The 121,924-nt window shown below is 43.5% G+C and overlaps 2 protein-coding genes across 3 annotated transcripts in view; both read left to right on the forward strand.

Annotated features, from left to right (window-relative positions):
- nup37 (nucleoporin 37) overlaps positions 1 to 14,953 on the forward strand; it is a 45,979-nt gene extending 31,026 nt beyond the window's left edge. Inside the window, exons 5-9 of the mRNA XM_070901548.1 lie at positions 845 to 935; positions 2,912 to 3,093; positions 10,398 to 10,448; positions 12,872 to 12,965; positions 14,667 to 14,953. Of these exons, the coding sequence (XP_070757649.1) occupies positions 845 to 935; positions 2,912 to 3,093; positions 10,398 to 10,448; positions 12,872 to 12,965; positions 14,667 to 14,780 (532 nt within the window). The 3' untranslated portion in view covers positions 14,781 to 14,953. The remainder of the gene's footprint in view (positions 1 to 844; positions 936 to 2,911; positions 3,094 to 10,397; positions 10,449 to 12,871; positions 12,966 to 14,666) is intronic.
- A 39,496-nt stretch (positions 14,954 to 54,449) lies between these two features.
- On the forward strand, positions 54,450 to 90,784 carry washc3 (WASH complex subunit 3). 2 transcript variants are annotated; one of them, XM_070900123.1, is made up of 7 exons: positions 54,450 to 54,533; positions 55,425 to 55,523; positions 57,938 to 58,003; positions 71,659 to 71,778; positions 82,343 to 82,456; positions 83,488 to 83,552; positions 87,742 to 90,784. In XM_070900123.1, the coding sequence occupies exons 1-7, from the start codon at positions 54,483 to 54,485 to the stop codon at positions 87,821 to 87,823; spliced, it is 597 nt and encodes a 198-aa protein (XP_070756224.1). In that variant the 5' UTR covers positions 54,450 to 54,482; the 3' UTR covers positions 87,824 to 90,784. The 2 variants fall into 2 exon arrangements, with proteins under 2 accessions (XP_070756224.1, XP_070756223.1); XM_070900122.1 differs by lacking the exons at positions 54,450 to 54,533; positions 55,425 to 55,523; positions 57,938 to 58,003; positions 71,659 to 71,778 and adding exons at positions 73,548 to 73,852; positions 79,698 to 79,831.
- The last annotated feature ends 31,140 nt before the right edge of the window (positions 90,785 to 121,924 follow it).

Here is a 121,924-nt window from a genome sequence, read left to right on the forward strand (position 1 = left end):
CAGGCCAATTTAGGGAGAAAAAACCTGGGGAAATTTCTCTCCGACCGATTCAGACGATCGAACCTAGTCCAGGAGATCACCCTGGCCGTATTTGATTCCCTGCAGTACTTACCATTATATCTGCTCGGTCCAACAAAAGGTCTGGATCTCTCTCCCTCAGTACCCCGGCCTTAATACTTCCTTCCTTCCTTTTTAAAACCTCCTCTTCAAACCATGCCTTTGTCCCCTCCTAACCTCTTCCTGCTCCCTGCCCCGCTGGCATGGGATCTACCCACTCACTGTGCACTGCTCCATGAGATGTTCTCTGAGGTTCTCTCAAACCTTTGAGTGTTACAGAACAGTGCAATCCTTGTTGAAGAAGACATTTTACCTTGTGTTCTTTTAGCCCATTCCAGCGAAACCGGATTGGCTGCTCATTCATCTCCTCACTGTTCGTGGGACCTTGCTGTGTATAAAATGCTGCTACTTCCGGCACTTTGGATTAATTAACGGCAGGCAGAAATCTAAAGCACAGATAGATAGATTTTTAACCAATAAGGGAATTAAGGGTTATGGGGAGCGGGCGGGTAAGTGGAGCTGAGTCCACGGCCAGATCAGCCGTGATCTTGTTGAATGGCGGAGCAGGCTCGAGGGGCTAGATGGCCTACTCCTGTTCCTAATTCTTATGTTCTTATGTTTCTGAGTCGGGGACAGCACATGTCTTTCTATACGGCATTTAAAATGGATTGGTTATTATTTGGATGGGCAATAAATGCCGGCCTTGCCAGCGACATTCACATCCCGTGAACGAATAAATAAAATTAAACATTTGTAAATATGTATAATGTTTTGAAATGTATTGCAGTATCTGGGACCTTGATGGAAACCAAAAGACATCATTTCTCCTGCACTCTCCAGGAATGAGCTTGTGTTGGCATCCCGAGGAGATGTTCAAGGTTAGCTTGCAAATTCTTCTTTCTAAATCTTACTTCTGCTTGTGGCTGTGACCTTGAGTCTTGAAGAGAAAGTGCCAACTGGGGACATAGGTGCACTGATACCATTATTATTTAAATGGGGAGAGATTTCAAAATGCTGCAGTACAGAGGGACCTGGGGGTCCTTGTGCATGAAACACAAGAAGTTAGTACGTAGATACAGCAAGTGATCAGGAAGGCAAATGGAATGTTGGCCTTTATTGCAAGGGGGGTGGAGTATAAAAGCAGAGAAGTCCTGCTACAACTGTATAGGGTATTGGTGAAACCACACCTGGAGTACTGCATACAGTTTTGGTCTCCGTATTTAAGGAAGGAGGCTGTTGAGAGAAGGTTCACGAGGTTGATTCCTGAGATGAGGGGGTTGACTTATGAAGAAAGGTTGAGCAGGTTGGACCTGTACACATTGGAGTTCAGAAGAATGAGAGGTGATCTTATTGAAACATATAAGATACTGAGGGGGCTTAACAGGATAGATGCAGAGACAATGTTTACCCTCGTGGGGGAATATAGAGCTAGGGGGCATAGTTTCAGAATAAGGGGTCGCCCATTTAAAACAATGAGGAGGAATTTCTTCTCTCAGAGGGTTGTAAATCTGTGGAATTCTCTGCCCCAGAGAGCTGTGGAGGCTGGGTCATTGAATATATTTAAGGTGGAGATAGACAGATGTTTGAACGATAAGGGAATGAAGGGTTATGGGGAGCGGGCAGGGAAGTGGAGCTGAGCCCATGATCAGATCAGCCACGATCTTATTGAATGGTGGAGCAGGCTCGAGGGGCCTTATGATACATGTTGTTTCGTACGGCGGGAAAAGCTTATCATGGGACGTCTAGTCTGGCGATCCATTCGACAGCCTCCTGAGAGACCGAATGGGGCAATGAGGAGCCTCCCGTCACAGATCTGAGTGGGCAGGTGGATGTGACGTGTTCCAGGGTCTGGGACTCAGGGCCACTTGGGGCCTTTGGGGCTGTCCCTCACCTTCCACGTGTGGAACAGGCGGGTGCAGCGTCCAGCGTCCGTGCGGATTGGATCGATGCAGAACACATTCGAACATCGGCTTGTTATTTATTCATTCTCGAGATGTGGGCCTTGCTGGCAAGGCCGGCATTTATTGCCCATCCCTAATTGCCCTCGAGAAGGTGGTGGTGAGCCGCCTTCTTAACAAGTGAGTGTCTCGCCGGGCCATTTCAGAGGGCAGTTAAGGGTCGACCACTTTGCTGTGGGTCTCGAGTCACATATCGGCCCAGACCGGGTAAGGGCGGCAGACTTCCTTCCCTAAAGGACATTAGTGAACCCGATGGGTTTTTACGACAATCCGGTAGTTTCACGGTCACCGTTACTGTCACTAGCTTTTTAATTCCAGATTAATTGACTGAATTTAAATTCCCCAGCTGCTGTGGTGGGATTTGAACTCGTGTCTCCCAATCATTAGTCCAGGCCTCTGGATTACTGGCCCAGTAACATAACCACTGTGCTCCCGTACCCAGTACATAACACATTCGATCAGCGCTGCAGAAACATTCAGTACGTGAGAGCAGTGAGCATTTCCAACTCTAATCTGAGCAAGGTTCTTTAAATGATAGCTCCAGCCAGTCACTCTGAAGCTCTCCCTAATGGCCCCTCCGCCTTGCAACCCGTCGTCCTCTTCAGTCACCACCCCGAACCTTTCTCCCAATGCCGCTCCCTCGCCCCTGTGAAGCACTTTGGGACGTGCAAGCTGTTGTCTGCCGAACATTTGTGTCTCCGACCCCCCCCCCCTCCCCGCCAATCGGATGTTACCGTGAGCGTTCGCTGAATCGATTGGAGCACCTAACCCTCATTGATTGTTGCAGCACGGGAGGAGGCTGTTCGGCCCATCGTGTCTCTGCTGGCGTGCGTCCGATGTCTCTGCCGTTCGGTGATGCGCTGCCCCGCGGTGACCACCTGCTCTTGTCCCTGCAGCTGATGGTGGCGGAGAAGAACGGAATCATCCGGTTTTACGACCTGGTCACTCTGCAGGCCATCCTGTCCCTGGACTGCGGCCAGATGCCACTGATGTCGGCAGACTGGTGCTTGGGAAACACGATCAAGGTCGGAGCGGTGGCAGGGAACGATTGGCTGATCTGGGACATCACTCGCTCCAGGTACCTTGGTCAGGGTTTGAGGGAGGGGAGGTGGGAATTGATTGAAGAGCCCTCTGTCTCCAAAGCTTGAACCTTTCGCTGGCCGACTGAAGTTAACCATTTACTGTGTAAAACAAAGGTGATTGTGCCTATCGAGGGGGTTAAATATCTGGATGTGAATGGGATGAAATGTTATAGGGGCGTGTGTGTGTGTGCATAGATTGTGTGTGTGACAGTGGGGACAGAGGTGGGGAAACAGTGGGGGCAGACGGGGGGGGGGGGAACAGTGGGGAGAGGGGTAACACTGAGGACTTTTGAAAGATAAGGGAGTTAGGGGAGCGGGCGGGTAAGTGGAGTTGAGTCCATGATCAGATCAGCCATGATCTTATTGAATGGCGGAGCAGGCTCGAGGGCCAAATGGCCTACTCCTGCTCCTATTTCTTATGTTCTTGTGTGTGTGTGTATATCTCACTATCTCTGTATATCAGATAAGTTATGTTAAACTTGTATTGAATCTTGGTTAGACCACACTTGGAGCACGGTGCACAGTTCTGGTCAACATATTACAAAAAGGATATAGAGACACTGGAAAGGGTGCAACAAAGATTTAGAAGGATGATAAAAGAAAAAAAGACTTGCATTTCTATAGCGCCTTTCACAATCTCAGTATGTCCCAAATCGCTTTACAGCCAATGAAGAACTTTTTGAAGTGTAGTCGTGTTGTAATATAGGAAACACGGCAGCCAATTTGCACACAGCAAGCTCCCACAATCAGCAATGTGATAATGACCAGATAATCTGTTTTGATGATGTTGATTGAGGGATAAATATTGGCCCCAGGACACCGGGGAGAGCACCCCTGCTCTTCTTTGAAATAGTGCCATGGGATCTTTTACGTCCACCTGAGAGAGCAGATGTAATGTCGGTTTAACGTCTCATCCAAAAGACGGCATCTCCAACAGTGCGGTGCTCCCTCAGTACTGCCCCTCCAACAGTGCAGCGCTCCCTCAGTACTGTCCCTCCGACAATGCGGCGCTCCCTCAGTACTGCCCCTCTGACAGTGCAGCACTCACTAAGCACTGCACTGGGTGTGTCAGCCTACATTATTACACTCAAGTCCCTGGAGTGGGACTTGTACCCACAACCTTCTGACTCAGGTGAAAGTGCTACCCACTACCATGGCTTTGGTATCAAGCTAAGAGGAAAACTTGAACAGGCCGGGGCTCTTTTCTCTAGAAAAGAGAAGGTTGAAGGGTGACCTGATAGAGGTCTTTAAAATTATGAAGGGTTTCAATTGGGTAGACGTAGAGAAAATGTTTTTACTTGTGGGGGAGACCAGAACTAGGGTCCATCAATATAAGATAGTTACTCATAAATCCAATAGGGAATTCAGGAGAAACTTCTTTACCCAGAGAGCAGTGAGAATATGGAACTCGCTGCCACAGGGCGTGGTTGAGGTGAATAGTCTCAGTGCATTTAAGGGGAAGTGGTGCTGTAGATTCTAAGAGGATGATTTTAACCTCCGGGTGTAATGTATGCTCCTGTGAGGATGTACACAGGTGTGTAGAGCTGTTGCATTGTGAGTGTCTTCGGCAATCACGTGATGTTCACAAGACTCAATAAAACCCCAGCCAGTTGGGTTCGGGGGATCCACGATGAGGCAGATGGTTGTGAGCCTGGTGGCTGAACTGGTAATGTGTCGTGTGATTGTTAAACCTTTTGCTAACAGACCAACTAGTTCTTAATAGCAATGTGTTGCTATGAATTTTTAAGCAAAGAACCCATGAAGCAAATACATTGCACCAGGAATGGGTGAGTTTGGGTCAGGTGAGAGGTTAAATAACATCCACGATGCTGAGAATGACGTGAGTAGCACGTATAGCGAGTTGGTCTTAGCGCAGGAGAAGGGTCCACAGCCAGATAGGGAATGGAAGACCAGCAGGAAGAGTAGTGCAAGGAAGGTAGTGCAGGGGTCCCCTGTGGTCATCCCCCTGCAAAACAGATATACTGCTTTGAGTGCTGTTGGGGGGGATGACTCATCAGGGGAGGGCAGCAGCAGCCAAGTTGCACAGGAGGGCAGGAAAAAGAGTGGGAGAGCGATAGTGATAGGGGATTCAATGGTGAGGGGAATAGATAGGCGTTTCTGCGGCCGCAACCGAGACTCCAGGATGGTATGTTGCCTCCCTGGTGCAAGGGTCAAGGATGTCTCGGAGCGGGTGCAGGACATTCTAAAAAGGGAGGGAGAACAGCCAGTTGTCGTGGTGCACATTGGTACCAACGACATAGGTAAAAAAAAGGGATGAGATCCTACGAGACGAATTTGAGGAGCTAGGCGCTAAATTAAAAAGTAGGACCTCAAAAGTAGTAATCTCGGGATTGCTACCAGTGCCACGTGCTAGTCAGAGTAGGAATTGCAGGATAACGCAGATGAATACGTGGCTTGAGCAGTGGTGCAGCATGGAGGGATTCAAATTCGTGGGGCATTGGAACCGGTTCTGGGGGAGGTGGGACCAGTACAAACCGGACGGTCTGCACCTGGGCAGGACCGGAACCAATGTCCTAGGGGGAGTGTTTGCTAGTGCTGTTGGGGAGGAGTTAAACTAATATGGCAGGGGGATGGGAACCAATGCAGGGAGACAGAGGGAAACAAAAAGGAGGCAAAAGCAAAAGACAGAAAGGAGATGAGGAAAAGTGGAGGGCAGAGAAACCCAAGGCAAAGAACAAAAAGGGCCACTATACAGCAAAATTCTAAAAGGACAAAGGGTGTTAAAAAACAAGCCTGAAGGCTTTGTGTCTTAATGCAAGGAGTATCTGCAATAAGGTGGATGAATTAACTGTGCAAATAGATGTTAACAAATATGATGTGATTGGGATTACGGAGACGTGGCTCCAGGATGATCAGGGCTGGGAACTCAACATCCAGGGGTATTCAACATTCAGGAAGGATAGAATAAAAGGAAAAGGAGGTTGGGTAGCATTGCTGGTTAAAGAGGAGATTAATGCAATAGTTAGGAAAGACATTAGCTTGGATGATGTGGAATCTATATGGGTAGAGCTGCAGAACACCAAAGGGCAAAAAACGTTAGTGGGAGTTGTGTACAGACCTCCAAACAGTAGTAGTGATGTTGGGGAGGGCATCAAACAGGAAATTAGGGGCGCATGCAATAAAGGTGCAACAGTTATAATGGGTGACTTTAATGTGCACATAGATTGGGCTAACCAAACTGGAAGCAATACGGTGGAGGAGGATTTCTTGAAGTGCATAAGGGATGGTTTTCTAGACTAATATGTTGAGGAACCAACTAGGGGGGAGGCGATCTTAGACTGGGTGTTGTGTAATGAGAGAGGATTAATTAGCAATCTCATTGTGCGAGGCCCCTTGGGGAAGAGTGACCATAATATGGTGGAATTCTGCATTAGGATGGAGAATGAAACAGTTAATTCAGAGACCATGGTCCAGAACTTAAAGAAGGGTAACTTTGAAGGTATGAGGCGTGAATTGGCTAGGATAGATTGGTGAATGATACTTAAGGGGTTGACTGTGGATGGGCAATGGCAGACATTTAGAGACCGCATGGATGAAGTACAACAATTGTACATTCCTGTCTGGCGTAAAAATAAAAAAGGGAAGGTGGCTCAACCGTGGCTATCAAGGGAAATCGGGGATAGTATTAAAGCCAAGGAAGTGGCATACAAATTGGCCAGAAATAGCAGTGAACCCGGGGACTGGGAGAAATTTAGAACTCAGCAGAGGAGGACAAAGGGTTTGATTAGGGCAGGGAAAATGGAGTACGAGAAGAAGCTTGCAGGGAACATTAAGGCGGATTGCAAAAGTTTCTATAGATATGTAAAGAGAAAAAGGTTAGTAAAGACAAACGTAGGTCCCCTGCAGTCAGAATCAGGGGAAGTCATAACGGGGAACAAAGAAATGGCAGACCGATTGAACAAGTACTTTGGTTCGGTATTCACTAAGGAGTACACAAACAACCTTCCGGATATAAAAGGGGTCAGAGGGTCTAGTAAGGAGGAGGAACTGAGGGAAATCCTTATTAATCGGGAATTTGTGTTGGGGAAATTGATGGGATTGAAGGCCGATAAATCCCCAAAGCCTGATGGACTGCATCCCAGAGTACTTAAGGAGGTGGCCTTGGAAATAGCGGATGCATTGACAGTCATTTTCCAACATTCCATTGATCCTGGATCAGTTCCTATCAAGTGGAGGGTAGCCAATGTAACCCCACTTTTTAAAAAAGGAGGGAGAGAGAAAACAGGGAATTATAGACCGGTCAGCCTGACATCAGTAGTGGGTAAAATGATGGAATCAATTATTAAGGATGTCATAGCTGCGCATTTGGAAAGAGGTGACATGATAGGTCCAAGTCAGCATGGATTTGTGAAAGGGAAATCATGCTTGACAAATCTTCTGTAATTTTTTGAGGATGTTTCCAGTAAAGTGGACAAGGGAGAACCAGTTGATGTGGTATATTTGGACTTTCAGAAGGCTTTCGACAAGGTCCCACACAAGAGATTAATGTGCAAAGTTAAAGCACATGGGACTGGGGGTAGTGTGCTGACGTGGATTGAGAACTGGTTGTCAGACAGGAAGCAAAGAGTAGGAGTAAATGGGGACTTTTCAGAATGGCAGGCAGTGACTAGTGGGGTACCGCAGGGTTCTGTGCTGGGGCCCCAGCTGTTTACATTGTACATTAATGATTTAGACGAGGGTATTAAATGTAGTATCTACAAATTTGCGGATGACACTAAGTTGGGTGGCAGTGTGAGCTGCGAGGAGGATGCTATGAGGCTGCAGAACGACTTGGATAGGTTAGGTGAGTGGGCAAATGCATGGCAGATGAAGTATAATGTGGATAAATGTGAGGTTATTCACTTTGGTGGTAAAAACAGAGAGACAGACTATTATCTGAATGGTGACAGATTAGGAAAAGGGGAGGTGCAACGAGACCTGGGTGTCATGGTACATCAGTCATTGAAGGTTGGCATGCAGGTACAGCAGGCGGTTAAGAAAGCAAATGGCATGTTGGCCTTCATAGCGAGGGGATTTGAGTACAGGGGCAGGGAGGTGTTGCTACAGTTGTACAGGGCCTTGGTGAGGCCACACCTGGAGTATTGTGTACAGTTTTGGTCTCCTAACCTGAGGAAGGACATTCTTGCTATTGAGGGAGTGCAGCGAAGATTCACCAGACTGATTCTCGGGATGGTGGGACTGACCTATCAAGAAAGACTGGATCAACTGGGCTTGTATTCACTGGAGTTCAGAAGAATGAGAGGGGACCTCATGGAAACGTTTAAAATTCTGACGGGTTTAGACAGGTTAGATGCAGGAAGAATGTTCCCAATGTTGGGGAAGTCCAGAACCAGGGGTCACAGTCTAAGGATAAGGGGAAAGCCATTTAGGACCGAGATGAGGAGAAACTTCTTCACCCAGAGAGTGGTGAACCTGTGGAATTCTCTACCACAGAAAGTAGTTGAGGCCAATTCACTAAATATATTCAAAAGGGAGTTAGATGTAGTCCTTACTACTAGGGGGATCAAGGGGTATGGCGAGAAAGCAGGAATGGGGTACTGAAGTTGCATGTTCAGCCATGAACTCATTGAATGGCGGTGCAGGCTAGAAGGGCTGAATGGCCTACTCCTGCACCTATTTTCTATGTTTCTATACAGAGTTTCAAACCCAGCCACTTCTGGTTTTAACGGAGGTGGATTGTGGGGTGGAGGGGTGGGGGGGTCGGCGGGCGACCAATCCGTTCGCAGGTGTCGGGTCGGTCACTGAAATCTTCTGAAGAGGCTGCGTGCCTTCATTTTAACATTGTTAACTCATGTTGGCGGGGTTTCCCGGGGCTCTGGAATCTGGTGGGTAAAAGGAGGCGAAGAGGGCCGGATCCATGAGCTAAGTGTATTTTCAGCACTGCTCATGGGCCAGGAGAGGTAGGAATGTTCCTTGCAGGCCCAACAAGCTAACCTGTGTACCCCGCCCTCCACACCCCCCCCCCCCAACCTGCGATCTCTGACTCTTCTCGCCCCCCTCCCCACACAATCTCCGCCCCTCCCCCCACAATCTCCATCCACCCCCACGATCGCCAAGCCCCCCCCCCACAATCTCCGCCCCCTCCCATGATCACCGACCCCCCCCCACACAATCTCCGCCCACCCTCACGATCGCCAAGCCCCCTCCCACAATCTCCGCCCCCTCCCATGATCACCGACCCCCCCCCACAATCTCCGCCCACCCTCACGATCGCCAAGCCCCCTCCCACAATCTCCGCCCCCTCCCACAATCTCCGCCCCCTCCCACGATCACCGACCCCCCCCCACAATCTCCGCCCCCCCCCCCACAATCTCCGCCCCCCCCCCACAATCTCCGCCCCCCCCCCACAATCTCCGTCCCCCTCCCATGATCACCGACCCCCACCCCCCACGATCTCCGACCTCCCCCTCCCCCCCACGATCGCCAAAACCCCCCCCCACCCCCCATGATCTCCGACCTCCCCAGGATCGCCGAACCACCCCCCACACGATCTCCGACCCCGCAACCCCCCCCCCCCCCCAACGATCTCCGAACCCCCCCCCCCACATCCGGCTCCTCGGACCCTCTCCCTCCCGACCTGCAGCCAGTCTGTCAATCGGGATGGCTGTCGGGCGGGAAAGGTACTGAAAATCCTTTAAAGAACATAACAAATAGGAGCCCCTCGGGAAATCCTCACTTACAGGTTTCCTCCTCCTCCTCCTCCTCCTCCCCCTGCTCTCTTCGCCGTCCTGAGTGAATACCGGGGCCTACGTAACCGCGTGCCTGTGTGTGTGTGTGTATCTTACACTCAGCCAGTCGCCCTCTTGACGCCGTCGCACACTTGGAGCGGCCAGCGCTGGAAGTTGACGTGGTGTGCCCACGGTGTTCCGGGGTCCGCGCTCGCCCTTCCATCCTCCCGACCCGCGATGGTGTCCTCTCGCAGGTCGGGGTGGCCCTTTGCAGGCACTGACTGGCCTGCTGTGCATCTTCTGATTTTATACCTGCTGGGAACAATTTGCCAGTGAGCCCCATCGGCTTGCCACCTTAACCCTTGCCACTGAACCAAGACCTCGCTCTGTCGAGCCCGTGCGGTGGCTGGTGTGCAACGGTCACCACACGTTAAAAAGGTCCACGCACAGGCATCTTCCACCCCTGGAGTTCAGGACTGGAACGTCGGGTCCTTCATTGAAACATCTGCGAACTCAACCCTTTTGGTGTGGAAGCAGATCCTCATTCGAGGGAGCGCCTATGATGATGATGATTTTACACTGCTGATTATTGTTCTATTTCTATCCTGCAGTTACCCCCAAGAGAAGAGACCATCGCACTTGGATGGAGCTCGGCAATTCCGGTAACTCAGCATCTGTTCACAGCTGTGGTCCCGTCCTTAGCGTTCGAGAAGGAGAGAGAATCTCCACTCACCGTGATACCCACGTCGTTGAGCTATTCTGTGCCCCGTTTGGAGAGCGGGGAAAAGAATGGCCACAGATGCAGTGACGGAGTAACGCACAGACCTGACAAACCAAATTATTCCCTGTCGGAATGTTTTGTGCAATTTATTTTTGGTTCTTTTTATTCCTATTGGGGGGAAAATGGCGGGATTCCAGCTGTTAAACACCAGTGGATCCTGCAGGAGGGGATTGGATTTGGGGGAAAATAGTAACTTTTCAGGGGCTGAAAATCCTGTTGGCACATGTGGCGTAATGACCGTCCCTCTCTTTCCCGCTCCTTCCCCATCCATAGAATAGAAGCACAGAATGGTTACAGCACAGAAGGAGGCCATTCGGCCCGTCGAACCTGTGGCGGCTCTCTGCAACAGCCTCCACCACCCTCTCAGGCCGTGCATTCCAGATCCTAACCACTCGCTGCATAAAAAAAGTTTTTCCTCATGTCGCCTTTGGTTCTTCTGCCAATCACCTTAAATCTGTGGCCTCTGGTTCTCAACCCTTCCACCAATGGGAACTGTCTCTCTCTATCTACTCAGTCCGGACCCTTCATGATTTTGAAATGTTTCTCATCTCTCAAACTTCCATCTTAAGTTTAATAACGAGTGATTAGGATTTGGAATGCACTGCCTGATACGGTGGTGGATACAGATTCCATAGTAGACTTCAAAAGGGAATTGGATAAATACTTGAAAGAGAAAGAATTGCAGGGATATGGGGAAAGAGCGGGGGAGTGTGACTAATGGGATTACTCTACGAAAGAGCCACTCAATGGGCCGAATGGCCTCCTTCTGTGCTGTACGATTCTAGCATCCTATAGGTTATCATAATTGTTGAGGGCTATTATGCTTGGAAATATATCGACCGTTACTTCCTCGTGGCTGGGTCACAATCCTGGAACTCCCTCCCTAACAGCACTGTGGAAGCACCTTCACCACACGGACTGCAGCGGTTCAAGAAGGCGGCTCACCACCACCTTCTCAAGGGGCAATTAGGGATGGGCAATAAATGCCAGCCTTGCCAGCGACGCCCACATCGCAGAATGTTCATCCTTTATATATGGGAGTGACCAACCTCATCAACATAGGCAGTCCCTCAAAATCGAGGAAGACTTGCTTCCACTCAAAAAGTGAGCTCTCGGGTGATTGAACAATCCAATACGCGAATTACAGTCTCTGTCACAGGTGGGACAGACAGTGGTTGGAGGAAAGGGTGGGTGGGGAGTCTGGTTTGCCGCACGCTCTTTCCACTGCCTGCGCTTGATTCCTGGATGCTCTTCCTTCACTTAGGGCGGTCTTTGGCCAGGGACTCCCAGGTGTTGGTGGGGAGGCTGCACTTTATCAAGGAGGCTTTGAGGGTGTCCTTGAAACGTTTCCTCTGCCCACTTGGGGCTCGCTTGCCATGTAGGAGTTCCGAGTAGAGCGCTTGCTTTCCGAGTAGACCTGAACAACCCACCTGGAAGTTGAGTTCGATTTGCACTTGTGTGTCCGAGTTGCTGATGGGTCCTGTAAGTTTTCTTGGGCCCGGATGTTTGCAACGAGTTGACCTTGCTGCTGTTGCAGCATTCTCCGATAAATCCCTAAGTCACAACACCGAGGTCTGTTCTTATTAGGAGCTGCAGATATCTGCAAACCAGTGAGAACTTTGATTTATACTTTATATGTGGTCCGTGAAGACAATAAAACATTGGGCACTCCTGGACAACGGTCCTGTTTTTTAAAAAAAAAAATTTCCCCCCCAAAAAATGTTGTTTGCCAGGCCCCTTTAAGGGGCTCCGCGGCCCATTCAAAATACCGCGCACACCCGTTTTTTCCCATTTAAAAGCGGCTGTGCGGGAGCCACAGAGCGCTGTGTGGTTGCGCAGCTTTAAGGGATTGCTCCTAGAATCAGCAGAGCTGGTCTCCAGTCGTCTTGGTTAACCCTTGGATAACCCTTGCCAGTGGACTTCGACCTAGCTCTGTCAAGCCCGTGTGATGGCTGGTGTACAATGGCCACCACACGTTAAAAAAATCCACTCACAGGCATCTTTCCGCCCTTCAATATGTAGTTCGGGACCTTGAATATTGGGTCCTTCATTGAAGCACCTGTGAACTCATCCTCGTTTCGACGGACTGCCTATGATGATGAGAATGACACAGCATCGGAGGAGGCCATTCAGCCCATCGTCCCTGTGCCGGCTTTAACAGCTCCTATTGGTGACTCTACAGACTGACTGTAAACGTTGAAAGCAGCATATTTCGAATTATCTGTTCGTTACAATTAAAATTGGAAGCGCGCTGGCAGAATGGTTCGTCCTATGTTTTCAATTCTTTTCCTTTTGGTTATGTAGGTGGTCGAAAGCCAACGAGAATCTTTTTGCGACGACCGGCTATCCGGGCAAGATGGACAGCCAATTACTGGTCCACCACTTGGGTCATCCCCAGGTCAGGGAACACAATGTACTGCGGCCACGTTTCCCAGTAACTGTTCATCAGTCAGAAAGAACTTGCATTTCTATAGCGCCTTTCACCACCTCTGGAATTCTCAAAGCACATTACAGCCTTTTTGAAGTGCGGTCACTTGTACTTTAGGAAACACAACAGACAGTTTGCGCACAGCAAGCTCCCACAAATAGCAGCCTGATAATGACCAGGCAATCTGTTGGTTGACTGATAGATATTGGCCCCAGGACACCTGGGATAACTCCCCTGCTCTTCTTCGAAATACTGCCGTGGGATCTTTTATGTCCACCTGAAGAGCAGACAGGGCCTCGTTTTAACGTCTCATCCGAAAGACGGCGCCGCTGACAGTGCAGCGCTCCCTCAGCACTCCCCTGCAAGTGTCAGCTTAGGTTTCTGTGCTCAAGCCTCTGGAGTGGGACTTGAACCCACAACCTTCTGACTCAGAGGTGAGAGTGCTGCCCACTGAGCCACGGCTGAGGGAGAGAGAGGAGGAATCGTAGAACAGTACAGCAGAGAAGAAGGCCAATCGGCCCATCGAGTCTGTGCTGGGTCTTTCCCCATATCCTAGCAATTTTTTCTCCTTCAATTATTTATCCAATTAGAAATAGGAGCAAATGTAGGCCATTTGGCCCCTCGAGCCTGCTCCACCACTCAATAAGATCATGGCTGATCTGATCTTGAGCTCAGCTCCACTTCCCTGCCTGCTCCCCATAACCCTTGACTCCTTATTGTTCAAAAAGCAGTCTGTCTCTACCTCAGAGGAGGAAGTGTGTAGGAAAAGCGGGGTGGGAGAGTGTGAGGTGGGGAGGAGGTAGGGAGGGAGAACGAGAGGGTGGCAGAGACGAGTCTGCGCTACCCACTGAGCATTGACTTTCGCCAGTGTCTGACAACATTTTTATCCGATTTCCCGTACCTGTTATGAATACTTCCAGAATCTCTCTTTTCCTCACCTTGACACACACAGCACATCTGTACAGGCGCTCTCACTCACTCTCACCACATTTGTACAGGCGCACACTCACACTCATTCACTCCTCGCACTCTCACACACTCTCACACACGCACACACACTCACAAACTCTCACACACTCACACACACTCTCACACACTCACACTCACACTCATTCACTCCTCGCACTCTCACACACACTCACACACTCTCACACGCACACACACTCACACACACTCACACACACTCTCACACACTCTCACACACGCACACACACTCACAAACTCTCACACACTCACACTCACACTCATTCACTCCTCGCACTCTCACACACTCACACGCACACACACTCACAAACTCTCACACACAGACTCACACTCACACAACACATCTGTACAGGCGCTCACTCACTCGCTCCCACTCACTCACTCACAACACATCTGCACAGGCGTGCACACACACAAACACGTTTTATATACATACACACCCTTCAGTACTTCCCAAAGCATTTCCTAGGCAATGATTTACTTTTTGTTTGCAAGTGTAGTCACGGTTGTAATGTCGACAAACGCGGTAGCCAATTTGCGCCCAGCGAGGTCCTGTCAATACTGAATAGAACAAATGTAAGTTGAGAGGGAGATGTTGGCCAGGACTCTGAGGAGAGCTCCTCTTGCTCTGAATTGTGAAAGGTAGCAGTGGGACAGACTGACTGTTGCACCTCTTCCTTTCCGCAGGCGATTATGCTCGGCTCGGCATCCGTGGCTTCGGGACTGAGCTGGCACCGGACACTGCCGCTGTGTGCCATTGGTGGCGATCACAAAGTTTCATTTTGGATGACTGAGATGTAGAGGAAATTCCGTCAGATCCTCAGTCGAACTGTGAGATGTTTTAAAGTTGAGCTCCGTGTTAAATTCTGTGGGATGAGTTGACGTGAACACTGACGAGGTCCACAGCTCGAAATGCAACTCCCACATCGTCGGGAAGTGAGCCGGAGCTGGAAATTAAAGTTTTCTCCATTGTACGTGTTAATGTTGACTCTCATTTGTTTACAACAATAACTTGCATTTATACAGCGCCTTTACTGTAGTAAAACATCCCAAGGCGCTTCACACAGGTGCGATTAACAAACAAAATTTGACACCAAGCCACAGAAAAAGATATTCAGGCAGGTGATAGAGACGGAATTTGTGTAGAATTTACGTCACAGAAACAGGCCATTCGGCCCAACGGGTCCGTGCCGGTGTTTATGCTCCACACCAGCCTCCTCCCACCCCTCTTCATCTCACCCCATCAACATATCCTTCTATTCCTTTCTCCCTCTTGTGTTTATCCAGCTTCCCCTTACATGCATCTATGGTATTCACCTCAACTATAAGAACATAATAAGAAATAGGAGCAGGAGTAGGCCATACGGCCCCTCGAGCCTGCTCCGCCATTTAATACGATCATGACTGATCCGATCATGGACTCAGGTCCACCTCCCTGCCCGCTCCCCATACCCCCTTAATCCCTTATCAGTTAAGAAACTGTCTATCTCTGTCTTAAATATATTCAATGACCCAGCTTCCACAGCTCTCTGAGGTAGCGAATTCCACGGATTTGCAACCCTCTAAAAGAGAAGAAATTCCTCCTCATCTCAGTTTTAAATGGGCAGCACCTTATTTTAAGATCATGCCCTCTAGTTGTAGTCTCCCCTATCAGTGGAAACATCCTCTCTGCATTCACCTTGTCAAGCCCCCTCACAATCTTATACGTTTCGATAAGAAGACCTCCCATTCTTCTGAATTCCAATGAGTAGAGGCCCAACCTCCTCAACCTTTCCTCATAAGTCAACCCCCTCATCTCAGGAATCAACCTAGTGAACCTTCTCTGAACTGTCTCCAATGCAAGTATATCCTTTTGTAAATATGGAAAACAAAACTACGCAGTATTCCAGATGTGGCCTCACCAATACCCTGTATAACTGTAGCAAGAATTCCCTGCTTTTATACTCCATCCCCTTTGCAATAAAGGCCAAGATTCCATTGGCCTTCCTGATCACTTGCTGTACCTGCATACTATCCTTTTGTGTTTCATGCACAAGTACCCTCAGGTCCTGCTGTACTGCAGCACTTTGCAATCTTTCTCCATTTAAATAATAACTTGCTCTTGATTTTTTTTCTGCCAAAGTACATGACCTCACACTTTCCAACATTATACTCCATCTGCCAAATTTTTACCCACTCACTTAGCCTGTTTATGTCCTTTTGCAGATTTTTTGTGTCCTCACACATTGCTTTTCCTCCCATCTTTGTATCATCAGCAAACTTGGCTACGTTACACTCGGTCCTTCCAAGTCATTAATATAGATTGTAAATAGTAAGGTCCCAGCCCTGATCCCTGCGGCACCCCACTAGTTACTGATTGCCAACCCGAGAATGAACCATTTATCCTGACTCTCTGTTTTCTGTTAGTTAGCCAATCCTCTGTCCATGTTAATATATTACCCCCAACCCCGTGAACTTTTGTGCAGTAACCTTTTGTGTGGCACCTTGTCAAATGTCTTCTGGAAGTCCAAATACACCACATCCACTGGTTCCCCTTTATCCACCCTCTTCATTGCATCCTCAAAGAATTCCAGCAAATTTGTCAAACATGACTTCCCCTTCATAAATCCATGCTGACTCTGCCTGACTGAATTATGCTTTTCCAAATTTCCTGCTACTGCTTCTTTAATAATGGACGCCAACATTTTCCCAACCACAGGTGTTAGGCTAACTAACTGGTCTATACTTTCATGCTTTTTCTCTGCCTCATTTTTAACACTCCTTGTGGTAGCGAGTTCCACATTGTCACCACTCTCTGGGTAAGGAACTTTCTCCTGAATTGCCTATTGCATTTATTAGTGATGTTCTTATATTGATGGCCCTGAGTTTTGGTTTCCACAAGTGAAAACATCATCTCTACATCTATCCTATCAAACTTCACTATAAAGACCTCTATCAAATCATCCCTCGGCATCTTGAAGGAGGAGAGAAAGGCGGAGAGGTTTAGGCAGGGAATTCAAGAGCTTGGGGCTGTGTCCCTAAGGGCCTGGGGGCAGGAAGTTAGTCAAGTACGTCTTACGACACAACCTGGGTAGCCACGGCCTTCGGGGACCTGCTTGTCTTGTGGAGTCGGGGAAGAATTTCCGAGATGGTATTTTTCCAACCTCTTGGGCGATTGGGGAAGGTGGTTGTTATGTATGTAACTAAGTAATACTTGCCACCAGAGGGCGTGACTGTTGGAGTCCTAATGGTCACCTGCACATACGTGCAGGGCCAGAATAAAAAGTTGGCTGCCACGTTGTAAAGCACTCTGGAGTTGTAATAAAGAAGACGAAGATAAGACTAAGGTCACACTAAGTTTAGGTCACACTAAGTTTAGCTCACAGTACTCAGCCTTGTATATACAACAGTGGTGCATGAGGTTGCACCAACCCAGCAGACAGGGGACACTATGATGAGAGCACCATCACCTCAAGGACAAGGCAGCAGTACAGGAAGACGGACAACTACCATCCTCTCAAGGCAAGTCAGAAAGAAAGAAAGACTTGGATTTATATAGCGCCTTTCACGGCCACCAGACATCTCAAAGCGCTTTGCAGCCAATGAAGTACTTTTGGAGTGTACTGTTGTAATGTGGGAAATGCAGCAGTCAGTTTGCACACAAGCAAGCTTCCACAACAACAATGTGATAATGACCAGATAATCTGTTTCTTTGTGACATTGATTGAGGGATAAATATTGGCCCCAGGACACTGGGGATAACTCCCCTGCTCTTCTTCGAAATAGTGCCATGGGATCTTTAACATCCATGGGAGATGGCAGACGGGGCCTCGGTTTAATGTCTCATGCGAATGATGGCACCTCCGACAATGCAGCGGAGGCTCCCTCAGGACAGCCCCTCCGACAGTCCAGTGGAGAGCTCCCTCAGTACTTCCCCTCCGCCAGTGCAGCGCTTCCTCAGTATTGCCCTTCCGACAGTGTAGCACTGCCCCTCCGACAGTGCAGTGGAGAGCTCCCTCAGTACTGCCCCTCCGACAGTGCAGCGCTCCCTCAGTACTGCCCTCTCCGACAGTACAGCGTTCCCTCAGTACTGCCCCTCCGACAATGCAGCGCTCCCTCAGTACAGCCCCTCCGACAGTGCAGCACTCCCTCAGTACAGCCCCTCCGACAGTGCAGCACTCCCTCAGTACTGCCCCTCCGCCAGTGCAGCGCTTCCTCAGTATTGCCCCTCCGACAGTGCAGCACTTCCTCAGTATTGCCCCTCCAACAGTGCAGCGCTCCCTCAGTACTGCCCTCTCCGACAGTACAGCGCTCCCTTTTTACTGCCCCTCCGACAATGCAGCGCTCCCTCAGTACAGCCCCTCCGACAGTGCAGCACTCCCTTAGTACTGCCCCTCCGACAGTGCAGCACTCCCTCAGTACTGCCCCTCCGACAGTGCAGTACTCCCTCAGTACTACCCCTCCGCCAGTGCAGCGCTTCCTCAGTATTGCCCCTCCGACAGTGTAGCACTGCCCCTCCGACAGTGCAGCGCTTCCTCAGTATACCTTCTGCTGCACTGAGAGTGTCAACCTTGATTTTCATAGTCCCCTGGAGTGGGACTATGAACCCACAACCTTGTGACTCAGGCGGGAGTGCTACCCACTGAGCCACAGCTGACAGAATGAGGAATCGACTTGGTATATTCGACCTCAGCTTGAATTTATCTGGTGTCTGCTCACATCTTTAGACTGGTTGAAGTGAAATGTTTAGCACACGTTATGATGAGTTGATCATTAGAAGCTCAGTATGTTGAATTCCACATTGACACGTAGATGTATCCCTTCAGGATTTTCCCAACAAGCATCTCCAGTAGTTAATGGTGAATGTAACAGAAATTGGAACAAGCGTGGGAGAATTCGACGCGAAACCTCTCAAACAGTCCGATTGCTGGTGTTGGATCTGTTCTGATTCCAAACATGGTTATGGAAATAATGTCAGACTCTATCCCTACTAGAGCCATCAGCTGCTCTGTTGCCAAGCTCACTGGGGTCCAATTAGATTAGCAATGTCCTGGGGATCGCTTAGATTCAATTGGATGATGGTTAAGTATATTTAGGTCAGATTGTTCATTTTTCCATATGCAGTCTGATGCGATCCAACCACAACATCGCTCGGCCAGAGTTGTGCAATTGTCTATGCTAAAGATAGCCCTCGATGTCCTTGTAACTGGAGTGCATTTCCAATCTTTTAACTATTAAACGGTAAGCAAAGACTAAACACTGCAAACAAAGGGGTGAATTGAGTGAGGTTTTTAAGATTTTGAGATGGTAGATAGAAACTTTTTTCCACTGGTTGGGTGAATCTAGGACAGAGGGACATAACTTTAAAATCAGAGCCAGGACATTCAGGAGAGAAGTTAGGAAACACTTCTTCACACAAAGGGTGGTAGAAATGAGGAACTCTTTCCCACAAAAAGCAGCAGATGCTAGCCCAATAAATTATTTGAAATTTGAGATCGATAGATTTTTGCTAGCCACGGGTATTCAGGAACACAGAGCCAAGGAGGGTGGATAGAGTGTGGAAAGAAATTAGCCACGATCTCATTGAATGGCGGAGCAGCCTGGTGGGGCTGAATGACCTCTTGTTCTTGTGTTCCCTTCGTCTTGTGTTTTATCTGCAACTAGTTTGAAAGGGCTTGCAATTCTGATTTTAATTGGGGCGGGGGAGTGGGTCTAGTTGAAGTGCTCTTGCAGAGAGCCGGCACGGGCCGAATGGCCTCCTTCTGTACTGTAACCATTCTGTGATTTTAATGGTAAAGCTATTTACATTTAGTGAAAGCCCTGGGGTAGAGCTTCCGCTAAGGTTGTGCTGTTTCTTTCAGCGCGATTCGCTCGCAATCGGCCAAGCCAGCGTAAAAGATCGCAGCATTTCAAGCGCCAATTACATCAAGCGCAATTCGAGTTTCCGCAATCTTTAACGTTGGTTTAGCGCTGCAAGTACATAAGAAATAGGAGCAGGAGTTGGCCATCTGGCCCCTCGAGCCTGCTCTGCCATTCAATAAGATCATGGCTGATCCGATCCTGGCCTCAACTCCACTTCCCTGCCCGTTCCCCATAACCCTTGACTCCCTTATCGTTCAAAAATCTGTCTATCTCCACCTTAAAAAATATTCAATGACCCAGCCTCCACAGCTCTCTGGGATAGAGAATTCCAAAGATTCACGACCCTCTGAGAGAAGAAATTCCTCCTCATTTCCGTTTTAAATGGACGGCCCCTTATTCTGGCGACTCACAAAGTTAGCCACACCCCCAGATCAAAATAATCTCAATGACGAGTTTCCACCAATTGCGCACATTTGCGGCCCTCAGCGGAGGGGCTTCAAATAAAACTCATTTTTTGAGGCGCTCATACACCAGTCGGCACCTTAAAAAAAAAATTTAATCGAGTAAGAAACTAACCAGTGTATACCAATGAAACTAGTAAATGGTTCAGTATAGTTAATTTTAAAGTCATTTTGAGTTATTTAAAATCATGTTGCTCACAGGGTGGTGGACTGGACATTCATAAAATGCTTAGTGTGGGCTCTTGCTATGCTCAAATCTGCTCAAACATAACACAAGCTGCACCTAATAAGTAATCCATTGCTTGCAAAGGCCTTTGGGACGTCCTGAGGACATGAGTGGCTCATTATAACTTCAAGTTCTTTCTTTGTTCTTGTGTTTTGAAAAAATATGCTTGTGTTGATTGGTCAAAGAGGTCAGTTTTAAGGAGCGTCTTAAAGGAGGAGAGAGAGGCGGAGAGGTTTAGGGAGGGAATTCCAGAGCTTAGGGTTCCAGGCAGCTGAAGGCACGGCCGACAATGGTGGAGCGATTATAATCGGGGGCGTGCAAGAGGGCAGAACTGTAGTAGCGCAGAGACCTCGGAGCGATGTGGGGCTGGAGGAGGTTACAGGGATAACCAGAGCTGTTCTTGGGTTGTTAGGTTTTTGGAAAGCTGTGGTCAGCTTTTGGATTATCAGGCGGATTCTATTACAGGCAGGCGATCCGCTTTACCAGAGTACCACCGAGGCGGTGAAGATGAAAATCTACCCTTTCTACTCTCTTAGTCTAATCTTTTAGTCTCTCCTGATAAATCTTTGGTAAATGCGTTCATTGGGATTAAAATGAAAATGCCTCTGTTCAACTTTAAAGAGACTGTTTACATTGACAAAACAAGCATGTATTGATCGATGCTTTGGGAGATGGCCTGAGTAAATACTAGGGAATTCACAGAAATGAACAGGAGATTTTGCCATTAAATGAGATTATGTTCACCAAATCCTATCTTCAGAAAAGCTGATCACTGGTAGTTTATGGAGAAATGTGGACAATCTCTGGGTGTTGGTACAGAATAGACAATTGACTTGCATTTATATAGTGCCTTTCACGAGCTCAGGAAGTCCCAAAATGCTTTACAACCAATGAAGTACTTTTGAAGTGTAGTCACTGTTGTAATGTAGGAAACGGGGCAGCCAAATTGAGCAAGGTCCCACAGCAACATGATAATGACTTGATAATCTGTTTTAGTGGTGTTGAGTGATTAATATTGGTTTCATACCCATCTGAAAGATAGCACTGCAGCACTCTCAGTACTGCACTTTTGTCTTCAAAAAAGGGGACAAGTCTGACTGCGGTAACTACAGAGGAATCTCCCTGTTGTCGGCCACAGGGAAAGTCAGCGCAAGAAACCTCCTCAATCGTCTTCTCCCTGTGGCTGAGGAGCTCCTCTGAGAGTCGCAATGCGGATTCCGTCCACTAAGGGGTACAACAGACATGATCTTCACCGCCGACAATTGCAACAGAAATGCAGGGAACAGCCCCAACCCTTGTACATGGTCTTCTTTGACCTCATGAAGGCCTTTGACACTGTCAACCGTGAGGGATTATGAAGCGCCCACCTCCATTTCGGCTGCCCTCAAAAGTTTGTCACCATCCTCCGCCTGCTCCACAATGACATGCAAGTCGTGATCCAGACCAATGGATCCATCACAGACCCAATCCATGTCCGGACCGGGGTCAAGCAAGGCTGCATCATCGCACCAACGCTTTTTTCGATCTTCCTTGCTGCAATGCTACATCTCACCCTTAGCAAGCTCCCCGCTGGAGTGGAGTGCAGCCTTCGGTCACCCGAGGAAGAGAGTGTTTGAAGACCAGGTCCTCAAATCCGGCATCAAGCTTATGGTCTACAGGGCAGCAGTGATACCTGCCCTCCGATATGCCTCAGAGACGTGGACTATATACAGCAGACATCTCAAAACGCAAGCGAGCCCCAGATGAGCAGAGGAAACATTTCAAGGATACCCTCAAAGCCTCCTTGATAAAGTGCAACATCCCCACCGACTCCTGGGAATCCCTGGCCCAGGACCGCCCAAAGTGGAGGAAGAGCATCCGCTGAGCACCTCGAGTCCCATTGCCGAAAACAAGCAGAAACCAAGCGTAGACAGCAGAAGGAGCGTGTGTCAACCCAGGCTCCTCGCCCACCCTTTTCTTCATCCACTGTCTGCCCCACCTGTGACAGAGACTGTAGGTCCCACATTGGAATCCTCAGTCACCTGAGAACTCACTTTTAGAGTGGAAGCAAGTCGCCCTCGACTCCGAGAGACTGTCTATGATGATGATGATGTAGGAAACGGGTCAGCCAAATTATGTAAGGTCCCACAGCAACATGAAAATAACCTGATAATCTGTTTTAGTGGTGTTGATTGAGTGATAAATATTGGTTTCATACCCTCTGAAAGACAGCACTGCACCAATCTCAGTACTACACCAGGAGTGACAGCCTAGATTTTGTGCTCAAGCATCTGGAGTGGGACTTGAACCCACAACCTCCTAACTCAGAGAGGTTGAGCAATGGCTAACACCTATAATGGTAATATCAATGTCTCCACGTTCCAATGATTGACAGCTCTGTTGGACTTCGCTGACACTGATTATTCAGTTTAATTATTCACTATCACTGATTATTCAGTCTGATTATTCACTATCACCAATTATTCACTATGATTGTTCACTGTAATTGTTCACTATCACTTATTATTCACTGTAATTGTTCACTATCACCAATTATTCACTCTGATTGTTCACTATCGCCGATTATTCACTATGATTGTTCACTGTAATTGTTCACTATCACTGATTATTCACTGTAATTATTCACGATCACTGATTATTCACTATCACCGATTATTCACTTTGATTGTTCACTGTGATTGTTCACTACCACCGATTATTCACTGATTGTTCACTATCACTGATTATTCACTGTAATTGTTCACTATCACTGATTATTCACTGTCACCGATTATTCACTCTGATTGTTCACTATCACCGATTATTCACTATGATTGTTCACTATCACAGATTAATCACTGTAATTGTTCACAATCACCGATCATTCACTGTGATTGTTCACTATCACTGATTGTTCACTATGATTGTTCACTATCACTGATTATTCACTATGATTGTTCACTATCACTGATTATTCACTGATTGTTCACTGATTGTTCACTATCACCGGTTATTCACTGATTGTTCACTATCACCGATTATTCATTCTGATTGTTCACTATCACCGATTATTCACTGATTGTTCACTATCACCGATTATTCACTCTGATTGTTCACTATCACCGATTATTCACTCTGATTGTTCACTGTAATTGTTCTCTATCACTGATTATTCACTGTAATTATTCACTATCACTGATTGTTCACTATCACTGATTATTCACTGTGATTGTTCACTATCACCGATTATTCACTCTGATTGTTCACTATCGCCGATTATTCACTGATTGTTCACTATCACTGATTATTCACTGTAATTGTTCACTATCACTGATTATTCACGATCACCGATTATTCACTCTGATTGTTCACTATCACCGATCATTCACTATGATTGTTCACTATCACTGATTGTTCACTGTAATTGTTCACTATCACCAATCATTCACCATGATTGTTCACTATCACTGATTGTTCACTATGATTGTTCACTATCACTGATTATTCACTATGATTGTTCACTAACACTGATTATTCACTATGATTGTTCCCTATCACTGATTGTTCACCATCACTGATTATTTACTGTGATTGTTCACTATCACTGATTATTCACTGTAATTATTCACGATCACTGATTGTTCACTATCACCGATTATTCACTTTGATTGTTCACTGTGATTGTTCACTACCACCGATTATTCACTGATTGTTCACTATCACTGATTATTCACTGTAATTGTTCACTATCACTGATTATTCACTATCACCGATTATTCACTCTGATTGTTCACTATCACCGATTATTCACTCTGATTGTTCACTATCACCGATTATTCACTGTAATTGTTCACAATCACCGATCATTCACTATGATTGTTCACTATCACTGATTGTTCACTATGATTGTTCACTATCACTGATTGTTCACTATGATTGTTCACTATCACTGATTATTCACTATGATTGTTCCCTATCACTGATTATTCACTGATTGTTCACTATCACCGATTATTCACTGATTGTTCACTGATTGTTCACTATAACCGATTATTCACTCTGATTGTTCACTATCACCGATTATTCACTTTGATTGTTCACTATCACCGATTATTCACTCTGATTGTTCACTATCACTGATTATTCACTCTGATTGTTCACTGTAATTGTTCACGATCACTGATTATTCACTGTAATTGTTCACTATCACCGATTATTCACTATGATTGTTCACTATCACTGATTATTCACTGTAATTATTCACTATCACTGATTGTTCACTATCACTGATTATTCACTGTGATTGTTCACTATCACCGATTATTCACTCTGATTGTTCACTATCGTCGATTATTCACTGATTGTTCACTATCACTGATTATTCACTGTAATTGTTCACTATCACTGATTATTCACTGTAATTGTTCACTATCACTGATTATTCACTATAACCGATTATTCACTCTGATTGTTCACTATCACCGATCATTCACTATGATTGTTCACTATCACTGATTGTTCACTGTAATTGTTCACTATCACCAATCATTCACTATGATTGTTCACTATCACTGATTGTTCACTATGATTGTTCACTAACACTGATTATTCACTATGATTGTTCCCTATCACTGATTGTTCACAATCGCTGATTATTTACTGTGATTGTTCACTATCACCGATTATTCACTGATTGTTCACTATCACTGATTATTCACGTTGATTGTTCACTATCATCGATTATTCATGATTGTTCACTGTGATCGTTCAGTATCACCGATTATTCACTTTGATTGTTCACAATCACCGATTATTCACTATGATTGTTCACAATCACCAATTCTTCACTATAATTGTTCACTATCACTGATTATTCACTATGATTGTTCACTATCACTGATTGTTCACTGTAATTGTTCACTATCACCAATCATTCATTATGATTGTTCCCTATCACTGATTGTTCACTATCACTAATTATTTACTGAGATTGTTCATTATCACCGATTATTCACTCTGATTTTTCACTATCACCAATTATTCACGATCACTGATTATTCACGTTGATTGTTCACTAGCACCGATTATTCATGATTGTTCACTGTGATCGTTCAGTATCACCGATTATTCACTCTGATTGTTCACAATCACCGATTATTCACTCTGATTGTTCACAATCACCGATTATTCACTATGATTGTTCACTATCACTGATTATTCACTATGATTGTTCCCTATCACTATTTGTTCACTATCACTGATTATTTACTGTGATTGTTCACTATCACCGATTATTCACTGATTGTTCACTATCACCGATTATTCACTCTGATTGTTCACTATCACCGATTATTCACTATGATTGTTCACTGTAATTGTTCACTATCATTGATTATTCACTGTAATTGTTCACTATCACCGATTATTCACTATGACTGTTCACTATCACTGATTATTCACTGTAATTATTCACTATCACTGATTGTTCACTATCACTAATTATTCACTGTGATTGTTCACTATCACCGATTATTCACTCTGATTGTTCACTATGATTGTTCACTACCACCGATTATTCACTGATTGTTCACTGTCGCTGATTATTCACTGTAATTGTTCACAATCACAGATTATTCACTATCACCGATTATTCACTCTGATTGTTCACTATCACCGATTATTCACTATGATTGTTCACTATCACCGATTATTCACTGTAATTATTCACTATCACCGATCATTCACTATGATTGTTCACTATCACTGATTGTTCATTATCACTGATTATTTACTGTGATTGTTCACTATCACCGATTATTCACTGATTGTTCACTATCACTGATTATTCACTATGATTGTTCCCTATCACTGATTGTTCACTATCACTGATTATTTACTGTGATTGTTCACTATCACCGATTATTCACTGATTGTTCACTATCACTGATTATTCACTATGATTGTTCCCTATCACTGATTGTTCACTATGACTGATTATTTACTGTGATTGTTCACTATCACCGATTATTCACTGATTGTTCACTATCACTGATTATTCACTATGATTGTTCCGTATCACTGATTGTTCACTATCACTGATTATTTACTGTGATTGTTCACTATCACCGATTATTCACTGATTGTTCACTATCACCGATTATTCACTCTTATTGTTCACTATCACTGATTATTCACTATGATTGTTCACTGTAATTGTTCACTATCACTGATTATTCACTGTAATTGTTCACTATCACCGATTATTCACTATGACTGTTCACTATCACTGATTATTCACTGTAATTATTCACTATCACCGATTATTCACTCTGATTGTTCACTGTGATTGTTCACTACCACCGATTATTCACTGATTGTTCACTATCACTGATTATTCACTGTAATTGTTCACAATCACCGATTATTCACTCTGATTGTTCACTATCACCGATTATTCACTATGATTGTTCACTATCACCGATTATTCACTGTAATTATTCACTATCACCGATCATTCACTATGATTGTTCACTATCACTGATTGTTCATTATCACTGATTATTTACTGTGATTGTTCACTATCACCGATTATTCACTGATTGTTCACTATCACTGATTATTCACTATGATTGTTCCCTATCACTGATTGTTCACTATCACTGATTATTTACTGTGATTGTTCACTATCACCGATTATTCACTGATTGTTCACTATCACTGATTATTCACTATGATTGTTCCCTATCACTGATTGTTCACTATGACTGATTATTTACTGTGATTGTTCACTATCACCGATTATTCACTGATTGTTCACTATCACTGATTATTCACTATGATTGTTCCGTATCACTGATTGTTCACTATCACTGATTATTTACTGTGATTGTTCACTATCACCGATTATTCACTGATTGTTCACTATCACCGATTATTCACTCTTATTGTTCACTATCACTGATTATTCACTATGATTGTTCACTGTAATTGTTCACTATCACTGATTATTCACTGTAATTGTTCACTATCACCGATTATTCACTATGACTGTTCACTATCACTGATTATTCACTGTAATTATTCACTATCACCGATTATTCACTCTGATTGTTCACTGTGATTGTTCACTACCACCGATTATTCACTGATTGTTCACTATCACTGATTATTCACTGTAATTGTTCACAATCACCGATCATTCACTATGATTGTTCACTATCACTGATTGTTCACTATGATTGTTCACTATCACTGATTGTTCACTATGATTGTTCACTATCACTGATTATTCACTATGATTGTTCCCTATCACTGATTATTCACTGATTGTTCACTATCACCGATTATTCACTCTGATTGTTCACTGTGATTGTTCACTACCACCGATTATTCACTGATTGTTCACTATCACTGATTATTCACTGTAATTGTTCACAATCACCGATCATTCACTATGATTGTTCACTATCACTGATTGTTCACTATGATTGTTCACTATCACTGATTGTTCACTATGATTGTTCACTATCACTGATTATTCACTATGATTGTTCCCTATCACTGATTATTCACTGATTGTTCACTATCACCGATTATTCACTCTGATTGTTCACTATAACCGATTATTCACTCTGATTGTTCACTATCACCGATTATTCACTCTGATTGTTCACTATCACTGATTATTCACTCTGATTGTTCACTGTAATTGTTCACGATCACTGATTATTCACTGTAATTGTTCACTATCACCGATTATTCACTATGATTGTTCACTATCACTGATTATTCACTGTAATTATTCACTATCACTGATTGTTCACTATCACTGATTATTCACTGTGATTGTTCACTATCACCGATTATTCACTCTGATTGTTCACTATCGCCGATTATTCACTGATTGTTCACTATCACTGATTATTCACTGTAATTGTTCACTATCACTGATTATTCACTATAACCGATTATTCACTCTGATTGTTCACTATCACCGATCATTCACTATGATTGTTCACTATCACTGATTGTTCACTGTAATTGTTCACTATCACCAATCATTCACTATGATTGTTCACTATCACTGATTGTTCACTATGATTGTTCACTAACACTGATTATTCACTATGATTGTTCCCTATCACTGATTGTTCACAATCGCTGATTATTTACTGTGATTGTTCACTATCACCGATTATTCACTGATTGTTCACTATCACTGATTATTCACGTTGATTGTTCACTATCATCGATTATTCATGATTGTTCACTGTGATCGTTCAGTATCACCGATTATTCACTGATTGTTCACTATCACTGATTATTCACTGTAATTGTTCACTATCACTGATTATTCACTATCACCGATTATTCACTCTGATTGTTCACTATCACCGATCATTCACTATGATTGTTCACTATCACTGATTGTTCACTGTAATTGTTCACTATCACCAATCTTTCACTATGATTGTTCACTATCACTGATTGTTCACTATGATTGTTCACTATAACTGATTATTCACTATGATTGTTCACTAACACTGATTATTCACTATGATTGTTCCCTATCACTGATTGTTCACTATCACTGATTATTTACTGTGATTGTTCACTATCACCGATTATTCACTGATTGTTCACTATCACCGATTATTCACTATGATTGTTCACTATCACTGATTATTCACTGTAATTATTCACTATCACTGATTGTTCACTATCACTGATTATTCACTATGATTGTTCACTGTGATCGTTCAGTATCACCGATTATTCACTCTGATTGTTCACAATCACCGATTATTCACTCTGATTGTTCACAATCACCGATTATTCACTATGATTGTTCACAATCACCGATTATTCACTATGATTGTTCCCTATCACTGATTGTTCACTATCACTGATTATTTAATGTGATTGTTCACTGTCACTGATTATTCACTGATTGTTCACTATCACCGATTATTCATTGATTGTTCACTATCACCGATTATTCACTCTGATTGTTCACTATCACCGATTATTCACTCTGATTGTTCACTGTAATTGTTCACTATCATTGATTATTCACTGTAATTGTTCACTATCACCGATTATTCACTATGACTGTTCACTATCACTGATTATTCACTGTGATTATTCACTATCATTGATTGTTCACTATCACTGATTATTCACTGTGATTGTTCACTATCACCGATTATTCACTGTGATTGTTCACTGTGATTGTTCACTATCGCCAATTATTCACTGATTGTTCACTATCACTGATTATTCATTGTAATTGTTCACTATCACTGATTATTCACTATCACCGATTATTCACTATGATTGTTCACTATCACCGATTATTCACTGTAATTGTTCACTATCACTGATCATTAACTGTGATTGTTCACTATCACTGATTGTTCACTATGATTGTTCACTATCACTGATTATTCACTATGATTGTTCCCTATCACTGATTGTTCACTATCACTGATTATTTACTGTGATTGTTCACTATCACCGATTATTCACTGATTGTTCACTATCACTGATTATTCACTGTAATTATTCACTATCACTGATTGTTCACTATCACTGATTATTCACTATGATTGTTCACTGTGATCGTTCAGTATCACCGATTATTCACTCTCATTGTTCACAATCACCGATTATTCACTGTGATCGTTCAGTATCACCGATTATTCACTCTGATTGTTCACAATCACCGATGATTCACTCTGATTGTTCACAATCACCGATTATTCACTATGATTGTTCACTATCACTGATTATTCACTATGATTGTTCCCTATCACTGATTGTTTACTATCACTGATTACTTACTGTGATTGTTCACTATCACCGATTATTCACTGATTGTTCACTATCACCGATTATTCACTCTCACTGTTCACTATCACCGATTATTCACTCTGATTGTTCACTGTAATTGTTCACTATCACTGATTATTCACTGTAATTGTTCACTATCACCGATTATTCACTATGATTGTTCACTATCCCTGATTATTCACTGTAATTATTCACTATCACTGATTGTTCACTATCACTGATTATTCACTGTGATTGTTCACTATCACCGATTATTCACTCTGATTGTTCACTGTGATTGTTCACTATCGCCGATTATTCACTGATTGTTCACTATCACTGATTATTCACTGTAATTGTTCACTATCACTGATTATTCACTATCACCGATTATTCACTCTGATTGTTCACTATCACCGATCATTCACTATGATTGTTCACTATCACTGATTGTTCACTCTAATTGTTCACTATCACCAATCATTCACTATGATTGTTCACTATCACTGATTGTTCACTATGATTGTTCACTATAACTGATTATTCACTATGATTGTTCACTAACACTGATTATTCACTATGATTGTTCCCTATCACTGATTGTTCACTATCACTGATTATTTACTGTGATTGTTCACTATCACCGATTATTCACTGATTGTTCACTATCACCGATTATTCACTCTGATTGTTCACTATCACCGATTATTCATGATTGTTCACTATCACTGATTGTTCACTATGATTGTTCACTATCGCTGATTATTCACTGTAATTATTCACTATCACTGATTGTTCACTATCACTGATTATTCACTATGATTGTTCACTGTGATCGTTCAGTATCACCGATTATTCACTCTGATTGTTCACAATCACCGATTATTCACTCTGATTGTTCACAATCACCGATTATTCACTATGATTGTTCACAATCACCGATTATTCACTATGATTGTTCCCTATCACTGATTGTTCACTGTCACTGATTATTTAATGTGATTGTTCACTATCACTGATTATTCACTGATTGTTCACTATCACCGATTATTCACTGATTGTTCACTATCACTGATTATTCACTCTGATTGTTCACTATCGCCGATTATTCACTTTGATTGTTCACTGTAATTGTTCACTATCACTGATTATTCACTGTAATTGTTCACTATCACCGATTATTCACTATGACTGTTCACTATCACTGATTATTCACTGTGATTATTCACTATCATTGATTGTTCACTATCACTGATTATTCACTGTGATTGTTCACTATCACCGATTATTCACTGTGATTGTTCACTGTGATTGTTCACTATCGCCAATTATTCACTGATTGTTCACTATCACTGATTATTCATTGTAATTGTTCACTATCACTGATTATTCACTATCACCGATTATTCACTATGATTGTTCACTATCACCGATCATTCACTATGATTGTTCACTATCACTGATTGTTCACTGTAATTGTTCACTATCACCAATCATTCACTATGATTGTTCACTATCACTGATTGTTCACTATGATTGTTCACTTTCACTGATTATTTACTGTGATTGTTCACTGATTGTTCACAATCACCGATTATTCACTTTGATTGTTCGCTGTCACTGATTATTCATTGTAATTGTTCACTATCACCGATTATTCACTCTGATTTTTCACTATCACCGATCATTCACTATGATTGTTCACTATCACTGATTGTTCATTGTAATTGTTCACTATCACCAATCATTCACTATGATTGTTCACTATCACTGATTGTTCACTATCACTGATTGTTCACTATGATTGTTCACTATCACTGATTATTCACTACGATTGTTCCCTATCACTGATTGTTCACTATCACCGATTATTCACTGATTGTTCACTATCACCGATTATTCACTCTGATTGTTCACTATCACCGATTATTCACTATCACTGATTATTCACGTTGATTGTTCACTATCACCGATTATTCGTGATTGTTCACTATCACCGATTATTCACTCTGATTGTTCACTATCACTGATTATTCACTGATTGTTCACTATCCGATTATTCACTCTGATTGTTCACTATTACCGATTATTCACTGTGATTGTTTAATGTGATTGTTCTCTATCGCCGATTATTCGCTCTGATTGTTCACAATCACCGATTATTCACTCTGATTGTTCACAATCACCGATCATTCACTATGATTGTTCACAATCGCTGATTATTTACTGTGATTGTTCACTATCACCGATTATTCACTGATTGTTCACTATCACTGATTATTCACGTTGATTGTTCACTATCATCGATTATTCATGATTGTTCACTGTGATCGTTCAGTATCACCGATTATTCACTTTGATTGTTCACAATCACCGATTATTCACTATGATTGTTCACAATCACCAATTCTTCACTATAATTGTTCACTATCACTGATTATTCACTATGATTGTTCACTATCACTGATTGTTCACTGTAATTGTTCACTATCACCAATCATTCATTATGATTGTTCCCTATCACTGATTGTTCACTATCACTAATTATTTACTGAGATTGTTCACTATCACCGATTATTCACTCTGATTTTTCACTATCACCGATTATTCACGATCACTGAATATTCACGTTGATTGTTCACTAGCACCGATTATTCATGATTGTTCACTGTGATCGTTCAGTATCACCGATTATTCACTCTGATTGTTCACAATCACCGATTATTCACTGATTGGTCACTATCACCGATTATTCACTATGATTGTTCACTATCACCGATTATTCACTCTGATTGTTCACTGTAATTGTTCACTATCACCGATTATTCACTGATTGTTCACTATCACTGATTATTCACTGTAATTGTTCACTATCACTGATTATTCACTATCACCGATTATTCACTATGATTGTTCACTATCACCGATCATTCACTATGATTGTTCACTATCACTGATTGTTCACTGTAATTGTTCACTATCACCAATCATTCACTATGATTGTTCACTATCACTGATTATTCACTACGATTGTTCCCTATCACTGATTGTTCACTATCACCGATTATTCACTGATTGTTCACTATCACCGATTATTCACTCTGATTGTTCACTATCACCGATTATTCACTATCACTGATTATTCACGTTGATTGTTCACTATCACCGATTATTCGTGATTGTTCACTATCACCGATTATTCACTCTGATTGTTCACTATCACTGATTATTCACTGATTGTTCACTATCCAATTATTCACTCTGATTGTTCACTATTACCGATTATTCACTGTGATTGTTTAATGTGATTGTTCTCTATCGCCGATTATTCGCTCTGATTGTTCACAATCACCGATTATTCACTCTGATTGTTCACAATCACCGATCATTCACTATGATTGTTCACTATCACTGATTGTTCACTGTAATTGTTCACTATCACCAATCATTCACTATGATTGTTCACTATCACTGATTGTTCACTATGATTGTTCACTAACACTGATTATTCACTATGATTGTTCCCTATCACTGATTGTTCACAATCGCTGATTATTTACTGTGATTGTTCACTATCACCGATTATTCACTGATTGTTCACTATCACTGATTATTCACGTTGATTGTTCACTATCATCGATTATTCATGATTGTTCACTGTGATCGTTCAGTATCACCGATTATTCACTTTGATTGTTCACAATCACCGATTATTCACTATGATTGTTCACAATCACCAATTCTTCACTATAATTGTTCACTATCACTGATTATTCACTATGATTGTTCACTATCACTGATTGTTCACTGTAATTGTTCACTATCACCAATCATTCATTATGATTGTTCCCTATCACTGATTGTTCACTATCACTAATTATTTACTGAGATTGTTCACTATCACCGATTATTCACTCTGATTTTTCACTATCACCGATTATTCACGATCACTGATTATTCACGTTGATTGTTCACTAGCACCGATTATTCATGATTGTTCACTGTGATCGTTCAGTATCACCGATTATTCACTCTGATTGTTCACAATCACCGATTATTCACTCTGATTGTTCACAATCACCGATTATTCACTATGATTGTTCACTATCACTGATTATTCACTATGATTGTTCCCTATCACTATTTGTTCACTATCACTGATTATTTACTGTGATTGTTCACTATCACCGATTATTCACTGATTGTTCACTATCACCGATTATTCACTCTGATTGTTCACTATCACCGATTATTCACTATGATTGTTCACTGTAATTGTTCACTATCACTGATTATTCACTGTAATTGTTCACTATCACCGATTATTCACTATGACTGTTCACTATCACTGATTATTCACTGTAATTATTCACTATCACTGATTGTTCACTATCACTAATTATTCACTGTGATTGTTCACTATCACCGATTATTCACTCTGATTGTTCACTGTGATTGTTCACTACCACCAATTATTCACTGATTGTTCACTATCACTGATTATTCACTGTAATTGTTCACTATCACCGATTATTCACTCTGATTGTTCACTATCACCGATTATTCACTATGATTGTTCACTATCACCGATTATTCACTGTAATTGTTCACCATCACTGATCATTAACTATGATTGTTCACTATCACTGATTGTTCACTATGATTGTTCACTATCACTGATTATTCACTATGATTGTTCCCTATCACTGATTGTTCACTATCACTGATTATTTACTGTGATTGTTCACTATCACCGATTATTCACTGATTGTTCACTATCACTGATTATTCACTGTAATTATTCACTATCACTGATTGTTCACTATCACTGATTATTCACTATGATTGTTCACTGTGATCGTTCAGTATCACCGATTATTCACTCTCATTGTTCACAATCACCGATTATTCACTGTGATCGTTCAGTATCACCGATTATTCACTCTGATTGTTCACAATCACCGATTATTCACTCTGATTGTTCACAATCACCGATTATTCACTATGATTGTTCACTATCACTGATTATTCACTATGATTGTTCCCTATCACTGATTGTTCACTATCACTGATTATTTACTGTGATTGTTCACTATCACCGATTATTCACTGATTGTTCACTATCACCGATTATTCACTCTCACTGTTCACTATCACCGATTATTCACTCTGATTGTTCACTGTAATTGTTCACTATCACTGATTATTCACTGTAATTGTTCACTATCACTGATTATTCACTATGATTGTTCACTATCCCTGATTATTCACTGTAATTATTCACTATCACTGATTGTTCACTATCACTGATTATTCACTGTGATTGTTCACTATCACCGATTATTCACTCTGATTGTTCACTGTGATTGTTCACTATCGCCGATTATTCACTGATTGTTCACTATCACTGATTATTCACTGTAATTGTTCACTATCACTGATTATTCACTATCACCGATTATTCACTCTGATTGTTCACTATCACCGATCATTCACTATGATAGTTCACTATCACTGATTGTTCACTGTAATTGTTCACTATCACCAATCTTTCACTATGATTGTTCACTATCACTGATTGTTCACTATGATTGTTCACTATAACTGATTATTCACTATGATTGTTCACTAACACTGATTATTCACTATGATTGTTCCCTATCACTGATTGTTCACTATCACTGATTATTTACTGTGATTGTTCACTATCACCGATTATTCACTGATTGTTCACTATCACCGATTATTCACTATGATTGTTCACTATCACTGATTATTCACTGTAATTATTCACTATCACTGATTGTTCACTATCACTGATTATTCACTATGATTGTTCACTGTGATCGTTCAGTATCACCGATTATTCACTCTGATTGTTCACAATCACCGATTATTCACTCTGATTGTTCACAATCACCGATTATTCACTATGATTGTTCACAATCACCGATTATTCACTATGATTGTTCCCTATCACTGATTGTTCACTATCACTGATTATTTAATGTGATTGTTCACTGTCACTGATTATTCACTGATTGTTCACTATCACCGATTATTCATTGATTGTTCACTATCACCGATTATTCACTCTGATTGTTCACTATCACCGATTATTCACTCTGATTGTTCACTGTAATTGTTCACTATCATTGATTATTCACTGTAATTGTTCACTATCACCGATTATTCACTATGACTGTTCACTATCACTGATTATTCACTGTGATTATTCACTATCATTGATTGTTCACTATCACTGATTATTCACTGTGATTGTTCACTATCACCGATTATTCACTGTGATTGTTCACTGTGATTGTTCACTATCGCCAATTATTCACTGATTGTTCACTATCACTGATTATTTAATGTGATTGTTCACTGTCACTGATTATTCACTGATTGTTCACTATCACCGATTATTCATTGATTGTTCACTATCACCGATTATTCACTCTGATTGTTCACTATCACCGATTATTCACTCTGATTGTTCACTGTAATTGTTCACTATCATTGATTATTCACTGTAATTGTTCACTATCACCGATTATTCACTATGACTGTTCACTATCACTGATTATTCACTGTGATTATTCACTATCATTGATTGTTCACTATCACTGATTATTCACTGTGATTGTTCACTATCACCGATTATTCACTGTGATTGTTCACTGTGATTGTTCACTATCGCCAATTATTCACTGATTGTTCACTATCACTGATTATTCATTGTAATTGTTCACTATCACTGATTATTCACTATCACCGATTATTCACTATGATTGTTCACTATCACCGATTATTCACTGTAATTGTTCACTATCACTGATCATTAACTGTGATTGTTCACTATCACTGATTGTTCACTATGATTGTTCACTATCACTGATTATTCACTATGATTGTTCCCTATCACTGATTGTTCACTATCACTGATTATTTACTGTGATTGTTCACTATCACCGATTATTCACTGATTGTTCACTATCACTGATTATTCACTGTAATTATTCACTATCACTGATTGTTCACTATCACTGATTATTCACTATGATTGTTCACTGTGATCGTTCAGTATCACCGATTATTCACTCTCATTGTTCACAATCACCGATTATTCACTGTGATCGTTCAGTATCACCGATTATTCACTCTGATTGTTCACAATCACCGATGATTCACTCTGATTGTTCACAATCACCGATTATTCACTATGATTGTTCACTATCACTGATTATTCACTATGATTGTTCCCTATCACTGATTGTTTACTATCACTGATTACTTACTGTGATTGTTCACTATCACCGATTATTCACTGATTGTTCACTATCACCGATTATTCACTCTCACTGTTCACTATCACCGATTATTCACTCTGATTGTTCACTGTAATTGTTCACTATCACTGATTATTCACTGTAATTGTTCACTATCACCGATTATTCACTATGATTGTTCACTATCCCTGATTATTCACTGTAATTATTCACTATCACTGATTGTTCACTATCACTGATTATTCACTGTGATTGTTCACTATCACCGATTATTCACTCTGATTGTTCACTGTGATTGTTCACTATCGCCGATTATTCACTGATTGTTCACTATCACTGATTATTCACTGTAATTGTTCACTATCACTGATTATTCACTATCACCGATTATTCACTCTGATTGTTCACTATCACCGATCATTCACTATGATTGTTCACTATCACTGATTGTTCACTGTAATTGTTCACTATCACCAATCATTCACTATGATTGTTCACTATCACTGATTGTTCACTATGATTGTTCACTATAACTGATTATTCACTATGATTGTTCACTAACACTGATTATTCACTATGATTGTTCCCTATCACTGATTGTTCACTATCACTGATTATTTACTGTGATTGTTCACTATCACCGATTATTCACTGATTGTTCACTATCACCGATTATTCACTCTGATTGTTCACTATCACCGATTATTCATGATTGTTCACTATCACTGATTGTTCACTATGATTGTTCACTATCGCTGATTATTCACTGTAATTATTCACTATCACTGATTGTTCACTATCACTGATTATTCACTATGATTGTTCACTGTGATCGTTCAGTATCACCGATTATTCACTCTGATTGTTCACAATCACCGATTATTCACTCTGATTGTTCACAATCACCGATTATTCACTATGATTGTTCACAATCACCGATTATTCACTATGATTGTTCCCTATCACTGATTGTTCACTGTCACTGATTATTTAATGTGATTGTTCACTATCACTGATTATTCACTGATTGTTCACTATCACCGATTATTCACTGATTGTTCACTATCACTGATTATTCACTCTGATTGTTCACTATCGCCGATTATTCACTTTGATTGTTCACTGTAATTGTTCACTATCACTGATTATTCACTGTAATTGTTCACTATCACCGATTATTCACTATGACTGTTCACTATCACTGATTATTCACTGTGATTATTCACTATCATTGATTGTTCACTATCACTGATTATTCACTGTGATTGTTCACTATCACCGATTATTCACTGTGATTGTTCACTGTGATTGTTCACTATCGCCAATTATTCACTGATTGTTCACTATCACTGATTATTCATTGTAATTGTTCACTATCACTGATTATTCACTATCACCGATTATTCACTATGATTGTTCACTATCACCGATCATTCACTATGATTGTTCACTATCACTGATTGTTCACTGTAATTGTTCACTATCACCAATCATTCACTATGATTGTTCACTATCACTGATTGTTCACTATGATTGTTCACTTTCACTGATTATTTACTGTGATTGTTCACTGATTGTTCACAATCACCGATTATTCACTTTGATTGTTCGCTGTCACTGATTATTCATTGTAATTGTTCACTATCACCGATTATTCACTCTGATTTTTCACTATCACCGATCATTCACTATGATTGTTCACTATCACTGATTGTTCATTGTAATTGTTCACTATCACCAATCATTCACTATGATTGTTCACTATCACTGATTGTTCACTATCACTGATTGTTCACTATGATTGTTCACTATCACTGATTATTCACTACGATTGTTCCCTATCACTGATTGTTCACTATCACCGATTATTCACTGATTGTTCACTATCACCGATTATTCACTCTGATTGTTCACTATCACCGATTATTCACTATCACTGATTATTCACGTTGATTGTTCACTATCACCGATTATTCGTGATTGTTCACTATCACCGATTATTCACTCTGATTGTTCACTATCACTGATTATTCACTGATTGTTCACTATCCGATTATTCACTCTGATTGTTCACTATTACCGATTATTCACTGTGATTGTTTAATGTGATTGTTCTCTATCGCCGATTATTCGCTCTGATTGTTCACAATCACCGATTATTCACTCTGATTGTTCACAATCACCGATCATTCACTATGATTGTTCACAATCGCTGATTATTTACTGTGATTGTTCACTATCACCGATTATTCACTGATTGTTCACTATCACTGATTATTCACGTTGATTGTTCACTATCATCGATTATTCATGATTGTTCACTGTGATCGTTCAGTATCACCGATTATTCACTTTGATTGTTCACAATCACCGATTATTCACTATGATTGTTCACAATCACCAATTCTTCACTATAATTGTTCACTATCACTGATTATTCACTATGATTGTTCACTATCACTGATTGTTCACTGTAATTGTTCACTATCACCAATCATTCATTATGATTGTTCCCTATCACTGATTGTTCACTATCACTAATTATTTACTGAGATTGTTCACTATCACCGATTATTCACTCTGATTTTTCACTATCACCGATTATTCACGATCACTGATTATTCACGTTGATTGTTCACTAGCACCGATTATTCATGATTGTTCACTGTGATCGTTCAGTATCACCGATTATTCACTCTGATTGTTCACAATCACCGATTATTCACTGATTGGTCACTATCACCGATTATTCACTATGATTGTTCACTATCACCGATTATTCACTCTGATTGTTCACTGTAATTGTTCACTATCACCGATTATTCACTGATTGTTCACTATCACTGATTATTCACTGTAATTGTTCACTATCACTGATTATTCACTATCACCGATTATTCACTATGATTGTTCACTATCACCGATCATTCACTATGATTGTTCACTATCACTGATTGTTCACTGTAATTGTTCACTATCACCAATCATTCACTATGATTGTTCACTATCACTGATTATTCACTACGATTGTTCCCTATCACTGATTGTTCACTATCACCGATTATTCACTGATTGTTCACTATCACCGATTATTCACTCTGATTGTTCACTATCACCGATTATTCACTATCACTGATTATTCACGTTGATTGTTCACTATCACCGATTATTCGTGATTGTTCACTATCACCGATTATTCACTCTGATTGTTCACTATCACTGATTATTCACTGATTGTTCACTATCCGATTATTCACTCTGATTGTTCACTATTACCGATTATTCACTGTGATTGTTTAATGTGATTGTTCTCTATCGCCGATTATTCGCTCTGATTGTTCACAATCACCGATTATTCACTCTGATTGTTCACAATCACCGATCATTCACTATGATTGTTCACTATCACTGATTGTTCACTGTAATTGTTCACTATCACCAATCATTCACTATGATTGTTCACTATCACTGATTGTTCACTATGATTGTTCACTAACACTGATTATTCACTATGATTGTTCCCTATCACTGATTGTTCACAATCGCTGATTATTTACTGTGATTGTTCACTATCACCGATTATTCACTGATTGTTCACTATCACTGATTATTCACGTTGATTGTTCACTATCATCGATTATTCATGATTGTTCACTGTGATCGTTCAGTATCACCGATTATTCACTTTGATTGTTCACAATCACCGATTATTCACTATGATTGTTCACAATCACCAATTCTTCACTATAATTGTTCACTATCACTGATTATTCACTATGATTGTTCACTATCACTGATTGTTCACTGTAATTGTTCACTATCACCAATCATTCATTATGATTGTTCCCTATCACTGATTGTTCACTATCACTAATTATTTACTGAGATTGTTCACTATCACCGATTATTCACTCTGATTTTTCACTATCACCGATTATTCACGATCACTGATTATTCACGTTGATTGTTCACTAGCACCGATTATTCATGATTGTTCACTGTGATCGTTCAGTATCACCGATTATTCACTCTGATTGTTCACAATCACCGATTATTCACTCTGATTGTTCACAATCACCAATTATTCACTATGATTGTTCACTATCACTGATTATTCACTATGATTGTTCCCTATCACTATTTGTTCACTATCACTGATTATTTACTGTGATTGTTCACTATCACCGATTATTCACTGATTGTTCACTATCACCGATTATTCACTCTGATTGTTCACTATCACCGATTATTCACTATGATTGTTCACTGTAATTGTTCACTATCACTGATTATTCACTGTAATTGTTCACTATCACCGATTATTCACTATGACTGTTCACTATCACTGATTATTCACTGTAATTATTCACTATCACTGATTGTTCACTATCACTAATTATTCACTGTGATTGTTCACTATCACCGATTATTCACTCTGATTGTTCACTGTGATTGTTCACTACCACCAATTATTCACTGATTGTTCACTATCACTGATTATTCACTGTAATTGTTCACTATCACCGATTATTCACTCTGATTGTTCACTATCACCGATTATTCACTATGATTGTTCACTATCACCGATTATTCACTGTAATTGTTCACCATCACTGATCATTAACTATGATTGTTCACTATCACTGATTGTTCACTATGATTGTTCACTATCACTGATTATTCACTATGATTGTTCCCTATCACTGATTGTTCACTATCACTGATTATTTACTGTGATTGTTCACTATCACCGATTATTCACTGATTGTTCACTATCACTGATTATTCACTGTAATTATTCACTATCACTGATTGTTCACTATCACTGATTATTCACTATGATTGTTCACTGTGATCGTTCAGTATCACCGATTATTCACTCTCATTGTTCACAATCACCGATTATTCACTGTGATCGTTCAGTATCACCGATTATTCACTCTGATTGTTCACAATCACCGATTATTCACTCTGATTGTTCACAATCACCGATTATTCACTATGATTGTTCACTATCACTGATTATTCACTATGATTGTTCCCTATCACTGATTGTTCACTATCACTGATTATTTACTGTGATTGTTCACTATCACCGATTATTCACTGATTGTTCACTATCACCGATTATTCACTCTCACTGTTCACTATCACCGATTATTCACTCTGATTGTTCACTGTAATTGTTCACTATCACTGATTATTCACTGTAATTGTTCACTATCACTGATTATTCACTATGATTGTTCACTATCCCTGATTATTCACTGTAATTATTCACTATCACTGATTGTTCACTATCACTGATTATTCACTGTGATTGTTCACTATCACCGATTATTCACTCTGATTGTTCACTGTGATTGTTCACTATCGCCGATTATTCACTGATTGTTCACTATCACTGATTATTCACTGTAATTGTTCACTATCACTGATTATTCACTATCACCGATTATTCACTCTGATTGTTCACTATCACCGATCATTCACTATGATAGTTCACTATCACTGATTGTTCACTGTAATTGTTCACTATCACCAATCTTTCACTATGATTGTTCACTATCACTGATTGTTCACTATGATTGTTCACTATAACTGATTATTCACTATGATTGTTCACTAACACTGATTATTCACTATGATTGTTCCCTATCACTGATTGTTCACTATCACTGATTATTTACTGTGATTGTTCACTATCACCGATTATTCACTGATTGTTCACTATCACCGATTATTCACTATGATTGTTCACTATCACTGATTATTCACTGTAATTATTCACTATCACTGATTGTTCACTATCACTGATTATTCACTATGATTGTTCACTGTGATCGTTCAGTATCACCGATTATTCACTCTGATTGTTCACAATCACCGATTATTCACTCTGATTGTTCACAATCACCGATTATTCACTATGATTGTTCACAATCACCGATTATTCACTATGATTGTTCCCTATCACTGATTGTTCACTATCACTGATTATTTAATGTGATTGTTCACTGTCACTGATTATTCACTGATTGTTCACTATCACCGATTATTCATTGATTGTTCACTATCACCGATTATTCACTCTGATTGTTCACTATCACCGATTATTCACTCTGATTGTTCACTGTAATTGTTCACTATCATTGATTATTCACTGTAATTGTTCACTATCACCGATTATTCACTATGACTGTTCACTATCACTGATTATTCACTGTGATTATTCACTATCATTGATTGTTCACTATCACTGATTATTCACTGTGATTGTTCACTATCACCGATTATTCACTGTGATTGTTCACTGTGATTGTTCACTATCGCCAATTATTCACTGATTGTTCACTATCACTGATTATTCATTGTAATTGTTCACTATCACTGATTATTCACTATCACCGATTATTCACTATGATTGTTCACTATCACCGATTATTCACTGTAATTGTTCACTATCACTGATCATTAACTGTGATTGTTCACTATCACTGATTGTTCACTATGATTGTTCACTATCACTGATTATTCACTATGATTGTTCCCTATCACTGATTGTTCACTATCACTGATTATTTACTGTGATTGTTCACTATCACCGATTATTCACTGATTGTTCACTATCACTGATTATTCACTGTAATTATTCACTATCACTGATTGTTCACTATCACTGATTATTCACTATGATTGTTCACTGTGATCGTTCACTAACACTGATTATTCACTATGATTGTTCCCTATCACTGATTATTCACTGTGATCGTTCAGTATCACCGATTATTCACTCTGATTGTTCACAATCACCGATGATTCACTCTGATTGTTCACAATCACCGATTATTCACTATGATTGTTCACTATCACTGATTATTCACTATGATTGTTCCCTATCACTGATTGTTTACTATCACTGATTACTTACTGTGATTGTTCACTATCACCGATTATTCACTGATTGTTCACTATCACCGATTATTCACTCTCACTGTTCACTATCACCGATTATTCACTCTGATTGTTCACTGTAATTGTTCACTATCACTGATTATTCACTGTAATTGTTCACTATCACCGATTATTCACTATGATTGTTCACTATCCCTGATTATTCACTGTAATTATTCACTATCACTGATTGTTCACTATCACTGATTATTCACTGTGATTGTTCACTATCACCGATTATTCACTCTGATTGTTCACTGTGATTGTTCACTATCGCCGATTATTCACTGATTGTTCACTATCACTGATTATTCACTGTAATTGTTCACTATCACTGATTATTCACTATCACCGATTATTCACTCTGATTGTTCACTATCACCGATCATTCACTATGATTGTTCACTATCACTGATTGTTCACTGTAATTGTTCACTATCACCAATCATTCACTATGATTGTTCACTATCACTGATTGTTCACTATGATTGTTCACTATAACTGATTATTCACTATGATTGTTCACTAACACTGATTATTCACTATGATTGTTCCCTATCACTGATTGTTCACTATCACTGATTATTTACTGTGATTGTTCACTATCACCGATTATTCACTGATTGTTCACTATCACCGATTATTCACTCTGATTGTTCACTATCACCGATTATTCATGATTGTTCACTATCACTGATTGTTCACTATGATTGTTCACTATCGCTGATTATTCACTGTAATTATTCACTATCACTGATTGTTCACTATCACTGATTATTCACTATGATTGTTCACTGTGATCGTTCAGTATCACCGATTATTCACTCTGATTGTTCACAATCACCGATTATTCACTCTGATTGTTCACAATCACCGATTATTCACTATGATTGTTCACAATCACCGATTATTCACTATGATTGTTCCCTATCACTGATTGTTCACTGTCACTGATTATTTAATGTGATTGTTCACTATCACTGATTATTCACTGATTGTTCACTATCACCGATTATTCACTGATTGTTCACTATCACTGATTGTTCACTATCACTGATTATTCACTATGATTGTTCACTGTGATCGTTCAGTATCACCGATTATTCACTCTCATTGTTCACAATCACCGATTATTCACTGTGATCGTTCAGTATCACCGATTATTCACTCTGATTGTTCACAATCACCGATTATTCACTCTGATTGTTCACAATCACCGATTATTCACTATGATTGTTCACTATCACTGATTATTCACTATGATTGTTCCCTATCACTGATTGTTCACTATCACTGATTATTTACTGTGATTGTTCACTATCACCGATTATTCACTGATTGTTCACTATCACCGATTATTCACTCTCACTGTTCACTATCACCGATTATTCACTCTGATTGTTCACTGTAATTGTTCACTATCACTGATTATTCACTGTAATTGTTCACTATCACTGATTATTCACTATGATTGTTCACTATCCCTGATTATTCACTGTAATTATTCACTATCACTGATTGTTCACTATCACTGATTATTCACTGTGATTGTTCACTATCACCGATTATTCACTCTGATTGTTCACTGTGATTGTTCACTATCGCCGATTATTCACTGATTGTTCACTATCACTGATTATTCACTGTAATTGTTCACTATCACTGATTATTCACTATCACCGATTATTCACTCTGATTGTTCACTATCACCGATCATTCACTATGATTGTTCACTATCACTGATTGTTCACTGTAATTGTTCACTATCACCAATCTTTCACTATGATTGTTCACTATCACTGATTGTTCACTATGATTGTTCACTATAACTGATTATTCACTATGATTGTTCACTAACACTGATTATTCACTATGATTGTTCCCTATCACTGATTGTTCACTATCACCGATTATTCACTATGATTGTTCACTATCACTGATTATTCACTGTAATTATTCACTATCACTGATTGTTCACTATCACTGATTATTCACTATGATTGTTCACTGTGATCGTTCAGTATCACCGATTATTCACTCTGATTGTTCACAATCACCGATTATTCACTCTGATTGTTCACAATCACCGATTATTCACTATGATTGTTCACAATCACCGATTATTCACTATGATTGTTCCCTATCACTGATTGTTCACTATCACTGATTATTTAATGTGATTGTTCACTGTCACTGATTATTCACTGATTGTTCACTATCACCGATTATTCATTGATTGTTCACTATCACCGATTATTCACTCTGATTGTTCACTATCACCGATTATTCACTCTGATTGTTCACTGTAATTGTTCACTATCATTGATTATTCACTGTAATTGTTCACTATCACCGATTATTCACTATGACTGTTCACTATCACTGATTATTCACTGTGATTATTCACTATCATTGATTGTTCACTATCACTGATTATTCACTGTGATTGTTCACTATCACCGATTATTCACTGTGATTGTTCACTGTGATTGTTCACTATCGCCAATTATTCACTGATTGTTCACTATCACTGATTATTCATTGTAATTGTTCACTATCACTGATTATTCACTATCACCGATTATTAACTATGATTGTTCACTATCACCGATTATTCACTGTAATTGTTCACTATCACTGATCATTAACTGTGATTGTTCACTATCACTGATTGTTCACTATGATTGTTCACTATCACTGATTATTCACTATGATTGTTCCCTATCACTGATTGTTCACTATCACTGATTATTTACTGTGATTGTTCACTATCACCGATTATTCACTGATTGTTCACTATCACTGATTATTCACTGTAATTATTCACTATCACTGATTGTTCACTATCACTGATTATTCACTATGATTGTTCACTGTGATCGTTCACTAACACTGATTATTCACTATGATTGTTCCCTATCACTGATTATTCACTGTGATCGTTCAGTATCACCGATTATTCACTCTGATTGTTCACAATCACCGATGATTCACTCTGATTGTTCACAATCACCGATTATTCACTATGATTGTTCACTATCACTGATTATTCACTATGATTGTTCCCTATCACTGATTGTTTACTATCACTGATTACTTACTGTGATTGTTCACTATCACCGATTATTCACTGATTGTTCACTATCACCGATTATTCACTCTCACTGTTCACTATCACCGATTATTCACTCTGATTGTTCACTGTAATTGTTCACTATCACTGATTATTCACTGTAATTGTTCACTATCACCGATTATTCACTATGATTGTTCACTATCCCTGATTATTCACTGTAATTACTCACTATCACTGATTGTTCACTATCACTGATTATTCACTGTGATTGTTCACTATCACCGATTATTCACTCTGATTGTTCACTGTGATTGTTCACTATCACCGATTATTCACTGATTGTTCACTATCACTGATTATTCACTGTAATTGTTCACTATCACTGATTATTCACTATCACCGATTATTCACTCTGATTGTTCACTATCACCGATCATTCACTATGATTGTTCACTATCACTGATTGTTCACTGTAATTGTTCACTATCACCAATCATTCACTATGATTGTTCACTATCACTGATTGTTCACTATGATTGTTCACTATAACTGATTATTCACTATGATTGTTCACTAACACTGATTATTCACTATGATTGTTCCCTATCACTGATTGTTCACTATCACTGATTATTTACTGTGATTGTTCACTATCACCGATTATTCACTGATTGTTCACTATCACCGATTATTCACTCTGATTGTTCACTATCACCGATTATTCATGATTGTTCACTATCACTGATTGTTCACTATGATTGTTCACTATCGCTGATTATTCACTGTAATTATTCACTATCACTGATTGTTCACTATCACTGATTATTCACTATGATTGTTCACTGTGATCGTTCAGTATCACCGATTATTCACTCTGATTGTTCACAATCACCGATTATTCACTCTGATTGTTCACAATCACCGATTATTCACTATGATTGTTCACAATCACCGATTATTCACTATGATTGTTCCCTATCACTGATTGTTCACTGTCACTGATTATTTAATGTGATTGTTCACTATCACTGATTATTCACTGATTGTTCACTATCACTGATTATTCACTGTAATTATTCACTATCACTGATTGTTCACTATCACTGATTATTCACTATGATTGTTCACTGTGATCGTTCAGTATCACCGATTATTCACTCTCATTGTTCACAATCACCGATTATTCACTGTGATCGTTCAGTATCACCGATTATTCACTCTGATTGTTCACAATCACCGATTATTCACTCTGATTGTTCACAATCACCGATTATTCACTATGATTGTTCACTATCACTGATTATTCACTATGATTGTTCCCTATCACTGATTGTTCACTATCACTGATTATTTACTGTGATTGTTCACTATCACCGATTATTCACTGATTGTTCACTATCACCGATTATTCACTCTCACTGTTCACTATCACCGATTATTCACTCTGATTGTTCACTGTAATTGTTCACTATCACTGATTATTCACTGTAATTGTTCACTATCACTGATTATTCACTATGATTGTTCACTATCCCTGATTATTCACTGTAATTATTCACTATCACTGATTGTTCACTATCACTGATTATTCACTGTGATTGTTCACTATCACCGATTATTCACTCTGATTGTTCACTGTGATTGTTCACTATCGCCGATTATTCACTGATTGTTCACTATCACTGATTATTCACTGTAATTGTTCACTATCACTGATTATTCACTATCACCGATTATTCACTCTGATTGTTCACTATCACCGATCATTCACTATGATTGTTCACTATCACTGATTGTTCACTGTAATTGTTCACTATCACCAATCTTTCACTATGATTGTTCACTATCACTGATTGTTCACTATGATTGTTCACTATAACTGATTATTCACTATGATTGTTCACTAACACTGATTATTCACTATGATTGTTCCCTATCACTGATTGTTCACTATCACCGATTATTCACTATGATTGTTCACTATCACTGATTATTCACTGTAATTATTCACTATCACTGATTGTTCACTATCACTGATTATTCACTATGATTGTTCACTGTGATCGTTCAGTATCACCGATTATTCACTCTGATTGTTCACAATCACCGATTATTCACTCTGATTGTTCACAATCACCGATTATTCACTATGATTGTTCACAATCACCGATTATTCACTATGATTGTTCCCTATCACTGATTGTTCACTATCACTGATTATTTAATGTGATTGTTCACTGTCACTGATTATTCACTGATTGTTCACTATCACCGATTATTCATTGATTGTTCACTATCACCGATTATTCACTCTGATTGTTCACTATCACCGATTATTCACTCTGATTGTTCACTGTAATTGTTCACTATCATTGATTATTCACTGTAATTGTTCACTATCACCGATTATTCACTATGACTGTTCACTATCACTGATTATTCACTGTGATTATTCACTATCATTGATTGTTCACTATCACTGATTATTCACTGTGATTGTTCACTATCACCGATTATTCACTGTGATTGTTCACTGTGATTGTTCACTATCGCCAATTATTCACTGATTGTTCACTATCACTGATTATTCATTGTAATTGTTCACTATCACTGATTATTCACTATCACCGATTATTCACTATGATTGTTCACTATCACCGATTATTCACTGTAATTGTTCACTATCACTGATCATTAACTGTGATTGTTCACTATCACTGATTGTTCACTATGATTGTTCACTATCACTGATTATTCACTATGATTGTTCCCTATCACTGATTGTTCACTATCACTGATTATTTACTGTGATTGTTCACTATCACCGATTATTCACTGATTGTTCACTATCACTGATTATTCACTGTAATTATTCACTATCACTGATTGTTCACTATCACTGATTATTCACTATGATTGTTCACTGTGATCGTTCAGTATCACCGATTATTCACTCTCATTGTTCACAATCACCGATTATTCACTGTGATCGTTCAGTATCACCGATTATTCACTCTGATTGTTCACAATCACCGATGATTCACTCTGATTGTTCACAATCACCGATTATTCACTATGATTGTTCACTATCACTGATTATTCACTATGATTGTTCCCTATCACTGATTGTTTACTATCACTGATTACTTACTGTGATTGTTCACTATCACCGATTATTCACTGATTGTTCACTATCACCGATTATTCACTCTCACTGTTCACTATCACTGATTATTCACTCTGATTGTTCACTGTAATTGTTCACTATCACTGATTATTCACTGTAATTGTTCACTATCACCGATTATTCACTATGATTGTTCACTATCCCTGATTATTCACTGTAATTATTCACTATCACTGATTGTTCACTATCACTGATTATTCACTGTGATTGTTCACTATCACCGATTATTCACTCTGATTGTTCACTGTGATTGTTCACTATCGCCGATTATTCACTGATTGTTCACTATCACTGATTATTCACTGTAATTGTTCACTATCACTGATTATTCACTATCACCGATTATTCACTCTGATTGTTCACTATCACCGATCATTCACTATGATTGTTCACTATCACTGATTGTTCACTGTAATTGTTCACTATCACCAATCATTCACTATGATTGTTCACTATCACTGATTGTTCACTATGATTGTTCACTATAACTGATTATTCACTATGATTGTTCACTAACACTGATTATTCACTATGATTGTTCCCTATCACTGATTGTTCACTATCACTGATTATTTACTGTGATTGTTCACTATCACCGATTATTCACTGATTGTTCACTATCACCGATTATTCACTCTGATTGTTCACTATCACCGATTATTCATGATTGTTCACTATCACTGATTGTTCACTATGATTGTTCACTATCGCTGATTATTCACTGTAATTATTCACTATCACTGATTGTTCACTATCACTGATTATTCACTATGATTGTTCACTGTGATCGTTCAGTATCACCGATTATTCACTCTGATTGTTCACAATCACCGATTATTCACTCTGATTGTTCACAATCACCGATTATTCACTATGATTGTTCACAATCACCGATTATTCACTATGATTGTTCCCTATCACTGATTGTTCACTGTCACTGATTATTTAATGTGATTGTTCACTATCACTGATTATTCACTGATTGTTCACTATCACCGATTATTCACTGATTGTTCACTATCACCGATTATTCACTCTGATTGTTCACTATCGCCGATTATTCACTTTGATTGTTCACTGTAATTGTTCACTATCACTGATTATTCACTGTAATTGTTCACTATCACCGATTATTCACTATGACTGTTCACTATCACTGATTATTCACTGTGATTATTCACTATCATTGATTGTTCACTATCACTGATTATTCACTGTGATTGTTCACTATCACCGATTATTCACTGTGATTGTTCACTGTGATTGTTCACTATCGCCAATTATTCACTGATTGTTCACTATCACTGATTATTCATTGTAATTGTTCACTATCACTGATTATTCACTATCACCGATTATTCACTATGATTGTTCACTATCACCGATCATTCACTATGATTGTTCACTATCACTGATTGTTCACTGTAATTGTTCACTATCACCAATCATTCACTATGATTGTTCACTATCACTGATTGTTCACTATGATTGTTCACTTTCACTGATTATTTACTGTGATTGTTCACTGATTGTTCACTATCACCGATTATTCACTTTGATTGTTCGCTGTCACTGATTATTCATTGTAATTGTTCACTATCACTGATTATTCACTATCACCGATTATTCACTCTGATTTTTCACTATCACCGATCATTCACTATGATTGTTCACTATCACTGATTGTTCATTGTAATTGTTCACTATCACCAATCATTCACTATGATTGTTCACTATCACTGATTGTTCACTATCACTGATTGTTCACTATGATTGTTCACTATCACTGATTATTCACTGTAATTATTCACTATCACTGATTGTTCACTATCACTGATTATTCACTATGATTGTTCACTGTGATCGTTCAGTATCACCGATTATTCACTCTGATTGTTCACAATCACCGATTATTCACTGATTGGTCACTATCACCGATTATTCACTATGATTGTTCACTATCACCGATTATTCACTCTGATTGTTCACTGTAATTGTTCACTATCACCGATTATTCACTGATTGTTCACTATCACTGATTATTCACTGTAATTGTTCACTATCACTGATTATTCACTATCACCGATTATTCACTATGATTGTTCACTATCACCGATCATTCACTATGATTGTTCACTATCACTGATTGTTCACTGTAATTGTTCACTATCACCAATCATTCACTATGATTGTTCACTATCACTGATTATTCACTACGATTGTTCCCTATCACTGATTGTTCACTATCACCGATTATTCACTGATTGTTCACTATCACCGATTATTCACTCTGATTGTTCACTATCACCGATTATTCACTATCACTGATTATTCACGTTGATTGTTCACTATCACCGATTATTCATGATTGTTCACTATCACCGATTATTCACTCTGATTGTTCACTATCACTGATTATTCACTGATTGTTCACTATCCGATTATTCACTCTGATTGTTCACTATTACCGATTATTCACTGTGATTGTTTAATGTGATTGTTCTCTATTGCCGATTATTCGCTCTGATTGTTCACAATCACTGATTATTCACTCTGATTGTTCACTATCACTGATTATTCACTGTGATTGTTCACTATCACTGATTGATCACTATCACCGATTATTCACTCTGATTGTTCACTATCAGCGATTGTTCACTATGATTGTTCACTATCACTGATTATTCACTCTGGTTGTTCACTATCACCGATTATTCACTCTGCTTGTTCACTATGATTGTTCACTATCACCGATTATTCACTGATTGTTCACTATCACCGATTATTCACTGATTGTTCACGATCCGATTGTTCACTCTGATTGTTCACTATCACTGATTATTCACTCTGATTGTTCACTATCACTGATTGATCACTATCATCGATTATTCATGGTGATTGTTCACTATCATTGATTATTCACTGATTGTTCACTATCACTGATTATTTACTATGATTGTTCACTGTAATTGTTCTCTATCGCCGATTATTCACTGATTGTTCACTATCACCGATTATTCACTGATTGTTCACGATCCGATTGTTCACTCTGATTGTTCACTATCACTGATTATTCACTCTGATTGTTCACTATCACTGATTGATCACTATCATCGATTATTCATGGTGATTGTTCACTATCATTGATTATTCACTGATTGTTCACTATCACTGATTATTTACTATGATTGTTCACTGTAATTGTTCACTATCACCGATTATTCACTGATTGTTCACTATCACCGATTATTCACTGATTGTTCACGATCCGATTGTTCACTCTGATTGTTCACTATCACTGATTATTCACTCTGATTGTTCACTATCACTGATTGATCACTATCATCGATTATTCAGTCTGATTGTTCACTATCTGATTATTTACTGTGATTGTTCACTATCACCGATTATTCAGTCTGATTGTTCACTATCACTGATTATTTACTGTGACTGTTTACTATCGCTGATTATTCACTGTGATTGTTCACTATCACCGACTATTCACTATGTTTAGTCACTATGTTTGTTCACTATCACTGATTATTCATTATATGATTGTTCACTATGACTGGTTGCTATGGGGTTGCCAATCGCCCTATTTCCGGGTCAGAGGGCGGGCGTTGCCATCAGGCGCCGCGCGGTTTCCGGTGTGAGCGATGGACGCGGACGGGCTGCCGTTGGTGGGCTCCGGGATCGACCTGACCCGGGTGAGGGAGGGAGTGGGTGAGGCGGCCGGCCGGCCGGCGGGGTGAGCGGGGGGCTGGGTGTGAGGGCCCGGCGAGGGGCAGAGCTGGGGCCCCGGGGCTTGAGGAGCCTGAGCGGCCGCTCCTGGTCCTTCAGTGATTGAACACGGCGCTGTCCGTAGTGGTCCCTGAACCCCCAATCTCTGCCGTGTTACCTCTAACCCCTACCCTGTCACCTCTAGCCCCTACCTGTCACCTCTAACCCCTACCCTGTCACCTCCAGCCCCTACCCTGCCACCTCCAACTCCCTACCTGTCACCTCCAACCCCTACATGTCACCTCCAACCCCTACATGTCACCTCTAACCCCTACCTGTCACCTCTAACCCCTACCTGTCACCTCTAACCCTCTAACCCTGTCACCTCTAACCCTGTCACCTCTAACCCTGTCACCTCTAACCCTGTCACCTCTAACCCGAAACCCAAACACTAACCCTTAGCCCCCAAGTCACAGCCCCAAACCCTAACATTAATCCCAATCCCTAGCCTCTAACCCTTAACCCCAACCACTAACCTTAACCTCTAACCCTTAACCCCAATTACTAACTCTAAATCGTGCAGTGTCAATCATCGCTCACTATGACATTGGTGATAATGCAGGTTGGCCCTGTGATCAATAGCGCTCGGTTATTTTGCAGGGTGGGTTGTTTAATTTGGGGATGTTACTTTTTTGGTGCGGCTGTTGGACTGTGCTTTCAGAACCACCCCGAATCTCCCATCATCTTCCTTCCCTCATCTGCGCCTCTAACTGTGAAACATTTTGGCTTTTTGTTTGTCAAGTTATACTACAAAGTCTCCTGAATTGTCTTCCCATGATTGGCAAACTGTTAGATTAATCTTGGATTGTTCACTGCAGGTTCCAGCCATCCAGCAGAAGCGGACTGTGGCATTCCTCAACCAGTTTATTGCACACACTGTCCGGTTTTTGAATCGGTTTTCAACAGTTTGTGAAGAGGTACTGAATAAAATTCCTCCTACTTTGCTTCTGATACGTTGGCCACTAACTGTAGATGCTTTTCCTGTCTGCTGCCTAGTGTATAATTTGCATATTTGACAGAACGATGTAACACAGTATACCTGAATGATATTTCTACCTTCAGTTTTTTTTTAAGTACGTGGCAAAGTTGACCACAGGGGTCTAATAATTTGAGTTTAGGCTGCGTGCTCTTGGGCCTCCTCAGTTTTCGGGCTCGATATTCAGATTGCGGCATTGGCTCCCCTCAGTTTTGACAGTAAGCCTGTGCCACCTACAGCTGCACATCGGGCTCCCGTTCATCTGTGACTATCTCTATCTGTAAATCTTTGGTCTGACTTAGAATTTATCAACAAGTGAAGCAACAGCACTGAAAACGAGTCAACCTGTTGCACCTAGCCTTTGCACCATCGGCTAGTGTCTCACCTCCTGACTCCCCAAAGTCTTTCCACCATCTACAAGGCACAAGTCAGGAGTGTGATGGAATACTCCTCACTTGCCTGGATGAGTGCAGCTCCAACAACACTCAAGAAGCTCGACACCATCCAGGACAAAGCAGCCCACTTGATCGGCATCCCATCCACCTCCTTCAACATTCACTCCCTCCACCACCGGCGCACCGTGGCTGCAGTGTGCACCATCTACAAGATGCACTGCAGCAACTCGCCAAGGCTTCTTCGGCAGCACCTCCCAAACCCGCGACCTCTACCAGCTAGAAGGACAAGGGCAGCAGGCACATGGCAACACCACCACCTCCACGTTCCCCTCCAAGTCACGCACCATCCTGACTTGGAAATATGTCGCCGTTCCTTCATAGTCGCTGGGTCAATATCCTGGAACTCCCTCCCTAACAGCACTGTGGGAGCACCTTCACCACACGGTTCAAGAAGGGGGCTCACACCACCTTCTCAAGGGCAATTAGGAATGGGCAATAAATGCTGGCTTTGCTAGCGACACCCACATCTCATGAACTAATTAAAAAACAAAGCGAATGGGGAATAAAATGCTGTTAGGATTGAGTTGGCTGGGCCTTGTGGGCTGGATTGACAGGGTTCAGGTGGAAATTTAAAACACTAGCGTGTCGGTCAGGTTCTGTGAGTAGCACTGTTGCCCAGTCAGAAGGTTGTGATTTGGACTTGAACACACAATCCAGGCTGATGCTACAGTGCAGTGCAGATTGTACCCCTCTAGTCCGGGACTCTCCAATCCGGAAACATCTGTGTGGTTCGGCATCAGTCCCGCCGTGGGTGGCGTCCCGGTTTCCCGAGCTTCCTGGCTCTCATTGTGCAGTGAGGTCAGCGGGCTGGGCAAGGGAAGGGCAGGCGGCTGACTGAGGCGCCGTAGCTGGGGTGTGCGTGTGGTGATTGGCTGGGAGTGGCTGTCATTCAGTGAATGTGTGCGGCGATTGGCTGGAGCGGCAGTCAATGTGTGCGAGGGTGCTGAGGGAGCCGCCCACAGGCTGCCAGCACGCACGAACCTGGGCGCTTTCGACAGGCACCGGTAAGATTGACCTCCCATGGTTCGGAAAATACTCTGTTCCGGCACCAGTGAGGTCCCGAGGGTGCCGGACCAGAGAGGTCCAACCTGTACTAAGGGAGTGCTGAACACTCAGACTTCCCATCCTTTGGATACGGTGTTAAACCACGGCCCTGTCTGCCTGACCAGGTGGATGTTGAAGATCTCACGGCACTATTTTGACACCGGGGTGTTTTGGTTTCCTGGTCAAAAACATAGCCCTCTTTCCCTCTCCCTGCTCCCCGATCACTCAAACTGATTGGCTGGCCCTGTCCTTATAGTGTTGTTTTCTTGTATGCAACTGGATGAAAATAGCTGTCCTATTAGCCTATACATTAGTTACTGCATTTCCAAAAGTAGTTTATTGATTGTTACGAACTTTGCGATGTTTGAGAGGCGCAATGAAGTAGAATCATAGATTCGGCCCATCGTGTCCGTGCCGGCCGACCAAGAGCTACCCAGCTTAATCCCACTTTCCAGCTCTTGGTCCGTAGCCCTGTAGGTTACGGCAATTCAAGTGCACATCCAAGTACTTTCAGGCAGTGAGTTCCAGATCCCCACCACATTCTGGGTGGAAAAAAACTCCCCTCTAATTCTTCTACCAATTACTTTAAATCTATGCCCCCTGGTTATTGAACTCTGCTAAGGGAAATAGATCCTTCCTGTCCACTCTATCTAGGCCCCTCATAATTGGATACACCCTCAGCCTCCTCTGTTCCAAAGAAAACAACCCCAGCTTATCTAATCTTTCCTCATAGCTCAAATTCTCCAGTGTTAAGCAAATGTCAGTGCAATATGATCATATGTAAAACCCACTGTATCCTGTGTATGTTTTGCAAATTTGTATTTATATGCAAAGATGATTATTTTTTCTCTTTCAGAAACTGGCTAATCTTTCTCTTCGTATCCAGCAAATTGAAACAACTCTCAATATTCTGGAGGCAAAGGTGAGCAGAGATTGACTGTGGCTGCGAGGGCTCTCAGCATTTCACCTCATGTGCCGTATAACCAGCGTATAGTGACAGCAGACAGGGTTGTGTGTTGTAAAAACTGCCTGTCCTTCATGTCACTGTGCAGTGGGACGTGAAACGTAGAATGTTGGTAACAGATCGGTGAATGAAGGCAAAAACGCTTGTGCTGACAGAGTTAGTCTCATGACATCTGTCTGCATCGCTTGTTTGTAACTAACCCCATTTTGCTCCAAGTGGTTTTGAAAATATCTGTGGCGTTTCAAATTTGTCTGACATTTACTAGTGGCTTTTTCTAGGGTTGTTGCAAAGTAACAGGCCATTCGGCCCAACGGGTCCGTGCCGGTGTTTATGCTTCACAGGAGCCTCCTCCCACCTCTCTTCATCTTATCCCATCAATATAGCCTTCTATTTCTTTCTCTCTCATGTGTTAATCTAGCTTACCCTTAACTGCATCTATACTATTCGTCTCAACCACTCCTTTCATTCATCATCGGGCTAGATTAGGTTGCTCCAGTCGTTTAATATTGGCTCAGATTTTTGTGAAGCTAACGTTTCAGGCTCAGGCCTGTTCATAGGATTACATTGGATATACGAAAGAAAGAAAGACTTGCATTTATATAGCACCGTTCACGACCACCAGACGACTCAAAGCGCTTTACAGCCAATTAAGTACTTTTAAAGTGTAGTCACTGTTGTAATGTAGGAAACGTGGCAGCCAATTTGCTCATAAGCAAGTTCTCACAATGTGATAATGACCAGATATGTTGATTGAGGGATAAATATTAGCCAGGACACCAGGGATAACGCCCCTGCTCTTCTTCGAAATATGGCCGTGGGACTTTTTATGTCCACTTGAAAGAGCATAGGACACCTCGGTTTAACTTCTCATCCAAAACACGGCACCTCCGACAGTGCGACACTCCTTCAGTACTGCCCCTCTGACAGTGCGGCACTCCTTCAGTACTGCCCCTCCGACAGTGCGGCGCTCCCTTAGCACTGCAATGGAGTGTCAGCCTATATATTTTTTTGTGCTCAAATCCATTGAGTGGGACTTGAACCCACAACCTTCTGACTCCGAGGTGAGAGTGCTGCCCACTGAGCCACAGCTGACACCTGATATGGCATAGAAACAGGCCATTCAGTCCAACCAGTCCATGCCAGCGTTTATGCTCCACTCGAGCCTCCTCCCGTCTTTCCTCATCTAAATCTATCAGAATAACCCTCTGTTCCCTTCCACATTCTCACCACTCTCTGGGTAAAGAAGTTTCTCCTGAATTCCCTAATGGATTTATCAATGATTATCTTATATTGATGGCCCAGAGTTTTCTTATTTCTTATGTTCTTATCGTGGCTAATGATGACTAACAGTCATGTGAAGCACTGTAAACTGCTTTCCATATTTGACTGCAGCTTGTAAAGGGATCCTGGCTGGCCCCTCATTTTCTATCCTCCATAAACTTGAGTTCAACTAAAACTCTGCTGCCAGTGCCTTTACTCTCTCCAAGTCCGGTTCATCCATCACCCCTGTGCTCGCTGTCCTATATTGGCTCCCGGTTAAACAACGCCTCGATTTTAAAATGATAATTTTTGTTTTTAATTCCCTCCGTGGTCTCGGCCCTTCCTATCTCTGTAACCTACAACCATACGAGATCTCTGCGCTCCTCTAATTCTGGCCTCTTGAGCATCCCCGATTTCAATCGCTCTGCCATTGGTGGCCATGCCTTCAGCTGCCTGGGCCTTAAGCTCTGGAACTCCCTCGCTAAACCTCTCCGTCTCATTATCTCTCTTTCCTCCAAAGACGCTTCTTAAAACCGACCTCTTTGACCAAGTGTTTGGTCTTCTACCCTAAGGTCTCCTTATGCGGCTCAGTGCCAAATTCTGTTTGATAACGCTCCTGTGAAGCGCCCTGGGACGTTTTACTATGTTAAAGGCGCTATATAAATGCGCAGTGTTGTTGATTTCATTATTCTTGGTGTTTTGGCACTTGGGTCTCTGGCACTCCAGCTGTTACATACAAACGTCCAAGTTTGTGTGTTACACTTTCCTTAAAAAGGACACAAGAAAGCCGATAATTTCTAATATATGCAGAAACTTCGGCACCTGCAGAACACGCCTTCTAGTTGAATTCCGGAAGTGTATTTTAAAATTATATTTTAAAGACTGCCATTCTGACCTTTCATGGAGCTGAGGAGCTGCTACTCCATCAGCCTATAACTGATCTGAGGAAAATACAGCAATTACTTGCTAAAGGTGAAAATAGAACATCTAGAAACCAAAAATATAATAATGAATAGTCAGCATGGATTTCAAAAGAGAAATCTTGTTTGAAGAGGTAACAGCGAGATTAGACAAGGGTAATGCAGTTGATGTAATTTATCTAGATTTTCAAAAGGCCTTCGATACGGCATCCCATAATAGACTGATGGAACAAGGTCAGAGAATGCGGCGTTAAGGGACAAGTAGCAGAATAGATGGCTAGCTGGCTATCTGTTTCTGGGAGCTTGCTGTGTGCAAATTGGCTACCGTGTTTTCTACATTACAACAGTGGCTACAATTCAATAATACTTCATTGTCTGTAAAGCGCTTAGGAGCATCCTGAGGTTCTGAAAGGCACTAAATTAATGCAAATTTTTTTCTTGAAAATAAACTTTTTCTATCTGTCTCATCTCTTTCTCTTAATTTCCTCTTTCGTTCCCTCCCTTTATTTCGCTTTCTGTACATGATTTGACATTAAATTCAGTATTCTAACTGACACTTCCTGGTTTAGGCTCTGCGCTGCTCTTTAACGATTCTTCAGTCTGATTGGTTAAGAAGATGCGCGGTTGCTTGCCCGGTTCTCACAGATCCAAGTTGCCCAGTAGAGGGCGCCGCAACGAAATGGCTGTGCAAGTTCCAATGTAAAATCCCAGAGAAAGTATGTGGGCGAGAGCAAGTGTAATGAGCAGCTGGCACTGTCCGTTCAGCGCTGACTGCAAATCCGGCCCATTGCTAAGCCCAGAAGGTGGTCAAGTGCCCAGTAGAAAGATGAGATGCTGTTCCTTGAGCTTTTAACATTGATTTTTAGAGGTTGTAGCACTGCCTCAGGAATGGCAGGTTTTACCCATCGAGTTCAGTAGACTGGGAGGTTACAGCATCACCAACTCATAATTATATTGAAATAAAAACAGAAAATGCTGGAAATACTCAGCAGATCAGGCAGAATCTGTGGACAGAGGAACAGAGTTAATGTTACAGGCCAGTGACCTTCAGTACAGGAAAAATTAGAGATGTAACAGGTTTTATGCAAGTGCAGAAGCAGGGGAGGGGAGGATAGAAAGAACAAAAGGGAAACAGAAGTCTGTGATGGGGTTGGAGGCGGGAGAGATTAAATGACAAAAGGAATGATAGTGCGAGGCAAAAGCAGATGCTAATGCGACAAGTAAAGATACAAGATGGGTCTGGAATAGGTGTAAATGGAAATGGCAGAATCATCAACGGCTGCTGTCCAGAAAAATGGGAGCAGAGGCTTTGATCTGAAATGGTTGATTCAGGTACGTGACGTTAAGGTGGCTAGACTACATAGATAGATAATGGTATTTTGAAGCCTGGTTACCGTTTTATTTTTCCCTAAAAAGGGAGCATCGCCCTCCACATCTATTCCAAAATAGTTAAACGATTTGCTGTATGTTTCTGTCAATTCATTAAAATGTGCTTTCTTTGAAATGATGCCACTGACCTTATTTGGTTTGGAAGGTTTACTGACTAAGGAGGGAGCATGACTTATCATTTGTACCTGAATAGTTTTTGGCAGCCATGTCATGTAGTAATCGCTCCATTTCCCTCCATGCCGTCAGCGCTTAGAGTTTTAAACTAGCAAATTGCCAATGGCATTACCCTGAGTCAGCTGAAGTTGTTTTCTGTACAAGATGGGAAAGAAAACTTCAGGAACTCCCTCCACAGAGCCGCCTAATGGCAACAAGCTGCACTACATCATGACTGTTGACTTGGCAAACTTGAATGGGAAATGATGACATAGCAATTTACAATGGTAACTGTTGATAGTAAAGTATGACCAAACATCAGGACGACGGTAAGGCTTGTGTCGAGTGGCTTGGCGATGACACTCGCGCCTCTGAATCCAGACTGTGGGTTGAAGTCACACGCGAGGGACTGGAGCATGCAATCGAAGCTGACGCTTCGGTGCAATACTGAGGCAGCACTGCACTGTCGGAGCGGACATATTTTGGATGAGACTTTAAGTTGAGACCTCATCTGTCTGATCAGGTGTAAAAGATCCCATGGTACTGTTTGAGTTCTCCCAGTGCCCTGGCCAACTTTTTAATCCGTCAATCAATGTCCCAAAGACAGATTATTGTGTCATTTATCTCATTGCTGTTTGTGGGAGCTTGCTGTGTGAATATTGGCTGCCACATATCCTACATTACAACAGTGATGACACTTCAAAAGTACTCCCTTGAAGCATCCGCAAGACAAAGGTTCTCTACCAACCTGACCCCGCCACACAGCACTGCCCCCCCTCGATTATCAAAATCCACGACGAGGCCTTGGACAACGTGGACCATTTTCTATACTTCGGGAGCCTACTGTCAGCAAGAGCAGACATTGACGAGGTCCAACACTGCCTTCGGTGGACCAGCGCAGCCTTCGGTCGCCTGAGGAAGAGAGTGTTTGAAGACCAGTCCCTCAAATCTAGCACCATGCTTATGGTCTGCAGGGCAGTAGTGATACCCGCCCTTCTATATGGCTCAGAGACATGGACTATGTACAGCAGACATCTCAAAATGCTGGAGAGGTACCACCAGCGCTGCCTCCGCAAGATCCTGCAAATCCATTAGCAGGATAGACGCACCAACGTCAGTGTTCTCGCTCAGGCCAACATCGAAGCATTGACCACGCTCGATCAGCTCCGTTGGGCAGGCCACATTGCCCGACATGAGACTCCCAAAGTAAGTGCTCTACGCGGAGCTTCGATACGGCAAGCGAGCCTCAGGTGGGAAGAGGAAACGCTTCAAGGACACCCTCAAAGCCTCCTTGATAAAAAGTGCAACATCCTCACCGACTCGGAATCCCTGGCCCACGACCGTCCAAAATGGAGGCGCTGAGCACTTCGAATTCCATCGCCGAGAACAAGCAGAAACCAAGCGTAGACAGCGGAAGGAGCATGCGGCAAACCCAGGCTCCCCCACCCACCCATTCCTTCAACCACCGTCTGCCCCACCTGCGACAGAGACTGTAGGTCCCACATTGGTCTCGTCAGTCACCTGAGAACTCACTTTTAGCATGGAAGCAAGTCATCCTTGACTCCGAGGGACTGCCTATGATGATGATTCCCTTGAAGCACTTTGGGACGTTCTGAGGATGTGATAGGTGCAATATAAATGCAAGTGCATTTCTGGTTTCCATATTATAACAAGGACGTCGAGGCACTGGAGAAAATACAACAAAGATTTACTAGAATAATACTAGAACCGAGAGGTTATAACCAGCAGGAAAGACTGCACAGGCTTGGGCTCTTGTCTCTAGAACAGAGAAGACTGAGTGGCGACCCAAATAGAGGTAATTAAAATTATAAAAGAGTTCGATAGGGTTGACGTAGAGATGATGTTTCCACTTGGGGAGACCTGAACTAGGGGCCATAAATATAAGATAGTCACGAATAAATCTGATAGTGAATTTACCCAGAGAGTGGTGAGAATGTGGAACTCGCTACCACAGCGAGTGGTTGACGCGAATAGTATCGATGCATTTAAGGGGACACCTAGATGAGTGATAAAGGAATAGAAGGATATGTTGATGAGGTTAAATGAAGTGGGGTGGGAGGAGGTTGGTGTGGAGCATGAACACTGGCACGGACCCATTGGGCCAAATGACCTGTATGTGTGCTTGTACATACTTTGTAGTAGTTTGTAAGTCTTTTGCTGGACAGGGAGTTATGTTGTACACAGGATTTTAATATATAGGAGAAAATATTCCAAAAAAATTAACAAAATGGATAGTAATTGTAAATGGGCAGAAAAAGGATATTGTAACTCATTACTGTTCTTGTCAACTGTGTAATTGTTGAAAGAGTAATGATGCTCGAGACTTGTAATAGTTTATGATGAAACACCAGTGGACTCGAGCAGTCCCCTAGACAGCAGTGTTGCCATCTGTCGATGGAAAAACTTCACTCATTTAAAAGAAGCCAGCCAGACGGAATTATGATAGTCAAGCTGCAAAATTAATATAAACATTACACACTGGAATGTTGAAGCAAAATGAATTTGTAGCATGTGGGAAAACCTGCTTTTCTTTCTTTGTGTTTCTGTCTCTCTCTCTCTCTCTCTCTCTCTGCCCCCCTCTCACTCTCTGCCCCCCTCTCCCTCCCCCTCTCCGCTGTCCCCCGCCACCCGCTGTCCCTCCCTCTCTCTATGTCCCCTTCTCTCTCTCTCTCTCTCTCTCTCTCTCTCTCTCTCTCTCTCTCTCTCTCTTTCTGTTCGCTCTCGCTCTCGCTCTCGCTCTCGCTCTCGCTCTCGCTCTCGCTCTCGCTCTCGCTCTCGCTCTCTCTCTCCCTCTCTCTCCCTCTCTGTCCGTCTGTCTGTCTGTCCGTCTCTCTCTCTCTCTCTCTCTCTCTCTCTCCGTCTCTCTCTCTCTCTCTCTCTCTCTCTCTCTCTGTCCGTCTCTCTCTGTCCGTCTCTCTCTGTCCGTCTCTCTCTGTCCGTCTCTCTCTGTCCGTCTCTCTCTGTCCGTCTCTCTCTGTCCGTCTCTCTCTCTCTGTCCGTCTCTCTCTCTCTGTCCGTCTCTCTCTCTGTCCGTCTCTCTCTCTCTGTCCGTCTCTCTCTCTCTGTCCGTCTCTCTCTCTCTGTCCGTCTCTCTCTCTCTCTGTCCGTCTCTCTCTCTCTGTCCGTCTCTCTCTCTCTGTCCGTCTCTCTCTCTCTGTCCGTCTCTCTCTCTGTCCGTCTCTCTCTCTCTGTCCGTCTCTCTCTCTCTCTGTCCGTCTCTCTCTCTCTCTCTGTCCGTCTCTCTCTCTCTCTCTCTCTCTCTCTGTCCGTCTCTCTCTCTCTCTCTCTCTGTCCGTCTCTCTCTCTCTCTCTCTGTCCGTCTCTCTCTCTGTGTCCGTCTCTCTCTCTCTCTCTCTCTCTCTCTCTCTGTCCGTCTCTCTCTCTCTCTCTCTGTCCGTCTCTCTCTCTCTCTGTCCGTCTCTCTCTCTCTCTGTCCGTCTCTCTCTCTCTCTCTCTCTCTGTCCGTCTCTCTCTCTCTCTCTCTCTGTCCGTCCGTCTCTCTCTCTCTCTGTCCGTCTCTCTCTCTCTTTCTCTCTCTGTCCGTCTCTCTCTCTCTCTCTCTCTCTGTCCGTCCCCCCGCTCTCTGTCCGTCCCCCGTTCACTCACTCTCCCACCGTTTCTCTCTGTCTCTCTCTGTCTCGTGCTCACTCCTCTCTGTCTCGTGCTCACTCCTCTCTCCCCCGCGCTCCCTCTGCCTCTCCCTCCCACCCCCTCGCTCTCCCTTCCACCCCCCCCTGCTCTCCCTTCGGCCCCGCTCTCCCTTCCGCCCCCCCCCACTCTCCCTTCGCCCCCCCCCCTCGCTCTCCCTTCGCCCCCCCCCCTCGCTCTCCCTTCGCCCCCTCTCCTCCGCCCCCCCACCCTCTCTGCCTCCAAAGCAGCAGAATGTTTAAGTTGTACTTTCCTTTTAATGAAGGTTGTGGCTGCATTGAAGTGGTTTTACAATAATGATTTCTGCAGCTTGCAAAATTGAGATTTTGAAAGATTGTGGGAAAATAAATGAGCCGGTTCCTGCTAAAAGAAAAGAGAGAAAAAAATGTATTTAAACCAGCAGGTTGCCTCATTAAGTTCTTGAAGTTGGATTTGGGAAACTTTTGTCAACCCACAACCAAGTGGCACAATTATAACCTGAGTGTGTTAATGGGAAATAGAAATTTAGACAGTGGTTCTATTTAAGCAAGAATTGTCAAACAGATTGCAGGAAGGGTGTGTGGGAACAGAAACCCTGGCAGGTTTTTAAAGAGGCCGGTTGAATTCCCGTTGGGGAAAATGATATCAGACTATTAATTCTGGAATCATGTTCAGGAAGCTGATGGGTGGTTTGGAAGAGCAGTCTTGACTAATCGCTGTTGTTCTGCCCAAAACATGATGAAGTATAATGTACATTGGGATTTGAAGGCTTGAATTACTGTCACATTTTGGCTACAGTTTTGGTCCCAGTCTTCCTCATTTTAAGAACATAAGAAATAAAAGCAAGGATCAGGCCATTCGGCCCTGAGAGCCTGCTCCGCCATTCAATAAGATCATGGCTAATCGTTCACTTCAGTACCCCTTCCCTGTTTTCTCTCCATACCCCTTGATCCCTTTAGCCGTAAGGGCCATATCTAACTCTCTTTTGAATATATCCAATGAGCTGCCATCAACAACTCTCTGCGGTAGGGAATTCCACAAGCTAGCAACTCTCTGAGTGAAGAAGTTCCTCCTCATCTCAGTCCTAAATGGCTTACCCCTTATCCTTAGACTATGTCCCCTGGTTCTGAACTTCCCCATCATCGGGTACATTCTTCCTGCATCTAACCTGTCCAGTCCCGTCAGAATTTTGTGTGTTTCTATGAGATCCCCTCTCATCCTTCTAAACTCCAGTGAATACAGACCCAGCTGATCCAGTCTCTCCTCATATGTCAGTCCTGCCATCCCGGGAATCAGTCTGGTGAACCTTCGCTGCACTCCCTCAATAGCAAGAACGTCCTTCCTTAGATTAGGAGACCAAAACTGAACGCAATATTCCAGGTGAGGCCTCAGCAAGGTATTAAACTCAATTCCTTCATCTAACTCATTAATGTATATTGTAAATAGCTGGGGTCCCAGCGCTGAGCCCTGCGGCACCCCACTAGTCACTGCCTGCCATTCTGAAAAGGACCCGTTTATCCCAACTCTCTGCTTTCTGTCTGCCAACCAGTTCTCTATCCACGTCAGTACATTACCCCCAATACCATGTGCTTTAATTTTGCACACCAATCTCTTGTGTGGGACCTTGTCAAAAGCCTTTTGAAAGTCCAAATACACCAGATCCACTGGTTCTCCCTTGACCACCCTACCAGTTACATCCTCAAAAAATTCTAGAAGATTTGTCAAGCATGATTTCCCTTTCATAAATCCATGCTGACTTGGACCGATCATGTCACTGCTTTCTAAATGCGCTGCTATTTCATCTTTAATAATTGATTCCAACATTTTCCCCACTACTGATGTCAGGCTAACCGGTCTATAATTACCCGTTTTTTCTCTCCCTCCTTAAAAAGTGGTGTTACATTAGCTACCCTCCAGTCCATAGGAACTGATCCAGAGTCGATAGACTGTTGGAAAATGATCACCAATGCATCCACTATTTCTAGGGCCACTTCCTTAAGTACTCTGGAATGCTGACTATCAGGCCCCGGGGATTTATCGGCCTTCAAGCCCATCAATTTCCCTAACACAATTTCCCGCCTAATAAGGATTTCCTTCAGCTCCTTCTTCTCACTAGACCCTCGGTCCCGTAGTATTTCCGGAAGATTATTTGTGTCTTCCTTCGTGAAGACAGAACCAAAGTATTTGTTCAACTGGACTGTCATTTCTTTGTTCTCCATTATAAATTCATCTGAGCCTGACTGCAGGGGACCTACATTTGTCTTCACTGATCTTTTACTCTTCACTTATTTATAGAAGCTTTTGCAGTCAGTTTTTATGTTCCCAGCAAACTTCCTCGCATACTCTATTTTCCCCCTCCTAATTAAACCCTTTGTCCTCCTCTGCTGAATTATAAAATTCTCCCAGTCCTCAGGCTTGCTGCTTTTTCTGGCCAATTTATATGCCTCTTCCTTGGATATAACACTATCCTTAATTTCCCTTGTTAGCCACGGTTGAGCCACCTTCCCCGTTTTATTTTTACTCCAGACAGGGATGTACAATTGTTGAAGTTCATCCATGTGATCTTTAAATGTTTGTCATTGCCTATCCACCGTCAACCCTTTAAGTATCATTCGCCAGTCTATTCTAACCAATTCACGTCTCATACCATCGAAGTTACCTTTCCTTAAGTTGAGGACCCTAGTTTCTGAATTAACTGTGTCACTCTCCATCTTAATAAAGAATTCTACCATATTATGGTCACTCTTCCCCAAGGGGCCTTGCACAACAAGATTGCTAATTAGTCCTTTCTCATTACACATCACCCAGTCTAGGATGGCCAGCCCTCTCGTTGCTTCCTCAACATATTGGTCTGGAAAACCATCCTTAATACACTCCTGGAAATCCTCCCCCACCGCATTGCTACCAGTTTGGTGAGCCCAATCTATATGTAAATTAAAGTCGCCCATGATAACTGCTGTACCTTTGTTGCACGCATCCCTAATTTCTTGTTTGATGCTCTCCCAAACCTCACTACTACTGTTTGGTGGTCTGTACACAACTCCCAGTAGCGTTTTCTGCCCTTTGGTATTCCGTAGCTCCGTCCATACCGATTCCACATCATCCAAGCTAATGTCCTTCCTTACTATTACGTTAATTTCCTCTTTAACCAGCAATGCCACCCCACCTCCTTTTCCTTTCTGTCTATCCTTCCTGAATATTGAATACCCCTGGATATTGAGTTCCCAGCCTTGGTCACCCTGGAGCCATGTCTCCGTGATGCCAATTATATCATATTCGTTACTTGCTGCCTGCACAGTTAATTCATCCACCTTATTACGAATACTCCTCGCATTGAGGCACAGAGCCTTCAGGCTTGTCTTTTTAACACACTTTGCCCCTTTAGAATTTTGCTGTAATGTGGCCCTTTTTGCTTTTTGCCTTGGGTTTCTCTGCCCTCCACTTTTACTTTTCTTCTTTCTATCTTTTGCTTCAGCCCCCATTCTACTTCCCTCTGTCTCCCTGCATAGGTTCCCATCCCCCTGCCATATTAGTTTAACCCCTCCCCAACAGCACTAGCAAACACTTCCCCTAGGACATTGGTTTTGGTCCTGCCCAGATCCAGACCGTCCGGTTTGTACAGGTCCCACCTCACCCAGAACTGGTTCCAATGCCCCAGGAATTTGAATCCCTCCCTTCTGCACCCTCCTCATCTGAGCTATCCTGCTATTCCTACTCTGACTAGCACGTGGCACTGGTAGCAATCCTGAGATTACTACCTTTGAGGTCCTACTTTTTAATTTAGCTCCCAGCTCCCTAAATTCGTCTTGTGGTCGATTGATCATGGCTGATCATCAACCTCACCCTACTTTCCCGCCTTACCCCCATATCCCTTGATTCACCTCGAGTCCAAAAATCTAATTATCTCGGCCTTGAATATATTCAACAACTCCGTATCCATAGCCCTCTGGGGTAGAGAATTCCAAAGATTCACCACCATCTGAGTGAAGAAATCCCTCCTCATCCCAGTCCTAAATGGCCGACCCCTTATCCTGAGACTGTGACCCCTGGTTCTAGACTCTCCAGCCAGGGGAAACATACTCCCAGCATCTACATTGTCAATCCCCCTCTGAAAAAGAGCAGGGAAGATCTCCCAGTGTCCTGACCAATATTTATCCTTCAACTAACAGCACCAAAAATAGTTCAGTTGGTCATTTTTCTCATTGCTGCATGGCGGAGCTTGCTGTGCACAAATTGGCTGTTGCGTTTCCTACATTACAACAGTGACTACACTCCACTCAGTTAGTCAGTCACAGTCAGTCCCTCGGAATCGAGGAAGACTTGCTTCCACTCTTTAAAATGAGCAGTCCAATACGGGAACCACAGTCCCTGTCACAGGTCGGACAGATAGTCGTTGAGGGAAAGGGAGGGTGGGACTGGTTTACCGCACGCTCCTTCCGCTGCCTGCGCTTGATTTCTGCACGCTCTCGGCGACGAGACTCGAGGTGCTCAGCGCCCTCCCGGATGTACTTCTTCCACTTAGGGCGTTCTTTGGCCAGGGACTCCCAGATGTCAGTGGGGATGTTGCACTTTATCAGGGAGGCTTTGAGAGTGTCCTTGTAATGTTTCCTCTGCCCACCTTTGGCTCGTTTGCCGTGAAGGAGTTCCGAGTAGAGCGCTTGCTTTGGGAGTCTCGAGTTTGGCATGCGGACAATGTGGCCTGCCCAGCAGTACTGTGAAGCGCTTTGGTGAACTCCTGAGGTGGTGAAAGGTGCTATAGAAAAGCGAGCCTTTAAATATTTCTGTAGAAATGCTCCACAGATGGTTCTCGGACAGTAGGTTTTGTAAAGCAGAGCTGGTCTCCAGTGGTATTGGGTAATCCCTGCCACTGGACTAAGACCTAGCTCTGTCAAGGCCGTGTGGTGGCTGGTGTGCAACGGCCACCCCACATTAAAAAAAAATCCACGCACAGGCATCTTCCACCCTTCAGCATGTAGTTCAGGATCTGGATTATCAGGTCCTTCATTGAAACACCTGTGAACTCATCCTCGATACGAGGGACTGCCTATGATGATTGTAAAGCTCAGTCGGCCCTCCCAGTGATGGGCCTGTAAATCTCATAGTTAAGAGTGGCCTAACTCCAAGGTGAGAAATAACAGCAAATAACTGCGCATTTATTGACTGACCTGTGGAGCATACCAGCCAGCTATGAAGTTAATTTAAAAGCAAAACACTGCGGATGCTGGAAATCTGAAATAAAAACAAAAAACGCTGGAAACACACAGCAGGTCAGGCAGCATCTGTGGAGGGAGAAACAGAGTTAACGTTTCAGGTAGATGACCATATGGAACAGGTTTTAAGCAAGTTCAGAGGCAGTGAAAGCACGGGAGGGGAGGAAAGAATAAAAAGGAAGGTCTGTGATGGGGTGGAAGGCAGGAGAGATTAAATGACAACAGGGATGATGGATGTAAGACAAAAGGAGGTGGCAATGGGACAAATAAAGAAACTAAAGATGGGTCTAGAAGAGGTGTAAATGGGAATAGCAGAATTATTACCAGTAGTTGCTGTCTGAAATAATGGGAGCAGTGGCTATAATCTGAAATTGTTGAACTCGATGTTCATAGAAATTTACAGCACGGAAGGAGGGCGTTTTGGCCCATCGTGTCCGCACCGGCCGACAAAGAGCCACCCAGCCTAACCCCACTTTCCAGCTCTTGGTCCGTAGCCCTGTAGGTTACGGCACTTCAAGTGCACATCCAAGTACTTCTTAAATGTGACGAGGGTTACTGCCTCTACTGCCCTTTCAGGCAGTGAGTTCCAGACCCCATCACTTTCTAGGTGAAGAAATTTCTCCTCAAATCCCCTCTAAACCGCCTACCAATTACTTTAAATCTACGATGAATTGTGTTGTGAAGTTAATTTGATAGTTTGGCATGTTGCACTTTTCTCCAGCAGACAGTTGAGGGGCCTGAAGGGTCTTTTGAACGTTGGGTCACTGCAGTTCAGAATGGCATTGTTGAGCAAGATGGTCGCGGGATTCAAAGTCCTACCCCAGGGACTTGAGCACATAATCCAGGTTCACTCACCCAGGGCAGCGCTGAGGGAGTGCTGCACTGTCTTTCGGATGAAACGTTAAACTGGGGCCCCGTCCGCCCTCTCTGGTGGACGTAAAAGATGGGAAATGTGACTTGCAGCTTCATTAAGCTGGAGCGTGGCACGTGTTGGGAGTTTTACTCTAACTCTTTGTCTTTTTGTGGATTGCAGCTTTCTTCAATACCTGGTCTGGAAGACGTCAAGCTGGAGATGACAAGCCAGAGTCAGAATATTGCGAACGGTCCATCCTCTGTCACAGTGACAAACCAGCAGCAGCCGCCCCCTCCCGAGGTAAGGAATTGATTATTCATTGAACAAAGTAATGAACCAGAGGAGAAATTCTTTTTGTGCAGTGAGTTATGATCATTTGAACTGCCTGAAAGGGCGGTGAAAGCAGAGTCAATAGTAACTTTCAAAAGAGAATTGGATTTATTACCTGAAAAGGACTTATTTGCAGGGCTATGGGGAAAGAGCGGGGCTAATTGGATCGCTCTTTCAAAGAGCAGGCACAGGCATGATGGGCTGATTGGCCACCTCCTGTGCTGCCTGGTTCTACGAACGCACAAGGGATCATACAGTTCATGCCATGATCAGTTGAAGACATGATGGGCAGTTTGCAAAATATAGCTCAATCACATTGTTGGGTTAGTTGTCTAAAGTACAGCGGTCTCAAACAATAGCCAGGTAGGTAATTGAATAATGCATTTGGGGTTAATGGTTGGACTCCCGCATTAGTGGAATGCAAGCTTCAAGTGCAGCATGTTGCTGGCTTATAATGGCGCTGTTACAACTCACTCTCGGTGGCTGCAGTCTCCAAATGCACTGATTCCATATTGGAGAGTTGAAGCTGATTAAAATGCAAGCCTTCTATATTGTGCCAAGGGTGTCCAAGTTATGGCCTGCGGACCATTTGCAAATCCTAGTAATAAGCCCCATAAAGCCCATTTTATTTTGTTCCCTGGATATGGGAGACACTTTCAAAGTCAGCATTTCTTGCCATCCCTAATTGCCGAGAAGATGGTGGTGAGTCTTCTTGAACCGCTGCCGTCTGTGTGGCGATGTGTGTCGGGTAAAGAATTCCAATATTGATCCAGCAACAATGAAGGAGCGGCCTGATGTACGACCAAGTCAGGACTTTGTAAGGGAAGCCAATCCTTGCAGAGTAGCCAGCCTCCACCCTGCTCTTGCAGCGCTAGTGTTGGGCCAGTTAAGCTTGTGGTCATTGGTGATGTTAATGGTGGGTGACTTGGCCATAGTGGTGCCATTGAAGGTTGGAGGAGATGGCCTTGGCTTTCTCTCTTTCGAGATGGTCATTAACCCGGAACATGTGGCGTGAATGTTATCTGCCAAATTGTCAGCCCAAGCGTGGGTGTTGTCCTGGCATGGGCTGTTTCCTTATCAGAAGAATTGCGAATGGAGTGAGCACTGTGAAATCCTCAGTGAACAGTCCTGACACGACTGTGTGAGGGAGGGAAGGTCACTGTTGAAGCAGCTGAGGCTGCTTCCCTGAGGAATTGCTCCAGCAATGTCCCAGTGCTGTGGTGATTGGCCTCTAACAACCATGACTATTTTCCTTTGTGTCAGGTATGACTCCAGCCACTATTTGCTCTTGCTTCTTATTCGCTGGTTTGAATCGCATCGACCTGGAGGTTTGCACAGGGCTGTTCTTCAAAGCTGTTGCCTCATTGGTGGCTAAATCCTAAACGGAATTATCGAGATCTGTTGGAATTGGCCCCTGGGTGTGTTTGCAGTTTAATGGGAACATAGATTTAAACTTTACATGTGATCTGTGAGGCTCCATGATATGGTGGTTTATCAGACAGTATGAAATGTATTTCCAGCAAACAAACAATTCATTACACCTCTCACCCTTTTAGCATAGAACCATTCTACATTCTCGTTGCTCGCTGCTCATGTACAGGAGTAGAACAGTGTGTCACAGTGCTTTATTTCATATCGATCCTTTATGTCCGACTCTGGGAGAGCAATGTCCATGCTGCTAACTCCTGTTTCCTACATGTAAAGCTGAGTGCACATGTCTGCCTCTGGTCCACAGGATTTAACAGTGTAAGTGCTGGCAGCTGGCTCACGAGTACCAGGCGCCCAGAACCTGACTTTAAAGCAACAATGTAAATGTCTGATTTCGAGAGCCCAGCGATTGAATCAGGTCTCTACATCGGCAACATGCTTGTAGACCCTGTGTGGTGGCTGATGTGCGACGGTCACCACACGAGGGTATCTTCCACTCCTGGAGCTCAGGACTGGAATATCGGGTCCTTCATTGAAACATCTGCAAACTCATCCCTTTTGGTGTGGAAGCGGATCATCGTTCGAGGGACCGTCTATGATGATGATGTAGACCCCGGTAAGACAAGTCTGTACAAAAACACCAGAGGCGAAAAATTGAATGGAACAGCGCCACCCGTTAGTGCTCAAGAGTGGGGGGGGCGGGGGGGGGGGGTTTAACAGAAGGCTAAGCGCTTACCACTGTTAGTGCCTCCCGAGAACTTGATTGGAGATTTACCGACGGTGCTGACAGTTAGTGCCGCGCGCTCTAGCGCCGCCCACTTGGTGACGTAAATGCACGTGCAACGCCCCGTCAGCGCTGCAGTCGGGAACTTCAATGGGGTCGCCTGCCTTAGCGCCTGGCGCTCATTGCGGCAGGGAAAGCAGGCGTTCCCGAACTTCCCGGGGCGATACCGAAACGGATCATCAGCTGAGTGATTAAAGGTGAGGGTTTTTAATTTACTTTCACTTTGTCCGGTGTTTACAAATGTTCAAATCACCTCCCTTGCATTTATTTTTATCCTTCAGGTGGTCTAGCTGACCTCCCCTTTAGGCATGAGGATGCCGGTTTGCTTGTGCCACAACTTCAGTAGTGTCCCGCGATTCAACTTTAGCGCCCTAAGAGGAGTGTGAAACTCCTTGGGCGCTAAAAATCAATATCCTGGTTGAAGGCGGTAAACAACCCCCAGCGCTAAAGTTAGCGACCAGGCGGTGTTACCAATTTCCCCCCCCCCCCCCCCAGGAATCCAACTGAAACACCAGTGCACTCTGGTGAAGTGCATGTTACTGCAATCACTGTGAGCACTAAGGGGGATTGACAGGGTAGATGCTGAGAGGCTATTTCCCCTGGCTGGAGAGTCTAGACCTAAGGGCCATAGTATAGACTCAGGGTAAAGAGTATATTCAAGGCTGGGATAGATAGATGTTTGCACTCTAAGGGAATTGAGGGATGCGGGGATCGGGCGGGAAAGTGGAGTTGAGGTCGAAGATCAGCCATGATCTTATTGAATGGCGGAGCAGGCTCGAGGGGCCGAATGGCCGACTCCTGCTCCTATTTATTATGTTCTTATGTTCAGCACAGAAATGTATATCTCTGCACTGTATCATGATTTAAAAACAAATCCTTATTTCAAGGACACTGGTGAAATAGTTTAAACCCTAGCTGATTTGATTTAAATGGTATAGTATGCTATTATTGAAGATCATGTGTTGACCTATTGCAGTCTAATTAAGTTGTGGCTACAGTGCACAATTAGAGCAGGAACACATTTCCAAAAGATGACTTCATATGGATAAATATAAATCAAATTGGGAATTACATTTGACATTCAGATTAAAAATGAAAGCAAGACAAAAGATGACTTCATGTGGAAAACCTGCTGTAATCAGAGTTATGAACTGGAGGACGTCTCCCTGGGAATGGTGGATTATGGCAGGAATCTGTGCTATTCCCCAATTGCTGGGGATCTATTTGTTGTTTGATAAATGCGTGGCTCATGGCAGAACCTCGAGCATCGCTTCAAATGAGCTGCGAAATGCCGTGCATTGCTGATCGCGATTCACATGATGTCTCGCATCATTCGCTTACCTTTTTTTTTTAATCGTGTGTGACATATTGGTCCTGCCCTTAACTGAAGGTCTGCTGTACCCCTACAATGCAACGATAGGTTTGGGCAATTCTGAGGCCTAAAAAACAATTGTGCTATTCAACCGGAGGGGAGGGGTGCATCACATTTGGGTGAGTATCCCGTGTGCCATTTTTGTAGGGCGGGGCAGTGAAAGAGTTCTGGGTGCATCGTAGAATCATAGAAATTTATGGCACAGAAGGAGGCCATTCAGCCCATCGTGTCCGTAGCGGCCGACAGAGCATATAGGTTACGGCACTTCAAGTGCATATCCAAGTACTTTTTAAATGCGATGAGGGTTTCTGCCTCTACCACCCTTTCGGGCAGTGAGTTCCAGACCCCCACCGCCGTACGAGTGAAAACATTTCTCCCAATCCCCTCTAATCCTACCAATTACTTTAAATCCATGCCCCATATATGCCTCATTTTTGGGGGCGAGTATTGGGAATGCCATGTTTGGGAAGGACCGAAGTTCTGGTTGCACCCGTTTTGGGTGGGGGGGTTGGAGGGGAATGGGTGAGCCATAGCTGGGCGAGTTACTGTGTCAGCTGTGTTTTCAGCGGGAGAGGATCCACCTTTGAGGGGAAGGATGCCAATTTCCAGAAAGGGGCCCAGAAGGTGCCAGTTTAACACAGGATTACATGGGATATACGGCACAGAAACAGGCCATTCGGCCCCATCTGTCCATGCCGACCTTTATGCTTCACGAGTGTCACCTCCCGTCTTTCCTCATCTAACTCTATCAGTATAACCCTCTATTCCCTTCTCCCTCATACGCTTGTGTAGCCTCCCCTTAAATGCATCGATACTATTCGCTTCAACCACTCCCTGTGGCAGCGAGTTCCACATTCTCACCACTCTCTGGGTAAAGAAGTTTCTTCTGAATTCCCTATTGGATTTCTTGGTGACTATCTTATATTGATGGCCTCTAGTTTTGCTCTTCCCCACAAATGGAAACACTCTGTATCCACTCATATCAAAATCTTTCATAATTTTACAGACCTCTATTACATCACCCCTCAGCCTTCTCTTTTCAAGAGAAAAGGGACCCAACCTGTTCATCCTTTCCGGATATGTACTTCTGGTATCATTCTTGTAAATCTTCTCTGCACCCTCTCTAGTGCCTCCTAAATTCTTTTTATAATATGGCGACCAGAATTGTATGCAGTACTCCCAAGTGTGATCTAACCAAGATTCGATACAAGTTTAGCATAACTTCACTACTTTTCAATTCTACTCCTCTAGAAATAAACCCTAATGCTTGGATTGCTTTTTATGGCCGCATTGACCTTACAAGTCCTATGAGGAAAGGTTAAGCAGGTTGGGCCTATACTCATTTGAGTTTAGAAGAATGAGAGGTAATCTTATTGAAATATTCAAGATTCTGAGGGGGTTTGCCAGGGTTGATATAAGAGAGGATGTTTCCCTTCATGGGGGAATCTAGAACTAGGGGGCACAGTTTCAGAATACGGGGTCACCCATTTAAAACAGAGATGAGGAGGAATTTCTTCTCTGAGGGTCGTGAATCTTTGGAATTCTCTACCCCAAAGAGCTGCGGAGGCTGGATCATTGAATATATTTAAGGTGGAGATAGACAGATTTTTGAACGACGGGGGAGTCTGGGGTTATGGGGAACGGGCAGGGAAGTGGAGTTGAGGCCGAGATCAGATCAGCCACAATCTTATTGACTGGCGGAGCAGGCTCGAGGGGCCAAATGGCCGACTCCTGCTCCTATTTCTTATGTTCTTTAGGGTCTAAATTGGTAACCACACTGAGGGACCATAAGGCGCGCGGAGTATGAAGTGAAAAAATTCCCTCTGGCATATTCTAGACACAAAAGACGTCAAGGGGTGTGGGAATATGGTGTTGAGATAGAGGATCAGCCATGATATTGAATGGCGGTGCAGGCTCAAAGGGCCGAATGGCCTACTGCTGCTCCTATTTTTTATGTTTCTGATATTGTTTTGAGGTTGTAATTGAGGCATTTTACTGGGGCAAAATGTGGGAATGTTTGATTGGGACACTTTGTAGAAAAAATACAAAGTATTTTATTTCCCAGCGTGCCCTCCCCTCCCCCATTAACGAGCAATAACATTTAGTTCTGCTCACATCCCTGGCAATAAATAACGTTATTTACATGATGCAGTAACCAGAGTGTTTGAGTAGATGCTTGTATTTTTTTTGGCACTGCATGGTTTTGTTACACTGCAGCACGGGTTTCTCGCTTTGTGTCGATGCGATGTTGGGTAAATAAGTCTACCGATGCCTGATCAGTTCCCATCAACTCCTGAATTTCTCGAGTTTTCAGTTTTCCCAGGAATTAGTCATGGATTTTTTGTTGTTGGTTCCCCACAGGGATTATCGCCACCAGTGATCGGGAGGGTAGGACACAGGGTTGCACAGAGTAGGCGAGCGTTGATGGGCCTGATGCGTTTGTGCATTTTGCTTCGGATTTTAATGAGTTTGGTTTGGGGGAAGGAATAGTGGCCTCCCCCTTTTCTCACTGACCTACACGTGCTCCTGGTCCGGCAACGCCACTATTTTCAAATTTTTATCCTTATTTTCACAATCCCTCCCTATCTCTGTAACCTTCTCCAGACTTGCAACCCTCCGAGATCTCTGCACTCTTCCAGATCTGGTCTCTTGCGTATCCCTCATTTCCATCACCCCATCATCGGCGGCCGTGCCTTCAGCTGGCGAGGCCCTAGGCTCGGGAATTCCCTCCCTAAACCTCTTCTCCGCTCTCTGCTCCTTGAAGACGCTCCTTAAAATCTTCCTCTTTGACCAAGCTTTTGGTCACCTGTCTTAATATCTCCTTATCTGGTTCAGTGTCAAATTTTGTTTGACAACGCTCCTGTGAAGCACGTTGGTACGTTTTACTACGTTAAAGGTGCTATATAAATGCAAGTTGTTGTTTGCTTTCTACACCTATGTTTGTAATTTTAAGACTTGCATTGTAAAGTTTAACTCTGGAGCCGAGTAAAAGGCAGAATGGTTTCATATTTAATGTTTCTTCTGTGTAAATATTTCATTTCGTCATGATCCAGATAGAGGAAAGGTGTGATTGCACCAGAGAGGGTGCAGAGGGGATTTACGAGGATGTTTCCAGGACTGGAGAATTTTAGCTATGAGGAAAGATTGGATAGGCTGGGGTTGTTTTCTTTGGAACAGAGGAGGCTGAGGGGAGATTTAATTGAGGTGTATAAAATTATGAGGGGCTTGGATAGAGTGGATAGGAAGGACCTATTTCTCTTAGCAGAGGGGCCAACAACCAGGGGGCAGAGATTTAAAGTAGTTGGTAGGAGGTTTAGAGGGGACTCGATGGGGGAAAAAATTTCACCCAGAGGGTGGTGGGGGTCTGGAACTCACTGCCTGAAAGGGTGGTAGAGGCAGAAACCCTCAGCACATTTAAAAGCTACTTGGATGTGCACTTGAAGTGCCGTAACCTACAGGGCTACGGACCTGGTGCTGGAAAGTGGGATTAGGCTGGGTTGCCCTTTTTTGACCGACACGGACACGATGGGTCGAATGGCCGCCTCCTGTGTTGTAATTTTCTATGGTTCTGTAGAGTGCAGTGAATAAAGCAGGATAGGATCGTGGCTGTTTAGTGGTAGGAGTCTCGGAGTAGGAGCCTCCATACAGCTTCAACTGTGCCTCGGACCCCGATGTTGGATTCACTCGGTCAATTATGAGGAAAAGGCGGGTGTGAGAATTATATCCCACCTCTACATTATCTTTTAGCATGATTGAATATGGTGGTGTGTTAATCTGAGGATAAAGGGTCGGCCTTTTAGGCCTGAGATGAGGAGAAATGTCTTCACTTAGAGGTTGGTGAATCTTTGGAATTCTCTACCCCAGAGGGCTGTGGAAACTCAGTCGTTGAGTACATTCAAGGCAGAGATAGATACATTTTTGGACTCTTAAGGGAATCAAGGGATATGGGGATCAGGCGGGAAAGTGGAGTTGTGGTAGAAGATCAGCCATGATCTTATTGAATGGCAGAGCAGGCTCGAGCGGGAGAATGGCCTACCCCTGCTCCTATTTCTTACGTTCTTGTATATGAATACAGTATAAGCCTTTTGACCCTTTAAATCTACAGAATCTAGGCAGTAACTTCAGTGTAGTACACTCCCCACCACTCATACCATCCACACTTGTCACGGGCACTGGCTATATCGGGCAAATGGCGCTAACCATTTGGCATTACCACTGTCGCCAATCACAGAGGCTCTGCTTGTAACGTCTTAAGCGGGCCGGTTATGTCGGGCGTACTTTATCATGGAATCCTTCTTTTAACAGATGTCCCTGCTTCAGTAACGGCAGGGTTCCGTCCCTTGTCCATTTCTCGTCTTCCGACCAGCTGCTCCAGAGCCCGTTTCTCCTCTTCTCCCGCTTTCCTTTCTTGCTGTGCTCTCCCGTTGGTTGGATTAAAGGTCAGTGCTACGGTCCCACGAGGTTGCACGGATTGAAAGGGTAGATTTTAAATCGGTTTTGCTTCTGATATGTTCAAAGGCAGTGGTAAAATTGCAATGGATGTGTTTTTAAAAAATTTTTTTAAACATGTGCATGTTGGATCTGTCTCCTGCTTTCCTGCTGCTAAATATTGGGATGACCGAAGCCATTGTCTTCGGTCCTCACCACCAACTCCGTTCCCTAGCAACCGACTCCATCCCTCTCGCTGGCCATTGTCTGAGACTGAACCGGACCGTTCACAACCTCGTCGTCCTATTTGACCCCGAGATGAGCTGCTGATTGCCTTTTCTCTCCATCACCAAGACTGCCCATTTCCACCTCCGTAACATCGCCCGACTCCGCCCCTGCCTCAGCTCATCTGTGCCGAAACCCTCCATCCACGCCCTCATTATTTCACTATTCCAATGCTCTTATGGCTGGCCTTCCTGTCTTTCACCCTCCATAAACTTGAGCTTATCTAAAACTCTGCAGCCCATGTCCTAACTCGCACCAAGTCCCGCTCACCTATCACCCCCTGTGCTCGCTGCCCCGTGTCCTAACTCGCACCAAGTCCCGCTCACCCATCACCCCCTGTGCTCGCTGCCCCGTGTCCTAACTCGCACCAAGTCCCGCTCACCCATCACCCCCTGTGCTCGCTGCCCCGTGTCCTAACTCGCACCAAGTCCCGCTCACCTATCACCCCCTGTGCTTGCTGCCCCGTGTCCTAACTCGCACCAAGTCCCGCTCACCCATCACCCCCTGTGCTCGCTCCCCGTGTCCTAACTTGCACCAAGTCCCGCTCACCCATCACCCCCTGTGCTCGCTGCCCCGTGTCCTAACTCGTATCAAGCCCCGCTCACCTATCACCCCATGTGCTCGCTGCCCGTGTCCTAACTCGTACCAAGTCCCGCTCACCTATCACCCCCTGTGCTCGCTGCCCCGTGTCCTAACTCGCACCAAGTCCCGCTCACCTATCACCCCCTGTGCTCGCTGCCCCGTGTCCTAACTCGCACCAAGTCCCGCTCACCCATCACCCCCTGTGCTCGCTGCCCCGTGTCCTAACTCGCACTGAGTCCCGGTCACCCATCACCCCCTGTGCTCGCTGCCTGTGTCCTAACTTGCACCAAGTCCCGCTCACCCATCACCCCCTGTGCTCGCTGCCCCGTGTCCTAACTCGTACCAAGTCCCACTCACCCATCACCCCCTGTGCTCGCTGCCCCATGTCCTAACTCGTACCAAGCCCCGCTCACCTATCACCCCATGTGCTCGCTGCCCGTGTCCTAACTCGTACCAAGTCCCACTCACCTATCACCCCCTGTCGCTGCCCGTGTCCTAACTCGTACCAAATCCCGCTCACCTATCACCCCCTGTGCTCGCTGCCCGTGTCCTAACTCGCACCAAGTCCCACTCACCCATCACCCCCTGTGCTCGCTGCCCCGTGTCCTAACTCGCACCAAGTCGCGCTCACCCATCACCCCCTGTGCTCGCTGCCCCGTGTCCTAACTCGCACCAAGTCGCGCTCACCCATCACCCCCTGTGCTCGCTGCCCCGTGTCCTAACTCGCACCAAGTCGCGCTCACCCATCACCCCCTGTGCTCGCTGACCTACATTGGCTCCCGATCCGGCAAAGCCTCGATTTAAAAAAAAAAAAAAAAAATTCTCATCCTTGTTTTCAAATCCCTCCATGGCCTCGCCCCTCTCTATCTCTCTAATCTCCTCCAGCCCCACAACTCTCCGAGATATCTGCGCCCCTCTAATTCTGCCCTCTTGTGCATCCACGATTTTAATTGCTCCACCATTGGTGGCCGTGCCTTCAGCTGCCTGGGCCCCAAGCTCTGGAACTCCCTCCCTAAACCTCTCCACCTCGCTTTCCTCCTTTTAAGACACTCCTTAAAACCTACCTCTTTGACCAAGCTTCTGGTCACCTGTCCTAATATCTCCTAATATGGCTCGGTGTTGGTATTTGTTTGATAACACTCCTGTGAAGCATCTTGGGACGTTTTACTACGTCAAAGGTGTATATAAATGCAAGTTATCGTTGCAGTACTGGTTTTACAGTCCAGCGCCTATAACGGGCAAATCGCCTTCACACCAACACGCCTGTTGTAAGCGATGGGGACTGTGCCGAGGATGGCTGCATTGTCCGAGATCCACAGAATATTGCTGCATTTGCCTACATATGTGACTGCACTTCAGAGTAACTCGCTATATGTGACCTGCTTTTGAGATGTCTTGAGACATGGGCTGCTATGTAAGTGCTATTTCCTCCCTTCCCTTCCATCAGTCACCCTCGGATACATGGCTGCGCTTTGAGATATTTTGACTCAATCTATCTCTGTTTGTTTTGTACTTTCTGCGTGAGGAACTTTGTTTCATGGGTTTTGATTTGAGCATCTATTGCTTGCTCAAATTTGATTACATTTGGTTATGTTTGATTAAGGATTTGATGTACTTGACTTGCGTCTCTCATTGCAGTTTTTTTTATTTTTCAGTTCCATCAAAACATTGAATCTACAACCCAAATCAAAGCAGATTCGCCGACAGACAATGCTATTACTGTAGCCAAAGATCCTCGATATGCAAGATACCTGAAGATGGTGCAAGTGGTGTGTTCATTACTTTTTCTCTTGGTGGTAAAAGTCTTGCCTTTAATGTTAGCTGTGGCTCTGTGGGTAGCACTCTTGAGTCAGAAGGTCGTGGGTTCAAGTCCCACTCCAGAGACTTGAGCACAAAAATCCTCAGCACTGCACTGTCGGAAGGGCAGTACTGAGGGAACGCTGCACTGTCGGAGGGGCAGTACTGAGGGAGTGCTGTACTGGGGGACTGCTGCACTGTCAGAGGGGCAGTTCTGAAGGAGCGCTGCACTGTCGGAGGAATAGTACTGAGGGAGTGCTGCACTGCCGGAGATGCTGTCTTTCGGATGAGACGTTAAACCAAGGCCCAGTTTGCCCTCTCGGGTAAATGTAAAAGAACCCATGGAACTATTTCGAAGCAGAGTAGGGAAGTTATTCCTGTGTCCCGTGCCAATATTCATCCCTCAATCAGCATCACTAAAAACAGATTATCTGGTCATTATCAAGGCTGTTGCATTTCCTACATTGTAACAGTGATTGCGTTTGGGGAAAAAAGGTACTTAATTGGCTGTGAAGTGCTTTGGGATCTCCTGAGTTTGTGAAGGGCGCTATATAAATGCACATTCTTTCTGGCTCAAATCCCCACAGGGATTCTGTGCTCCTCTGACGTTGGCCCACTCCATATCTTCTGCTTCTCCAGCAGTGGCTGCTTGTCCAGCCCATACACTGATATCCTCTCGGACTTCCTGTCCACTTATCTTCAGCTGCCCGCCCCAATTGGTGCAAGCTGGTGTTTTTTTTCCCTCTTACCCCCCCGCCCCCAGTATAAACCACTGAGATGATTTTCTGCATGTGATGAGCGCTATAGGAACTCAAGCTGTTTAATTCTGTTCTATTTTACGACTAAATTTGAGAATTTTTAATTTCCAATATTGTACTGTTAATGTCGATCCCCTAATTGCAGTACCGCAGTTCTGCTACCCGTTCCGTCTCAGCCTTGCTCTTTACGAGCTGTTCAACTTACAACGCAGAAGAATTCTCTAAATCCTCGTTCTCTATTGCAGGGGGTTCCCCTTATGGCCATAAGGAACAAAATGATTTCCGAAGGACTCAAGCCGGATCTGTTGGAGTGAGTTTCCACTAACCACTGCTGAACTTTCTTCTTTGCTTGTTAAAATGTTCATTTTTCTCTGTCTAATAGTTGGATCAGAGTAATGGGTTCCACCCAACACTGCCCTGGACCAGGGGTCTAAGCTGAGTTCCGCGGGCCACCTACAAATTTTAAACGAAAGTTCGTATAGAGTTGTATATATTTCAAACTGCTCGCAGATTTTGGTGTGCTGGTTTAGGATTTATGCTCCATTGAGACACCCGTTGCAAGAGCAGCCCTTCGAAAACCTCCAGGCTCACGAAACTCTAAGAAAACAAGAAATAGAAACATAAAAGGTATCCGCAATCTAGAATTCTCTCCACTAAAAGGCTGTGGATGATGGGGGACAATTGGAGTTTTCAAGACTGAGATCAATTTTTGTTGGGTGAGGGTATCAAGCGATATGGAGCAAAGTCGGGAAAGTGGAGTTGAGGTCACAGATCAGCCATGATCTCATTGAGGGGCCAAATGGCCTACTCCTGCACCTATGTTCCAAGAAATAGAACAGAGTTTCCTGGGCTTCGAGGGTTGAATTTACCAGGATCCGTGGTCACTAGTTTGGACCTCGCTGCCCTAGATCACCTTCCGCCATCTTCAGCCCACCATTTCCCTCTGATTCTTTAGGGCTTTTCCCTGCGTCACCAACTCCTGCAAACGTGATTTTTTTAAAAAAAACCTGTTTTAGTGCATGTTGTGCTCTATCATTCTGGGAGACAGTGAGGCAGCTAGCAACAGACCTCAGGGGACGTAGACAGACTGGTGAAATGAGCAGATGAAATTTAATGCAGAGAAGTGTGAAGTGATTCATTTTGGTAGGACGAATGAGGAGAGGCAATATAAACTAAATGGTACAATTTTAAAGCGGGTGCAGGAACAGAGAGACCTGGGGGTATATGTGCACAAGTCTTTGACGGTGGAAGGACATGATGGGAAGGCTTGTTTAAAAAAAAAAAAGAAATATGGGATCCTTAGCTTTATAAATAGAGGCATTAGAGTAGGAAAAACAAGGAAGTTATGCTAAATCTTTATAAATTACTGGTTTGGGCCTCAGCTGAAATATTGTGTTCAATTCTGGGCACCACACTTTAGGAAGGAGGTCAAGGCCTTAAGAGAGTGTAGAGGAGATTTATTAGAATGGTACCAGGGATGAAAGACTTCAGTTAGGTGAAGAGACTGGAGAAACTGGGGTTGTTCTCTTTAAAGCAGAGAAGATTAAGAGGAGATTTGATAGAGGTATTCAAAATCTTGAAGGGTTTTGATAGAATAAATAAGGAGAAACTGTTTCCACTAGCAGAAGGGTCAGTAACCAGATGACACCGATAGTTGGCTAAAGAACCAGAGGCAAAATGAGAGGGGGACGATATTACGCAGCGAGTTGTTGTGATCTGGAACACGCTGCCTGAAAGGGCGGTGGAAGCAGATTCAATAGTAACTTTCAAAAGGGAATTGGATAAATACTAGAAAAGGAAATATTTGGAGGGCTGTGGGGGAAGAGCAGGGGGAGTGGGACTAATTGGATCGCTCTTTCACAGAGCCGGCACAGGCACGATGGGCCGAATGGCCTCTGGTGCTGTATCATTCTATGATTCTATCCTGGTGAATGGTACACTCTCTAGAGTAGTAGTAATCATTGAGATCCACTGTTGGGTCATTCTTTGTTGGGTCTATTTGGATATTTATAATGTTCTTCCCGCATCCTACTCTTTACTTGTCCCCCTTCTTCCTGAACTATAGTATGGCTGATCCTCCATCATCTTGCCCAAGTGGTCATTTTTGCATGTGAACCCGGACCGTGAGGATCAGTCATGAGGCCTCATTGCCAAACCTGTCTTTGCTCTTACCCAGTGTGTTACACATACAGATCTAGCCGGAACTGCTGTATATCCATTGGGAGCGGGAACACTAATTGTTCTTTCCTTTTACACCCCTGTCCCCTTCCCCCAAAAAAGGCACACAAGGGCCAATAGAGCTCAGACCTGGGATCTCTATGATCGCTGAATAGCTCCTTGCTACCCACATGCGCTTACCCGCCGAGCCTTCAGGTCGAGATGTTTGTCACGTCTGAAGCTAAGTTATGCAGCTGGATGTGGAAAACCCAAGTGCAATACCCATTGTTCCAAATGTGGACGTTTGATGGAAACCTGTTTCACTAAATATGGCAACTGACTTGTAGAGTAACATTACTTTACCCAAGAAATGTTGGTTAGTGGAACACTGCGTGCAGTTTTGATTTCCATATTTACGAAAGGATATACTTGCTTTGGAGGCAGTTCAGAGAAGGTTCACTCGGTTGATTCCGGAGATGAGGGGGTTGAATTATAAGGAAAGGTTGAGTAGGTTGGGTCTCTACCCATTGCAATTCAGAAGAATGAGAGGTGATCTTATCGAAATGTATAAGATTATGAGGGGGCTTGACAAGGTGGATGCAGAGAGGATATTTCCACTGATAGGGGAGACTAGAACTAGAGGGCATGATCTTAGAATAAGGGGCCGCCCATTTAAAACTGAGATGAGGAGGAATTTCTTCTGATGGTTGTAAATCTGTGGAACTCGCTGCCTCAGAGCCGGGACATTGAATAAATTTAAGACAGAGATAGACAGTTTCTTAACCGATAAGTGGTCATGGGGAGCGGGCAGGGAGGTGGACCTGAGTCCATGATCGGATCAACCATGATCTTATTAAATAGCGGAGCAGGCTCCAGGGGCCGTAAGACCTACTCCTGCTCCTATTTCTTATGTACCCAAGAGATGTTGGTTAGTGTTGTTTCCCCACTGGAAGTTCTAGTGTGGCAAGAGTGCCAGAGGTGAAGGGTTATATTTTTGTTTACCTGAAGTGCCCTGTAATTGGTACTTTGTCTTTTTATTGCTATACAGATTGTTTGGGGGTCTGGGGATTTGGAAAGGGCTGCTCTTAGTGCTACAAGTAACAAATTGTCCAGTTATGGGTTCAGGATATAAAAGATACAATGCGAGTTATTAAATCTGACCGCCAGTGAGGGAAGGTAATTTTATGAGCCTGGGCTGCCACTGGGGAGCCTTGCTGGCAGGCAGCATAATGAGGATATTTGGGCAGGTGTTGCCCAGGAACCTTCTGACCAAATCATGGGCAGTGAGTCGTCAGTTGTGGCTCAGTGGGCAGCACTCTCGCCTCTTGAGTCAGAAGGTTGTGGGTTCAAGTCCCCACTCCAGAGACTTGAGCACAAAAAACTAGGCTGCCACTTCAGCGCAGTGCTGAGGGAGTGCTGCACTGTCGGAGGTCCCGTCTGCCCTCTCGAGTGGGTCTAAAAGATCCCACAGCCACTATTCAAAGAGCATCGGAGTTCTCCCTGGTTTCCTGGGCTAATATTTATCCCTCGATCAACATACTAAAAACAGATGGACCTATCACATTGCTGTTTATGGGACCTTGCTTGGTGTAAAATACACATACTCATTACACTTCAGAAGTACTTAATTGGCCATGAAGCGCTTTCAAAAGTCTTTCCTTTCCAGTGTCTCCCGATTTGCTCTGCTGGCAGGTGAGACGGCTTCAGCCAGCTGAGTAGGTTCATAAAATTACCCATAAGTGTCTTACACTATACCAACAAAATCTATCTCCTAATTTCAACATCTAGGCTTCCTTGACTGAATGTCTTACTGTCTTAGTAGTAGTGCAGTGCAGTTTAATTAGAGCATTTGTGCAAGTTAAATTACAGTCTACAAAGTTTCTGTTCTGTTCAGTGTCTAGGCTGACACTGCAATGCGGTACTGAGGGAGCGTTGCACTGTCAGAGGTGCTGTCTTTCAGATGAGATGTTAAACCGAGGCCCCGTCTGTCCTTTCAAGTGGACGTGAACGATCCCATGGCATGATTTCGAAGAACAGGGGAGTTCTCCCCAGTGTCCTGGCCAATATTTAACCCTCAATCCACATCACTTTGCTGTTTGTGGGAGGCAAATTGGCTGCCGCGTTTCCCACATGACTACACTCAAAGTCCTTCATTGGCTGTAAAGCGCTGTGAGCTGTCTGGTGGCGATGAAAGGCGCTATATAAATGCACGTCTTTCTTTCTTTCTTGGTAATAGATTGTATTTCCAGCATTAATTATTGCTGTAACTTCATTGTGCCACTTCTTTGCAAAGCATGTGGTTTATGCTTTTTGCCTATCGCGTGTATTTTTTCCCCATGCAGGACTCCAGATGCCCCTGTGCCCGATGGGGTTAAAGAGGATGAGGGAGACAGCTCTGGCAGTGAGTCGTCATTCAGTGACTGAAAACAGACCCGAGACCTTTCGATTCCGAAGCCGGAGACAATGGGGCACTGATTGTGGTTGCCTGACGGGGCATTTTCCCGCTGGTTCGGTGGTGGGAAAGGATTGCATCAGTGTGAAGTGTACCGCCTCCATTGCTGTGCGCGAACCCACTCTGCGAGCAAGGCTACAAGTGCATCTCTGGCACAGGTCTATCCGTAACTTAAAACTCTCAAACTCTGTGAGCAATCGACGCAAAGTCGGTCGCAGTCTATCGCTGCACTTTGATTTGTACATAAAGCTATAATCTCCTTTCTACCATGTTTCTCATGTAACATTCAAAGGTTTTGGTGCGCAAGTCAGTACAGTTATAAAGACACTGCGGGGGTTTGTGGGGATAATGCTATTTCCTTAAGATTTATCTTCCCAGTCATTGTATATATTTTATTCTCGAGTAAATGTAGACCTTTATCTTATCTTAGCAAAATTATAAACAGTTTGTTCAGATTCTGTTCCTTCCACAGGGAAGAAAGCCTCCATCTAATGTTTTAAAGTCTAAAATGTGAAAAGTAGACTTGTACAGAGATGAAGAAACTGCATGAATGTCGATCAAATCTCACTGAATGTTATCCAGTGACTTGGGTGAGTCACCTTGAAAGGTTGGCTTATTCCCTGAGCCCCTTTGTTGTGACTTCTCAGCTGCGCCTCTACCCTCGGTCCTCCTCCTTCACATCAAATGCGAGATGGGAACTGTCTCCCCTCCTCCCATGTGCCCAACCCCCCCCCCCATCATCATCAGACAGTGAGCCTGAGTTTGAACAAGGCGCGCAGATGTTTCTGTGTCGGTCTCGCCAGGCTACAACGGGTGAGACTGCAGCGTGCTTTCAAAGCAACATTGCCGTGCACAAGTTAGTACCACTCCTTAAAGCTGATGCAAGGTCTGACTCGGAACGCTGACAAGTTAATATTTCTGCTGCAGCGACTGTGCTCAAGAGCGTGTAACCTTCAACTAAATCGTAACTCGCTACCGCTTCAAAAAGATTCTTTCACATTTAAAGACCTGCTACTTGTGAATCTTTAATTGTTGAACAATTATATTTTCAAAATCTTCGAACTCTCCCTTTATTTTCATTCTTGGGATGTGGGTGTCGCTGGCAAGGCCGGCATTTATCGCCCATCCAAATTAAACTATTCTGGACTGTAGATTTTCCTGGAGAATCTTTTTGTTTGACTAACCTGTGAAAATTACAAGCAGCACAAGTCAAGCTCTTGGGGCGTGTTGTGCAGGAGGAGTCAAGATCAAGTTAGTCTCCAGGTGAAAGAGGGTGGGAAGAGGCCAGGGGATAATTCTGACCCATCTTAAAGCCTTGCATCCTGTCCTTATTTATAATAGGAATTTCCAATGTAAATCTGTCACACTGTAATTGCACTCTCCCGCCCATGATGGCGCTGCAGCGTGCCTCGGTTCTCCTCCTTCTCAACAAATGCTAGATGAGAATTCTCCCCCCCCCCCCCCCCCCTTAATCTGCAGACGGTGAGCCTGAGTTTGAACAAGATCCGTCAGATGTTCAACTTTCAGGGTAAATTAACCAATCCTGAGCACCCAGTGGCACGCTGTACTCGAAGGGAGTGGGTCGGATAATCGGTGCACCGTGTTGTAATCCTGTCTCCCACTCGCACTCTCTTCAGGCATAGCTCACCGATGAGAGTGTGGGATCTGTGGATTTGTCCTTTACGTCTCTAAGTCAGCTAAGTTTCTTGTGCAATATAATAAAAAGAATGAAAGTTGCATTTATATAGTGCCTTTCACGATCTCAGGACGACGTCCCAAAGCGCTTTACAACTCGACGAAGTGCTTGCATAGTTTACGATCTCCCATAACCGAGCGGTCACCTTTGCATGGCAACACCCGTGCTCGGCTGCATCATTCACAGACGAAAGTATGGAGTAGATGGGCCTCTGAGTAACTCCTGCCGGGGGGTGGAAAATGAGGCTGGAGAGCCTGAGGCCACTCGCCTGGAGTGGAGGGGCTGGATCCCGAGTCAGTCCAAGAGCGGGCACAAATATTGCTGCAATTTTTTTTGTGTGTTGCTGTGGTTCTTGCCTCAGACTTGTCTCATGATCATTGATACCACACGATTTTAGCAAGCCAACTGGCTCGCTTAAAACTTGATACAGCAACACTCCCGATACTTAATTTTTTTAAGCAGATAGCAGTTGGTGCACAATAAATGATTCAGTCCTTTCATAGAAAACATGTACTCTAATTTCTACCTTACAACAGTGACTTCAATTCAAAAGTCCTTCATTGGCTGTAACGCACTTTGGGACATCCTGAGGAAGTGAACGGCGCTATACAAATGCTTTTTTTTTCCTTGTTCCCCTTTCCTTCCTTCCTTTCCTTCTATGGTCCTTTCCTTATCATTTTTCCTTTCTTTCCTTCCCTGTCTTTCCTGTCTGTCTTTCCTTTTTCAGGAGGAGGCCATTCAGCCCATTGCTATCTCCTCACCTGTAGCTGTCTACTCTCTCCTATTTCCCTGGATGCTTTTTATATTCTTCCTTCATTTGAATTCTGGATGCTAATTGGCTCAGAAGTATCCAGTTACATTAGATTTGAAGTATTCAACTTTGATGACGTTCTGGTGAAGGTGGGATGCTGGGACAGTTGGGTTGTCGATCAAGGTTTGCAGCATTAGTTTGGAGTACTTGCCTGTGTGTGTGCGCATGGGATATTCCCGCAATCCCGCACCAGATATTAACCCCTCAGGTCTATGATTCACAGGAAGGATTGGAGTAGAATTTTAATCATCCCTGCAGGTAAACTAGATTGCTGTTTTCAGTGTTCTAAGTTTGAGTTACGGTATTAAACGTTTAAATTCTTTGTTCCTGCTCAGGTCTGTAACTTCCGGATCTCTTTCTCCGTTAAGTAATTCAGTTTTTGTTTTGTGTTGCTGAAAATAAAATAAAAAAATGATCTTGGCTGAATCTCAACGTGTCCAGCTCACCTAACAAACCGCCTGAGTTGTTATCGTGCAAATTATACGGGAATTAAGAGGTGCCCAGAGGTGAAGTTACATGTCAGGAGTTGCAATTCGCTGAATAGGTTTGCGTTTTACAGTTCCAACATCTAAATCCGTTAACAGGTTCCGCCAGTTATCTTGCCCTTGGATATCCGCTGTATCGCTGATGTGCGTGTTCTTAGTGTTGCTCTACCCCATTTGAATTTAAAAAAAAATGGATAATTGATTTGTAATTGATTATTAAAAAAATTTGCACGTGAAAGTATTGAAGACGTGCACTAATGGTTGGTTTGGTAACTGTCCTTTTGCCTTTGGCTTCCATCATCTTTCAGATGAGATGTTAAACCGAGGCTCGCGTCTGCCCTCTCGGGTGGACGTAAAAGATCCCACTGCCGCTATTTCGAAGAAGAGCAGGGGATTTCTCCCCGGTGTCCTGGGGCCAATATTTATCCCTCAATCAACATCACTAAAACAGATCGTCTGGTCATTATCACTTTGCTGTTTGTGGGAGCTTGCTGTGCGCAAATTGGCTGCCGCGTTTCCCACATTACAACAGTGACTACACTCCAAAAGTACTTCATTGGCTGTGAAGGGCTTTGAGATGTATGGTGGTCGTGAAAGGCGCTATATAAATGCAAGTCTTTTGGGGTGAATCACCTGGTAGTTGAGACGCTCTTTGGTTTTGTTCCTAAGTTAGATGTGCAAGGTTTATTGTTTTCTGCACGCTGTAATAAATCCCTCGCAAGGTCCTAACTTCTATCTCTATTTGGCCAAAATACTCGCCTAACTTTCTCTCGAAAGGCCACTACCCGCGCCCTTGGCTGAACCAGTAAATGGTTTTCGCGTACTTTGTCATTTAAACATTTCTGACTTACCTTGCCGTCTCAATTTGCTTAGACCTTCTTCCTCAGCTTTCCTCGGTGAATCACCTAGCCCACTGTTTGGCAGTCTGCGCAGATTCCCACGTTCCTCTTCCCTTGCTCCCTACCAGAGGGCCTGTGACCCGAGCAAAGAAGGAGCCGTCGGGGATGGTGCCGCGGGCAAGAAGCTTGCACCCAATTAGTTTGTGCTTGACATTCAGACTTCAGCAGGAGCCAAGCGAAAACAGACCCGTTCTCCCGGAGGAAGAACGGAAGGAAACGGAGCGTGTGGGATTGAGGGAGGGGGCAGCGGGTGTGTTACATAGTGAAAGGAAAACAGTTGAGAAATTCGGGAAAAATTTGAAAATTGGTAAATATTGTTTAATTACGGAGACAGTCATTTTTACTTGCCGATTTAAAAAAAAATGCTCCATGCAGCCTTTTATGTCCTGATGTTTTTGTAAGTTGAGGTTTATTAAAATGGCTCACCCTGTTCTTTTCAGTGTTTGCACAAAAGGAACACAAGTTATTTGTGAGCCAACTGATCAAATAGCCATTTATTCCAAAGTGCACAAGCTTAACCATGTGCAATGCATGGGGAATCGGAGCTGGCCAGAGGTGATGGTCCATCCGTGCCAACAGTAGCCTCGGGGTGAGTAGATTTGATTTATGCAACGCCAAGAGAAAAAGATGTTACTTTGAAACGAGAAAGCTGGAGTAAAAAATGGTCAGGGCCTTTTGCGTGTTTAGCTGGCACTTTGACCCATCATTGATGGCCGTGCCTCCAGCTGCCAGGGCCCTAAGCCCTGGAATTCCATCTCTAATCCTCCCCACCTCTCTTTCCCCTCCTTTGAAGAAGCTCCTTAAAACCTACCTCTTTGACCAAGCTTTTTGGTCACCAGTCCTAGTATGTGTCAGCTGTGGCTCAGTGGGCAGCACTTTCTCCTCTGAGTCAGAAGGTTGTGGGTTCAAGTCCCACTCCAGGGACTTGAGCATATCAATCTAGGCTGACACTCCCAGTGCAGTGCTGAGGGAGCGTTGCACTGTCGGAGGTGCTGTCTTTCGGATGAAATGTTAAACCGAGGTCCTGTCTGCTCTCTCAAGTGGACGTAAAAGATCCCATGGCACTATGTCGAAGAAGAGCAGGGGAGTTATCGCCGGTGTCCTGCGCCCAATTAGTTTGTGCTTGACATTCGAACTTCAGCAGGAGCCAAGAGAACTGCAAGTGAAAACAGACCCGTTTTCCCGACATAACAAAAAAAATATTATCTGGTCATTATCACATTGCTGTTTGTGGGAGCTTGCTGTGCGCAAATTGGCTGCAGCGTTTCCTACATTACAACAGTGACTATATTCCAATACTATGTCATTGGCTGTGAAGCGCTTTGAGATGTCCAGTGGTCGTGAAAGGAGCTTTATAAATCCAAGTCTTTGTGACTCAGTGTCAAATTGTGTTCGATAACGCTCCTGTGAAGTGGCCTTAGGATGTTTTACTGCCGGGTACTGTTTAAATGCAAGTTATTGTGGTTGTAGACTAGGTGTCAGCATGAGAAAGAATTGACAGCCATCGGGTGAAGATTGCAGTAACATTCTGCCTTTTCTGGCCGCAGAACTAACTGTCCAGCAATTTCAGGAGCTTTTCTTTCCCAGAAAATGAGAACGTTGCACAAACACACAGGCACCCGTTGGGATTGTGAAAAGGGATTATGTCAGAGGAAACCCAGTCATTTTTAATTAAAAATGCCTGAAGTTGAAGAATTTTTCAAGCGGGGGTAAGTCCTGAGCCACATCAATCCAGGAGACTCAAAAGATGGAGAAGGATGACAGAGAGTGAGTGGGACTAATTGGATCGTTCTTTCAAAGGGGGCCAGCACAGGTACGATGGGCCGAATGGCTTATCCCCCTCCTCCCCCCAGAAATGTCCCAAAGCGTTTCACAAGATGAGGAAAGTCATTCGGCTCCATCTTAGTTTTCCTGGGTGGATGAATTGACAGTCATGCCTGCTTTGCAGTACCTAATTCTTTCTTAAATAATGTTCGCCCTCCCCTGCTCTATGTGGGAGTCCGTTGGTACGCTGAGCACCTTTTATACGAGGAACTTCCTGATATCAGTCCAAGTTTTTCCTTTTCCTAGATTCAATTCTGTGGTTTGTCCTACTCTTGCGGTTTAGTTTGAAATATCTTTCTGGATTTACCCCTCCAAATAGTAGGTGCAATGAGTTGGTTTGAAGTGCTGTAACGGTATGGTGGACACGCGTAGCAGCCCTTTTGTGCACAGCAAGAATCCATAAATAGCCCCGATGAGGACCAGTGAATTTGTTTTCTTTGTGTGCGTTTTGGTTGAAGGTGGAATATTGGCCAAGAGAACTCCCTGCTCTTACATCCGCTAGAAAGAAAGAAAAAAAAGACTTGCATTTCTAAAAGCGCCTTTCACGACCACCGGATTACAGCCAATAAAGTGTTTTTGAAATGTAGTCACTGTTGTAATGTAGGAAACGCGGCAGCCAATTTGCACACAGCAAGCTCCCACAAACAGAAATGTGATAATGACCAGACAATCTGTTTTAGTGATGTTGAATGAGAGATAAACATTGGCCCCAGTGATAACTCCCCTGATCGAAATAGTGCCAAGGGATCTTTTATGTCCACCTGAGATATCAGACGGTTTAACGTCTCATCTGAAAGACGGCACCTCCAACAGTGCAGCACTTCCTCAGCACTGCACTGGGAGTGTCAGCCTAGATTTATGTGCTCAGTCCTTGGAGTGGGACTTGAATCCACAACCTTCTGACTCAGAGGCGAATGTGCTACCCACTGAGCCACAGCTGACACTTAGAACAGAACAGACAGACTGAGCATCAGGTTAGTATCTGGTCCAGAGAGCAGCTCAGACATTAGATGAAGGGAAAGTGCCGGTGAGACTGTGCACTACAGGGTGATCTGGAGCACTCGATGAATTTCAGTCTTGGTAAGGTTTATTTGAATTGTGCTGCTAAGAACAATTCTGAACAAACGCTATTAGGTAAAGGACAAGATTGGGCCACACAGGGATTATAATAGTATGCTAGGCCATGAGACACAAGTGGCTTATCAACATTGGAGTTACGTTGCACTTCCCAAAAGCAATGTGTGAGGAGGACACAAAATTATCTGCAAAAGGACATAGACAGGCTAAGTGAGTGGGCAAAAATTTGGCAAATGGAATATAATGTTGGAAAGTGTGAGGTCATGCACTTTGGCAGAAAAAAAATCAAAGAGCAAGTTATTATTTAAATGCAGAAAGATTGCAAAGTGCCACAGTACAGCGGGACCTGGGGGTACTTGTGCATGAAACACAAAAGGTTAGTATGCAGGTACAGCAAGTGATCAGGAAGGCCAATGGTATCTTGGCCTTTATTGCAAAGGGGATGGAGTATAAAAGCAGGGAAGTCATACTACAGCTATATAAGGTTAGACCACACCTGAAATACTGTGCAGTTTTGGTTTCCATATTTACGAAAGAATATACTTTGGAGGCAGTTCAGAGAAGGTTCACTAGGTTGATTCTGGGGATGAGGGGGTTGACTTATGAGGAAAGGTTCAGTAGGTTGGGCCTCTACTCATTGGAATTCAAAAGAATGAGAGGTGATCTTATCGAAACGTATAAGATTATGAGGGGGTTTGACGAGATGGATGCAGCGAGGATGTTTCCACTGATAGGGGAGACTAGAACTAGAGGGCATGATCTTAGAATAAGGGGCCACCCATTTAAAACCGATGAGAAATTTCTTCTCTGAGGGTTGTAAATCTGTGGAATTCGCTGCCTCAGAGAGCTGTGGAAGCTGGGACATTGAATAAATTTAAGACAGAAATAGACAGTTTCTTAAACAATAAGGGGTTATGGGGAGCGGGCAGGGAAGTGGAGCTGAGTCCATGATCAGATCAGCCATGATCTTATTGAATGGTGGAGCAGGCTCGAGGAGCCGCATGGCCTACTCCTGCTCCTATTTCTTATGTTCCCAGTTACCTTGGAGGGTGAAGCACTGTCGGAAAGATCTGTGCTATACTGTCAACTGTGAATCACACTCTGCTAACCAGGGGAAGAGCTGCAATCCTTGGTAGCTGTATTTTTTGAGACAAGAATTGGACGAGAGCAGTTTCCACCCCAAGAGATCTCTGCGGTTAAATTTTTGAATCCCAGGGCATGCAACTGCAAGGAGTTCTAACTTTAAAATTAGAGCCAGGCCGTTCAGAGATGAAGTCAGGAAACACTTCACACACAGAATGGTGGGAATCCTAAGCCTCAGATCAAGTGCTGAGATACATCCAAGGCAATTCAGACTGGGCATGAGTGAGAGTTAGTTTACAAACAGATGTTAGATTTGTCCAAATTCATAAATGAAACCACTGTCTTTTTTGTAAAGTATCCACAACACAAGCTAATGGATGGTGTGTTCATTTTGGCAAATAAGGCACATTGTGTCTGCTGGCTGTGTTGTTTCCAGCAATAACGAGAATGGGACTAATTGGATCGCTCTTTCAAATAGTTGGCACAGGCCCGATGGTTCTGTATCATTCTAGGATTCTAAACCAAAGCCTTTAAGAATGCATGAGCAATTATATGTACGAATCCAGCAAGTTCTTCAGAATAACAGGGAGGCCAAGCACGAGCTGCCGTTTGTGCGAAGCAATTGATGGAGTGGCATAAATCAACCGGCAAATTCTGGAAATCCAGCAACTCTCAGTATGGCGCTTCATCTTCTGAAATCGCCGGGCGATTGAGGCATTAATTGTTAATGTACCGTTATTTTTCCAGCAAGATTTGGCCCGTTATGTTCAATAGTGATGCACACATGATTGGGCCAGAAACGATATTGGGATTTATTTTACTGGTTGGTACATGGAATAACATAGGCTCATGTATTGTAACTAAAATAAAATAAAACACTCAGCCTGGTCAAGAATGTCACACTTCGTTGGAGTCTTTGTGAGCTCAGCAAGTTTTGAAAACTAGTGGGGATCAAACTAATAATGCTCAATCTTCAGAGTAACGAATCCAGGTGTAGATTTCTCTTTAAAGATTAGAAATCTGTGCTTGAACACATCATAAGCAATTGGTCCAGAAATCCTATTTGAGGATTGTATGTCCGCAGTGCAGTGCGTTCTCTAGTGGCCTGGCCCTGAGCCTACCAGCAGTGACGAGCGTGGTTGAGAGACTGAGGCAGCAGGAGAATTTCACAGTCGCCAGACCACCCCCGAGCTACTGGGCCTCTGCCTTCATCGCTTTGCTGCTTAAAGGCTTCAGTTTAGAACGATAAAGCACAGAAGGAAGCCACTCGGCCCGTCAGTCCTGTGCCAACTCTTTGAGCGAGCGATCCACTTAGTCCCACTCTCGCTGCTGCAGATCAAAAGGAACACACCATCCATTAGCTTGCAGTTAGTCTTGTGTTGTGGATACTTTACAACAAAATAAAAGCCAGTGGTTTTATTTGTGAATTTGGACAAATCTAACATCCGTTTGTAAACTAACTCTCACTCATGCCCAAACTCTGAATTGCCTTGGATGTACCTCAGCCCTTGGTCTGTGGCTTAGGATTTCCACCACCCTTCATGTGAAGAAGTACTTCCTGACCTCATCTCTGAACGGCCTAGCTCTAATTTTAAGATTATGATCCCTTGTCTGGACTCCCCCCACAAGAGGAAATAGCTTCTCTCCATCTACGTTATTAAATCCTTTAATCATTTTAAACTATCAATAAGAATCATAGAATAGTACAGCACAGAAGGAGGCCATTTGGCCCATTGAGCCTGTGCTGCCTCTTTCGAAGAGTAATCCAGTTAGTCACACTCCCCCGCTCTTTCCCCATATCCCTGCAATTTTTTCTGAGTATCCAATTTCCTGTAGAAGGCTATTATTGAATCTGTATCCACCAGCCTATCAGACAGTGCATCCCAAATCCTAACCATTCGTTGCATAAGAACATTTTTCCTCATGTCGCCTCTGGCTCTTTTGCCAGTCACCTTAAATCTGTGCCATTGGAAACCGTTTCTCTTTATTGACTCGATCTAAATCCTTTGTGGTTTTAAACTCTGATCACATTGCTTCTTAGCCTTCTCTGCTCCAAGGAGAACAGTCCCAGCTTCTCCAGTCTATCCACGTAACAGTATTCCCTCATCCCTGGAACCATTCTCGTCAATCTCTCCTGTTCCCTCTCAAACCTTCACGTCCTTCCTAAAGTGTGGTGCCCAGAATTGGACACAACACTCCAGCTGAGGCTGAACTCGTGTTTTATATAAAGGTTTAGCGTAACTTGCTGACTTCTGTACTCTGTGCCTCTGTTTATAAAGCCCAGGATCCCATGTGGCTTTATTAACTGATTTGTTAACCTGTCAAAGGTTTGTGCACAAGCACCCCCAGGTCTCTCTCTACTTGCACCCCTTTTAAAATTGGACCATTTAGTCTGGTGGTCTCATTTTTCCTACCAAAATATATCACCTCACACTTCTCTGCGTTGAATCTCGTCTGCCCATTTAGAGCATCCCATAATCTTCTGCATTCGTGAGAATACAAGACTAATATCTGCAACCTGTCCTCATAATTGAACCCTTTTAGCCCCAAGTATGATTCTGGTGAATCTGCGCTGCTCCACCTCCGAGGCCAATGTATTGTGCCAGTGATGCCCTGGCCAAAACTCGACGCCGTTACTCCAGTACTACCTGTTCCCTCCCCCCCAAAAAATAATTTTCCAATATGATTCCTCATCTCTTTCCCGCCACCAGTGGTATAAGTGGGGCTATTCCATGAGTCTACATGCTTTTTGGATCGATGTGATGACAGTGCAGCGCTAAACGGGTCCTTCATTGAAACATCTGTGAACTCGTGGAAACAAGTCATCCTCATTCGAGGGACCGCCTACAATGAAAATAGACATCAGATTTAGTACCAATACGAGAATCCATGGCTGGATCTTTCCTACTTGTCCGCAGCCTTGTCCCACTGCACCGATGACGTGAGGGGCGTTGAGCACATGCAGCCTAGCCTGTTCAGGTATTTTCAACTTAAACAGGTGGGTGTGGTCAGTGCACTCCCAAACCAAATCCATTATGTAGAGCGTTTGCGATGTTTGTGCAATGTGTTGAGGTACTTTGGAAATGCCTTCCTCTTCCCCCATTTATATATTGACTTTAATTACACAGGATATACGGCACAGAATCAGGCCATTCGGCCCAACCAGTCCGGCATTTATGCTCCACTCGAGCCTCCTCCCGTCTTTTCTTATCTAAATCTATGAGCATAAACCTCTATTCCCTTCTCCCTCATTGCTTATCTAGTCTCCCCTTAAATGCATCGATACTATTCGCCTCAATAACTCCCTGTGGGAAGCGAGTTCCACATTCTCACCACTGTCTGGCTAAAGAATTGTGTTCTGAATTCCCTATTGGATTTCTTGGTGACTATCTTATATTGATGGCCTCTAGCTATGTTCTTCCCCCCAATGGAAACATTCTCTCTGTGTCCACTCTATCAAAACCTTTCATAGTTTTAAAGACCTCTATTAGGTCACCTCTCAACCATCTATTTTCAAGAGAAAAGAGACCCAGCCTGTTCATCCTTTCCTGACAGGTACCAGCTCACATTTCTCATACCATCCTTGCAAATGTTTTTTGCACCATCTCCAGTGCCTTGATATCCTTATTATAATATCCAAACCAGAACTGTACACAGTACTCTTAAGTGTGGTCGAACCAAGGTTCGATACAGGTTTAACATAACGGCTCTACTTTTCAATTCTGTCACTCTAGAAATAAACCCCATGTAGCAAAATGTCCCAAAACGTTTCCCTATTTGGCATAAAACACAAGTAGGGAGGCTGAAGGTGCTTTCAAAGTGGTAGCTTATCAAGCCCTTTGAAAATGGGGAGAGGTGGCGGGATTTAGAAAGAATGTTCCCAAATGTGCGAGCAAGGTGCCATCGGCTCTGCTGTGGAAAGAGTAGAGGGAACGTGCTGTAGACTAGAGTCGGATGAGGGTGCGAGAAAGAAAGTAGGGATGGAGGGGGTTGTAGTGGTAGGTGTGATTTTGAAGGCCTCGTCGGGAGTTTCAAATGAGCAAGTTATTAAAAGTACCTCTTTTGATGTTAATTTTAATTGGGGAACATAACTGAACCCCACAATGCAAGAGAAATATCTGGGTGTTACAGTGCATCACTCTCTAAAGCCAACGCGGTATTGGGTTGTATTCACTACCATTTTTGCCCTTGTAGAAAATCTTGGTTAGGTCTCATTTAAAATAGTGCATCCAGCGTTCACCACCCCACATGCTCCGGAATATTGCGGCTTTGCAAAGGGTGCAGAGATTGTTTCCCAATTTAAAGCACCATAGCCACCCAGATAAGCTTAAAGAGCCAGGTCTGTATACGTTAGAGAGGTGTGGACTCCGGCGATTTGATCAAGGTTTATAAAATAACAAAGGGACTAGATTGTGCTTACGTGGACGTTATTTCCGCTGGATAGGAGGACCGGGGGTCAGCTTACGAGTTAAGTAACGGCAGAACTGAGCTGAATATTGGGTGTTACATATGCAGACTATAGTTATACTCTCTGTGTAGTCACTGTATAGTTGCATAAGATGGAGACTTAGTACATCAGGTAACATCAATGAGGTTTACACTGTATATATACTATACTGCCACCACTAGAGGGTGCAACTGGTGGAGACTGGGGTTTCCTGCCCCTATGGCAGAGGCTGTCCACCAGAGGGCACTGCGGTGGGAGACCTGAGGGTCACCTGCATAGGTGTGCAGAGCCCAGTATAAAAGGCTGCCCACCATGCTTGTGCCTCACTCTGGAGTTACGAATAAAGGACCAATGTCACAACAGTTTGAGTACAACACATTGCCTTGTGCAGTCATTCATAAGGACATTACAAATAGGCTGGTTCTTTTGCCAGAGACTAGTAAAATAAAGAAAGACTTGCATTTCTACAGTGCCTTTTATGACCTCGGGATGTCCCAAAGCGCTTTACAGCTGATGAAGTACTTTTTGAAGTGCTGTCACTGTTGTAATGTAGGAAATGTGGCAGCCAATTTGCGCACAGCAAGCTCCCACAAACATCAACGTGATAGTGACCAGGTAATGTTTTAGTGATACAAAAGCAAAATAGTGCAGATGCTGGAATCTGAAATAAAAACAGAAAATGCTGGAAATACTCTGCAGGTCAGGCAGGATCTGTGGGGAGCGACAGAGTTAACGTTTCAGGTCGATGGCCCTTCATCAGAATATTTTAGTGATCTTGATTTGAGGGATAAATATTGGTCAGGTCACCGAGGAGAACTCCCCCTGCTCTTCAAAATAGTCCTGTGGTATCTTTAACGTCCACCAGATGGATGGAACAGGGCTGCTGCCTCTCCGGGTAATGATCCATTTGACCCATCTTAAATGACAACAACAACTTGCATTTATATAGTGCCTTTAACATAGTAAAATGTCCCAAGCCTTTTCATAGGAGCGTTATTGGACAGAATTGGACACCGAGCCATTGAGAGATATTAGGACATGTGACCAAAAGTGGTTGTAGGGCTGGAGGAAGTTACAGAGATCGGGAGGGGCGAGTTCATGGAGGGATTTGAAAACAAGGATGTGAATTTTAAAATCGAGGCGTTGTTGGACTGGGCAGTGAGATCAGCGGGTGATGGGTGAGCGGGACTTGGTGCGCATTTTAAATGAACTCAAGTTTATGGAGCGTGCAAGGTTGGGAGGCTGTCCAGAAAAGCATTGGAATAGTCGAGTAGAGTTAACAACGGCGTAGAATCATAGAATAGTTACAGGACAGAAGGAGGCCTGTTGAGCCCGTGCCGGCTCTCAGCTAGTCCCACTCCCCCGCCCTTTCCCCGTAGCCCTACAATTTATTTTATCTTTCAGATACTTACCCAACTCCCTTTTGAAAACAGTGATTGAGTCTGCCTCCACCACCCTCTCAGGCAGCGCATTCCAGATCCTAACCACTCACTGTGTTTTAAAAAAAAAGTTTTTGGTTCTTTTGCCAATCACCTTAAATCTGTGTCCTCTGGTTCTCGACCTTTCTGCCATTGGGAAGAGTTTCTCTATTGACTCTGTCCAGACCCCTCATGACTTTGATCACCTCGATCAAATCTCCTCTCAACCTTCACTGTTCCAAGGAGAACAAACCCAATATCTCCAGTCTCTCCTCGTAACTGAAGTCCCGCATTCCTGGAATCCCGAAAGCATGGATGAGGGGTAGATCATCGGCAACAACTCCCGACCCTGTGACCTCCACCACCTAGAAGGACAAGGGCAGCAGGTGTATAGGAACACCACCACCTCCATGTCACACACCAGCCTGACTTGGACATTGTGGGAGCAACATTATCACATGGACTGCAGCGGTTCAAGAAGGTGGCTCACCAGTCCCAATTTCTCAAAGGATTTTCAACATAGGCTACGGGGAAAGGGGGGGGGGGTGGGGGTTAGAGTAGCTGAGAGCCGACACGGGCTCGAATGGCCGCCTTCTGTGCTGTAATTTGAGGTGTTGGGGATACCAAGAGCTGACGTATGTCAGTGAGAATAGGGGTGAGGGATAAGCAAGACTTGCTATGGGCAGCAGAGTAACGGATGAGCTGAAGTTTACAACAACAACTTGTATTTATATAGCGCCTTTAATGTAGTAAAACATCCCAAGGCGCTTAACAGACGTGTTATAAGACAAAACAAATAAATTTGACACCGAGCCACAAAAGAAGAAATTAGCGCCGGTGACCAAAAGCTTGGTCAAAGGGGCAATTGAGAATGGAGGTGAGAATTGATGAGGTTTCGGAAGCAGATGGGCTGAGGTAGGAACGGAAGCAGATGCTGTTGCAGATGTGGAAGTAGATGCACTTTGTGATTGAGAGGAGATGGGGGTCCAAAGTTTAGCTCTAGGTTGAACAAGACTGTCTTCCTGAAGGAATAAATTGCAGCCCGTCCAAGACTAGATGTCAAGACAAGCAATGTGTTTTAATGGTCAGAGTCCCTCACGGTCTCTGTATTAAGCCTGCTGCACCAGGAAAGATGCTGTTCTCTTGCTCTCCCGTGCTCTTTTTCCAGGGTTGGGATTGCCAAATTAGGTGCTACCTTCCAGAACATGTTGTGCTGGTGACTCACAGGCTGAGTTGACACTGGCAAGCTCACTCCACGTGCGACCTTTAACCCATACCAGAGGGGTGGAGCCTCACCTTTCCTAGATTGCAATCACGCGAGAGTTCACTGGCGCAGTAATTCAGACTAGTGCTGAAGGCATCACTAGTCATTATTATTAATTAACAATAACTTTTATTTATATAGCGCTTTTAACGTAATAAAACGTCCCAAGGCGCTTCACAGCAATGTAACAAGATAAAACAGAAATTTGACACCAAGCCACAAAATAAGAAATTAAGGCAGATGACCAAAAGCTTGGTTAAAGAGGTAAGTTTTAAGGAGCGTCTTAAAGGAGGAAAGAGAGGCGGAGCGGTTTAGGGAGGGAGTTCCAGAGCTTAGGGCCCAAACAACTGAAGACACGGCCACCAATGGTTGAGCAGTTATCATGTAAAATGTTCGAAAAGACAACATTTAAAAACCACAGACATCTTGTGGGGTTGAAAAAGATTGAAAGATAATTGTAGGTCACAGTCTTGGCTGAATGGTAAAATTTTTGACTGTGGCAGAAGGTTGTGGGTTGAAGCCCCGTTTGAACACATAATCTAGGTTGTCCATCAGTGCAGTAGTGAGGGAGTGCTGCACTATTGGAGGTGCCGTCTTTTGGTTGACGTATTAAACCGAGACCATAATCTGCCTTCTCAGCTGTAAACGTTCCCATGGCACTATTTCTCCTGGTGTCCTGACCAACATCTATCCCTCAAGGAACATTGCTGAAACAAATGATCTGATCATTTAACTAATTGCTATTCATCATCATAGGCGGTCCCTCGAAATGAGGATGACTTGCTTCCACGCCAAAAAGAGGATGCGTTCACAGGTGTTTCAATGAAGGACCCGAACTACGTTGAAAGGGTTGAAGATGCCTGTGCGTGGATTTTTTTTAACGTGGGGTGACCGTTGCTCACCAGGCACCACATGGGCTTTACAGAGCGAGGTCTTGGTCCAGTGGCAAGGGTTACCCAAGACGACTGGAGACCAGCTCTGCTGCACGGACCTAGTGCGCGCACATATTGCAGTGTGGGCTGGGCCCGTGCTGCCCCTGGCCCCAAACTCGCGCCTCCCCTGGGCCCCGATCACGTCCCTCCACCGTCTCTCTCAGCTCCTTCGCCTCGACATCGCCGCTCCTGCTGTATCTGCCCACGCTCCAATCACCGACCTGGATTTTGATGATGTTCTTCGCTGCCGTCGCCCTCCTGTACCAGCTCACGCTGTACCTTGCCGTGGCATGCCTCCACGCTGCCCATGACTGCCGCTCGCTGATCTTTTATAGCCCCGACCTGCCGCTGGTAGTCTCTCGCAGATTTGCTGTTGTGATTTCCCTACATTATAACAGTGATTACACTTAAAGTGATTTATCTGCTGTGAAATGCTTCTGGACAACCTGAGGTCTGGAAATGTACCATATAATTGCAAGTACTTTCTAATAAACTATTTATTAAGACATAACACTGGTAGAACATATCAACAATGTTTTTCAGTAAAACATTGTGTTCCTGTCATAAGCAGCTGTCAAAATCAAGTGCACTGATCTCTCGCATACTATTTCAGGGGACTTTTCAGCGTAAGAGAGTTCATCAAATGAGCTCTTAATATAAACAAAAATGGTCACAGAAATATTGCACAACTCATTGAGTTAAAGAGATGCTTCCACAATCTCTCACTCCCAGGTTAAACACGGGGCTGGCCACAACATTATTGCTGGGTGGTGAACACTTGTTTGTAGAATTACCTCAAACTGTGATGATTCCAAACCTTAGCCAGTCAGGCATTGTAGTGTGCTCGTTCAAAGTGGTTGCGTGGTGGACCGAACGTCTCCATCTCTCATGGTCATCGACTCTCATCGTAGTGCCAGCTGTGGCTCAGTGGGCAGCACTCTCGCCTCTGAGTCAGAAGGTTGTGGGTTCAAGTCCCACTTCAGGAATCTAGGCTGACACTCCAGTGCAATGCTGAGGGAGTGCTGCACTGTCAGAGGTGCCGTCTTTTGGATAAAACGTTAAACCGAGATCCTGCCTGCTCTCTCAAGTGGACATAAAAGATCCTATGGCACTATTTCGAAGAGAAGGGGAGTTATCCCCAGTGTCCTAGAAGCATATAAAATTCTAACGGGATTGGACAGATTAGATGCAGGAAGAATGTTCCCGATGTTGGGTAAGTCCAGAACCAGGGGTCACAGGCTAAGGATAAGGGGTAAACCATATAGGAGCGAGATGAGGAGAACCTTTTTCACCCAGAGAATTGTGAACCTGTCGAATTCTCTACCACAGAAAGTTGTTGAGTCCAGTTCGTTGGATCTATTCAAAAGGGAGTTAGATGTGGCCCTTACAGCTAAAGGGATCAGGGGGTATGGAGAGAAGGCAGGAATGGGGTACTGAAGTTGCATGATCAGCTATGATCATATTGAATGGTGGTGCAGGCTCAAAGGGCCGAATGGCCTGCTCCTGCATCTATTTTCTATGTTTCTATGACCTGGGATGATAGAGAATACAAGCAAGTTGTTAAGTTGGGAGAAACACAGACAGCAGTTAGATGTGTACATGTGAACTGGCACGATGCATTAAGCCATCAATCACACTTGACATCTCAGGACTTTGGGCTGAGAGCCAACCATGGGTTAACAACACATACTGTTGAATCAATTGAGCCAATAAGATAAAAGGGGGCGAGTTCATAGTTGTAAGCTGATCCAGGTATAAATTCAGCCATTTTAGCCATGTACTGCCAGTGTAACAAAGACCTGGAATTCTGCCAAGGATCTGTTGCTGCTGCTAAAATAAAGTTACTTTAAACCTACACCCGATTTCGAATCTCATTGAAAATTAAGAGATCTAACAATTTTGGCGTCACGAACAGGATCGCTGAGGGAAGAAACTGAACTTTGGACATCAGACCTACATACTGAGGTAAGGACTCCTCTTTATAAAAGTCCTCGGTCAAGTGTTTAAATTCACCCACCCTCTACGCGATTCCGAAAGCTTCCGGTTTGCGAACCCTCCGGTTGGTAGTCGACTCGAGGTCCCATATAGACGGTCTAACTTTGGCGGTGTGTTAGTTAATTAATTATCGACCCACTGACCCTACTGGAAAGCCGACGACTCGAGACCCCAGTAAAGAAATCAGTACTATGGCAGCAGAAGATAAGAGCAAAGAATTGCCTACAATTGTTAAAGGCAGGCGGGCCCCACCTGAGGTTTCGATAGATTAAATCCTCCAACAGTTGAAAGAATACATAGAGCAACAATTCGACTTATCTAAAACCTGTATCAAGATCGAACAAAAGTACGGTACCTCCAAAGGACAATGGTCCTTGGACGAGATCAAAAGGGTCTGGGGAAAAACGACCTGTATGAAAAATAAAGAACAAACCAGATGGTCCCTAGCCGTTATGGGACAGATCCGACAGCGGAATTAAATCATGGCACGGTCCCAACATGATCGAGACCTGACCAGTACAAAGGACCAATTGCAAGCGGTTTGTGAACAACTAAGACAGAAAAAACTTGAACTTGAAAAGTCGGAAGTGGAAGTTAAAGATCTTAAAGGTGAAATTAAAGAATGGAAAAAATCATTAGGTCAAGAGACAGTAATAGGAAAAGGAAAATGTATCGGTTAATTCCCAGGGTACCCATGTTTGGATAAATTAAAAGCGCAAACCCGAAGACACGACCGAGGAATAGATATGGATTCTGAGTCCTCCGATGATACAAGGTCAGAGGATGAAGAATTAGGGGTGCGTTTTGCCCCGTTTAAAAAAAGACGAGTTGTAGTCAAATCAGAAGAGACCGCGGATGAGGACGGAACCAAAAAAACGAAGAGAAGGGTGTACGAAGAATACTTATTTCATGATCCGGCAGACCCAGAGAAAATTGATAAATGGTCCAAGGAGTTGCCCAATCCAAAGAAAGGGGGAGTGAAAACGTGGGAACAATTGGACCGCCTAAGAAATACATATCAACTTCATCCCTGGGATGGAGTGCAAATTTTGACCATAATGGTGCCAAAAACGCAAGGAAGAAAATTGTACGACAAGGTAGAAGAAGCTTTGGAGCAGGATGAGCAAGAATTAAACGCAGGGTGGGATGCGATTAAACACTGGCTGCAAGCCTTCAGTCCAGCTAAGACAGACTGGGGAAAAATTGCAGCCTGCCAACAGAAAGGAACAGAGGAGGTCCTGGAGTATGACAAGCGGTTTAGATGCACGTGGCTAGAACATTCGGGTATGAATAATACGGATGAGGAAATGGATGAACAAGTGTTTGGACCCCTGAAAGCAACTTTCGTGGCAAGTCTAAAGCCAGAACTGTCCAAAGTGCTTAAGGTAGTGTTACCAGACTGGGAAGGTAGAGGAACTACCTTTGCAGCATTGGTGGATCGATGTAACCAATTAGATCGGGATATGGGAGCTAAAGTCTGAGCTGTACAGGCTATGGGATGGAAATCCCAGGATTCCGATAAACAGTCATTCGGAAAATTACCCGGAAAATGTCATTATTGTGGGAAAGAAGGTCACCGGGCCAAGACACGCAGGGTGAAACAGCAAGGTCGCGGCCGGGGAAGAAGACGTGGTCAGGGATACCACTCAGCCAACAAGCCAGGCTTGTCACAAGATAATGACCTCATGGAAGCATTTAAGCGACTGACAATACAACAACAGAAGGAGTTACTTGGGATAGCAAAAAACGATTAGAGCCCGCCCTGGCTCCTCTCCTCGCACTAATACAACAAAGGGGCGATGGGCTATATATAACTGTGAGGGTGGGCGATAAGGATGTGGACTGTCTTTTAGACAACAGGGGCGGAATTAACATGCTTACCCCTACAATATGGAGACTCTTTGCCATTGGATGGTAGGGCACGTACAGCCTATGGAGTTGGGGGCCATAAAATGGAAAATAAAAGGCATAAAGCCAGCATCGACAAAGCACAAATATCCCAAGAAGAGGTTGTATACCTGGGACAAAAGATTTCACAAGGAAAGAGAGAACTTACCCAGGATAGAACTGCAGCTATTCGGGCTGCTAAAAAACCCACCACTATTCAGGAACTAAGGTCTTTTTTGGAATTGTGTAACTTTAAAAGAAATTGGATTGACTCCTTCACACAGCTTGCCCAGCCATTGAATGATATTTTAAAGGGGAAACGTGCCTCTAAAGAAGCCATCACCCTCACTAAGGAACAGCAAGAGGCCTTCCTGAGTTTGAAAAAGGCTTTGTGTTCGGCACCGGCTCTGGGAATCCCCGACAGTGGTAAGCCATTTACCCTGTTTGTCCATGAGAAAGAAGGATATATGACAGCTATACTGACACAAGAACATGGGGATCGGCAAAGACCTATTGGCTATTATTCGGCAAAACTGGATGCGGTAGCCCTCGAGTGTGGAAGTTGCCTAAGGGCCATGGAAGCTACATGTCGAGCGGTAATGATCACTGCGGGTCTAGTCCTCGACCAAAAGCTGATTGTCAAGTGTCCACACACCGTACATGCTTTGCTGTCTATGAATAGAATGTCTCAGGTGACGGCAGCAAGATGGACCCGCTGGACAGCAGTTTTGGAAGCTCCTAATCTCCATATCGTCCGGGCCAGCCCGGTTAATCCCGCAACTATGCTCCCGATGTCAGAATTGAGGGAGCAAGAGGGGGGAGAAAGTGAAGAGCATGACTGCGTGGAGATTTTAAAAGAAACAGAAGAAGCAGCCTTAGCAGCAGAGGAGCCTCTGCACAACCCAGACCTCATCCTGTTTACAGATGGTTCCTCCTTTGTTGACAATGGTACCAGAAAAGCAGGATGGGTAGTTACAGCCTTATATGAGGTAGTGGCAAAAGGATGTTTACCCTCAGGAACGTCAGCACAACAGGCCGAGTTACGGGTCCTGTCAGAAGCATGTTGAATAGCAGAAGGACAGACAGCTAATGTCTACACAGATTTGCGTTATGCTTTTGGAGTCGCTCACGACTTTGGTCTGTTATGGCGGAAAAGAGGATTCCTCACTGCTGCTGGTACACCTATCTGAAATGGAAAAGAAGTCCGAGACTTACATAGAAACATAGAAACATAGAAAATAGGTGCAGGAGTAGGCCATTCGGCCCTTTTAGCCTGCACCGCCATTCAATGAGTTCATGGCTGAACATGCAACTTCAGTACCCCATTCCTGCTTTCTCGCCATACCCCTTGATCCCCCTAGTAGTAAGGACTTCATCTAACTCCTTTTTGAATATATTTAGTGAATTGGCCTCAACAACTTTCTGTGGTGGAGAATTCCACAGGTTCACCACTCTCTGGGTGAAGAAGTTTCTCCTCATCTCGGTCCTAAATGGCTTACCCCTTATCCTTAGACTGTGACCCCTGGTTCTGGACTTCCCCAACATTGGGAACATTCTTCCTGCATTTAACCTGTCTAAACCCATCAGAATTTTAAACGTTTCTATGAGGTCCCCTCTCATTCTTCTGAACTCCAGTGAATACAAGCCCAGTTGATCCAGTCTTTCTTGATAGGTCAGTCCCGCCATCCCAGGAATCAGTCTGGTGAACCTTCGCTGCACTCCCTCAATAGCAAGAATGTCCTTCCTCAGGTTAGGAGACCAAAACTGTACACAATACTCCAGGTGTGGCCTCACCAAGACCTTGTACAACTGTAGCAACACTTCCCTGCCCCTGTACTCAAATCCCCTCGCTATGAAGGCCAACATGCCATTTGCTTTCTTAACCGCCTGCTGTACCTGCATGCCAACCTTTAATGACTGATGTACCATGACACCCAGGTCTCGTTGCACCTCCCCTTTTCCTAATCTGTCATCATTCAGATAATAGTCTGTCTCTCTGTTTTTACCACCAAAGTGGATAACCTCACATTTATCCACATTATACTTCATCTGCCATGCATTTGCCCACTCACCTAATCGATCCAAGTCGTTCTGCAGCCTCATAGCATCCACCTCGCAGCTCACACTGCCACCCAACTTAGTGTCATCCGCAAATTTGGAGATACTACAGTTAATCCCCTCATCTAAATCATTAATGTACAGTGTAAACAGCTGAGACCCCAGCACAGAACCTTGCGGTACCCCACTAGTCACTGCCTGACATTCTGAAATGTCCCCATTTACTCCTACTCTTTGCTTCCTATCTGACAATCAGTTCTCAATCCATGTCAGCACACTACCCCCAATCCTATGTGCTTTAACTTTGCACATTAATCTCTTGTGTGGGACCTTACTAGAGGCCATACAATTACCTCAGGAAGTGTCTATCCTGAAGTGTAAGGCCCATACCAGGAAAATACCACGGAAGCACAGGGAAATGCCCTAGCCGACCAGGCAGCTAAAGATGCCGCCTCACAGGGCGCTCCCCCAGAAGAACCAACACAGATGTGCAGATTGAAAGCACTCAGGACTCTGACACGAGACCTTCTAACAATGCAAGGCGAGTGCTCCCGAGAGGAAAAATGGACATGGATTGAGGCAGGAATTAAGCTATGCGAAGATGGTGTCTGGAGACAAAGAGTTACCGACAAGCCAGTTGCAAGCCACAAGCGCTTATGCCTTTTTTAGCCCAACAGATCCACTCGTGGGGTCACTTAGCCTCACAACTGATGACAGCACGGTTCCAGAAAAGCTGGTGGGGTCGGGGATTTAAAAAACATGCCCAGCTGGTAACAGACCGCTGTGTGGTCTGCCAGAAAAATAATTCTGGACCCATCACGGTAATGCCCCAACTGAGGCCCCCTGCCCCTGTCGGACCATTCCAGCATCTGCAGGTTGATTATATATCTCTTCCTTCATGCCAAGGATACACTAACATTCTTGTCATGGTCGACAGATTCTCTAGATGGGTAGAAGCTGTCCCAACTAAAAGAGCCACAGCCAATCACACTACAAAGGTCATGTGTAAGGATTACATTCCCCGATGGGGAGTCCTGAGTAGCATTGACTCAGATCAGGGAACACACTTCACAGTTGCTGTCTGCAAAGAAGTCTGCAGGTTACTGAACATTACGTGGAATTTACACTGTCCTTATCATCCACAATTATCAGGACAAGTAGAGCGAATGAACGAACTTTGAAACAACGGCTTGCCAAATATCACCAAGAAGGAACACCATGGCCCCAGGCACTACCAATAGTGCTATGTAGCATTAGGGCAACCCCGAACAGAACTACAGGTCTAAGCCCATTTGAAATTATAACAGGAAGACCCATATCGCTGCCAGGAACTATTGATTTACGGAAAGCTGATGTTCACTTAATGAGTGACACTTTGTTATCATACTGTCAGAACCTAACCAATGCTATTAGTTCTGTTTCCCGACAGGTATCGGCAGCTTGGGGTAATCCACCCGAAGGAGGACACGGCATCATCCCGGGAGTCTGGGTTTATGTGAAAAACTTACATAACGAACCTTTGGGTGCCAAGTGGGAGGGACCTTACCAAGTGTTATTGACCACCCAGGCAGCGGTTAAAGTCCAAGGAAAGAAAGTCTGGATCCACACTTCACACGTTAAACGAGCACCCGTAACTGAAGCTGAAATCTGATAAGGACAATTACTTCTTGCCAAAATGTATAAATTTACTGTACTACTGACTGTAGGTATTATAGGCATTTGCCTACTTCTTACTAGCTGACCCTCTGCACCAAAGGGAAATAGTAGAGTACCCAGGGAATTACATGTAAATACCTTTTTATATATGTCATACGTTTATGCCAAACAAGGTAACATTTCTAGTTGTTGGGTGTGTGCACATATTCCTATTCACTCAAAGGAAGGGCTTCCCTTGAGGCCAATTCCCTTGAATATCTTGGAAATGGCTGAGTGGATAATTAATCAAAACAAAACAGGCAATGTGTTTCAGGATACGGAAAACTGGGCACGTAAATGGAAGTCAGCAGGTTACAATCTGACTACCTTTGAAGGGGGGGTACCAACCGTGCGACAATAATTCCAAACGGCCCCCATTTTTTGTTATCACTGATACAACGGGGGTAGGAAGACCGGGGGAATCGGTCTGTCTGATTAGAAACATAACGGGGGCCAAAATCTGGGGTATAGTAACTGCTCCCAGAATTATAATATAATCAAGCCACAGAACCGTCCAAACTGGGCCGATGTGGGAGTTCTTAACATAATGGGGATTCTGAATAAAACAGCTGGAAAAGCCTGGACAGGCCCCGGAGTGTTGCTGACAAAGAAACAGCTAACATTCATTGCCCATAATGGCACCTATTGGGTGTGTGGCCACAAGGCCTACCCTTGGCTGCCCCAGAATTGGACGGGATCCTGCTATTTAACCTACATTGTGCCATATATGTATCATATAAAGTCCCTGTCGGAACATCTACGCCACCCTAAGAGAGCTATCACAGAAACAGAGAGGTTCTTTGCCATTCTGGTCCCCGGGTATGGGACCGCCAAACTGGCAAGGGAATCCATTAACATGGCATCCGTTGTGGAACGGGTAGCCAATGATACCTCAGAGGCCCTAGTTAAAATCAATGCAGAAATGATAGCAATCTGCACAGTTGCCCTACAGAATAGAATGGCTCTTGACTACATCTTGGCTGAAAAGGGAGGTACTTGCGTCCTACTCGGAACTGAGTGTTGCACATATATCCCAGATAGTTCCGAAGAAATTATCCACTTAGCGGAGCATATCCAAAAGGAGGTAGAAACATTTTAAGCAACCCCCACCATTCACTTTATGGAGCGGGGCCACTGAATGGCTAGGTTCAATCGGAACTTCATTGGTGGAAGATTTAATTCTATTCATTGTAATTATTTTACTTTTATATTGTTTGTTTATGTTGATTAAATGTTGTTGCAACAAGGCGGCTGTAGCTGCAGTCCCGCTAAGACTGTCTGTATGTGGCACAGGGGTATGTTATGCTTAAGGGAAGGTTGTTTACTGGTTTAATTAAGATATTAATTTGGATTAAATTGGAATGAGGTTAATTAACCTACTAAAACCAGACTTTCATTGTGGCCACGATGGAACTCGGGTTGGTGTAAATTTGTGTGGAAGCTACTAGTCCAGACATGTGGCGAAACACATCAACAAATTTTAGAAGGAAACTCTATTAACATGTATGAAATTATTTTACAGAATGTTTAACCAGTGATAACTGATATTTTATGATTCCGTTTTTGAAAGAATCAAAGGGGGGATTGATAGAGAATACAAGCAAGTTGTTAAGTTGGGAGAAACACAGATAGCAGTTAGATGTGTACATGTGAACTGGCACGATGCATTAAGCCATAAATCACACTTGACATCTCAGGACTTTGGGCTGAGAGCCAACCATGGGTTAACAACACATACTGTTGAATCAATTGAGCCAATAAGATAAAAGGGGGCGAGTTCATAGTTGTAAGCTGATCCAGGTATAAATTCAGCCATTTTAGCCATGTACTGCCAGTGTAACAAAGACCTGGAATTCTGCCAAGGATCTGTTGCTGCTGCTAAAATAAAGTTACTTTAAACCTATGACCGGATTTCGAATCTCATTGAAAATTAAGAGATCTAACATGAGGCCAATATTTATCCTTCAATCAACTTCACTAAAACAGATTATCTGGCCATTATCACATTGCTGTTTGTGGGAGCTTGCTGTGCGCAAATTGGCTGCCGCATTTTCCACATTACAACAGTGACAGCATGCCAAAAGTACTTCATTGGCTGTAAAGCGCTTTGAGACATCCGATGTTCGTGAAAGGCGCCATATAAATGCAAGTCTTTTTCTTTCTTTCTCCTCATGGCTGAGAATGTCGAAGCAGGAGTAAGCCACTCTGCCCCTCGAGCCTGTTCCCTCATTCAGTTGGATCATGGCTGATCTGTACTTTAACTCTATCTACCTGCCTTTACTCCATATCCCTAGCTACCCTTAACCAATCAAAATCTGTCACCCTCCCAGGCTCAATATTGAGTTCAGATATTTTCAGACCACAAAAGCATATATTGGTCTTGGAGGGCGTGCAACTTGTAGAATGGGCATATAATCGGCAAATGAATTTCAACATAGATAAGTGTGAGGTATTACATTTTCCAGAAGAAAAATAAGGAGGTCACATATTATTTTGAAATTAAGAATCCAAATAGGGTAGAGGAGCAAATGGATCTGGGAGTACATAGAAACATAGAAATATAGAAAATAGGTGCAGGAGTAGGCCATTCGGCCCTTTGAGCCTGCACCGCCATTCAATGAGTTCATGGCTGAACATGCAACTTCAGTACCCCATTCCTGCTTTCTCGCCATACCCCTTGATCCCCCTAGTAGTAAGGACTATATCTAACTCCTTTTTGAATATATTTAGTGAATTGGCCTCAACAACTTTCTGTGGTAGAGAATTCCACAGGTTCACCACTCTCTGGGTGAAGAAGTTTCTCCTCATCTCAGTCCTAAATGGCTTACCCCTTATCCTTAGACTGTGACCCCTGCTTCTGGACTTCCCCAACATTGGGAACATTCTTCCTGCATCTAACCTGTCTAAACCCGTCAGAATTTTAAACATTTCTATGAGATCCCCTCTCATTCTTCTGAACTCCAGTGAATACAAGCCCAGTTGATCCAGTCTTTCTTGATATGTTAGTCCCGCCATCCCGGGAATCAGTCTGGTGAACCTTCGCTGCACTCCCTCAATAGCAAGAATGTCCTTCCTCAAGTTAGGAGACCAAAACTGTACACAATACTCCAAGGCCCTATACAACTGTAACAATACCTCCCTGCCCCTGTATTCAAATCCCCTCGCTATGAAGGCCAACATGCTATTTGCTTTCTTAACCGCCTGCTGTACCTGCATACCAACCTTCAATGACTGATGTACCATGACACCCAGGTCTCGTTGCACCTCCCCTTTTCCTAATCTGTCATCATTCAGATAATAGTCTGTCTCTCTGCTTTTACCACCAAAGTGGATAACCTCACATTTATCCACATTATACTTCATCTGCCATGCATTTGCCCACTCACCTAACCTGTCCAAGTCGTTCTGCAGCCTCATAGCATCCACCTCGCAGCTCACACTGCCACCCAACTTAGTGTCATCCGCAAATTTGGAGATACTACAGTTAATCCCCTCATCTAAATCATTAATGTACAGTGTAAACAGCTGGGGCCCCAGCACAGAACCTTGCGGTACCCCACTAGTCACTCCCTGACATTCTGAAAAGTCCCCATTTACTCCTACTCTTTGCTTCCTATCTGACAATCAGTTCTCAATCCATGTCAGCACACTACCCCCAATCCTATGTGCTTTAACTTTGCACATTAATCTCTTGTGTGGGACCTTGTCGAAAGCCTTCTGAAAGTCCAAATCAACTGGTTCTCCCTTGTCCACTCTACTGGAAACATCCTCAAAATATTCCAGAAGATTTATCAAGCATGATTTCCCTTTCACAAATCCATGCTGACTTGGACCTATCATGTCACCTCTTTTCAAATGCGCTGCTATGACATCCTTAATAATTGATTCTATCACTTTACCCACTACTGATGTCAGGCTGACCAGTCTATAATTCCCTGTTTTCTCTCTCCCTCCTTTTTTAAAAAGTGGGGTTACATTGGCTACCCTCCAGTCCATAGGAACTGATCCAGAGTCTATGGAATGTTGGAAAGTGACTGTCAATGCATCCGCTATTTCCAAGGCCACCTCCTTAAGTACTCTGGGATGCAGTCCATCAGGCCCTGGGGATTTATCGGCCTTCAATCCCATCAATTTCCCCAACACAATTTCCCGACTAATAAGGATTTCCCTCAGTTCCTCCTTCTTATTAGACCCTCTGACCCCTTTTATATCCGGAAGGTTGTTTGTGTCCTCCTTAGTGAATACCGAACCAAAGTACTTGTTCAATTGGTCTGCCATTTCTTTGTTCCCCGTTATGACTTCCCCTGATTCTGACTGCAAGGGACCTATGTTTGTCTTTACTAACCTTTTTCTCTTTACATATCTATAGAAACTTTTGCAGTCTGTCTTAATGTTCCTTGCAAGCTTCCTCTCGTACTCTATTTTCCCTGCCCTAATCAAACCCTTTGTCCTCCTCTGCTGAGTTCTAAATTTCTCCCAGTCCCCGGGTTCACTGCTATTTCTGGCCAATTTGTGTGCCACTTCCTTGGCTTTAATACTATCCCTGATTTCCCTTGATAGCCACGGTTGAGCCACCTTCCCTTTTTTATTTTTACGCCAGACAGGGATGTACAATTGTTGTACTTCATCCATGCGGTCTCTAAATGTCTGCCATTGCCCATCCACTGTCAACCCCTTAAGTATCATTCGCCATTCGCTGTAGTACATAGTACAAATGAACAAATCACTAAAAGTTGTGACGCAGACCAACAAGATCATAACACAAGCAAACCTGGCACTAGGGTTTCTTTCTGGAGGGAGAGCATTAAAAAGTAGAGAAGTTATATTAAACTTATAATGAACCTTGATTAGACCACACTTGGAGCACTATTATAAAAAGGAAAAAGAGGCACTGGAGAGGGCAAAAAAGATTTACAAGGATGATACCAGAACTACGAGGTTGTACCTATCAGGAAAGGATGAACAGGCTGGGTCTCTTTTCTCTCAAAAGGGGGGTTGCCCTCATAGAGGTCTTAAAAATGATAAAAGGTTTTGATAGAGTAGATACAGAGAGAGTGTTTCCACTTGTGGGGAAGAGCAAAACCAGATGCCATCAATATAAGATAGTCACCAAGAAATCCAATCGGGAATTCAGGAGAAACTTCTTTACCCAGAGAGCGGTGAGAATGTGGAACTCGCTGCCACAGGGAGTGGTTGAGGCGAATAGTATCGATGTATTTAAGGAGAGGCTGGACAAGCGTATGGGGGAGAAGGGAATAGAGGATTATGCTGATAGATTTAGAGGAGGAAAAACAGGAGGAGGCTCGAGTGAAATATAAACTCCGGCATGTAATGGTTGGGCCGAATGGCCTGTTTCTGTACCATAGATCCTGTGTAATGAAGATTCACCAGAATGATACCGGGCTGAAAGGGTTACATTATGAGGGCCGGTTGCATGGACACAGCTTGTATTCTCTTGAGTTTACAAGATTAAGGGGCGATCTAATTGAGCTGATGATTAAAGGATTTGATAGGATAACTGGAGAGAAACTATTCCCTCTGTTGGAGGGAGTCCAGGACAAGGTTACAGATCTTTAAAATTAGAGCCAGGCCATTTAAGGGTGATGTCAGGAAGCACATCCACATCTTTATACAAAGGATAGTGGAATCTGGAACTCTCTTCCCCAAAAAGCTGTTGAGGCTGGGGGTCAGTTGTAAACTTCAAAACTGAGTTGATAGATTTTTGATGGTTAATGGTGTTACATAAGAACATAAGAAATAGGAGCAGGAGTAGGCCATACGGCCCCTCGAGCCTGCTCTGCCATTCAATAAGATCATGGCTGATCTGATCATGGACTCAGCTCCACTTCCCTGCCCGCTCCCCATAACCCCTTATCCCCTTATTGTTTAAGAAACTGTCTATTTCTGTCTTAAATTTATTCAATGTCCCAGCTTCCACAGCTCTCTGAGGCAGCGAATTCCACAGATTCACAACCCTCTGAGAGAAGAAGTTTCTCCTCATCAAAGTTCTAAATGGGTGGCCCCTTATCCTAAGTTCATGCCCTCTAGTTCTAGTCTCCCCCATCAGTGGAAACATCCTCTCTGCATCCACCTTGTCAAGCCCCCTCATAATCTTATTCGTTTCGATAAGATCACCTCTCATTCTTCTGATTTCCAATGAGTAGAGGCCCAACCTACTCAACCTTTCCTCATAAGTCAACCCCCTCATCCCCGGAATCAAGCTAGTGAACCTTCTCTGAACTGCCTCCAAAGTAAATATATCCTTTTGTAAATATGGAAACCAAAACTGCACGCAGTATTCCAGGTGTGGCCTCACCAATACCTTGTATAACTGTAACAAGACTTCCCTGCTTTTATACTCCATCCCCTTTGCAATAAAGGCCAAGATTCCATTGGCCTTCCTGATCATTTGCTGTACCTGCATACTATCCTTTTGTGTTTCATGCATAAGTACCCCCAGATCCCACTGTACTGCAGCACTTTGCAATCTTTCTCCATTTAAATAATAACTTGTTCTTTGATTTTTTGCTGCCAAAGTGCATGACCTCACACTTTCCAACATTATACTCCATCTGACAAATTCTTGCCCACTCACTTAGCCTGTCTATGTCCTCCTGCAGCCTCTTTATGTCCTCCTCACACATTGCCCTTCCTCGCATTTTTGTATCGTCAGCAAACTTAGCTATGTTACACTCAGTCCCCTCTTCCAAGTCGTTAATATAGATTGTAAATAGTTGGGGTCCCAGCACTGATCCCTGCGGCACCCCACTAGTTACAGCAGGTAATCAGGAAGGCGAATGGAATGTTGGCCTTCATTGCGAGAGGGATGGAGTACAAAAGCAGGGAGGTCCTGCTGCAACTGTATAAGGTATTGGTAAGGCCGCACCTGGAGTACTGCGTGCAGTTTTGGTCACCTTACTTAAGGAAGGATATACTGGCTTTGGAGGGGGTACAGAGACGATTCACTAGGCTGATTCCGGAGATGAGGGGGTTACCTTATGATGATAGATTGAGTAGACTGGGTCTTTACTCGTTGGAGTTCAGAAGGATGAGGAGTGATCTTATAGAAACATTTAAAATCATGAAAGGGATAGACAAGATAGAGGCAGAGAGGTTGTTTCCACTGGTCGGGGAGGCTAGAACTAGGGGGCACAGCCTCAAAATACGGGGGAGCCAATTTAAAACCGAGTTGAGAAGGAATTTCTTCTCCCAGAGGGTTGTGAATCTGTGGAATTCTCTGCCCAAGGAAGCAGTTGAGGCTAGCTCATTGAATGTTTTCAAGTCAAAGATAGATAGATTTTTAACCAATAAGGGAATTAAGGGTTACGGGGAGAGGGCAGGTGAGTGGAGCTGAGTCCACGTCCAGATCAGCCATGATCTTATTGAATGGCGGAGCAGGCTCGAGGGGCTAGATGGCCTACTCCTTTCCTAATTCTTATGTTCTTATTACTGATTGCCAACCAGAAAATGAACCATTTATCCTGACTCTCTGTTTTCTGTTCGTCAGCCAATCTTCCATCCATGTTAATATATTACCCCCAATCCCATGAACTTTTATCTTGTGCAGTAACCTTTTGTGTGGCACCTTGTCAAATGCCTTCTGAAAATCCAAATACACCACATCCACTGGTTCCCCTTTATCCACCCTGTTCGTTACATCCTCAAAGAATTCCAGCAAATTTGTTAAACATGACTTCCCCTTCATAAATCCATGCTGACTTTGCCTGACCAAATTTTGCTTTTCCAAATGTCCTGTTACTGCTTCTTTAATAATGGACGCCAACATTTTCCAAACCACAGATGTTAGGCTAACTGGTCTATAGTTTCCTGCTTTTTGTCTGCCTCCTTTTTTGAATAAGGGCATTACATTTGCAGTTTTCCAATCTGCTGGGACCTCCCCAGCATCCAGGGAATTTTGGTAAATTACAACCAATGCATCCACAATCCCTGCCGCTACTTCTCTTAAAACCCTAGAATGCAAGCCATGCAATCAGGTCCAGGGAATTTATCTGCCTTTAGTCCCATTATCTTACTGAGCACCGCCTCCTTAGTGATTGTGATTGTGGTAAGTTCCTCCCCCCCTATAGCCCCTTGACTATCCACTGTTGGAATATTGCTAGTGTCCTCTACTGTAAAAACTGATACAAAATACTTGTTTAGAGTTTCTGCCATCTCCATGTTCCCCATTACTAATTCCCCGGTCTCGTCCTCTAAGGGACCAACATTTACTTTAGCCACTCTTTTTCTTTTTATATACCTATAGAAACTCTTGCTATCTGTTTTTATATTATGTGCTAGTTTACATTCATAGTCTATCTTCCCTTTCTTAATCATTTTTTTAGGCATTCTTTGCTGGCTTTTAAAAGCTTCCCAGTCTTCTGTCCTCCCTTAAGAGTTACATAACCAAAGCAGTGGATGGAGTTAAGATGTTGATACGCCATGATCTAATTGAATGGCAGAACAGGCTTGAGAGGCTGAAGGGCCTCCTCCTGTTCCTATTAAGAGAAAATGTTTCTGACTCGACCCCCAGTGTAGGTGAAGAAAATAAAAATCACAAAACTTGGCAGTCCATGTCCCAACTCACACCAAGTCCCGCTCACCCATCACCCCTGTGCTTGTTCCTGGCTCCCGGTCCGGCAACTCCTCAACTTTAAAATCCTCATCCTTGTTTTCAAATTCCCTCCATGGCCTCGCCCCCAACCTATCTCTGTAATCTCCTCCAGCCCCACAACCCCCCCCCCCCCCCCGAGATCTCGCTGCTTCTGCAATTCTGGCCTCTTGAACATCCCCCATTTTAATCGCTCCACCATTCAGCTCCACCATTCACCATTCACCATTCAGGCCTTCAGCTGCCTGGGTCCTGAGCTCTGGTTTTCCCTCCCTAAACCTCTCTGCCTCTCCTCCTTTAAGGCACTCCTTAAAGCCTACCTCTTCGACCAAGTTTTTGGTCATCTGCCCTAATATCACTTTATGTATCTGTGTCAAATGTTGTTTGATAACACTCCTGTGAAGCATCTTGGGACATTTTACTACGTTAAAGGCGCTATATATAAATGAAGTTGTTGTGATCATCCCCCAGTATCAGCAGCAATTTCTAGACATTAAACGTAACAGTTTTGCATCACCCCAAATACAGTGTGTCGCTGCCATTGAGTCTTTGAGCCAGTTGAGGGTGCTGCTGTCCATTCTATTCCAGGTTATATTGCGTCTGGTCTATTTGTATTCTGGGTCCAGTGCAGACTTATGTTTGTTTGGGGCCACTACCCAGGCAGCAGTCAGATGCCCTTTACATCCAGTCTACAGCACAGAGAGGGCAGACAGGGCCTCAGTTTTGTGTGGCCCTGAGTATTGCACTGGAGTGTCAGCCTGGAATTTGTGCTCAAGTCTCATGGTGCGTGACTTGAGCCCAGAAACCTTCTAAAAGGCAAAAGTGCTACCCACTGAAGCACGGCTGACACTAACATCCTCGGTTTGACCAGTGCTCTAATTCTCTTCCCTCACAAATCCTTGCATAAATGGAGAATCATAGAATTTTACGGCACAGAAGGAGGCCATTTCGGCCCATTGTGTCCGCGCCGGCCGACAAAGAGCTACCCAGCCTAATCCCACTTTCCAGCTCTAGGTTCGTAGCCCTGTAGGTTACGGCACTTCAAGTGGACATCCAAGTACTTTTTAAATGTGGTGAGGGTTTCTGCCTCTACCACCCTTTCAGGCAGTGAGTTTCAGACCCTTACCACCCTCTGGGAGAAAAAAGTTCTCCTCAACTCCCCCTCTAATCCTTCTACCACTTACATTAAATCTATGCCCCCCTGATTATTGACCCCTCTGCTAAGGGAAACAGGTCCTCCCTATCCACTCTATCTAGGCCCCTCATAATTTTATACACCTAGAACCTCAGCTATAGAAAGACTTGCATTTATATAGCGCCTTTCACGACCACCAGACGTCTCAAAGTGCTTTACAGAGAATGAATTACAAGTACACTTCTATAATTCTCTGATGATTTGTGCAGCTGAAGTCTTCAGTCTCTTTCACTGTTTCCCCACACCCACCCATATCAAGCTCTTTATATCCTTTTGCAATGCAAGTTCACTCCAGATACTTTGTCCATGCAAAATGCAAAACACTGCTCCCATAGGAAGGTACGGGAGGTGAGCATTCTCTCCGGGCCAGTTAACCATCTTTAGTGGCGTGGGTTGAGGAAGGAAAGGTGGGCAGGGCCCCGGTGGAACTCGAGTGCTGCTATGGCATTTTTAATCTTCCTGAATGGGCAGAGGGGGCCTTGGTTTAACATCACAACTGAAAGGACAGCGCCTCTGGTAACGTCGCACTCCCCAAGTCTTGCACTGAAGTGCCAGCCTAGATTGTGTGCTCAAGTCTCTGGAGTGGGGCTCGAACCCACAACCTTCTCACTCCAGAGCTCCTCTTTTCCCCCGGGGTCGAGGATGACTTGCTTCCATACTATGAGTTTTCAGGTGACTGATGAGACCGATGTAGGATTT

Source organism: Pristiophorus japonicus, chromosome 15 (genome assembly GCF_044704955.1).
Source record: "Pristiophorus japonicus isolate sPriJap1 chromosome 15, sPriJap1.hap1, whole genome shotgun sequence".
Classification (NCBI taxonomy): Eukaryota; Metazoa; Chordata; class Chondrichthyes; family Pristiophoridae; genus Pristiophorus; species Pristiophorus japonicus.

Bases quoted from the DNA above. Each gene is read 5' to 3' on its own strand.
- washc3 (XM_070900122.1), top strand. From the start codon at position 73,621: ATGTCTGATTTCGAGAGCCCAGCGATTGAATCAGGTCTCTACATCGGC. The intron at 73,853-79,697 runs GTAAGACAAGTC...TTCTTTTAACAG, and splicing joins TGATGATGATGTAGACCCCG to ATGTCCCTGCTTCAGTAACG. The intron at 82,457-83,487 runs GTGTGTTCATTA...TCTCTATTGCAG, and splicing joins ACCTGAAGATGGTGCAAGTG to GGGGTTCCCCTTATGGCCAT.